Consider the following 144,179-nt stretch of genomic DNA (forward strand, 5'->3'; position numbering starts at 1 on the left):
TGAGGCAACTATAAGCACAACATCTGTGGATTGCTTGCTGAATCTTATGGGGAAGATGGAAAACTTAGAATTAAAAGAGTGGCTTCATAGAAAGCCTAGATCTAGAGTGGTAGATTTTCCTAGGGGAAAATGGCAGGGTCTGGGATGCCTAAGGATAAGATGGCGATGGCCTGCGTGTTTGAAGACAAAGGAAATGGGAAGCTGGAGAGAAGAAATGAATCTCTGGTTTGGGAGACTATTCAGTGTGGCTTGGCTTTCTGGCTTGAGACAGCCACCCTTTTCGGCTTGGAAAGGGCACTTTTGTGGTCCTCAGCATGGAGAGTCATCCCCTTCTCCGGCTTGGGAGAATTGATCCTACTGCACACTGTGGCTCTCTGGCACTAGAGTTCTTTCCAGTGCAAGAAATGCTTCCTCTCTAGCTTGAGAAAGGAACTTAGGGCCACCACTGAAGGAATTAGGGAGGGGGATGCGAGTTGTGAGAAAGGGATACCCACATCCCAATGAGAAGAAAGATTGAGAGGAGAGATGAAAGAGCCTCCAGCCACAGAGAGAGAGAGAGAGAGAGAGAGAGAGAGAGAGAGAGGTGAAGCTCGCTTGCTTAATGAGATAAGATAAAGAATCCAAGTTCACAGCACCAGAAAAAAAAATCGTTATTGTTGTTCCAGTAACACACACACTTTTATGTTGTTTTCACTGCTGGAGAAATAAATTTCAACTCAGTGAATATGAGAAATATTCATTTATTAAAAGTACTTTATGAGGTAGAAGACAGGTCAAGCCTAAAACCGGCTAACCACATGGTAATGAGGTTACCTACCTCTAAGGGTGGGGCCGGTACGGGTTACAGCCAGGGAAAATGGAGAACTATAAGGAGGTTGGAGGGAGGTCTGCATTATATTTGGCGGACATGATGGGAATTCCAAAGGCATTCTTAGGTGATTGGCAAGTGAGATCAATTTGATTGACACCTGGCTGCTAAATAACTGCCTAGTGCGCATGTGTGTACCTAGAATTCTACTAACCTTGGGGTGTTTTCTGGGCAGTCTCTAGGCTGGGCCCCTATTCCTTTGTTCCCCCTGTTGCTCTTGTCTGACTAGCTACCTAACAATGGGACATTTAGTAATGTATGGAGATGTTTTTGACTGTTGTGACTTGGGAAAGGGGAGCTGCCAGTGGCATCCAGTAGATAGAGGCCAGGGATGCTTCTAGTAGGTAGAGGCCAGGGATGCTACTAAACATCCTACAATACACAGGACAGCTGTATGACTTATGACAAGTTGCCTCAGTCTCGGGTTGCAATCACACAGGGTGCTGAAAGGATTAAGATAGGTAATATGCGTGAAGTTTGTAGATCAGCATCTGGCAATTGGGAAGACTTCAATTAAATGTTAATTATTATGATCTAAGGATTTTGTGTTTTGATTTTGTAATTTCCTCAAGGCCCCGTGGCTGTTTGAGGTGTAAGATCTTTCCACAAGAGGGCACTGGCAACACAGCCTTGTCTCAAAATGTTTTAAATATAATTAGAAGGGTAGGCAGTTTTGGCTGAGGTCCTTGGTCTTATTTTTCATGAATTGCTGAACCACAGATTTTAGAGCTGGAAGGGACCCTGCAAGTGATCAAATCCAATGATCAATTTTTACAGTTTTAAGCCACAGGAGGTTAAATGTAGAGCTGATGATTGTGACTTACAAAACCAACATAGTGGCAGGTAAAACAACTTGTAAGTACATTTTTTTGTGGAGTTGGATAGTAGGACAGAAACACCAATTTTGGGGAAGGAAAAAATACATGAAATGGGTTAGCGGTGTCAAACTAAAACAAAAGAAAGCCAGTAGGTGAGTGTGTGTGTGTGTGTGTGTGTGTGTGTGTGTGTGTGTGTGTGTGAAAGAGAGAGAGAGAGAGAGAGAGAGAGAGAGATTTTTTTTAAAAGATGGAAACAGCAAATGCTGTACTGTTTCTTTCCTCTGGACCAGCTCAGAGGACTAAAGTGTTCAAGATTATTTTTGACAGGCTGAGCCTAAGAACATTATCCACACTCACAGCTTCTTCTAAGGGAGACTGCCCTGTCCATAGCCCCTGTGGCTCAGGTACCCATATTTTGTCCTTCTCCTTCATTTCCTGATCCAAGGACATCTAATGTTCAACTGGCCTGGGACATACAGCTCATTGCCTGGTGGGAAGATAAGCTCAGTCAATCAAATTCCAATTCACTGAGATCTAAATTGTTAAAAGATAGGCAATGAGCAGTAAGAATTCAAACTGAAAAATCATGAGGCAGAAAGAGGTGGACTGGAGGACTACAAACAGGCTGGCACATGAGGGAGCAGAAGCCAGGTGTCCGTAGAGGAGTAAGCACGCCACAATAAGCAGAATGCCACAAGCAGAGATGAGACCCTGTGCCCCATGGAAGAGCTAAAGGAGAATCAGGATTGCTTGTCCACTCCTTGCTGTCCCCCACCCCCCTACTAACCCTTTAAAGCAATTTGTTTGGGTCTTTAGTTTCCTGCAACTAAATTGCTTAAGGAAAGTAAAGAGAAAGTTTTAAAGGCATATCAGATTAGAAACTTTATGACAAAGGCAACATTGATGGTGTTCATACGTGGAGTATACTTTCATTATAAAACAGCCTGTCACTGTTTTGTATGTGTTCGGAGGGAATAGAGTGGGAGATGGCTTCCCCCATCCTTCCTTCTCTTTCTCTTTCTCTTCCTTTTTTCCCCTCTCTCCTCCTCGTTAGCTCTAACAATAATTTAAAAAAAAATCTTTTATTTTGAAATGATTTCAGAATTACAGAAAGTTGCAAAAAATAGTGCAAAGACTTTTTAGCTCCTTTTCCTAGATTTCCTAAAGGTGAACATCTTGCCAATACTTCTGCATGTGGATGTGTGAGCTTTTGAGGTGTTTGGGAATAATTGCAGAAACGAGGCCCTTTTACCTGCAAATATTTGTGTGAAGTTTCAAAAACTGAGGACGTTTTCTTTTATAATCAGGGTTCTGTGATCAGAATAAGGAAATAAACAATGATATAATAGTATTATCTCTTTAAAAATCTATAAACCTTATTCAAAACTTGCCACTGGTATTCTAATACAGAGACATACACTGTATTTATTTGTCATGTCCCTTTAATCTCCTTTAATCTAGGTCAGTTCCTCAATTTTTCTTTGTCTCTCATGAGCTTGAAAGACTTGTTATTTTGTAAAATTTCCCTCAGTCTGGGTTTGTCTGATGTTTCTTTATTATTGCCATCATGTTATGCCTTTTTGGCAGGAATATCACAAAGTGAGTTTATGTCCTCAGTGCAGGGAGATACATCTTAATTCTTATTTTTCTGCTTCAGAGAAAATGTAGCCCAGCACTTGCTGGAGGAAGAGGAACTTCCAGCCAGGGCTCAGGCCTTGAAGAAAAGCTGGACTTCCTAGAATTGACATTTGAAGTAAGTTTTGAAGAATGAGAAAAAATTATTAAGGTAAAGACTAAGCGGAAGTAATTCTGGAGAAAAGAAACAGTTCACTTGCTTGGAGGTGACAAAATGTGTTATACCAGGTACCTACTAATTGTCTTGCATGATCTCTACAGAAGAAGCCTGCACAAATCATGCTCTCACACCTTCCAGCTCTACTTGCTCCGTGCTCTCCTCTGCCTGCTGCCACTTCCTCTCTTCTTATCTTCTCCTCCTTTTCCTGGAAAATTCCCATTTGGCCTTCAAAAGCCAGTGTAAGTGCTTCCCTTCCCTGATTGCCAGAGAGTGGTAAAGAGTACAGGTTTGGAGTCCAATGGGAATGGATTCAAATCTTGCTTCTGTCACTTTAGCGAGTGAACAATCTTCGACAAATATTTAATGTCTCTGAGACCAAGTTACCTTCTTGGACATATGGGAGATTTATAGCTGATGCCTTACTGCCTATCACAGGCATGGTTACTCTGGACAGGTGACACATTCCCAGGACCTACAGCCCCTCAAGTCCTTCCCATGATTTATGAAAGTTCCTGGGCCTTACTTCTCATGCTTTTCCTCCTCTAAATTTTCACACCTGTGTGTGATGCTGTTTGGCCTTATGTCAAATCCAGAAGTGAGGCTTATCTCTTTTACCATTTTCAAAAAGGATTTCAAACATACTCACTGATTTTGAGTTCTGTAAACTCACTGAAGATTTGAGGGGCTATGGATAAATACCACATGGCTTATTACCTGGCCTTCTGCCCACTTGGGGCCAGTCCGCCAGTCCCCTTGAACTCTGCCCCCTCCCAGAGCCCATGCATGCTGTCACTTAGGCTCATTCATCTAACCAAAATTCCACCCTCCTATGGAAAATGAAAATTAAAAGTCAGAGGTAGGTCTCAAGATGGCTGGTGTAGAGGATGGCAGGATAGGAAGCCAACATGGCTGCCACACAAGCGGCTTGTAAGGCTTGAACAGACTCTGCATCACTGTGGATGACCCACCCTTGCCCTGTCTTCTACTTTCTCAACCTCCCTGCCTATAGTGTTTTATTTCTCCACCATAACATATCTATCCACTCCTAAAATCACACCTGTGACATTGTCATCACCAATAATTGTATCTCCTCTGAAGTCTCAACTTCAAGTCCCCTGTTGTTCAACCACTATCCTTTGACCTTCAGACCACTTACTCCACTGTGATGGCTATGGGTGACTGAGTTAGGGGGTGCCCAGCTATCTGGTTAAACATTATTTTGGGGTATGTCTATAAGGGTATATCCAGGTAAGATTATCATTTGAATCAGTAAAGTAGATTGTCCTTCTCAATGTGGGTGGACATTGTTCAAAAAATTGAAGGCCTTAACAGAACAAAAAGATGGAGGAAGGAGGAATTCACCTCCCCTTTTTTCTTGCCTCATTATTTGAATTGGGACAATTCTCATCTTCTTCTGCCCTTGGACTAGGATTTACATCATGAGCTCCCTAGTTCTCGGACCTTTGGCTTTGGACTAAATTATACCACTGCCTTTCCTGGGTTTCCATCTTTCAGATGGAAGATTGTAGGACTTCTGAGCTTTCATAATCATGTGAGCCAATTCTTCACAATAAATCTTTTTTTAAATACCTTATTGGTTCTGTTTCTCTGGAGAACTCTAATATATCTATTGTCCTTACTCTAGCAATTCTTTGACGTTATTGAGCTCCTCAATATCTTGGCCCTAATACTTTCCCATCATCAGTCATTCTACATATTTTAGCCCCTCCAACCTCATCTTTCTCTACCCTGCCATATGTCACACTACAAAGTTTTAAACACAGGAAAAAATTATGACTTCTCTTATGCAATAGTGAAAGTAATCTTAATATTTTTTTGGTGACATCTTTTCTGAATATACTCTCATGTTACTTCTATATTTAAAATTCACTAAGACAAAAATTTGATTTTCATCACATACTTTAAAAATTCTTTTTAAAAAAACAATTGCTGTGTGCTGTCTAACTATGGCAGGTTAACTACTCTCTCTTCCTCCCTCTCTCTTAGAATCCTATTAAAATGACTAAAGGAAGTGAATTGGATAGCATCAGATGAGAGAGATTTCAACAAAATTTTGGGTGATGTAGGATTTGTAACTAACGTTGGTGTCTGCCGAGAGGGAGCATGATGAGAAGCTAAGAATTCCTCTTCAGACCCACAGAAAGTTTTCACACAGGTGTGAGGTGCTGTGAGGCAAAGGGCTAAGAAGGGGAAATTTGGTAGGAGTCTGTCTATGGATCAGTCAGACACCGTTTCCTATTCTTGTGAAGTTAGGCAACTGCCCTCTCACCTCTCAGACATTCGAAGTTTATTCTCTAGAGAAATCAAACAAGAAATTTGGGAGAATCACAGTGAAGGAGAATGGGAAGAGATGGGATACAAATTGAAAACAAGAAAATTAAGTACAAATCTGCCCATTGTATAGTAGGCATTCAAGCCTCCTCCCCATATTTTGCTTTCAAGAAGTTGGCAACCAGGTTTACAGTCTTCCCTATCCCTGGGGATAAGATCTGAGGATTCTTCTCTAGAGCCTGTGAATAAACCTACAAAAAGATCCTAGGTATGAACACTGGAGGACCCCCTAATGAAAAAGCGAACATCACAATTTGATCTCCCTGTGGTGAAGCCCCACAAATTGTCACAACTGAGCTTGCAATTAGCTTCATGCTTAAATATGAATGAATTGGCAAGATCGCCAGACATTTGTGGGTAACTTCCAAAATGAAACAGAGATAGCAATAAAGAAAGAATGAAAGAAGGAACATGGAGAAAACATGCTGAAAACAAATATTTTTAACAAATAATATTCTATAGTAGAGGAAGGAGGGTGAAATTATAAAGAGGTAGAACAAGGGTGATCTTAATGTTGATGTATTTTATGTGATAAAAGACATAGAATTACACATACACATTGTACCAATGTCAGTTTCTTGTTTTTGATATTGTATTACAAGTATGTAAGATATAGCCATTGGAAGAAACTGGGCAAAAGGGTAAAGGATACTTAGGACTCCCCGTACTATCTTTGCAACTTCTTGCCAATCTATAATTATTTCAAAATAAAAAATAGAAACAAACAAACAAACAAATCTAATATTCCCAGTGAGTCAAGAGAAGATATTGCATCTAAAACAAGAATGAGGACATGATTCCATAGGGTAGAGGTTAGAACATCTGCTTTATATGCAGAAGGTCCTGGGTTCGTGTCCCAGTTGAGCCACGGTTGGGCCTGGTTAGTACTTGGATGGCAGACCACCTAGGAAAACCAGGTGCTGTTGGTATAAATAATAATAAATAAATAAAACAAGAATGAGATATTATAAAATAATCAAAAGAAATCTCTTTTTGATTAAAATTTAAGGAAAGAAAGGTAATACTGAAGAAATCTCACATAAAGTAGAAGTGGAGTCAAAGCAATTAAAAATATGGGAGAAAAATAAGAAAATTAGAAGATTAGTCAAGAATATCCAGTATAAACTAATAAGAGTTTCATAAAGGAGAAGAGAGAAAACAGGGACAGAAAATTATCAAAGCAACAAAATGAAGTAATTTCTCAGAACTGAAGGACTTGAGTTCCCAAGTGACTGAGTACTCAGGACAACAAATAAAAAAGACCCACACCACAACTTGTCATTATAAAGTTGTACAGTGCAAAAGGTTCTGAAAGCTTCTGGAAAGAAAATGTACCCAACAATCTACAAAGGATCATGAATCAGACCAGCATTAGATCCCTGAATCATAGTATCAGAGTTAGGAAACAAAGGAGCAATGCTGAATGACAGTGCTCTTCAATCCAGAATTCTATAGCCTATACACACTGAGGTTAGAATTAAGAAATTTCAAAGCCCTCAAAACATTTCCTTTCATACTTTCTTAGGAAACTACTGGAGGATGTGCTCCACCAAAATAAAAGAGTAAACTGAGAAAGAGGGAGACATAGGTCCAGAAAAGAGAATCTATCACAGTAGAATAGCAAAAGAAAAATCCTGAGATGGTGTTGAAGGAAATTGACAGAATAAAGTGTGTGCAGCAGGCCTGGGCAGGAAACAGTCAAGCATGAAGCAGAGAGTTGAGGGCTCCAGGGAGAGCCACAAAAAGTAGCTGACATGTCTGAGTGTCTGGAAAATATTACAAATGGGCATGTGCCAAGAATGAAGAAGTATTTGGAAAAATTAGCCATAAATACATTAAATATCTGGCAGATAAAAACAAAGCAAATCCTTATTCTAAGAAAAAAGAGGAGTTATACAATAAAGGGGTCTGGGCATAGTGTACAAGTCAGTGAAGGGGGTGATATTAGACTTCATCAAAAGTTGTGTTATAATTATACTTAGGGAATATTAGGAAGAGAAGTAGGGATAGGAGAAGGAGTAGGTCAGACTTTTCTTTTATGGCAGAAAGTCAAAAATGTTACTTAAAATATATAGAATAAAAATTACAGTTAAAGCATTTTGTTTGGAATGATGTTGGTAAATGAAAGCAGGAACAGCTAGAAAAGAGGAGAGTGGTTACTGCTGGGAATAGGACTTGGAGAAAAAGAGCAGAGGGCTAGAGATTTCATTATAAGCCTTTAGAATTTTTACGTTTTAAAATGACGTACATATATTTTTAAAAGTTAAGGATAATATCACCAAAACTTTCATAAGTATTATGTGTAATTAAAATGAGTAAAAATAAAAATCAATTAAAATAAAAATGTAACTTCAATTACTCAAAATTAATTTTCACAGGAACCTCAATAAGCATTCTTTTTATTTCTGTATGTGTAACATAGAAGAATGATACAAATCAAGACTGAACGAACTAATCCAAAAAACTTGGATTTCAAATAACAAATTCCTGAAGAATCTTGCAGGAACTATATTGTCAGTCCTGTTTCCTCTGTCTTTTTTTTCTCTATTTATTGATTTATGTAGATCAATACAGTAAGATCATCTTTAACTTAATTTTCAGCCATAAAAACCCAATTCTGTTTGATCTACTTGAGAGAGTAGACTAATATATTTTGAGAGTTTTAAAATATTAATGGTTGATGTACAAAGGGCAGGGGTCACATCTATCTCATCTCTTCTGTAATCTCAGATCTAGAACTATGGCTGGTGCATAGTAAGTGTTCAATAAATTCTCATTTATTGAATGATTATCATTAACTGAGAAACCCACTTGATCATAAGATCTTATTGTGTTTGCATTCTGATTCATTGGGCTTTTACAAATGCACCAAAGTGACATTCCACATATCTGATTTTAATATAGGTTTAGTTTTTGCCAATTAAACAAATAATTTTATATTTTTAAGATTACAATAAATAAATCACTAACCTGTCAATCTTCAAAGTCTATCTGAAGGCAAGGCTGGTTTCTCTTGGTATTTGCATTGCCAGAGTTCCCTGCTACAGGCAACTGCCCCTTCATAACCCTACACAATGTCATTGCCTGCCCGGTCAATGATGCACTAGCCATATCCTATGACATGCCACACTTATTTCCTGACTTCTGATGATTTGACCAGGAATGGGCACCTGATTTAAGGGAAGGCAACCCATTGACTGGCCAGCAACCTCTGGCACACTAAAATAAACTGAGCTAATCAAATGCATTGTCTTGGAAATTTGAGCTTAGAGAATGGAGAGATGGAGTCAGTTGGTGGTAGTGACAAACATCAAAAAGATGACATAGAGTAGAGGGGGGCCATAAAAGCCATGGGCATGTTCTAGCCAAACTTATAAAGAAGCAAAAACTGAGTAAGTAGAAGAAGCACATTGGTAGTAGGACAAGGATAAAAAGATCCATAGAGTGTAAATAAGTCATATTAAAAACCAGATCCTAGAGTATAGGAATGCTAAGAGGGTGGAATATCTGATCTGCTGCTCAGGCCCTCTCTTGCTGGCAGCAGAAGAATGACCCATCCCAAAGATGTCTCTGTCCTAATCCCTGGAACCTGTGATTAGGTTATATCTGTGACTAGGAATTAATGTTGCTAATTGCTGATCTTGAGATGAGGTGATTATCTTGAATTATCTAGGTGCACCGAATGTAATCATTGGGGTCTTTATAAGAGAGAGGTAAAAAAAGGAAGAATCAGAGAGATGGCCATGTGAGAAAGATGTCCTGACATTGCCGACTTCGAAGATAGAATGAGGCTATGAACCAAGGAATGTGGGTGACCTCTAGAAGCTGGAAATAGCAAGAAACAGCCTCACTGACACTCCTTGACTTTAAGACAGTGAGACTCATTTCATACTTCAGATCTCCAGAACTATAAAATGTTTGTGTTGTTTCAAACCACCGCTTCATGGTAATTTGTTACAGAAACTACAGAAATGAATACACCTTTCATCTGAACATTGTTCCTGCTGCTCTAGAGTAGTCTTTACCTCACCTTTTGAGAGATACAATTTTCTGAACGACATACTTCTGCTCTAAGACAAATCTGCCAAAGCAGAAAACCTGCTTCTTTTGGGAATATAGTTTCTCTCCTGCTGCTTCTCAATTCTTTTTAGCTATTTTGGTTAGAGCTGAATCAAAAACAATGGTTTGTATTTGGGAGTCTTCACACTTTGGAATTTAAAGGTACTCTATAATAGCTAGCAATCTGATTTTTCTTTTTCTCTTGCATGATTGTAGATTTTATTTAAAGCTGTAGTCTTTCCAGAAAGCACTACCCTCTTGCAATGAATCAGATGCTTGTTGGGTGGAAAGTGTTGAGAGAAAAGCAAAAATGAAGTTCTCTTTGCCTGGTGGTGGCAGACAGTTTGTGATCTTTGCCCCTTGCAACACTCATCATCCTTTCTGATTCAACCTTTTTGATGCAGTGTGAAAGGCATTGCAGCAGGAGTGAGCTCCTGTTTGACCTACTTTCTCATACTCAAGCACAGGTTTGGGGACTTGCATGTTTGATAACCATATACTCATTAAGTTGCGTAAAATTCTCAGCATGCGGAGACACCAACACATGACCATTCCAGCAATGTGTTTATATAAGAAAGGAGAAAAAGCAGAGTGAGGTACAACCTAGTTTTGACACAGATATACCCATATGTTTCCAATCACTTTCGGCTGTTGCTCTCAGCTTCTCTGATGATGCTGATACACTGGCTGTTGAGGAGAAGAAAAGAACAAACTTCTTTCTGGTTTTGAGTATAGAAACCAGCTGGTCCTATTTCTGGAACAAGCTGGCACTAGGTAAAATAATGAAATATTTAATCCATTTATTTGAGATTTATGCTATGTTTGCTCCCCACAAAATTCATAAGGATTACAAAATTAACCATTAGAAAACAGAGAATTCAAAATAAAAACAATTGAAATAGTTATAATAAGCCACCATTTTCCCCTATCAAATGATTAACTACTTTAAAAGGCAATCTTCAATGTTTTGTTGAGTGTGTGGTGGAAAGGATCATGTAGCCTTCTGGGTGTGTCCATGAGTCGGAGTACAAATTTTCCAGAAAGTAAATTGGCTTTCTGTATCAAGAGCTTTAAACATGTCTGTATTTAAAACCCTGAAATTATACTGTTCAGAATATACCCTTTTTTAACTGTTCCATTTGGTTTCCTCACCTGTAAAATATAGATATTAATAAAAACTATGTCATAGAATGAGGTGAGAAATAAATAATTGATAGCCAGCACACAATGTGAGTTTGACATTTCTTAGGTATAAATATTGATGAAAAAATAAGAATCTTTCTGGATAAAAATTATTACCCCTGTGTCACAGAAATTTTGTGTGTTGATAGCTCTATGTGCTTGAGTGAACCTAAACACCATTTTAGAAAGAGAGCTTTGGCCCACTCTTTTCCCATTCAGTTCTTTTTCTTTAAAACAAACAAACAAACAAACAAAACCCTCCCCCCCAAAAAAACCAGTATAATTTTATCTTTAGAAGGCTAGGTGCAGAGTAGCTTGGCTGGTTTTTCTGCTTAGAGTTTCACAAGGCTCATGTAATTACATTAGACCCATTAGGATAATTTTCTTTCTTAATGTCAGCTGACTAGTAACCGTAAGCCCATTAGCAAAGTCTCTCCTGCAATTTGATATTACATATTCTCAGGATTTCATTCTTAGGATCCCATTAAGCACATTCTCAGGATTAGGGCATAAACAACACGGCGTGTGGATAGAGGTGGTCATTTTTTATTCTACCAGAGTAGGTAATAAAATGCTCATAAATCTTTCCTTATGAAAAATTCAACCAATTAGGTTACATGTGAAGAATTTTTTTTTCCATTCAGTTCTTGAAATAGTTCCCTTAAAATGTCTCAAAGTTATATAAATTGGAGGTAATGATTTCATTCAGAGATTCTTTGACATAAAAAAACTACACACATTATTCTTACGCATTACTTTTGGGCAAATTTACTGTTCTCCTGAGGGAACATTATAGTGAGCACTCAATGTCTGGAATTGTGTGTTCAGTGTGGGCTTATCAACCTTTCTTAGTGGGCCTATTGTAGGACTAAGATCTGGGTCTATTTGAAGGTTTACAAAAGTCTTTGAAGGAGAAATCTTCCTGGCCCCAAAGGAAACAGAATTCAGATTGGCTTTGGATGGTAATGATTGGGCTGTGGTTCGGACGGGCAAATCAGGGTCTGTTGTGAAAGAAAAGTGGAGAATTCAGCTGTTTGGGAAGATAGCAAACATGGTGTACAATAGGAACCTCCTATTCTCACAGAGAAGAGAGAGCTGTAAGTAGTGGTTATGGGATGGAGACTCAGTTACTTGGGACCTGTGTAAGAGGGAATAGTCAGAATAAGGAGAGAAGCTGTCAGGGGGTGATAGGAGGGTCAGGAGGAATAGACCCAGAGGCCCATGCTTGTTGCCTCTCACGTGCCTGGGAGCTGCCTTGAATGGTGTCTTCATCACTGACTACCCAGCCTTCACACATGTGGAGATCTCCAACTCCTCCACTTCTAATCCATATGCAGGATAAACCTGGGCTCCACTTGCTCTGTGTCTCGCCAGCTGACAGACTAGCAGAGGCACCACAAGGCTTGCTTCTGTCCAACTACCTTGTGCAGACACCTCCCCACAACTCCCCAGGATATCTGTAAACCTAAAAGGAATCCTGAGGGGCTCTTGTGTGCTGAAAGGAGCTCCCGTCCTGTGCTTGGGCAGGGGTCCTGTTGAACTGAGCAAGATCTAGACTCTCAGACTGGGACAGTGCTTAATGGCATCCTCACTAAACTTATAAAATGATATTGTTTTCCTATTTTTTAAAAAATTTTTACACAGGATACATTATCCACTTTGTCCAAGGAAAACTACAAATAGCTGTAATTCTATTTGCTCCGTAAAAGGGGGGTGGAGGGGGAGAGACAGAAGCTATATCTAGTAGTCATGATAACAAACACTCTCTACTATCAAAATAGAATGAATGCAGCTGGAATCTAAATACAGGGACATTTGAAGGCTCTGCCAAAAGAAATACTGGAGATAATTTTGGGTCTCTTTTTTTGTGTGTATTATCAAATGGCAGGGGGACATAATATTGGAAAGTTCCAGTTACTACACTTCTTTCTATGATGCATGTTGTTACAAATAAATGTCCTTGTCTAGATGCTGTTTCAGGGACTATTATAATGCTCTTGGGGCCAAGAGAATCTTCAGTTAAGGTCAACTGGAAATATCCAGGTAGATATTTCCATATTAGATAATGACTTTTTCTCTATATTTGCCCTACGCCTTATGGAGGCTATTGATCTGCTTGTCAAGCCAAACTTTGCATTAATATAAATTACTTGGATAATTCTTACTTTTTAGTGCCTCATTCCTTAGATTAAAAGTGTATGACAGAAGCAAGAGGGACTCAAGAATCAAAAAGTATGATTTGTGTGTATCTCTTATTAGTACAAAAAAAATTTGTACAGTCCACAGCTAAATGAAATTGAGTGAGAGAAAAGTGGAAGAAGAAATTTAAGCTATTATTTATACAGTTTCAAGTAAGCCCAGGTTCTCATTGAAATTTTAAAAATTATGGTAAGTGGCTTGGCTTTGTTTCTGAGGAAGATGCCTATTGACCCCATAAAGTTTCAACTTAAGGTAAATCTAGTCATAATAGTATTCTGGAGATACCTCTAGCTTCTGCAGAATTTACTAACGTTAGCTTTCTATGTTTGAAATAGTGAAAATTTAACTGGTTTAGATTTTCCCAGTGATCAAACAAATTCAGCAAGTTGCTGTGGAAATGCCATTAAGGAGGGCCAGACAACATTTAAAGTCTGATGTGACACTTTGAGAAGACTGACCCTTATTCTTCTCATGCTCTAGGTGTCAGGAAATATCCTTTCTAATTTTCAAGGGCAGCTAGGGTGGAAACTCTTTCAAAAGAGACAAGTGGTTCCAGTGCCCTGGATTCTTATATTGCCTATTGGCCATGAGGGGCCCAGTGTTGAAGGCAGTGTGGCTGCTTTTTTGAGCAAGTGACACCCAGTGAGGGGTGGAGGCAGTGGAGGGCAACATGAAGTAACTTGACCCTTTCTTGCCACAGCTCTTTATAACCTCTTCCAAGGACTGGTTCTTTCCTGGCCTCTGCATGAAATCTCTGGCAGGTCCAAAAGTCCTTCCCGCCCTGATGAGTCATAAGAGCAGCAAAAAAGTGTCCAGTTCAGTGTAATAATGACACTCCACGCTAAGCAAGTGAGAACAGTCACTTCTCTGAGTCAGGCCTAACGCCCACAGTAGGGTAGGGGCCATGATCAGCTGCATCTGTCCTCCTTCACCACCTTCCCTCACCCAGTTCTCCCATTGCTTAGCTACAGTTTCTCAGTGGTGCCCCAGGGCCAGGGGATTAGGATAAATGGACATAGTCTTGTGTCACTGGCAATGTCATGATCGGACATTGTCATTTGGGCTTGGTGAATGCTCAAAGCTGACTCTTTCTAGGTAATTTTGTGGGTTTCTTGGAGAATCCCCCACTCACCAGGTAGCTCTCACTACAGCTCCCATTACTATCACAAAACTAGCCTTGTCGACCTTCTTTCTAAGTTCTGTTATAACACTTTGATTTGGAATGTTCTGTATAATACCTTGATTTGGAAATTTATCATTTTATTTAAGCATTTGGCCCAAGCTAAAATGGAAACAGCAAGAGTCCCAATTTATCATCCTGTTATAGTTGCTAACCAGCACTAAACAATAGCTTAGCAACCTAAGAAGAGGTGATATTAAATGCATTTAAAAAGGCTAATGGCTAACATGTAAACAAGGAGAAGCTTAGTGTGGTGAGCTATACCGACAAGGATTTGGAAGCAGGTCAGGACCTAACAGGTGAGAGTATTGAGTTTGATTAGTAATGCCTGCATTACTAATTTGGACTATGATGATGTAATGCTTAGAGTTTGCTGTTCCAGTAAATGGTAAGGGACTCAATAACAAACCAGATCTTACAGGCTGTTACAAGGCTTTTTTGGTTTGCTGATTTAGAAGACTCTTTTTTTTTACCTTAAGAGATATACAAAGATAATTTGACCAGATAAAAATTAAAAAAAAAAAATTTGACCAGATGTGGTTGATTTCTTCCTTGTCAGTAGGTCATATGTCTGATGAGGTGAGAGAATCTAGGCCCCCTGCCCTACCACACAGATGAGATCACAGGCAAATCAGTTTGCCTAACTTTCTTCTCAGCCTAACATATAAACTTAAGTGAAATCAGGTTTAAAAGGGTAGTTAAGACCAGCTTGAAGGAAAAAAATGAGCTAAAAACAGATTACTGTAGTAGAGGAAATATGACTCCTTGCTAGTGTAGTTGACTGGAGTATATTACAAGCTGTATATTTTAGGACTAAGTTTGGCTGGAGATGATAGAAAAACCCAAAATACTGGTGGCTAAAACAAGACAGAAATTGATTTTTCTTTCATGTACATAGTAGGCAATACCAGGTCTGATATTGCAGCTTATGATGTCATCAGGGTCTAGGCTCCTACTTTCTATTTTCAAGGTCACTTCTTGTCTCTCATACTGGCTGCTGGAACTGTAGTCATCCTGTCTTTATTCCAGGCTGGAGGAAAGAGGAAAAACCAAATGGCAAAAAGAGTTTTCTCTCAAATCAGTCAGCTCTCTTTAAACAGCCTCCCTGGAGTACTACTGATGTTTTCACTCACATTTCATTGGCCAAAATTTAATGACAAGATCTAGCTTCTACAGAGCTTGGGAGATACATCTTATACTAGGAGACAATTGTGCCCAGCCAAAAATCAATATCTGCTCCTAAGGAGGAAAACGAGAAAGGAAATTTTGTGGCCGCACAGGTTATACTAGAAAAACAATGGCTTTAAAATCCCATCCTTCCTTTGCTATATGAAAGTGCTTTGCATATTATAAAACATTTAGGCAAATTAATCTGATATATAATGGTATGTAAAAGTTTAAAGTGATGGAAAAATGGCACACTATTTGATTAAGTGAGCAAATTGAGTATTCAAATCATAGCCTTTTTCTTCTGATAAATAACTTAAACATTATGCCTATAATCTCAAATTTTTAAACTGAGAATACATAGTCATCTCGTCTGAATCTGACCATAGATCAGAATATTTAAAATTGTAAATTCATGTATGTAATATATTATTAGAGTCAGTATTTGTCTGTTGAGAATTTATTCAATCGAACAAATATGTAGAAGATGCTGGCTATGTGCAAGGCATTGTGCTATCAAATACCTTAAAAATCAGCAAAAGAAAAAATAGCACACCCTATTTTAAAAAAGAAAAGAAAAGACAATCCATTAGAATGAAAATTACACGAAGACAACTTTTCTCTGTTTCATTTCTCTGCTATAATTAAAATATCTAGGACAGTGTCTGGCATACAATAGGAATCTAATAACTATTTGTTAATTGAATGAATGAATGAATCAATCAATCAATGAATTTAACTTGAAAAAACTGACCTGCCACTTTCTCTAAAACACATATATCGGGAAAAAAACTCATAAATCAACTTGAAAGTATGCATATATATCTGCTTTTATAAAATATGTTTCTGAGGAGCAGTACATTAAATCATATTTAGAGCTGACAATTTAAAGGTGTCATATAAAGATATATTTTATAAAACAAAGAATTCTTTTGTAAAGAGAATAATCACCCTTATTCTGTTTATTTGACAAATTTAAAAATTTTTTGATGTCTGATCTTATTTATTTGTTACTTTTACAAAATTTTATTTTTGACTGGATGCAGACTTAGAGGTAGAAGCTCTCAGAGAAGAAATTCTACGTCTCTTGGCAATCTGTTTCTGGTCTCCTTCATTCTCTTGGCCAAAAATTTAGAATATTCTGCAACCTCTTCCTTATTTTTCTTAGTATGCTGTTTCTTCAGAGCAATATGCTGACGTTTATATTGCAGGGCACGTGGAGTAAAAAGACACTAAATCCTGGGTGCTCTGGTCTAGATTTCTTACCTTCTTTGTTTAAGGGCTTTCTCACAACATATTGGAGGACATTATCTTCTTTAGAGAGACTGAAAAGTGTGCAGATTCTCCTAGCTCTTTTGGGCCCCAGGCGACGAGGCACGGTAGTATCAGTGAGACCAGAAATATCTTTCTCCCCTTTTTTCACAATTACCGAGTTGAAAACACTCAGATTGACATCCACAATGCAACCCTGAACAGATTTGTGTTTTCTTTCTCCAGTCCTCTATGGTCTATAATAGGAACGCCCCTTCCTCAATAGCGGGTAGACACAGCCATGGGTCAAGACATCTTACTTCATGGGGAAACCTTGTTTGTCATTTCCACCACTGAATCAAACAACATAACCCTTCCATTCTTCACCCAGAGCATCAGCAGCAACTTCTGTGGCCATATACTTCTCATAAAAGGTATGAAGTTTTCGTTCATCATCCACTTCAATGAGCTTCTGGCAGCCAGTGGCTGGGAAAGAGATATTCAGCTTCATCCTGAAGCAGCTGACCGTCTCCGAGGTGCCATGAAAAAGAGTGATAAATCCAAAATTTTTAATATGTGACATTTGCATAAAGTGGAATTTAGTGTCCAGAAGAGAATAGAACATGAATTAAAATCAACATACAGTTTGAAATATGATATCAGTATATGAAACTAACTTTTTTCAATGCCAAAGTTATAGGTTTGGTGAATTAACAAGTGAAGCAAATTTTTTTTTCATTTTTCTTTCCTATGAAATTCGAATCAAGGGAATCATTCTAGAGACTTCCCTCTCTCTGACATGCTCAGCATCTAATTTGCCAATTTTGTATTTTAAATATTTCTTGAAAATTCTCCTTCCTACAACTACTGTCGCATCTGGTTAGAAAACTTAGCACATTCTCTGAATTTACAAGAAAATTTACAAGAAAATATTGAAAGAGGTCAGCTCACCTAACAAATGACAAAAAAAAAAAACATAGCTATGAGTAAGGCAACTATCAGACAGATAGAGCAGAGGAGTGTAACTCTCATTAAGAACAGGGCATTATAAGCTTAAACAATAAGAAGAGATTTGCTATAGCAAGATAGTAATGAATGTTCAGTATACATAGGGACAAATTGAGACAATGACAGAAAAGGGGAGGATTCAAATATCCAAATTTGCAAAGGGGAATGAGATAAGGCGCACACAGAAGAAAATGGATGACTGTATGTATATAACTATCCTTTACACATTCGTAATGGTAACTACACGCCAAAGATTCAGAACTGAAGCACATAACATAAAATAAAAAGGGCCAGAGGGAAAACTCACAAAACTCAATCAAAAACACACACACACACACACACACACACATACACACACAGACAACTAAGGACAAGGAAGCAATGGAAACACTGAGCTACCAGAGAGCAAAAAATAAAATGGCTATAAGAAGACCTCATATTTCAATAATCACCCTAAATGTAAATGGACTGAACTCACCAATAAAAAGGCACAGAGCTGAAGATGGGATCAAAAAACAAACCCAACCATATGCTCCTCCAGGAGACACATTTCAGTTCCAGAGACAAATATAGATTCAAAGTAAAAGGGTGGATAATACCGGTACTCTCGATTTTCTCTGAATGCCATTTGCTCAACTGGTATTAATATCAGATGAACTAGACTTTGAAATAAAAAAGGTAAAGAAAGATACAGAAAGACACTTCATAATGATAAAGGAATCATGTAACGAGAAGACGTAACACTTATTAATACTATGCTCCCAATCAGGGAACCCTAAAACAGGTAAAGTAATTATTAACAGAACTAAAGAGACCAAAATGAGAGAAAGAGACCAAAACACTATCGTAGTAGGAGACCTAAATACCCCATTGTCGGATATGCACAGATCATCCAAACAGAAAATCAATAAGGAAATAACATCCTTAAATGACATATTAGACCAACTGGACATAATTAACATTTACAGAGCTTTTCATCCCAAAGCAGCTGCTTGTACATTTTTCTCTAGTGCACATGGAACATCCTCAAGGATTGATCACATACAGGGACACAGAGATAGCCTCAACAAATATAAAAGAGTTGAAATCATATCAACCATATTCTCTGATCATAATGTTTGAAACTAGATATCGACTGTAAAAAAAAAGAAAAAGCAGGAAGAACCACAAATACATGGAGATTAAATAACATACTACTGAGAAATAACTGGGTCAGAGAAGAAATAAAAAGAGAGAACAAGAGATACATAGAAATGAATGATAATGACAGTACAACATATCAAAACATTTGGGACATGGCAAAAGCAGTTATAAAAGGAAAGTTCGTATCATTACAGGCCTACCTCCAAAACCAAAAAAGAGCCCCAATAAACAACCTAATACTTCATCTTGAAAAACTAGAAAAAGAAGAAAAAATGAAGCCTAAAGTCAGCAGAAGGAAAGAAATAATCAAAATTAGAGCAGAAATAAATAAAATTGAAAACAAAACAAAACAAAAAAACAATAGAAAAAATAAAGCGACAAAGAGCTGGTTCTTAGAGAAGTTTAATAAAATTGACAAATCCCTGGCTAGACACACTACGGAATAAAAGAGGAAGGACACAAATAAACAAAATCAGGATGAAAGAGGGGAAATTACAACAGATATCACAGAAATACTGAGCTGACTGGAAAATTACTGCTTCACTATTGCCCATAGGAACATAACGCTCTAACAATAAGCTTTCTGCTTCTGTACCCCTGCTTGCACAACCGACCTGTGGGTTGACAGTTAGTAAAAAGAAGAAAAATAGACTTGTGTGTTCAAACAGGATGAAGAATAGGGGTTTAGGGCTTAAAAATCTTGTACCTCTACATTTTGGAACTGCTTGATTTGGGGTCTGTGTACCCCTGGCAGGCCCGGCTGGCTGAATAAAGGGTGTATTTCCTATAACTCACTGATTTCTGGTGGTCTGTGTGTCTATCGGGGGTTGGCAGCTACAACAATACAAAGGCTCATACAAGAATACTATGAAAAAGGAGAGAAAAAAATTACGTAGGTGATAGAGGCCCTGTTCATCCCTCTGGCAACCAAATCAAAGTTGTGATGGAAACAAAGAGCAGCAGCAAGGAAAAATCACCTGAGAGCTAGATGAACAAGCCATACAACTAGAGAGAAATCCAAGAGAGTACTCTGCAACGGCACAAGGTAGGACGGGGCAAGGACATGGGGCTGTCTGGTCCTGAGCAGCTGAGTGAGATGGAGGCTGCGGCAGCGACAGCTGCAAAAGCCTCTTAAAGGGGCTATGTCCATGAGCGGATTTTCATGGTGATGGACCTGCTCACTCTGAGCACCAGTGCCCGTTAGGCCGAACACGGGGGGCGATAGAGACTTACACAGAGACATTGTCGGAGTGAGGGCCGAGGTGAGACTCGCTCTGTACAAAAGTGCTGGCGGTATCCATTGTTGAGCCCTCCCCCATTTCAGTGTGTGGACACAGCACCACCATAGCTGTGACGTCATCAAACTGGATAACAGAGGTCGCTCCACCCAAAGCGTTCCCTGAAACCCGCCTCCCCCAATCACGACCCATCCAGGTGTATCATCAGCGAGTTAGGTGCTCCTTGCTGAGACTCACACTGGTGGAGGCAGCTGTCCTCGGTTTCTGCTGTGGCCTTTTGAGGCAACTATAAGCACAGCATCTGTAGATTGCTTGCTGAATCTTAACAGGTGGCCCTGGAGGGGCACAGGATTGGGCTAAATTTGGCCTGCAGCTGAACCCCTCTCAGGACTGTGCCACTGGACACCTACTTCACAAATCCACACTAATAAGACTGGGAGACTTAGGAGCTTTGCTTAGTACATAGAAACAGACATGGAAAGGCAGCCAAAATGGGAAGACAAAGAAGCAGAAACCATATGACAGAACAGAACAGAGATCCAGAAATAATGGAGTCAAGTAATCTAACATGCAGAGTTCAAAACACTGATTATAAAGATGCTCAATGATATTTTGGTTAAATTTAGTGAGAACTTCAACAAAGAGATAAAAAAAAACACAAAAATAGAAATGGAAATTATAAAAGGGAACCAGTCTGAAATGAAGAACACGTTATCTGAGATGAGAAGTATATTAAATGGAATAAACAAAGGAATAAACAAAGTAAATAAAGAAGAGGATCAAAGGCCCTATCTAGAGGACAGGAAAGGCAATCAGGACACTCAATCAGAATGGCAAAAAAAAAAAAGATGCCAAGACTATAAAAATAATTTAAGGAGGATATGGGACACTATTAAGGCTCCAAATATTACTCTGAAGAAAATCAAGATGTTGAACAGCTGTTTGAAGAAATAATGATGGAAAACTTCCCTAACCTGGTGAAGAAAATGGACATAAAACCCCAGGAAACTCAGAGAGTCCCAAAAATCAGGGATCCAAAGAGGCCCACACCAAGACATCATAATTAAAATGCCAAAGTTTAATACAAAGAAAGAATATTAAAAGCAGCAAGAGAAAAGCAAATAGTTACTTATAAAGGAACGCCCATAAGACCGGCAGCTGATTTCTCAAAAGAAACTATGCAGGACAGAAGGGCTTGGCAAAAAATATTTGATGTAATGAAGACCCAGAATCTACAATCAAGAATACTTTATCCAGCAAAGTTATTATTTAAAGTTGAGGACAGGTAAAGAGCTTCCCAGACAAAAATAAACTCAAGGAGTTTATCACCACCAGGCCAGTATTACAGGAAATGTTGGAAGGACTTCTTTAAGAAAGAAAATCATGTATCAAAAGGTACCAATCACTACCTTAAATGGAAAAGAATTAAATACTCTAACCAAAAGATGGCTGAAAAGATAAGAAAACAAAACCCTTACATATGAAAAGGAAGAGAATGGAAAAATATATTGCTTTGACGGACCTAGAAGGTATTTAAGTCAGAAAGAGAAAGATAAACACTATATGATTTCATTTATATGTGAAATCTAAGGAATAAAAAGAACAAACTAATCAAAAACAGACTCACAAATATAGTGGACAATTTGTTGACAGACAGAGGGGAGGGTGTTTGGGAGGCTGGGAGAATGGGGTGAAGGGTTAAAGAAGTACAAATTAGTAGCTGATGGATGGCCACAAGGATGGGGAGCAGTATAGGGATTACAATTTGCATTAATACATTGGCTAGGTGGAGAGTCAGGGGAGGGAAGGAGCAACTGGAGGGATCATTTTATTAAATATATAGGTGTCTAACCAAAGTACTATATACTTGAAATTAATTAAAATTTTAAAAAATAAATAAATAAATAAAGGAAAAAAAGAATACTATGAAATAGTATATAACACCAAATTTAATAACCTAGAAGAAATGGACCAGTACTTAGAAAAATGGAACCTTCCTAGACTGAATCAAGAAATTGTAAATCTAAACAGAATGATCAGCAGTATGGAAATTGACATAATCATCAAAAACCTACCAAAAAATAAAAGTCCAGGACCAGATGGCTTCGTCAATGAATTCTACCAAACATTCAATGAAGATTTAATACTTATTCTTCTCATACTCTTCCAAAAAATCGAAGAGGAGACAATACTTACCAATTTATTTTATGAGACCAATATTACCCTGATGCCAAAACCTGATAAAGATAACACAAAAAAAGAAAACTGCAGACTGATATCTCTATGAACACAGATACAAAAAGCCTAAATATGATACTAGCAAACCAAATACAGCAACATATTAAAAAGATTATACACCACAATCAAGTGGGCTTCATCCCAGAAGTACAGGGATGGCTCAACATATGCAATTGATTAATGTGATACACCATATAAATTAAAAAATAAAATCATGATCATATCAATAGATGCAGAAAAAGCCTTCGACAAGATATAGCACCCATTTATGATCAAAACACTTAACAAAATTGGTATAGAAGGAAAGTACCTTAACATAATAAAGGCCACATATGACAAGCCCTCAGCCAACATTAACTGAATGGTGAAAAACTAAAAACCTTCCCTCTAAGATCAGGAAACTGGAAAGCCACCTGCAAAAGAATGAAACTAAACTGTTGTCTATCACCACACACCAAAAATAACTCAAAATGGATTAAAAATCTGAATATAAGACCTGAAACAATAAAATGCAAAGAAGAAAACATAGGAACTAAACTTAAGGACCTTGAACTTAAGAGGATTTTATGATTTTGACCTCAAAGACAAGGGAAGTACAAGCTAAAATAAATTAATGGGACTACATCAAACTAAAAAGCTTCTACACAGCAAAAGAAACCATCAACAAGGTAAAGAGACAACCATCCGAATAGGAAAATATATTTGCAAGCAATGCCTCCAATAAGGGCCTAATATCCAAAATATACAAAGAACTCATACAACTCAATAACAACAACAACAAAAAACAAACCATTGAAAAAGTGGGAAGAGAACCTGAACAAACACTTCTCCCTAGAGAATATACAAATGGCCAACAAACATATGAAAAGATGCTTAATACCGCTAGCTATTAGGGAAATGCAAATCAAAACCACAATGATTTACTATCTCACACCTGTTAGAATAGCTATAATCAACAGGACAAGTAATAACAAAAGTTGAAGAGGATGTGTAGAAAAAGGAACCTTCATACGCTGTTGGTGGGAATGTAAATTGGTACAGCCACTATGAAAAACAGTATGGAGGTTCCTCAAAAACTAAGAATTGATCTACCATATGATCCAGCAATCCTTCTACTTTGTATTTACCCACAAAGACTTGAAAACCCATATCAGAAAAGATATTTGCACACCGATGTTCATAGCAGCATTATTCACAGTGGCCAGGACATGGAAGCAACCGAAGTGTCCTATGATAAATGACTGGATAAAGAAGTGATGGTACATATATACAATGGAATATTACTCAGACATAAGAATAGATAAAATATTGCCATTTATGACAATTAGATGGACCTCAAGATAATCATGCTTAGCGAAATAAGCCAGACAGAAAAAGTTGAAAATCACATGATATCACTTATATGTGGTATATAAACCTGAAAGCAGCAAATGAATAGGACAAACGAACAGAGATTCATGGACATGGACAATATATCAATGGTTACCAAAAGGTAAGGAGGAGGGGAGAGGGGAGACATAGATGTGGTAAAAGGGGTCAAATACGTGATGACAGAAAGATATCTAATCATGGGAGGTGAGCACACAATGTAAATATGTGCCTTACTGTAAAAATATACAGCTGAAACATCAGATTTCAGTAACCAATGTCATCATAAAAAATAAATTAATTAATTTAAAAAATATATATAGTTAATGTGTTTATTATTTATTTTCTTTCTTCTACTACAAAACAATGAATCTTCAGGTTTCTTGAGAGATGTGCAGCAGAAAGACACTCTGAATGCTTCAGCCTCTCATACATATATGCTTCAACAACCATTTTCTGTTCAAACATACAGCATTTCTTATGGATGAAAAATAAGGCTTCCTAATGTGTTAGAGAAGAGTGATTAGAGTGGTTGGCATTCTAGATTTGTGGAGGTATGGCTTTCTGAGATTAATTACATTTGAGACAATTGCATTACTCACTAGCCAAGGAATATATTTAAAGATTAGAAATGCATAACTAAGCAGAACTTGGAGAAAATAGAAAAAAGAATCATTTTTTTATCATTAATCTCTATATTCTCTCCCTTCCCTAACTGTAATGAAAACAACAAATAAAACAATCAGAGATCCTCAACTGACATGCAATTGATTAGAAATGTCATTGTGTTGATAATTTTAAAAGAAGAAATTAGAGAAATATGTGTTTAATACCTATTTAAAAAGACAAACAAATCATAATGCCCTTGTCAGTACTCATCACTTATAGAAGAGGAAATTTGGCTGGGTGTCAGGAGATGCATTCTAACATTAAAAACAAAAGGTAACATTTTCTGAGCTCCTACTCTGCCAGGTCATGCACTAGGTGCTTTGTCAATCCTGTAATGGGCTGAGAAGCCTTGGGTAAGTCATTCGACTTCTGACCTTGGCTTTTCTTGACATTATTAGAAATAAGGACCCTGAGTCTGTGCTCTGGGAGGGGAAAGAACCAACTCTCATTCCCTCACCTCCCTAACCCACCATGGCTGCCCAAATGAGTTGTCCACTTGCTAGAACAGCTCCACATATACATGTGACTCCGTTGCACTTTTCCAACTAGGTGTCAACCCATACTGCTGGCAAGCGGGGGGAGAAAGAAGTTTGGAAGGGGTCAAGAATTAGTAAAAGAAGGTGATTGGCCTGTAGAGGGCCTATTCACCACTGAAGAATGGGACACTTGTCTGGCCTTCCTGAGCAAGCAAACTCCAGCACCTCAGGTCCTGACCCTTGCACCTGCAGGAAGCAGAGGCCTTGGGTACTACATGGAATGCTCATTGCAGCTGCATCAGCCTGGGCTGGAGAATGCTCTTGGCTGTCTTGTTTGAGGACTGGTACTTCCTCATCCCTACTCCTGATATCTCTAGCAGCCAGTGATACCATAAATATCACCAAATTGTCATTCATGAGATGTTGCAGGGAATGCAAGTTATAGAGTAAGATTATCAAGAATCACAGGGTCGGGGTACATGAAGTCAGATGTGAAAGTGAAGCCCCACTTCCATGGACACGTTATGGTTAAACAGTAAATCCGTGAGTGACTTCTGAGCCCCTGCTGTCTAAGGAATATTTAATATCCCTTGTGATGTACAAGAGTCATTATGTACTTCTGCTCACTTAGATTCCAAGCATAGAAATGCCAATTGCCAGCAAAAGGGGTTTGTTAGAGGGCCCTGCCCTCCTAGTCTCACTCCCTGCCTTTCGTCATAGTCAACTAAGCAGACTGATTTCACAGAGAGCTCTGATGGCCAATAGGACATAGCAGAGAGCAAGCAGAGCTGGCATCCAGAGCAAGGTGGATATCCTTGGAGTTACATGAATCAAAACTCTGGGCTTGAAAATTATACTTTTTGAGTAAATGCATATCCATGGTTATTGCTCCCAAATAAGATACAGACATTTTGTCAAAAACAGTATGAGTCATACAGAAGCAAATCCCCCAGTGACCAAATTTTTACTATCATTATTATTGTTATTACATAAGTGAAGTTACACAGTATATGATCTTGGCAGGGGAGACTATATATTTTGTTTTCTTGAAATTCTAATCAAAATCCAAAATAGTTTATTCAGGGTGGGGGAAATGAAACAAAATAATTATAAAGATTATAATAATTGTTATATAAAAATAAAGGTACAAGAATAGCTAAAAAGTATTAAGTATAGCAATGAGTGAGAACTTGATAAACTAGATATATTAAGATGTGATTTCAGTTGAAATTATTAAAACAGTGTGATGTTGGCATCACATAGACAAGTTAAACAAATAGAAAATGAAAAAAAATAGGCCATACTCTGTAAGGATTTAGTGTATCATAAAGGTGGCATTTCACAGTGGTGGAGTAAGGATTCAGTAGATAATAAATGAGGGCACAACTTCCCAGCATTCTGAAAAGAGTTGAATTTTGGAACATTACTTCACTTACTATACTAAAGTAATTTTGAGATAAAGCAAAGATTGAAATGTAAAATAAGCAAAATATAAATCAATATTTAAGTAATTTGGGAGTAATAAAGGACTTGTTAAGTTTAGCAATAAAAAACAAAAACAAAAGGATAAATTAATTTTAACCAGCATCTCTCCATTTCTCCTAACCCCCTGCCCCTGGTAACCCCTACTCCACTCTCTAATTTAGTAAATTTGACTATTTTAGATTCTATATATAAATGAGACTGTGCAATATTTTTCTTTCTGTGTCTGGCTTATTTCACTTAGCATAGTGTCCTCCAGGTTCATTCATGTTAATCCATGAGGTTTAGATTTACAACCTAAAATTTAAAATCTTATTTACATAAAAAATTTATCATACATGACATGAGGATTAATATTCTCAATCTATGTAAATCATTGCAAATCAATAAGATGAACCTAACAATAGAAATATCAGAAGAAAGATATAAAGGAAAAATCAGAAAAATGATAGAATCATGACTATTTAACATGGAACCAAAATCAACTTTATTAGTAATAAAAGAAAGTAAATGAATCATATATACTTCTTGTCTAATTCACAATGAATATACTAATTAATAAATTAAGTAAAATTAATGATGTGTTTGGAAAAAGTATTATATATACTGCTCAATAGAATAATATGCAATCATAAAAGACAATATAAGCTAATAATGTACTGATGAGGAACTACCTCTGTGACATATTAAATAAAAAGGTGCACACGTTATGTTAATATTATATTCATAGTAAGAAAGAAATATTTATTTATTAGCTCACATATGCTTAAAATATCCTGGAAAAATACAAAAGGCTTGAAATCATTTGTTGCCTCCGAAAAGGGAAATGAGTAGCAGGGCACTGGGATTAAATAATTTTTAAGATATATTCTTTTATGCCTTTTGAATTTTGAATTACATGATTATATTACCTAGTAAATATTTCTTTTTTGTAATTTATTTTTAATTAAATTTATTGAGGTGTTATTGGTTAATAAAATTATATAGGTTTCAAGTGTACAGTTCGATAATGTTATCTGTGTATTGCATTGTGTGTTCACCATGATCCCTTTACCCTTATTTACCCCCTTTTAAGCAACTTTTTTTTTCAAATGGAGTTGACATTTAATATTATCTTATATTAGTTTAAGGTGTACAGAATATTGGCCAGACATCCATACAATTTACAAAGCGATCTCCCCAACCAGTCCAACACCCTTCCGGCACCTCACACTCACCTGGATACCATTGATCATATTCCCTTTGCGGCACTCTACATCCCTGTGACTATTCTATAACTACCAATTAGTTCTTAATCACCTTCATCAGTTTCTTCTTTGTATCTTTGAGTCTGTTTTAATTTTGTTTTTTTCATTTACTGTGTTCCATAGATTTTAGATATAAGTGAAATGACTGACTTTTTCACTTAGCATAAAACCTCTAGCTCCATCCATGTTGTTGCAAATGGTAAGATTTGATTTTTTTTATGGCTAAGTAATAGTCCGTTGAATATATGTACCACCTCTTCTTTATTCAATCATCTACAGATAAGCACTTAGGATGCTTCCATATCTTGGTTATTGTAAATATCGCTGCAGTGAACATAGAGGTGCATATTTTATTTTTTAATTACTGTTTTAGTTTTCTTTGGGTAAATACCCAGTATGCAATTGCTGGGTCATAAGGTAGTTCTATTTTTAATTTTTTGAGGAACCTCCAAACTGTTTTCCATAGTGGCTATACCAAATTGTATTCCCACCAAGAGTGCACAGGGTTCACTTTTCTCCACATCCTCACTAATACTAGTTTTTCAATTTATTGAAGATAGCCATTCTGACAGGTGTGAGATGCTATCTCATTATGATTTTAATTTGCATTTCTCTGATGATTACTGATATTGAGCATCTTTTCATATGTCTATTGCAATCTGTATGTCCTCTGTGGAGAAATGTTCATTCGGGTCCTTTGCTCATTTTTTAATTGGATTGTTTGTTTTTTGTTGTTGAGTTGTATCAGTTCCTTATCAATTTTGGATATTAATCCTTTATCAGATGTATCACTGGTGAATATCTTCTCTCATTCAATAGGTTGGCTTTTCATTTTGTTGATGGTTTCTTTTGCTGTGCAAAAACTTTTTAGTTTGATGTAGTCTCATTTGTTTATTTTTCTTTTGTTTCCCTTGTACAAGAAGATATATCAGAAAAAAATATTACTAAGAGCAATGTCAGAGAGTTTGCTTCCTATGTTTTCTTCTAGGAATTTTGTAATTTTAGGCCTTGTATTTAAGTGTTTAATACATTTTGAGTTTATTCTTGTATATAGTACAAGGAGGGCTAGTTTCACTTTTTTTTTTTTTTTGCATTTATCTGTCCAGTTTATCCAACGGCATTTATTAAATAGACAGTCTTTGCCCCATTGTATATTCTTGCCACCTTTGTCATAGATTAAATGACCATACAGGCATGGTTTTATTTCTGTCCTCTTTATTCTGTTTCATTGATTTGTGTGTCTGTTTTTATGCCATTACCATGTCATTTTGATAACTATAGGCTTGTAGTACAGTTTGACATCAATTAGTATGATATCTCCAACTTTGTTTTTTCTCAAGATTGTCATGGCTATTTGGCATATTTTATGGTTCCATATAAATTTTTGGATTATTTGCTTTAGTTTTCTGAAAAATACCATTGGTATTTTGATAGAGATTGCATTGAATCTATAGATTGCTTTGAGTAGTACAGACATTTTAATGATGTTAATTCTTCCTATCCATGAGCATGGTGTATATGTTTCCATTTATTTGTATCTTCATTTTCTGAGTACAGATCTTTTACTTCCTTGGTTAAATTTATTCCTAGATATTTTATTATTTTTTGATGCAGTTTTAAATGGGATTGTTTTCTTAATTTCTCTTTCTGATAGTTTGTTATTGGTATATAGCAGTGCAACTGATTTCTGAATATTTATTTTGCATTCTGCTACTTTACCGAATTCATTTATTAGTCCTAACATTTTTGGGTGGAATCTTTAGTGTTCTCTACATATAGTATCATGTCATCTGCAAATTATGACAGTTTTACTTCTTCCATTCCAATATAGATGCCTTTTAGTGTTTTTTATTGTCTGATTGCTGTGGCTAGAACTTCCAGTACTATGTTGAATAAAAGTGATGAAAGTGGACATCCTTGGCCTGTTCCTAATTCTTAAGTAAAATGCTTTTAGCTTTTCCCCATTGAGTATGATGTTACCTGGGGGTTTGTCATATGTGGCCTTTATTATAAAAAGAGGTATGTTCCCTCTATTTCCACTATGCTGAGAGGTTTTATCCTAAATGGATACTGGATTTTGTCGAATGCATTTTCTGCATCTATTGATATGATCCTATGGTTTTTAATCTTTTGTTTTTGTTAATGCAGTGTATCACATTAATTGATTTGTGGATATTGAATCAAGCTTGTATCACAGGGATAAATCCAAATTGGTCATGATGTGTGATCTTTTTAATGTATTGCTGAATTCGATCTGCTAATATTTTGTTGAGGATTTTTGCATTTATGTTCATCGGGGATATTTTCTTTTTTCGTAATGTCTTTGTCTTGTTTTTGGAATCAGGATAATGGTGACTTTGTAGAACGAGCTTGGGACCCTTCTCTCCTCTTGAATTTTTTGGAATAGTTAGAGAAGAATAAGTGTTAATTCTTCTTTCAATGTTTAGAAATTCACCTGCAAAGCCATTCAGTCTCCGATTTTTCTTTGTTGGGAGTTTTTGGATTACTGATTTGATTTCATTAGTAGTAAGCTGTTCAGATTTTTTGTTTCTTCTTGACTCAGTTTTGGGAGATTGTATGTTTCTAATAATTTATCTATTTCTTCCACATTGTCCAATTTATTGGCATACAATTGCTCATAGTATTTTCTTATAATCCTTTGTATTTCAGTGGAGTCAGTTGCCACTTCTCTTTCATTTCTGATTTTGTTTATTTGGGTCCGTCCTCTTTTTTTCTTGATGAGTCTGATTAAAGATTTGTCAATTTTGTTTATTTTTTCAGAGAACCAGCTTTAGTTTCATTGATCTTTTGTAATGTCTTTTTTTGTTGTTGTTGTTAGACTCTATTTCTTTTATTTCTACTCTGATCTTTATTATTTCCTTTCTTCTACTCACTTTGGGCTTTGCTATTCTTTTTCTTGTTCCTTTAAGTGTAAAGTTAGCTGTTTATCTGAGATTTTTCTTGTTTCTTGAAGTAAGCCTGTATTGCTATGAATTTTCTTCTTAATACTGCTTTCACTGTGTTTCTTTTGTCTCAAGGTATCTTTTGATTTCTTCCTTGATCTCATTGTTAACACATTTTTTGTTTAGTAGCATGTTATTTAGTCTCCATGTGTTTGTGTATTTTTCAGGTTTTTCTTTTAACTGACTTCTAGTTTCATATTATTGTGGTCAGAAAAGATACTTGATATGATTTCAATCTTATTAAATATACCGAGACTTGTTTTGCGGCCTAACATGTGGTCTACCTGGGAAAATGTTCCATGTGCACTTGAGAAAAATGTATATTCTGCTGCTCTGGGGTGAAATGCTCTAAAAATATCAATTAAATCCATCTGGTAGTATATCATTTAAGACCACTGTTTTCTTGTTGATTTTCTGTCTATTGGATCTGTCTATTGGTGTCAACAGGGTGTTAAAGTCCCCTACTATGACTGTATTACTGTCAATCTCTCCCTTTATGTCAGTCAATATTTACTTTATATATTTAGGTATTTCTATGTTGGATGTATAAATGTTTACTAAGGTTATAGCCTCTTGTTGGATTTATTCATTTATCATTATGTAATGTCCTTTGTCTCTTAATATCAACTTTGTATTAAAGTCTATTTTGTTTGATATAAGCATTGCTACCTCAGTTTGTTTTTTCATTTCCATTTACATGAAATATCTTTTTCCATCCCTTTACTTTCAATCTATGTGTGTCTTTTGATCTGAACTGAGTCTGTTGTAGACAGCATATGTATGGGTCTTGTTTTCTTATCCATTCAGCTACCTTATGTCTTTTTTTCCTGTTTTTATCAATACAGCTTTATTAAAGATTTTTGGGGCTTAGGAGGTATACTAGTATAGTCATCACTGACATTTAAAAGTGCATATGCTTATCTCTTGTTAAAAAAATAGTATATGAGATAACATATAATGTATCATGGCTGTGATCTAGAAAGAAATCTTTTTTTACCCTATGTCTTTTGATTGGAGCATCCAGTACATTTACATTTAAAGCAATTATTGATAGATATAGTTACTGTCATTTATTATTAATATTTATATATTTTCTCTTTTTCTTCTTAAAGAAGTCCTTTTAACATTTTTTGTAATACTGACTTGGTGGTGAATTCCTTTAGCTTTTTCCTGTCTGGGAAGCTCTTTATCTCCCTTTCAGTTTTAATTGATAGCCTTACTGAGTAGAGTAATCTTGGTTGTAGTTCCTTGCTTTTCATCACTTTGAATATTTGGTGACCATTTCTTCTGGCCTGCAAAGATTCTGTTAAGAAATAATCTAACAGTTTTATGGAAGCTCCCTTGTAAATAACTAGCTGCCTCCCTCGCAGCTTTTAGGATTCTCTTTTTGCCATTTTAATTATGATGTGTCTTGGTGTGGCTCTGTTTGGGTTCACTTTGTTTGGAACTCTGCACTTCCTGGGCTTGTATGTCTATTTCCTTCACCAAGTTAGGGAAGTTCTCCATTATTATTTCTTCAAATAGGTTCTCAGTCTTTTGTTTTATTTCTTCTCCTTCTGTTACCCCTGTAATGTGAATGTCGTTCTGCTCGATGTTGCCCCAGAGGCCCTTAAACTATCCTCATTTCTTGGATTCTTTTTTTTCTTTTTTGCTATTCTGATTCGGTGTTTTTCTAAAGATATTTCTCTAAAAATACTTGGTAGATATCTTTTAATGTCAAGGAAAACAGAGCTTCCTAATATTTTAATAGGCTGAATTATGTTATATTGTTGGAATTACCATATTTAACCAATTTAAGGAATACCTTCTTATAATTATTATGATGAAATAATACATGTATTTAATTTTGATTGTTTTAAATATTTAGTTTATCTATGTGTAATTATTATTATTTGTAACAGCTTATGGTTCTAGATTTTAGCTGCTTAAATTGTTTCTCCCTACGATTTGAAGTTCCAGAACTCTTCCTTGTGGAAAATCTATTTCATTTTGTTTGAAAGAAGTTAATTCTTCCTTTCCTGGTTCCAGAGAAGAGCATGTGACTCAGTCTTGGCCAATCAGAGTGTTTTGTCTATGAGACTATAATGTTTTGTTCATACATGGATATGCTGAGCCAAGTTGAACCAATGAAAATCATCTCTAATAGGTTTTACAGTTACTATTTGGAATATATAGTGCACTTTTCTTTGAGGGTCCTGACTTCCCAGTACATAAACTTGGAATCAACAGTGGCCATCTTTGAAACCTAGAAATGAGGTAAATTTAAAAAAAAAAAAGTGTTGCTAAGAGATAGATCAATAAATAGTGATAGATAGGAAAATGGATGATTCCTTAACAACACAGTTTAAGTTTCCAAGTTAGCTGTACCCAAAGACACAGGCACAAACTAATACTAATATATTTCCTTTTGTTGCTTCAACTGGCTCAAGTGGTATTTGTCTTTTATAACCAACATTCCTTGGTTAATAGCCTAGTTCTTTCTCAAACAAATATATTACAGATATTTTCCCCAGTGTGTTGCTTATCTTTTGACTTTATTTATTGTAGTTTTGGCTGTATAATTTTTTTTTAATTTTACATAGTGAATCTGTTCATTTTTTCTTTTAGGTTTCCATTTTCTGAGCATGAGTGTTAATACCCTATATGCTACTAGGATTTAACCTTATTTTTTAATCTTGTTTTACAATTATGGGTATATTACATTTTTAAAAAATAATGAATTAATCTGTTATTATGCTATAAATATCTCTTCTAGATTGCATATGTGATATGGTAGTTACTTCTATATAAATAATTTTATTCTTTTGCTGGGAAATATAGCACATACTTCCCAGGCAAGGTTTCCTATTTCTGCTTCAAACCAAACTGAGTCTCAAAGAGAAGAATACAAGCATCTCAATTTCTTAAAATCAATAATCAGAAAAATCATTTTACCTAGTATATTTTATCTTTGATTTAAGTCATATTACTACTTGATATGCACAAACCTGACATAATGTGTATTTTCTGACATTTTCTGATGATAAGATAGATGTATAAATTTATGTCATTTTGTTAGGTAGTTAAGCAGACATGAGTGACAGGGGAACAAAGTAATAAAGGCCCAGCGATCTCCAAAGATTTCCATGAAACACTCATTTTATAGTTGTAAATCACCCTTGCATCCTGATGGGGGAAGAAAAGAGCAAAAAAAGCCATAAACATAGCAGGTTTAATCTGGCCAAAAATGCTTGTTCAGTAAGGATTACTCTGACCTTCTTTTCACCTCGGTGTATTTATATCATCATTATAATATTATGCCTATGTCTGGAAGTTCGTGAATCTAATTATAACAGACTAAATTCTGGGTAACTGCATGCACAGTAGGCAGAGAGTTATATAACAGCCAAATGTCAATCAAAATGGCCTCATGTGCCAATCATCTAGGAATGCCTTTGTAACCTCACATCATGGCCCTAATATAATACAGACCTCTCCAATTCTGTGTGGTTATAGCCTTCTTCACTGAAACACACCCTTCACTTGGAACATACTCAGTCTTTTGTCTTTTCATTTCCAAAATTCCACGGGGCTGCAGCCTTCCTTGGCATGGCCCATCTCCTTCTAAAAATATACTTTCAATAAATCTTACTTTTCCTAAATCTCTCTGACCTATAATTCTTTACTGAGTTTGGCTGGAAATAACTGAGGGCCCCCTCCATGCCACTGAGGTGATGCCAGATTTCAGATAACCCCAATGGTAACGGTTTTATTTCATCAAGTTTAATTAGCAGTAACATTTTAGATTTAATAACACATAAGTGATATGTCATTCTAAAATTGTTATATCAAAATACTCTTTTACCTTTCTCTTACCAAATACTAATTCTTAAAGCCTTAAGTTCTACTGTGTGCATATATGGCTCTGCAATGTAATTGTGTAAGTCTTACTGTATTTTCTTGCCAGGCTATTACCAAAGGCCTGTTGAATACTGGCACTAGGCTATGGAGTCAGGCTTTATGAGATGAACGTCAGTAGAAGGGAGAGATTATACTAGTTTTCTAAGAGCTTGAGTAATGGATGCAAACAAGTAAATATAAGACTGGAATTTTATTCCCAAAAGCAACCCACAATTGAGATAGTTGGCACTGGATGGATTTCCACAGAAATGCACAAACGTTGGGAATTTGGATACATGACTTTGAGGCCATATGAGGCAAAACTCCACTGATGACTTTGAAATATTATCTTATCACTTAGAATGGATGCATGAAAAGGCCAGTTGTGCAATAAATTCCTTTTGCAAAGAATTATAACACTTTTTTATAGTAAACATGCTCTGAAAGAAATTTTCTAGATTTTCATTGAAATCCAAAAACCTTCACTAATTTTTTAAAAGTAATTATTCTGCAACATTCCCTCATAATCATAAACTTTCATAGAGAGCTAGGCTTACAAAGAAGATTCACAAGAGAAGACACTTCTCTTCTATACAGTACCTATTCTCTCAAAGAAATGAATTACTATATACATAAACACTAATGGCTTTTAAAGTGGGATTCAAAAATCATTGTATGATTCATCAAATCAGAATTTAAAACTACTCTCTTACCAGGAATACTATCTAAAATTAAACTATTTTTCTTTTACTTTTCTATAGCAGGAAGAAGAACAGACATGAAACATAACAGGAAGGTGTGTTGCTCCAAAAATATTGCAGGATTGGATGACACGATAACCATCAAATCTGGGACCATGACACCATTCACATCTGGTTGTGCTGCAATGGAGGAAACATTAAATCAACATTTAGTAAACTTATAATAAAAGAAATACATTTTGTTGATGCTACGAAGGAATCAAAGTAGTATAAAACATGGCTTTTATCATCATTGATCTTACCATCTAATTGAAGGCTAAGATATATGCAAGTGAAAAATTAAATGCTAAAAATAAAGTAGATACGTGCGTATAAAACTAGTTTTCTAAAACAAAAAAGTATAGATTCATAGTACAAAAACACTCTAAAGATCAATCCCAATTAGAAAACAGTAATTATCCTTGGACAGTGTAATTAGAGAATTTTAAATTTTTTTATGATGTTTTTCTGCATTATCTCAATTTTCTATAATCAATATGTATTATTTTTATAACTCAAAATAAGTGTATCATTTTAAAAATAAAGAGATTAACATAAACTAGTGTAAGATTAGTGTTCATACATATTGAAAGCTAACAAATCAGTTTTAAAAGAAAGATGTCAACCCATTAGTACACTGACATTGGCATATGAACAGACTATTTACAGAAGAAGAAATCTGAATGTCCATAGAACACTGAAAAGTAAAGCTTCTCAATCAGAAGAATGTAATCAGAGAATACAAAATAGCAAAGAAATATCATTTCACAATCATCGGATGGGCAAAATGTAAAAATGAAATGGTACAAAGTTTGGTGAGGATGAGAACCATCAGGGACTCTCACACTTTCTTGTTGGAATATAAATTGGTATAATCACTTTGGAGAGCAATTTGGCGATTTCTACTTAGGTTAAAGATACACATATCTGTGAGCTAGAGACAATTGCATATTTGCATAAGGAGATATGCTTTAAAGTCATTATCGCTGACTTCTTGGTAATAGTAAAATTGGAACTAATCCAAGTGTCTACCAGCAAGAAAAAATATAAATAGATTGTAAATATTCATTCTGAGGAAAACTATGTAGAAGTTAATGAACTAGAGCTATATAAATCGATATGAATAAATTTTTTAAAAAGTTGAGCATAAAAAGTTGAAGAATAACATTTTGTGATAGTTACTAAAGTTTAAAACATGGAAACTAATACTACATATCTGTTAGAGGTTTTTTCTGACAACAACCAATTTTTCAATTTTCTGTAAACATCAACTGGGTGTCCTAAAATTCAATTCAATTCAATTCTGACACTAATTACCTGAAGTTAGTGCCAGACTCTGCAGATTTAAGAGCTCAGTTCCACAGGAGTCCCCTCACTTCAGATGTAGTTGCAAGTATGAGGTCCCCAGGTTACCCACACTTCTCTTCTACTTGGCTACAAATTAGGAGTTCCCCTGATAACCCCCCCCAGGTTTGATAATTTGCCAGAACTGCTCAGAAATCAGGATAATGCTGTACTTACTATTGCTTATTATAAAGGATACAAAAGAACAGCCAGATGAATTGAGATCTGAAAAAATCCTGAGTGCAGGAGCCTCTGTTGCTGCGGAGTCGGTGTTGGCATGTGTGAAGTCTGGGCACCACATGTTTGCTAACTTAGAAGCTTTTCAAACCTCTTTGTTTAGAGGTTTTTATGGAAGCTTCATTATGTAGGCATGATTGATTAAATGATTGGCAAGTAAATGAACTCAATCTCAAGCACCTCTCTCCTCCCATGCCCGAGGTGGAGAAGCATGGAGTTGAAAGTTCCAATCTTCTAATCAAAGCTTGATCTTTCTGACAATCAATTTCCATTCTGAAGTTATCTAGGGACCCTCCTTAAGAGTCACTTTATTTACATAAATTCAGGTACTGTTCGAAGGAGTTTATGACAAGCAATAAAAGATACTCCCATAACTCAGGAAATTCCACGGATATTAGTTCTGTGCCTTTAGAAACTGAGGACAAATACCAAATATTTTTTCTTATACTACAATCTTGTTTATGTAAATATACAGATGTTATAAAAGTAAAACATGTAGGGGAATCATAACTATCCAGTAAAGAAGAGTGGTTACCTCTGGAACAGAAGCAAATTAGATTAGGGAAAGACCAAAGGTGACTTTAAATACACCCATAATATTTTACTTAAAAAAATCTAAAGCAAATATAATGAAATGATAAGAATTTGATAAAGGTGTTATTTTAACTATATTCATTATATAATTAGCCTGCTTTTATATATATATATATATATATATATATATATATATATATATATATATATATATATATATATATCACAATAGAAAAGCAATATATGCTAAATTATTAAATGAACACTCCTTAAAGGAAATTGTCTAGTTATGATACATGACATACTCAACCTGTTAGTCAAATCGAGGCTTTTAAAGGTGATCTCATAGAAACAGAGAGTAGAATGGTGGTTGCCAGGGGTTCAGGGAGATGAAAATGAGGAGCTATTACAAAATTTTAGTTATAAAATGAATACATTCTAAGGATATAATGTATAGCATGGGGACTATAGTTAATAATAAGGTATCGTATACTTGAAATTTGCTGAGAGTAAATTGTAAGTATTCTTACCACATAAAAAAGAGGTAATTGTGTAAGGTGATGAATGTGTTAATTAACTTGATCTTTGCAATCATTTCACAATGTATATCACATAATTATTTTGTACACTTTAAATACATACAATTTTGTAAGGAGGGGGAGAGGAGAGGGGGAATGGAAGAGGAGGAGGAGGAGGAAGAGGAAGAGGATCCAAAACCAAACTGAGGCTTTTGAAACAACCTTCCTCTAATTGAGGCTTTTGAAATAAGCTTCCTCTGGCTGGGAATTGCAAAGGAGGAAGAAAATCCAGTTTGTAAACTGGGTCTCTGGAAATTAACTCATCAGTTTAAACTTGTCAAACAGACTGATGAGAAAAAATAGTTATTAGTACCGAACCTAAAATATGCTGTTTTTTCTTATACATACATACTTATGAAGCACTTTAAACTATCAATTAGGCTCAGTAAGAGAGCAGCAACAATAATAATAAATAGAGCAATTGTAAAAATATACTGTAACAAAACTTTTGTGAATGTGGTTTCTCTCTCAAAATATATCGTAATATACTCACTGTTCTTGTGATGATGTGAAATGATCCAATGCCAAATCTATTCCTGAGTCTGTGTAACTGTTCCTTGTTGTACTAAATAGCTTGGTGTCATTAGTTTTAGGGATCCCTTGCTGAAGTCTTCATTTAGGCTCAGTGCTTTCTGGTGCAACATTCTGTTGTCAGTTAGAACATGTTTTCCGCTCATCTTCCACCCACAAATTTAATACCTTTTCTATCTTAACTAAGCACTTATCATGGCCATAGCTTTTGCAGTTTGAGGTGTGACAACAAAACTAGCAAGAATTTCTTTTTCCTTCTCTACAATTTCATGGATAGAAGGTTTGTTCTTACCATAGACCTTAGCAACCTCAGCACACAATTTTTGTTTTCCTTATTAAGTAAAGAATTTTTACCTTTTCCTTAAAGGAAATACTTTATGGTTTCTCTTTGACATAACAGAATTGCTAACATCACTACTCCTTTGCTTTGGGGACATTATTAAATAAAAGGTTACTGGAACACAAGCACTGAGACTGAGATAGTCAATCCGATAACACAGAAAGCTACTAAGAAACAAATGGGCAGTAGTGTATACAGTGTGGATATGATGGACAAAGGAGTGATTTATGTTCTGGGTGAGTCAGGATCCGAATGGCATGAGATTTCATCATGCTACTGAGAATGGCACACAATTTAAAACTTATGAATTAATTCTGTAATTTTCCATTTTATATTTTTGGACAATAACTGACCACAGGTAACTGAAATCAAGGAAAATGAAACCATGGATAAATGGAGACTACTGTATTATGTTCCAGAAACTTTCCTAGGTGCTAGAGGTAATATTAATAAACAAAATCATCAAGTATGTTTGTCTTCATGGAGCTTACATATGAGAGAGAACCAAATATGAAACAAAATAATTAGATAAAATACATAATGAAATGATAATAAGTGTTACAGAGAAAAATAAAGATGGAAAGGAGGATGAAATAAGGAGTACCAGTAATGTGAGGCACATGGTGTTCAAAATTTTTTTGTTTTTATTTTTAATTTACATGTTATATTTTTATTTTTCATTTAAAGTTGACATTCAGTATTATATTTATTTCAGGTGTACAACAGAGTGATTAGACATTTATATAACTTATGAAGTGATCCTCCTGATAAGTCTAGTACCCACCTGACACCATACATAATTATGACGGTATTATTCCCTATGTTGACTATTTTGTAACTGCCAAATTGTACTTCTTAATCCCTTCACATTTTTTACCAGCTTCCCAATCCCCTCCCATCTGGCAACCATCTGTTTGTTCTCTGTATCTATGAGCTTGCTTTTGCTTTGTTTGTTCATTTTGATTTTTAGGTTAACTTATAAGATTATATGGTATTTGTTTTTCTCTGTCTATTTCACTTAGCATAATACCCTCTAGTTCCATCTATATTGTTGCAAATGGTAAAATTTTAAACAGGGTGTTCATAACTATGTTGGGATTTGGAGGGAGGAAAAAATGTATGCATAAAGGTTGATAAGAGTCCTAAATACCTATCTTGCTTAGTAGAAAGTTTAGAGACAAAAAATTCAAATTAAAAACCAAATAAAAATTGTCAAGGCTGCTAATTAAAAATATGAAGGTAACTCCAAAATAAACCCTTACATATATGGTCAAATGATTTATAATAAGGGTGCAAGACAATTTAGTGGGGAAAGAACAGTTTTTTCAACAAATGGTGTTGGGAAAACTGGTTATCTACATGCAAAAAAATAAAGTTGGGCTGTTATCTCATACCATATACAAAAATTAACTCAAACTGAATTTTAAAAAAACCTAACTGTAAGAACTAAAACTATAAACTCTTAAAAGAAAATATAAGGAAAACTTCATGACTATGGCAATGAATTCTTGGATAGGACGCCAAAAGTACAGGACACAAAAGAGTCCTTTGCCCACTTTTAAACTGAGTTGTTTATGTTTTGTTCGCAAGTTGTTGTTCTTAATATATTTTGGATATTAACTCCTAATCAGATATTTAATTTGCAAATATATTCTCCCATTTTGTCAGTTCCCTTAGTGATAGTGTCCTTTAATGTACAAAAAAATTTAATTTTGATGAAGTACAATTTTTTTTTCTTTTGTGTCATGTGTTTTTGGTGTCATATCTAAGAATTCATTGCCATTGTCATAAAGTTTTCGCCTACATTTTCTTTTAAGGGTTTATAGTTTTATTTCTTACAGTTAAGTTTCTTTATCTAGTTTCAGTTAATTTTTGTATATGGTGTGATGTAACAGCCCAACTTAATTGTTTTGTATGTAGGTTACCAGTTTTTTGGAAGACAACTGCAAAAGAGAGTTTGGCAATAAAAAGAGGTGACTCTAAGGGTAAAGCATAAGTAGGGGAGAGCTGTGGGCAGGGATAAATTGATTTTCATTATAGGTAGTAAATATTTCATCTTTAAAACTAAATATTTGTGCTGATTTAAAAATAAAATTAAAATTATATTAGAAAGAAAAGAAAACTTTGGTTGAGCAGGTCAATTAAACTCTTGGGAAATCTATCTTCAGAAAAAGTTTAGTAGCCTGAGTTATTGTTTCCTAATTACTTCTGACAAAATATTTTTATTACTCTCCCCATGTAAATGATATCTATTTTAAAAATACACTGTTATTCGGAAATTAAATTTAAATAATGAATATATAATCTTATCAAAATTCAAAGATTTTTGCACAATAGTGAATTATGGAAGGCTATAAAGATGTTAAAAACATAGTGAATTACTTTTAGTAAAGATGAATTCCAAGTATTAAGTACTATCAAGGCTTATAGGTTAGTGGATTTGAGTAATGATTTTTAAACTGTAGTCTATAACTCTAATTAAATATTTTTATAATTTTCATGCACAAGAAAGTTAAGATAAAATTCTATACAACATGAGTCTTCTTCTGGCCCAACTCTCGACAAAAGTGATTCTCTCTCAGATTGAGGCGATATAATGCAGGTAGAGAAAGAGAGAGAGACAGATGGTGATAAGAAGCTATAAAGGACAAAAAAGAAGTATACAGCTGCTAATTGATAGGACCAAAGCCACTGGAGGAAGGGGCAGCAGAAACTGAGCTTTGAGCATTCCATGTGCTGGCATTATGAGAGTCCAGAGCTGAGCTGCAGTCTAGAGACCTTAGCAAAAGTAATACTTAGGAGATAAATTGAAAATTCATGACCAAAGCTAAAGGTACACATTAGAGGAAAAGGGTGGGGTTGAATGACAAATACCTCATTATTTCTATTTTTATTAATATCACTACAATCATCTTTAATGAGATTTAATCCTTGGTCATTTTTACTCCTCCCTCCCTCTCTTACTTGCCCCATGTACCTAGGCAGCTGTTGAGTTCACTTTAGTAATTTGACTTGTGTCATTTCCTACCTGTTTAGTCCCATGCCTGTTACTTGGATTTAATCCCTCCTTACTAGTCATAGACAACAGTGTTTTAATTGACCTTCAGCCAACCTTCCCCTACTCTAGCTCATCTTTGATACTACTGCTAGGTCTGCTCATGTTTCACTCAGTGACTCCATGCCCTAAAGTTGAAACTCTCATGCATTCCATGACCTCCATTAGCTACCTCCAACTTTCTTTTTAAACTTATATTTTGCTACTCTTCATAGATATTTTGTACTGGATGAACATTCATCTTTCTCTTTGCATACATCCCTTCTTTTACCTAACTTTGGTTCATTTCCCCATTTGGTTCCCTCTTCCTGGAATATCCCTTGAACACAGTATGTATATCAAAACATATATATTTTACTCATCCTTCTACGTCCTACATTCCCAGCAGTTATAACCACTCCATCTCTAGCCCTTTTTATTTATCATTCACTAGTGTCACTTTTTAATTACATAAAAATCCATCCTTGTAAAATTTCCAGACAATATACAATTATACAGAGAAAACCACAAAATTTTTCCTTTATTTCCTCTTCAATCACTGTAACTATCCTCTTCAGAATAACTAAAGCTCTGGATGTCAGAAGAATGGGAGAGTGAGAGATGTCCCCAGATCTCTCCCCTTGAAATAATAAGCTGAACATCTAAAACTCAACAAAAAATATCCAACCTGCACGCAAGCATGTCTGAGTGAGGGATCTGTGAATATGAGCTACCACAGGTCAGAAACGAAGGAGTTGAGCGATAGAATGGGAGAAAAAAAGAAGCTGCCTCTTACAATTGGAGCTCCCTGCAGGAAGAAGGGGAGAGGATAAGGTGCAGTGGGTTCCCTGAACAGCTCTGCCTGAGAGAACTGTGAGCTCCTCGCAGCAGCAGAGCCTAGGGATCAGGGCAGAAAGCAAAGAAGTGGGGATGGCAGAGAAGCAAAAGCTGATGATTAACAGCCGCCATTGCAAAACACGAGGCTGAGCTGTAGCTCCCATCCCACAACCCAGAGGGCCCGTCTCCTCATATCCTCCAAGACCAGACACCACGAAGCCCCAGGGATTATGAGCAAATGCTATCTTAACTGTTGCTAACACTGACAGGGACTGAGACTGAGGGTAGTGATCATGATTGAATATTTATAAGAAAAAAAAGGCATTATTAAGACTTTATATAAAGCAGGGATCCAAGAGATAAGATGCCACTTACTGGAAAAATACTTTCGTGCAACAGTATTCTAAACAGAGACTTTTAGAAAATAAATCTTCTTTCTGGAAAAAAAAAAAAAAAAAGCAGAATACACTTCCACTAATGCCCAGGCAGAGAAATAGTCCATTAAACACCACGAACAACCAAGATGAGAAGGCAGCTCAGAAACAAAGAGAAAAATCTCCAGAAAATGAGCTTACAGTCATAGAAATATACGACTTAAGTAATAGAGAATTCATGATGGTACTTCTGAAAAAACTCATTGAGTTCTGAAATGAGTCATATCAACAATTTCAGAAATTGCAAAAACAACTAGATGAGCAGAGCAAGGAGATTAAAACCTTCAAAAAGAACCAAATAGAACTCTGGAGACAAATAAAAAATAAAAAACAAAAAACACCACTGCAAGAGTTGAAAAATGAAATAGCAAGCTTGGGAAATAGAGTCAACCAAATGGAGGAAAGGATCAGTGATATCAAAGACAGAAATCTAGAAATAAATCATAAGGAAGAAGAGAGAAACAGAAGAATGAAAAATAATGAAAGAGAAATTCAAGAATTAGCTGATACCATCAGGAGAGGAAACATAAAAAAATGGGCATTACCAAAGGCGAGGAAAAGGAGCAGGGAATAGAAAGCATTTTCAGACAAATAGTTGATGAGGATTTCCCAAATCTAAGGAATGAGCTAGAACTTGGAATTCAAGAAGTCAACAGAACACCCAATTATCTCAACCCAAAAAGCCCTTTGCCAAGACACAAAAATCAAAAATCAACAACAAAGATAGAATTCTCAGGGCAGCCAGGGAGAAGAAAATTGTAACGTATAAAGGGAAACCCATTAGATTATCATCAGACTTCTCAGCGCAAACCTTACAAGCCAGAAAGGAATGGAATCAAATAATGTATCCAGCTAAGCTTTCCTTTACATATGAAGAAATTAAGACCTTTCCAGACATACAAAAATTGAGAGAATTCTCCACTACGAGGCCTGCACTACAAGAAATTCTGAAAGGGGTCAGTTCATCTAAAACAAAATAATACATAATACAAAAATACATAATTAGGAGTAAAGTGACTATCAGGCAAATAGAAGGAGAGGAGTACAACCCTTACTAAGAACAGGGCATTGTAAGCTTAAACAATAAGAAGAAAATTGCTATAGCAAGGTAGTAATGAAGGTTCAGCATACATAGAAACAAACTGAGATAACAATGACTAAAAAGGGGAGAATTCAAAGATCCAAATTCACAAAGGGGAAAGGTGATAGGTACACACAGAAGAAAATAGACCACTGTATACATATAACTACCTTTTTCATATTTGTAATGGTAACTATGCACCATAGAGTCAGAACTGAAGTATATAACATAAAACAAGAAGAATCAGAGGCAAAACCCACAAAAGCCAACCAAAACAAAGAAAACAGAAGCACAAGGACAAGGAAGCAATGGAAACACCAAGCTACCAGAAAGCAAAGGATAAAATGGCTATAAGAAGACCTTGTATTTCAATAATCACCCTAAATGTAAATGGACTGAACTCATCACCAATAAAAAGACACAGAGTTGCAAATTAGATCAAAAAACAAAACCCAGCCATATGCTGCCAGGAGACACATCTCAGCTCCAAAGACAAATATAGACTCAAAGTGAACGGGTGAAAAATGATATTTCGAGTAAATGGCATTCAGAGAAAAGCAGGAGTAGCGGTACTAATATCGGATGAAATAGACTTCCAACTAAAAAAGGTAAAGAAAGGTACTGAGGGACACTTCATAATGATAAAGGGAAGCATGCACCACGAAGACATAACACTTATTAATATCTATGCTCCCAATCAGGGAGCCCCAAAATATGTAAAGCAATTACTAATAGAACTAAAGGGAGAAACAGACCAAAACACTATCGTAGTAGGAGACCTAAATACTCCACTATCGGATATGGACAGATCATCCAAACAGAAAATCAATAAGGAAATAACATCCTTAAATGATACATTAGACCAACTGGATATAATTGACATTTACAGAGCCTTCCATCACAAAACAGCTGTTTATACATTCTTCTCTAGTGCACATGGAACATTCCCAAGAATCAACCACATACTGGGACACAGAAATAGTCTCAACAAATATAAGAAGGTTGAAGTCATACCAACCATATTCTCTGATCATAATGCTTTGAAATTAGAGATCATCTGCAGAAAGAAATCAGGAAGAACCGCAAATACATGGAGATTAAACAATATGCTACTGAAGAATACCTAGGTCAGAGAAGAAATAAAAAGAGATCAAGAGATACATAGAAATGAATGATAATAATAGTACAACATATCAAAACTTTTGGCACATGGCAAAAGTGGTCATAAGAGGAAAGTTCATATCATTACAGGCCTGCCTCCAAAAACAAGAATGAGCCCTAATAAACAACCAAATGCTTCATCTTAAAAAACTAGAAAAGAAAGAACAAATGAAGCCTAAAGTCAGCAGAAGGAAAGAAATAATCAAAATTAGAGCAGAAATAAATGAAATTGAAAACAAACAAAAAAATAGAAAAAATAAATGAAACAAAGCGCTGGTTCTTTGAGAAGATTAATAAAATTGATGAATCTCTGGCTAGACTCACTGAAGAAAAAAGAGAAAGGACACAAATAAACAAAATCCGGGATAAAAGAGGGAAAATTATGACTGAAATCACAGAAATACAAAAGATCATACAAGAATACTATGAAGAAGTATTTAATACCAAATTTAATAACCTAGAAGAAATGGACCAGTACTTAGAAAAATACAGCCTTCCTAGACAATCAAGAAGATCTGGAAAATCTAAATAGACTGATCAGCAGTATGGAAATGGAAACAATCATCAAAAACCTACCAAAAAGTAAAAGTCCAGGACCAAATGGCTTCACCAGTGAATTCTACCAAACATTCAAGGAAGATTTCATACCTATTCTCCTCAAACTCTTCCAAAAAATTAAAGAGGAGGCAATACTTCCCAACTCATTTTATGAGGCCAATATTACCCTGATACCAAAACCTGGTAAAGATAACCCAGGAAAAGAAAACTACAGACCAATATCTCTCATGAATACAAATGCAAAAGTCCTAAATGAGATACTAGCAAACTGAATACAGCAACATACTAAAAAGATTATACACCACAATCAAGTGAGCTTCATCTCAGAGGCACAGGGATGGTTTGACAAATCAATTAAATAGATATACCACATAAACAAATTAAAAATTAAGAATCATATGATTATATCAATAGATGCAGAAAAAGCCTTCAATAAGATACAGCACCCATTTATGATCAAAACACTTAACAAAATCTGTATAGAAGGAAAATACTTTAACATATTAAAGGTCATATATGATGAGTACTCAGCCAACATTATGCTTAATGGTGAAAAACTAAAAACCTTTCCTCTAAGATCAGGAACAAGGCAAGGCTGTCCACTATCGCCACTATTATTCAATATAACATTGGAAGTCCTAGCGAGTGCAATTAGACAAGAGAAAGATATAAAATGAATCTAAATAGGAAATGAAGAAGTCAAACTGTCACTATTTGCAGATGACATGATTCTCTATACAGAAAACCCTAAAGACTGCACAAGAACACTACTAGAAACAACAAGAAAATACAGCAAAGTCTCTGGATACAAAATCTACATTCAAAATCCATAGCGTTCCTATACTCTAATAATGAAATGTCAGGAAAAGAAGTGGAAAAAATAATTCCTTTTGCAATTGCAACAACAACAACAACAACAAAATACCTAGGAATAAATCTAACGAAACATGTGAAGAACCTATATATTGAAAACTACCAGACCCTATTAAAAGAAACCGAAGAAGATACAAAGAAATGGAAAGATATTCCACTTCCTTGGATTGGAAGAATCAACATAGTTAAAATGATCTTATTACCTAAAACATTATACAGATTTAATTCAATCTCCATCAAAATCTCATCACATTTTTTAAAGAAATAGAACAAAAAATTATCAGATTTGTATGGAAGCACAAAAGACTCCAAATTGCCAAAGCCATCTTGAGAAAAAAGAATGAGGCTGGAGGCATCACCCTGCCCAAGTTCAAATTATACTATAAAACAACAGTAATCAAAACAGCATGGTATTGGCAGAAAGATAGACACACAGACCAGTGGAACAGAATTGAGAGTCCAGAAGTAAACAAATAATTTTTGACAAAAACACCAAAAATATACAGTGGAAAAAAGAAAGCCTCTTCAATAAGTGATTCTGGGAAAACTGGAAAGCCATCTGCAAAAGAATAAAACTAGACTGCTGTCTATCACCATGCACCAAAATTAACTCAAAATGGATTAAGGACCTGAATATAAGAACTGAAACAATAAAATTCATAGAAGAAAACATAGGAACTAAACTCAAGGACCTTGGGCTTAAAGAGGATTTATGAATTTGACCTCAAAAGCAAGGGAAATAAGAACAAAAATTAATGAATGGGACTACATCAAACTAAAAATCTTCTGCTCAGCAAAAGAAGTCAACAAGGTAAAGAGACAACCATCTGAATGAGAAAATATATTTGCAAGCAACACTTCCGATAAGGGCCTAATATCCAAAATATACAAAGAATTCATACGACTCAATAACAACAACAACAAATCACAAATGATCCAATCAAGAAATGGACAGAGGACCTGAACAGACACTTCTCCCTAGAGGACATATAAATGGTTAACAAACATATGAAAAGATGCTCAACATTGATAGCTATTAGGGAAATGAAAATCAAAACCACAATGAGATACCACCTCACACCTGTTAGAATGGCTATAATCAACAGGACAATAATAACAAATGTTGGAGAGGATGTGGAGAAATAGGAATCCTGCTGCTGGTGGGACTGCAAATTGGTACAGCTATTATGGAAAGCAAATTGGTACAGCTATTATGGAAAGCAGTATGAAGGTTCCTCTAAAAACTAGGAATTGATCTACCATATGATCAGCAATTCCTCTACTAGATATTTACCCCAAAAACTTGAATACTCATATCCGAAAAGATATTTGCACACCGATGTTCATAGCAGCATTATTCACTGTGGTCAGGACATGGAAGCAACTGAAATGTTCTATGATAGATGATGATTGGCTAAAGCGGCTGTGGTACATATATTCAATGGAATATTTCTCAGCCATAAGAAGAGATGAAATACTACCATTTGCAACAACATGGATGGACCTCGAGAAAATCATGCTAAGCGAAATAAGCCAGACAGAAAAAGTTGAAAATCACCTGATATCACTTATATGTGGGATATAAACCTATAAGCAAGAAACGAACAGGACAAACAAACAGATTCATGGATACACACAATAGACTAGTGGTTACCCGAGGGTAGGGTTAAAGGGTAAGGGGGGAGGTAGATGGAGTAAAAGGGGTCAAATACGTGGAGACAGACATCTAACTATAGGCAGTGAACATACAATGGAACATATATATGCCTTACCATTAAAATGTACAGCTGAAACTTACTGAATTTCATTAAGCAATGTCATCATAATAAATTAAAAATAAATAAATAAGCAAAGACATTTTGGAAAAAAAAAAGGTATAACTAACACTCTTAGCTTGGGTTGTGACCTCTAGTTCCCAGACACGACTATTTTTTACATAAATGGAATCTCTCTTTGTGTATTCTCTCGTCTGTATATGTCTGTGTGTACAACTTGCTTTTCTAACAAAATATCTTGAACAGCTTTCTATGTTAACACATTTTGTTTTACTTAATGGCATCACGTTCCATAAAATGTGTAGACCATAAATTATTTACCGTTTTTTTATTGATGCCCATTTAGGCTGTAAATATCATTCCTGTGCTTGTGTTTCTGTAAGACAGAATTCTATAATTTTAATTTCTATTTTAAGGGATAATTATGATACTATTAAATTTCCTTCCTAAAAGCTTTCATTAATTTATAGCACCACCAATGCTACATTATAATCCTTTTTTGAATATCCAAAGCCAACACTTAATAAATTTTTTACTATTTATATTATAGTTCCTTGATTACTGGTGTGACTTAACATTCTTCATGTTTGTCAACTATGAAATGCGTACTCTTATCACTTAAGCACTTTTCTGAGTTGTGTCTTTTCTTGTTAATCTGTGGGAGATATACATGTATATTTCAACAGTTACAAGAATGACAATATCTTCTTTCATTTAATGGCTTGTCTCTTAATTTCATTGTTGGTGTCATATTATGTGGAAAATTATACTTTTGTCAAATTTATGAAACTTTGCTTTACTATTTCTTGGTTTTTGTTTATGGTATCATTCCCTACTGTGAAGTCATACAGATAGCCTCTTATACTTCCTTGTAAAGGCTTTAAAGTTTTGCTTTTCATATTTATATTATTAATCTAATGTGAAATTTTGTATATAGATTAATATATTATTAATCTAATGTGAAATGCTTTTGTATATGACATATACATAGGAAGAAAGTCGTCTTCAGTGATCTTCAGTTTTACCACAAGATATTTTACTTAACTTGTGTAGAGCTTTCAGTGTCTGTGAAATTATGTCTTTTCTTCTGAGAGTTTACAGTCATTATTTCCTTGAACAATGATTCCCAGCATTCTCTCTATTCTCATTTTCTGGGATTCTAAGTGTATATCTCCTTTACCTCTTGTCTGCATATACACAATAATTTCTTCAGATCTCTCTTCATGTGTGTTTAACCAAATACTAATTTCAACTATTACCCATTTTAGTTTCTAGAATTTCACTTCATTTAAAATATTTTTTTCATATTTGACTGGTCATATTTGATGGTCTTTAGTACTTAAGCATTGAAAAATTGTTTTATTTCTTTAAACACAAAGACCTAAAGCTATTTCATATTCTGAAACACTTCGAATATGTTAGATCCTTGGAGATATGTGTTTGTTAATTGTTTTTGCTGACTTTTACTCTTGGTGGCTTATTTCTTCATGTATTTAGAAATTTAAATTGTGAAATAATATTTATTTGAACTCAATTTTTTGAAATTTTCAAACTCTAAATTGAGGATATTTCTCTCAAAAGCATTTGTGGTGAATTCAAATCTCTAGGTCTCATACCTGTTTACCACTCATTAGATAGGTTTTAATTATTTTTAACATTTTTGTCTTTGGAAATTTTTCTTACTTTCTCATGTGCATTGACATCTCATTGCATTAAAATTAGAAAATTTATGGCCTGGTTACTTTTTTATTGGTAGATTTTAATCACTTTTTTCAATTTCTTCAATGATTACTAGTCTGTTAAGGTTTTCTTCCTTTTATTGAGTCAATATTGGTAATTTATATATTTCTAGGAAACCATTTTACTTAAGCATACAACAAATATTTGTTAAATCAGTAATACAGGCACTGATGATTGGTACTGCAGTAAAACTAGTTTTACACCATTTGAAGGAAATAAGTGATAAGCCTGAGAGAACTGAAAGTGTATGGGGTTTAAAATCCTTGTCCTGAGATTAGGCACTGATTCTCACACTGGCCATTGATCCCTGGGGAAGAGAAGTTGCTCCTTATATGTCTGCTCTATTCCTAAAGAACCTTTTTCTTAGAATTACACACTCTTATGTCATTAGCAATTCATAGAAAATAATTATACTACAACTATATAGATGTTGCCAGCCAAACCTCAACAATCTGTATCTCACATTAGATTTAAGTAATAATTTGAAAATATTAGAAGATGGGTTGAATTCAGACTATATTCTTATGCTTGAAAAGTCAGAAGGAGCAATTTGAAGAATTGTGTGTATATTTGTATGTGTGTCGTATGTTGTGTGTTGTGTGTTATTGTTGTTGTGGTGGTGGTGTGTGTATGTTAACAGTAAAACTGTTACCTGAGCCTGTAATAAAGAACATTTTACAAAGTGCATTTTGGTTAAAAGGACTTCAGAATTTGCTCACCAGTTTAGTAATGTTTGAATTTTTACGGGGATCACATCATAATATTTATGTAGATTATTTTTTAAAAAGAACAAAGAAGTAAGATGAGTAAGACGCTGTGGACTATTTAAAGAATTCTCTTTCCAAAGACTAGGATGAGTAAAGTTGTTCTCAAATAGAATTTTTTTCAGGTTAAGCTTCAAAATTCCAGGTGGAAAAGTAGTCAGGTCATTCCCGTCAACAATCAATTTTTTAAGTGATCTGCAAATAAAGAAAACCATACTTTAAAAGATATTCATGCAATTTATAATACTGAAGTAATATTCTATCCCAATGTTTCTGAAAATTGGTATAAAATTTAGTAACCATAAAATACAAGTTCTTAAGTATTTCCTTAGAATCAAAAGAATTAACTTAAAAACCAACCGAACCAATATATTATGCAAAAAAATGCATTTGTATAAATGGTAGAGTTAAGCATGTATTTTGGGTCTTTGCAACATGTCATTACTATAGAAAAAGAAATAATAATCACAAACATAGCAAGACATATGAATGTTATACTACATTAAATATAGTAAATGATACAAAGAATTTAATTTCATAGAGAAATTGAACATCAATACATATTTAATCAAAACAGTGAAATTAACACTATCAAAATGTATTATGTGCTACGATATACTTTGACTTTTCATCACCTGAGTCCCCTTGGTTTTATTGTGTCAATTGCTTCTAATAATTCTTTTTCCTTTTTTCAAAGAGAACCAACATTACTCATTTTCTCATTTTTTTACTACTTCTCTTGATAAAGTTTTTTACATTCACGTATCTCCTTAGTAACTAGTGCTGGAAGCAATCAGAAAAGCATCTGTTCATGAGGGAAATATAAAAATCAAATCAGAGGATTTCTGGTCCAGATGGCAGAGTAGGTAAATTCTGTGCTTGCCTCCTCTCAGGACCACCTCAAAATTACATGAAAATGTACATAACACCCATCATTGAGAATCACTTGAAGTCCAGCTGAACAGAAGTTCCACAACTAAGGACATAGAAAAGAAGCTACCTAGAGACTGGTAGGATGGGCAAAGACATGGATGAGGCTGGTCCCAAATCAACGTGTGGTGATTAAAAATCAGGAGAAATATCTTAGCTGTGGAAGTCCCCCCTGAGGAGTGAGGAGTCTCAGCCCTACACCAGGGTCCCCAACCATGGTTCTTGTGCCAAAATAGAATCCCCACAAATTTGGGCTGTAAAAACCAGCAGAGATTCTGGCTAAGTGAGACGGAGAGTTGCTGGAGACCCAGGTACTCCTCTTAAAGGACCCATGTACAGATTTACTCTCTGAGGGATTCACAACCTCTGAGCTCTAGTGCTGAGGCAGAAGCTTGGGGTGGTGGTGCCAAGGGACATATGAAAAAGAAATTGTCTGACTTCAGGGCAAGGGCTGGAGGGATGAGTTTCTCCTAGCAAAAGTGCTAATAGAATCCACCATTTCTTTGCTGAGACCTCCCCTTCCCAGTGTGCACACGTAGGTGGCTGCCATATCTGCGTCTCCATCAACCTGGCTAACACAGTTCACCCTGCTGTACTTCCTTAAGACCCTGCTTCTCCCAACTTGCAGGCCCATCCAAGCCACTTCCAGTGGCTTTCTATATAAATTACCTGCCTTGGTTCATGCTGCAAATATTCCTAAAATCTTCCAAAGGATCACAAAATCCAAACAAGCAACATCTAGTCTCAGCATGCCTCTTGCTGAGGAGTCCCAAACCTGGCACTAGTGGCACCCAGCCTTGGTTCATGGTTTGGCCTCTAGAGATACCTCCAAGCCTAGTGCAGGTGATGGCCATCTACGGATTGCTTGGTGGCTCATGCAGGTAGACCCAGACAGGGCACAAGGTGCAGCTGATTTTAGACTGCTATGGGGCCCTTCCCAGGAGGACCCAGAGCTGGTCTGTCCAGTGGCAAGGTTTGGACCAAGCCGGAGCACCACTCAGGGCCACATCAAAAGATGACACACACAAAGGGCAGACTGGGCAGGCACCAGAGCCCTGCTAATGTGAATTCTGATCTATAGAGTCAGCCCCAGCACAACAACTCCTCCACTGTAGTCACTGGCCAGTGCTTACAACAAATCAGCCCATGGGTTCATCCCTTCCATTTACATGCAAAAAGCAACCAAGGTTCAACTACAATAGGAAGGCACACACAATCTACACAAGGGACATACCTAGAGCACCTGGTTCAGGTGACCAAGGAGATACACCACTGGGCCCCATAGGGCATCTACTACATAAGGCCACTCTACTAAGATTGGGAGACATAAAAATTCTACCTAATATATAGGAATAAACACAGGGAGGCATCCAAAATGGAGAGAGAAAGAAACATGTTCCAAATGAAAGATCAGAGCAAAGCTTCAGAAAAAGAACTAAACAAAATGGAGATAAGCAATCTACCAAATGTAGAGTTCGAAACACTGGTTATATGAATGCTCAGTGAACTTAAGGGTAGAGTGGATGAACTCAGTGATAATATTAACAAAGAGATAAAAAAAAACAAAAAAGAATCAGTCAGAAATGAAGAATACAATAACTGAAGAATACTTTGGAGAGAATCAACAGCAGATTAGATGAAGCAGAAGACTGAATCAGTGATTTGGAAGATAACATAGCAGAAAACACCCAATCAGAATAGCAATAAGAAAAAGAAATTAAAAATGAAGATAGTTTAAGGGGCCTCTGGGATAACACCTAGCACACTAACATTAGCATCACAGGAGTAACAGAAAGAGAAGAGCGAGAGCAAGAAATTGAAACCTATTTCAAGAAATTATGATGAAAAAATTCCCTAACCTGGAGAAAGAAATAGATATAGAAGCGCAGGAAGCACAGGGAGTCAAGTCCCAACCAAGATGAACTCAAAGAAGCCCACACGAAGACATATCATTAAAATGCTGAGGTAGACAAAGACAAAGAGAGAATCAAGAGCAGTAAGAGAAAAGCAGTTAGTTAACTACAAGGGAGCTCTCATAAGACCGTCTTCTGATTTCTCAACAGAAACTTTGCAGGCAAGGAGAGATTGGCAGGAAATATTCAAAGTGATAAAAAGCAAGGAACTACAACCAAGATTACTCTACCTAGCAAGGCTATCATTTAGAATTGAAAGACAGATGAAGAGCTTCCAAGATAAGAAAAAGATAAAAGAGTTCATTACCATGAGGAGGAGAAGGAGGAAGAGAAAGAGGAGGAGAAGGAAGAAGAGGGTATACAATAAAAAATGTGTATAATATAGTGGCAATAACTACATATCTATCAACAATTAATTTAAATACAAATGGATTAAATGCCCTAATCAAAAGACTTAGTGTGGCTGAAGAGATAAGAAAACAAGAAACACAGACTGAAAGCAAAGGGATGGAAAAAGATATTTCATGAAAATGGAAACATACAAACATACAAAAAAGCTGGGGTAGCAATATTTGTAACAGACAAAATAGACTTTAAAACAAAGGATATAACAGGAGACAAAGAAGGACACAGTAATCCTATTTTTGAGTATTTATCCAAAAAAACCAAAAACACTACTTTGAAGGGACGTGTGAATCTGTATGTTTACTGAAGCATTATTACAATTGCCAAGCTACGAAGACAACTTGAGTGTCTATCAATGGATGAATGGATAAAGGAGAGGTGGTACATATATACAATGGAATATTACTCAGCTATACAAAGAATGAAATCTTGCCATCTGCAACAACATAGATGGACCGAGAAGGTATTGTGCTGAGTGGAGTAAGTTAAGACAGACAAAAATGAATATCATAGAATTTCACTTACATGTGAAATCTAAAGAACAAACAAATAAACAAAAACAGAAATAAAGTCATAGATACTGAGAACATTTTGATGGTTGCCAGATGGAAAGGGGTTGAGGGGATGAAAAAGGGGAAGATATTAAAAAGTACAAATTGGTAGTTACAAAATAGTCACAGGGATGTAAAGTATAGCATAAGAAATATAGTCAATAATATTGTAATAATTATGTATGGTGTTAGATGGGCACTAGATTTATTGGATTGATCACTTTGTAAATTATATAAATGTCTAATTACCATGTTGTACACCTGAAATTAATATAATATTGTATGCCAACTGTAATTGACATCTGAATAATCATTTAAAAAACAAATGAAAAGCTGATCCAACTTTCCAATGTATTAGGGGTAATGACATTAATATAACCACTGTCAATACAATATACATATGATGTATTATTGAATTATATGCTTGAAATCTATATAATTTTATTAACCAATGTTATCCCAATAAATTTAATTTAAAACATTTTAAAAAGTATAATCAATTGTCTATAAGTCAGACTTTATGAAATAAGCAACTGGGAGCCTATAGATGTTCATGTGCATTCTAGTTTTATATCTCTTATCCACACAATTTAAGGTCTTTAATTATGATGCCTGCTGACAATACTAAAACATGGTCAAAGAAGGTATTCAAAACAATGAGGCTAAGAAAATGGTACCTTAGCTAGCTTTATCTCTCAACCAGTCTGACTACTGTACTTTTCATATTCTGGAAATGACGAGCCAGACGCCAGGCTCTGCTTCAGCCCTGAAGGAGAAAGCTAGCATGCTCACTTTTTTCCTCTACAGCAAACACAATCTAGGGGCCAGAAACAGAGAGCCCTATGGACAATCAGAATGTGTAGTGCACTCTAGTGAAATGCTACCAAGAGTCCACAGAACACCCATGGATGAAGCTGCCCTGCTTGAGTTGGTTTACTTAGATGTCCCACCAGTTTGGGTACACCCTTCCTCTCAGTGAGTTCTGAGGGAGCTCAGTAGGCTAAGTAGTCTTTAAATGTGGAAGAGCTCCATGTTGAAAAAACCTTTGCATTTGAACATTCTGGGTAGCAGAGAAACCTCCTCCTGCTACACCACTGATACTCTCAGCCCTCTGAATTGTACTCTGAAGTTACTACTGGACCTGAGTGAAACAGCATCCAGAAGAAGAAAACAAAACAAACAAAATACACACAACAGTGTTCTTAGGGCAAGCCCTTCTTCACTTCTCATCTGTCTGTAAAGACAGATGAGAAGTTGGGACAGAGGAGCAGGAGAAACAAAATTCAAATATAGCGCACAGGCGCATGCACACACACGTACTTTCTTGAACCAAAATACATGATTTGTAAAACTGAAAAATTAAGTGGATGAACTGAAGAAGAACATGGTCTTCATTGAGATCTGAGTTAGAAGCAATGACAAAGTAGATAAAATAGCTCAAATAGAGCAGAAATATTTTTTAACTCATAAGGAAATAAATATGGGTGTCATAGAAGATAGATGAAGTGGATGTAACATGTAAATAATAGGTGTTTCAAGAAGAGAAAATAAAACACATGAAGAGAGGCCATAATTAAATATATTTTCTTAACTCGAAAAAAGTTTGAGCTGGCTGATTAAAAGGGTCCACTGAATTCCAAAAAAAAAAAACAAAAAAAAAACAGATGTGAAATCATGATTTATAAAAAATGTGTATTTGGCCACTCACATGACCAAAGTATATTTCTCATATACTTTTCATCTACAGTTTCTGGCTCACAGCTCCCAAACACTTGAATTTCCCAAGTGATAAGAGCAATAGGAGCATCTTTTGTTAAATTTGGTCTCTTCTTCAGTTCCTGAAATTGCTTCAGAGACATGAAGTTAAAATGGGTCTTGTTATTCATAACAAACTCCTTTCTACCACATTGGGTTTTATGTTTATGGGGTGACTTTTGGAAAGCACCTAAAGATGAGGGCCAGTTGCCAGAAGAACAAACCATGCCTAGTAGAATGGAACTTTCAGTTCCACCTCATGATATTTGGGCAGAGGAAAGGGGTTAGAGGTTGAATCAATTATGCCTGTGTAATAGAGCCTCCATAAAAACCTTAGAGGAGGGTGTTCAGAGAGTTACAAGGTTGGGGAACCAGAACACTTCAATGTGCCATTGTGCCGAGCTCCAAACTCCATGAGGACAGATGCTCCTTTGTTCAGGACCTTATCCTATGTATCTCTTCATATGGCTACTGATTTGTATCCTTTAATATACATTCTTTGTAATAAATTGGTAATATAGTGAGTAAATAGGTTTCCTGAGTTCTGTGAGTCACTATAGCAAATTAATTGAACCCAAGGAGCGAGGCTGTGGAAACATCTAATTTATAGCCAGTCATTTAAAAGTACAAGTAATAATCTGGTCTTGCTATTGGCATCTGAAGTAGGGGGCAGTCATGTGAGACTGAGCCCTTAACCTATGAGATCAAGATGCCATCTCCAGGTAGCTAGTGTTTGAATTTAGTTGAATTATAGGATACCCAGCTGGTTCCCAAGAATTGCTTGTTGGTGTGCTCCCTCTAACAGAGTGGAATTGGGTGCAGAACCCTTTCAAACAAGTCTGAAAAAAAAAAGACATGCTATTAAGCATAATCTGATAAAATTCCTGAAGATCAGGATGATGAAAAATTATAGTCTTTCCAGATAAAAATAAGAACCACGTAAAAAGAAAAAGAAATCAAATTGATCAGATACCTTATCTGCAACTCTGGGAGCTAGAGGAGGACATGAGGATGTAGACTGCTTGTGAAAAGGCTGCAATGTGAGCTCGCCCACCCATGAGACATTGTTTATCTGTTAGGATTAAAGATTCAAAGAAAAGAGTTACCCGCATCCTTCAGCTATGGAAAATAAATAAACAAAAACTCTAAACAGCCAATGAATCAAAGAAGACATCTCCAGGTTCAAGATGAGATGAAACAAGAGTAGTAAGCAATGAATCAATAGCGAGCAATGAATCTTAAAATACATAGGGTCTAATGGATAATAATTAAAAATGCTTGTGAGACCTAAGTGCTAAATAAATATTCTTTAAATAAAGAGACATAATACAAAAAAAAATACTAATGAGAATTCAAGACAAAAGTTTCAAAACTATCTCAGCAAAATCTAGAATTAGATAAAAGGTAAATGTGTTTGGAATGAAATTATTCTAAAGGTGTCAACTATTGGTGAAACACAACAGGGACAGACTGGCATGGTGGGGGACATAGCTTTTATCTTGCTTTTGTAAAATATTTTTTTAAATGTATTTGTTTATGAGTTTGGGGGAAGGAAAGATAGCTCTTAATAGATTGGGAAAGTACAGTAGTAGAGTTCTAAAATTAACAAAGGAGAATAAAGAGAAAAAAATGACATCCTGAAAAGAAATTACCTACTTATATATATGAAAAAAAGAAAGTAAATAAATAGTAAATACGAAGTAAAATAAAAAGTAAAATTAAGGGCAAAAAATAAGTATCAGTCATAATGAATATGAACAGGGTGAATTCCCCTATTAAAATACAAAGATTATCACATGGGAAATTAAATAATTGATATAAATATTAGAAAAGTAGCAACAAAATTAACTAACTTTATTGCAGATAAGATTATGCAACTTGAAAACAAAAATAAAACAGTAAAACCCAACTGGAACTAATAAGATAATTTGGTTACATAAATTGATTTTAAGTTAATGTAAAGAAGTGCATAGTTTTTCTTTATTCTGTACTGGAAATTTTCAACTAGAAATAAAAATAGAGAAAATATTACATTCACAGCAACACAATTATAAAATACTTAGGTTAGTAAGAAAAAGGACTTATGTGAAGTGAGTCATAAATTCTTATGAAGACCATAAAATCTGAATAAATGGAAAAATATACTATGTTTTAGGACAAAAAGATTTATTATCATCAAGATGTAAAAGCTTCAAAATTTATATGTAAACTCAAAGTAATTCCAATTAAAATCCCAACTTTGTGCTTATGTGTTTTTGGTGAAGAAAGGCTTGTAATTATATCAAATATCTTAAAGATTATGATCTAAATAGAATAATTAAGAGACTATTACTGAAAAATAATCTTCCTATTCATTATTAAAATTATTCTAAAGTCATAATCAAAATAGTATGCTACTGACCTAGAAGGACATAGATGAACTTCAGAGACTTTTAAAAAATTAATGTGAGAAAGAATCAGAGCTTAGCATAAAACTACACTGTGTATTATTACCATCTTGTGTATATGTATCTCCTTACAAAAAAAAACTGATAAAAGCTACAGGTGCAGACATAAAAAAATGGGTAAAAGTAGCTTGTCATTCTCTTAAGTGGACATCAGTTTTGTCCTTTAAATAATTACTGAGAATATTATGTCCTAAAAATACTGAATACTAGTCATTCAAATTACATTTTGGTAAACTTTATGCTTCACACATAACATTTTATGGCTATAAATAAATGAACAAACTCAATTTTCTCCACCACGATCATCACCAAATATGTTCTTAAGGGGCATATGATTTTGTGCTACTTACTACTTCCAAAATACCTGAGTTTCTGTATTTCATTTGGAATAAAAGCAATACTATTGTAGGAAATATCGAGTTCCTCAAGATGAAGCAAGGAAAATAACCTTAGAGAAAATAAATTGTAAAAATGATTATTTGTCATTACTACGCATATATAAGAATTAAATACTTGAGTAAATAGGTAGAAGTATAAAGAAATTAATATTTTTCTAAGATCCTGAAGTTTATATAGACTTAAATTATAAATGATATAATTATAATAAAATTTCATAAAAATTATTCATCTATCTATTGAAATATTTGGATTGAAATGTTTGGAAAGCCCCTAATACAAAAAAGTATGTATTTAGTTTAAGTTCTAACACTATGATTTCAAACTTTAAATGTTCATCTAGAAAAAGTCACCTGAGAAATTCCTAACGAAATTTAGATATATTTTTTTTCTTGATTGCTGTATTAGTTTTCTAGGGCTGAAATAACAAAATTACCACCATCTGGGTACAGTTCAGGAGGCCAGAAGTCTGAAATCAAATTGTCGAAAGAGTTGGTTCCTTCTGAAGTCTCTGAAGAAGAAACTGTCCCTTGCTTGTTTCCTAGCCTCTGGTGATTGCCAGCAATCATTGGTGTTCCTTCGTTTGTGGAAACATAACTCCAATCTCTGCCTTTGTGTATTTTCTTCTTATAAGGACACCGTTTATTTGATTTTTGAGCCTGCCCTAATCCAGTAACCTCATATTTATTAACTTAGCTAATTACATCTGCAAAGACCCTATTTCCAAATAAGGTCACATTCTGAAGTTCTGCGTGGAATGAATTTTTGTGGCACACTACTATTCAACCCAGTGCAGTTGCATTAAGATTTTCTTAGTGAAATATCTTTCGTCTTCCTTTCCATTATGCTAAGTAGGTACTTAAAAGTAAGAACCAAAGAACATTAAGACTGCAACACAGAGAGCCTTGTGTCCTGGGGTTTAGGAATGGGAGTTGCTTCTTGAAGTCTGGAATTGAAGGGCTAAGTAACAACATTCATCAAAATCCTTAGTAAATATTCCCACTTTGTGTATGGTATTCTCAAATTCCTTCCTGCTTTCCATATACAAATAATATAAAAAATTACTTGCATGAATATTAACTAAAGTATCATGAGCACAATATTTCATTAACTTCCTACTTACTATCTTAGTGCGGCATATAATGGCCTTTATGATCTGGCCACAGACTACTTGTCCAGCTCGCCTATCTCACTCCATAATATTCACCTATAGATCAGCCTTTATTTGATAAGTTCTCTAAATTAGCCAGTGCTCACATATTTCAAAATACTGAGTGCAATTCCCCCAAACCTGGCTCTTCAACCAATGTCTTTATTTTTTAAGTCTTGGCTCAGATATCATCTTTTCTAAGAAACTGCTCCCAAATCTTCAGACTGAGTGAGAAGCCTATCCTGTAATTCTCTCTTTACCTCAATCACAGAACTTACCACAATGTGTAATAAATGTCTGTCTTATGAACTAGGAGGTTCTGGAAGCCAAGCATTCAATTTTACATTTTTATATATCCAGTGCCTTGCACAGTGCCTAGTATATCATAAGTAAATTACAATTGAATAAAAAGAATGGTTATCCCACTTAATTTAAAATTATTTGCTCTAAGAAATTAAAGAGATTGAATAGAAATCAAAAGAAATGCCTTTTTAATTTAGTGTTCATCTCAGACTTTTTATCACCTCTGTAAAGAAAATGTTAATATCACCTGTTTTATTTTTCAATTAAAAATTATGTTATTTTATTTTTTGCCTCAGGTAATTTTAGGACCATTTCATCTTCCCTTATTACTTCAGTACTGGCAAACTAGTCTGGTTCTATGCTTTCACCATTGATGATATATCCCTGTTGACTATGATGCTTAATAGGGCTTATAGGCAGCATAGTTTTAGAAAAACTTTAAAAAGGCGCCAAAATAATATATCTTGGAAGAAATGTATATTTTTAAAAAATATGAAAACCATAAGAAAAATCTAGACTAACAATGAGAAAAAAAGAGAAGGTACAGTCTTTTAAATACAATGCTTAGTCAATAAACAATTTTTTTCTAAATTCCATAAATCTAGAAAAAGTATCTATTTAGTTTAAGTTCTAACACTATGATTTCAAACAAATTAGGTAATCAATTATTTTATTTAAAAAATGCTGCTAGTCTTTCCATCTGGCCACAGCCATCAGGTAAGCCAAGATGGGCGCTTACAAGTACATCCAAGGAGCTATCCAAGAAGCAGTATGATGCAATGTACTTTCTTCTCAGGGTGTGCTGCTGGCAGTACTGCCAGCTTTCTGAGCTCCACACTCCCCCAACCCACTCCCCTGCCCCACCTTGCCTGATAAAGCACACAGGCTGGGATACGAGGCCAAGCAAGATTATGTCATATATCAGATTCGTGTGCACTGTGGTGGCCACAAACACCCACTTCCTAAGGGTGCAACCTACTGCAAGCCTGCCCATCATGGTGTTAAACAGATAAAGTTTGCTGGGAGCATTCAGTCTGTTGCCGAGGAGAGAGCTAGATGCCACTGTAGGGCTCTGAGAGTTCTGAATTCTTACTGGGTTGGTGAAGTTTCCACATACAAATTCTTTGAGGTTATCCTCATTGATCCATTCCATAAAGCTAGCAGATGGAATCCTGACACCCAGTGGATCACCACACCAGTCCACAAGCACAGGGAGATGTGAAAGGCTGACGTCTGCAGGCCACAGGAGCCATGGCTTTGGAAAGGCCACAAGTTCCACCATACTATTGGTGGTTCTGGCCCTGCAGCTTGGAGAAGGTGCAATATACTCTCTAGCTATACCATTACTGCTGTTTGTAAAATTCTTATAAACAATTTAGGACAGAAAAAACTACTGCAAATTTTATTTGAACTGCTAAATTTATACTGTTTACCCCTCTTTGTTCAAATGTCCCCTTTTCAATAAGGCGAATCCTAACTACCCCTTTAAAATTATACACTCACTCCCCTTTTCTATTTTTTCTTTTTATATTACTGATTACATTCTAACATACCATATGATTTACTTATATATATTATTTATTGACTGTCTCCCTTAATGTGAATATAATCCTCAGAACAGTAGAAATCTTTGACTAAGGTTTTATATTAGTTTTCTATTGTAGTCATAACAAATAGTAGCTTAAAATGATACATTTATGATCTTAAAGTTCTGTGGGTCAGAAGTCTGGCATGAGACTCACCACATTAAAATTAAAACATCAGCAAGGCTGCATTCCTATCTGGAGACTCTAAGGAGAATCTCTTTCTTTGCTTATTCAGGTGTTTAGCAGAATTCAGTATCTCCGGCTGTAGGACTGATGTACCTGTTTTCTTGCTGGCTGTAAACTGAAGGCTGTTCCTACATTCTCAAACTGCCACATTTCCTGACTAATGGTTTCCTTCCTCCCTTTTCAAAACCAGCAAGTCTTGTCCTTATGTTGCATCTCTCTGATTCGTGCTTCTGCTTCTGTCTTCCATTTTTAAGAGCTCATCTGGTTAGATTGGACTTACCCAGATCATCTAGCATAATCTCTCTACTTTAAGGCCAGCTTACTAGAAAACTTAATTTCCTCTCCAACTTTAATTACTTTTGTTATGTAATGTAACATATTCACATATTCTAGAGATTAGGATGTGGATGCCTTTCGAGACCATTATTCTATCACAGTCTCCCCCGTCCCCTAACAATTCATATCTATCCCACATGCAAAATACATTCACCCATCCCAAGTTCCCCAAAGGTCCCATTCATCTAAATTTCAAAAGTTCCAAATTTTGTCATCTAAATCAGGTCTTGGTAATGCTCTAGATATAATTCATTCACCGGTACAATTTTTCTCCATTTGTGGGCCTATAAAACTAAAGAAACAAGTAATCTGCTCCCAAAATACAATGGTGTGATAGGCATAGGGTAACCATTATAGATTTTGGTTCAAAAGGAAATGGAAGGTAAAAAGTTACCAATCCTGAGCAATTTAAAATCTATCTGTATAAACTCAGGTTGCAAGGCCTGTGAATAATTATCTGCAGCTCACAACTCTGCCCTCTGGTTTCAAGAGTCTGCCCTCCTAGCTCTTGGCCCTGCCTTCTGGGGTCATAGTTCCACTTTCTGAACTATTGGCTCCACTTCCTGGGTTTCTGACTTCACCTGCTGAGTCAACCTTCCTTTTTCATGAAAATTAGCACACATTTGGATCTGAGTAGTTTTATCAGTCTGCTTCATGCCTGTAGAATTTTGGGAACCATTTTTCATTTCCTACTTTCTTTATCCCTTTTGATCAAAGCAGCAGTTTTTCTGCTAGTATAAAATTTTTAAGAACCTTGTGGGTCTTCCATGTATGTCATGGGAATTCATTTCATGAGACACAAAGCTTGTCTTAGATAATCTCATCTCTATTTTTTGCTTTTGCTGAAATGGGCTAGGCTGTGGTATACTAGTCATCATTAAAAAAGAAATGGATACATATAACGACATAAATAAATCTCAAAACCATTATGTTGAGTAAATGATGCCAGACATACACACACTATTTGTTGTATGAATAAATTTATATGATTTTCGAGAACAGCCAAAACAAATCTATCATGTTAGATCTGGAGACTGACTGAAAATGTTCATGAGAGAACTCTGTGGAAATGCTTAATACCTTGTTTAATGATGGTTATATGGGTGTATACATTTGTTAAACTCTTTGAATCAAATACCTGAGATTCATACATTTTATTGTATATAAGTTATACCCCCCAATTTCTTTTTTTTTAGAAAGAAGAAAAATAAGAGGAAAGAGGAGAATATCCAGGGTGCTAATAACTATTTTTTAAATTGTGGTAAAATAGCATAAGATCTGCTATTTTAATCATTTCTAAGTGTACCATTTAGTAGCATTACTTACAATCTCAATATTGTAAACCATCGCCATTATCCATTTTTAGAACTTTTCCATAACTCCAAACAGAAATTCTATACCCATTAAATAATAACTCCCCAGTCTCTTCTCTCTCCTCTACCCAACCCCTAGTAACCTCTATTCTACTTTCTGTCTCTATAAATTTGCCTATTCTAGGTAAATTTGCCTATTCTAATTCTATATAAATGAAATTATACAAAATTTTCCTTTTGTGTCTGACTTATTCTATTTAACTTGTTTTCAAGGACCATCTTTGTTGTAGTATGTACTAGAATTTAATTCTTCATTAAAGATAAAGAATAAACTATTATATGCATGTGTCACATTTTGTTTATCCATTAATCTGTTAATGTACAGTTAGATTATTAGTATCTTTTGGTTACTGTGAGAAAAACAACTAGTTTTTCCATTTTTCTATTGATGAACATATGAGTTGTTTAATGTTTCAGGCTATTGTGAATAAACCTGCTATGGACATCCTCATAGAAGTCTTTTTATTGAGGATAAAAATCTACCTTCTCCTTCTTATACCTGAATGACCAAGAGCTACTGAAGAAAATCACACATTAATGTAGATTAGCGTCACTACAAATTCATGGTTTCCAGTCTCAGCTAAGCTTACATCGTTGTCTACCAATCTTTTATTTTTTGTGTGTACGTTCATTCTCTCTGCAGTCCTCTTTAAAGGCGGCTTTAAAGCTTCTTTTCGTCGTCACTCTTCTTGCTCTCAAAGTTATCTTAATTTAATACATTTCAAAGTAATCTTCCTCAACTGATACATAATAGGAGCTAAGTAAATCTGTCAATTGAATAAATTTCCTATTTTCTTACCCATATAACTGCATATTTTATACTCTTTCTTTTTACTAACTTTTATTTTTTATTTTTTAAAATTTTAAAATAAATTTTTATTTTTCAATTAGTTAATTCACAATAGTATATTAGTTTCAGGTGTGCTACATAGTGATTATATACTTATATAACTTACAAAGTGATAACCCCAATAAATCTAGCATCTATCTGACACCATACATAGTTATTATGATATTATTGACTATATTCCTTGTACTATACTTTACACCCTCATGATTATTTTGTAACTACCAATTTGTACTTCCCATCCCTTTTTTATTTTTTATTTATTTTTTTTCAATTAGGTTTATTGGGGTAACATTGGTTAATACAATTATATTTTCAGATGTAAATTATCATTTGATATCTGTACATTCTGTTGTGTGTTCACCACCCAAAGTCCCATCCCTTTTTTAAACAATACACTCAACCCTACTTCCATCTGGCAATCATCAACATGTTCTCTGTATCTGAGTTTGTTTGTTTCATTTGTTCATTAATTTTGTTCTTTAGATTCCACATGTAACTGAAATCATATGGTATTTGTCTTTGTCTGACTTATTTTACTCAGCACAATACCTTCTAGGTCCATCCATGTTGTTACAGATGGCAAGATTTTATTCTTTTTCTTTATGGTTGAGTAATATTCCATTGTATATATGTACCACCTCTTCCTTATCCATTCATCCATTGATGGACACCCAGAATGCCTCCATGTTTTAGCTTTTGAAGCCAAAAGTCTAGATTTCAGTGTCCTTTCCATATTCAAAGACTGTCAAGGGATAGCTTCAGTTTCTTACCTGAGCTTCTTTATAATATTTGTGTTTATTTAACACATACTCAGATAATAAATTCTAGAGGTGTAGTTTATTAATTGCCATTATTAATTACCACTTATGTAACTGGTAGGGTTATTTTTAACCAAATAATAAAAAACAAGTCAGCTAATTGGAACAGATTAAGAATTATTAAATAGATAAAAAGTTGCTAGCTGCTTTCAAAAGGGTAACTGATCTTTTTCTAAATCCTAAGTTCTTTATTTTATGTTTATAATCTCAAACTATTAACCTTACCCAGGTGGAAGAGTTGTAATCAAATTAAAGGCAATGTTGAAAACTCTAAGGAATTTAAGTTGTTGAATTTCAGAAGGGATTACTTTGATAGGATTATTTCTCAGGATTAATATTTGTAAATGTTTAAGACAAAATATCTGAGGAATAGAAAGAAAAACAAACATGAGTAGAATAATAAAGTATGCAAATCTCTGTAATTTTTATAGAGCTTTTGGATTAATGAAGAATTAGTGTAGTAGCATTAATTGTATATTAATCATTAGTAGCATTAATCATATATGTCAATAAACACTGTTGAAAAACCTTCAAAATAACTGATCGGCATTAACATGCATGGTATGGTAAAATAGTACAACTACTGTATTTATATCCCCTTGACTCAAGAATGGTCCTTTTCTAAATAAGAAAGTCATCTTGTTTGATCAACCCCTGGCTTCATAAGAGGCAATTATGCAAAGAATGAGGGAGAAAAGAGCTAGCTGTAGAACCAGCAAAATAAATGGAATTAAACTTAGTAAGTCAATTGGGTGTCAGATATCATAGCCAGATTCTTTCACTCTCATATCATTATAATTTCATATATACTGATTTTTCATATGAAATTTAAAAATAGAATATACCATTTAAATCTATGATTCTCATGAGTGACATCAGAAACATGGCAGAGTGAGAGATGTCCTCAGATTGCTCCCCTTGAAACAACAATAAGCTGAACATCTAAAACTCAACAAAAAACACCCAAACTGTACACCAGCACATCTGAGCCTGGGATCTGTGCATAAGAGTTACCACAGGTCAGAACCTCGGGTGTCAGGAGGTTAACTGGGAGAAACAAAGAAGCTGCCTCTTGCAGCTTCCAGAGTTTCCTGTAGGAGAAGGGCGAGTGGAGAAGGTGTAGTGACTTCCCTCAACAATCCTGCCTGGGAGAGCTGTGAGCTCCACGTGGCTGGCAGCAGTGCCCAGTCATCAGGGCAGAAGGCAGAGAAACAGGGATGGCAGAAAAATGGGGAGGCAGAGAAACAACAGTTGATTTTTACCAGCCATGGTTGCAAAACTGAGGCTGAGCCCCCATCCCCCCACCCAGAGGGTCCCTCCAACCATGCTCTCCACAGAACGCTGTGGAGCCCCAGGGAAATCTGAGCAAATGCTACAGAAACTGTCACTAATACTGACAGGAACTGAGACTGAGGCTAGCAAGCGAGATTAAACATCTTTAAAGAAAAAAAAAAACATATTAAGACATTATACAAAACAGAGACCCAAGATGCATAGATGCCACATACAGGAAACCAAAATAAAACCACCTTCTTTGCAACAGGCTAAAGAGAGACCTTTAAAAAATAAATCTTCTTTCTAGGAAAAAAAAAAAAAAAGCAGACTACACTTCCATTAATGCCCAAGTGGAGAAATAGTCCATTAAACACCATGAACAACCAAGGTGACAAGCCACCTCAGAAAGAAAAAAACCTCCAGAAAATAAATAAGCTTACAGACATAGAAATATGCTACTTAAATGACAGAGAATTCAGGATGGTACCTCTGAAAATACTCAATGAGATCTGAAACAAATCATATCAACAATTTCAAAAATTAAAAAAAAATGCTAGATGAGCAGAATGAGTTATTTAGCAATGAGATTGATTCTCAAAAAGAAACAAATAGAACTTCTGGATGTAAAAAGCACACTGCAAGAGTTAAACAATGAAATAGCAAGCTTGGGAAATGAAGTTGATCAAATGGAGGAAAGGATCACTGATATCGAAGACAGAAATCTAGAAATAAATCAGAAGGAAGAAGAGAAAAACCGAAGAATAAAAATAATGAAAGAGAAATTCAAGAACTAGCTGATATCATCAGGAGAGGGAACATAATAACGAGTATTATCAAAGGTGAGGAAAAGGAGCAGGGATTAGAAAGCATTTTCAGACAAATAGTTGACGACGATTTCCCAAATCTAAGGAATGAGCTGGAGCTTGGAATTCAAGAAATCAACAGAACACCCAATTATCTCAACCCAAAAAGGCTTTCACCAAGACACGTTGTATTAAAGTTATCAAAAATCAACAACAATGACAGAATTCTCAGGGCAGCTAGAGAAAAGAAGATGGTAACCTATAAAGGAAAACCCATTAGATTATCGTAGGACTTCTCAGTAGAAACCAACAAGCCTGTTCAACAGTTGAATTCATGAAAGGAATTAACAGCCAAGAATAATGTATCCAGCTAAGCTCTCTTTTACATATGAAGGAGAAATAAAGATCTTTCCAGACATACAAAAATGTAGGGAATTCTCCGCTATGAGGCCTGCACTACAGAAAATATGGAAAGGGGTCAGCTAACCTAAAACAAAATGACAAAAAAAAAAATACATAAGTAGAAGTAAGGTGGCCAGCAGATTGAAAGAAGCTGAGGAGTTCAACCATTACAAGAAACAAGGCATTATAAGCTTAAAAATAAGAAGAGATTTTTCTAGCAAGATAGTAATGAATGATCAGCATACATAGGGACAAACTGAGGCAAAAATGACTGAAAAGGAGAAGATTCAAAGATCCAAATTCGCAAAAGGAAATGTAGATAAGGCACGCACAGAAAAAAATGGATGACTGTATGTATATAACTATCCTTTACACATTCATAATGGTAACCACATGCCAAAGATCCAGAACCAAAGTACATAACATAAAATAAAAAGGGCCAGAGGGAAATTCACAAAACCCAACAACAGCAATAAGAAAAGCAGACACTCAAGGACAAGGAAGCAATGGAAACACCGAGCTACCAGAAAGCAAAAGATAAAATGGCTATAAGAAGATCTCATATTTCAATAATCACCCTAAATGTAAATGGATTGAACTCACCAATAAAAAGGCAGAGAATAGCAATAGGATCAAAAAACAAACCCAACCATATGCTCCAAAGACAAATATAGACTCGAAGTGAAGGAGTGGAAAATGATATGTCAAGCAAATGGCATTCAGAGAAAATTGGGAGTACCGATACTACCATCAGATGAACTAGACTTCAAAATAAAAAAGGTAAAGAAAGATACAGAGGGAATGATAAAGGGAATCATGCACCAAGAAGACATAACACTTACTAATATCTATACTCCCAATCAGGGAACCCCAAAACATGTAAAGAAATTACTAATAGAACTAAAGGGAGAAACAGATAAAAACACTATCATAGTAGGTAACCTATATACCCCATTGTCAGATATGGACAGATCATCCAACAGAAAATCAATAAGGAAATAACATCCTTAAATGACATATTAGGCCTGGACATAATTGACAATTACAGAGCCTTCCATCCCAAAACAGCTGCTTATACATTCTTCTCTAGTGCATATGGAACACTCTCAAGGATTGACCACATACTGGGACACAGAGATAGCCTCAATGAATATAAAAGGGTTGAAATCATACCAATCATATTCTCTGATCACAATGCTTTGAAATTAGAGATAAACTGTAAAAAGAAAGCGGGAAGAACCGCAAATGCATGGAGATGAAACAACATACTAATGAAGAATAACTGAGTCAGGGAAAAAAAAAAGATCAAGAGATACATAGAAATGAATGATAATAATAGTACAACATATCAAAACATTTGGGACATGGCAAAAATGGTCATAAGAAGAAAGTTCATATCATTACAGGCCTGCCTCCAAAAACAAGAATAAGCCCAAATTAACAACCTAACGCTTCATCTTAAACAACTAAAAAAGGAAGGACAAGTGAAGCCTAATGTCAGCAGAATGAAAGAAATAAAATTAGAGCAAAAATAAATGAAATTAAAAACAACAACAACAAAAACAATAGGAAAAATAAATACAACAAAGAGCTACTTCTTTGAGAAAGTTAATAAAATTGACAAACCCCTGCCTAGACTCACTAAAGAAAAAGAGAGAAGACACAAACAAAATCAGAAATGAAAGAGGAGAAATTATGACAGACACTGCAGAAATACAAAGGATCATACAAAAATACTATGGAAAAATATATACACCGAATTTAATAACCTAGAAGAAATGGACCAGTACTTAGAAAAATACAAACTTGCTAGACTAAATCAAGAAGAACTGGAAAATCTAAATACACATATCAGCAGTATGGAAATGGAAACAATCATTGAAAACCTACCAAAAAGTAAAAGTCCAGGACTAGATGACTTCACCAGTGAGTTCTACCAAACATTCAAGAAAGATTTAATACCTATTCTCTTCATACGCTTCCAAAAAATCAAAGAGGAGGCAATACTTCCCAACTCATTTTATGAGGCTAATATTACCCTGATACCAAAACCTGGTAAAGATAACCCAGGAAAAGAAAACTACAGACCAGTATCTCTCATGAATACAAATGCAAAAGTCCTAAATGAGATACTAGCAAACTGAATACACCAACATACTAAAAAGATTATACACCACAATCAAGTGAGCTTCATCTCAGAGGCACAGGGATGGTTTGACATACGCAAATCGATTAAATCAATATACCACATAAACAAATTAAAAATTAAGAATCATATGATTATATCAATAGATGCAGAGAAAGCCTTCAATAAGATACAGCACACATTTATGATCAAAACACTTAACAAAATCTGTATAGAAGGAAAATATTTTAACATATTAAAGGCCACATATGACAAGTACTCAGCCAACATTATGCTTAATGGTGAAAAACTAAAAACCTTTCCTCTAAGATCAGGAACAAGGCAAGGCTGTCCACTATCGCCACTATTATTCAATATAACATTGGAAGTCCTAGCGAGTGCAATTAGACAAGAGAAAGATATAAAATGAATCTAAATAGGAAATGAAGAAGTCAAACTGTCACTATTTGCAGATGACATGATTCTCTATACAGAAAACCCTAAAGACTGCACAAGAACACTACTAGAAACAACAAGAAAATACAGCAAAGTCTCTGGATACAAAATCTACGTTCAAAATCCATAACGTTCCTATACTCTAATAATGAAATGTCAGGAAAAGAAGTGGAAAAAAACATCCGTTTGCAATTGCAATGAAAGAATAAAATACCTAGAAATAAATCTAATGAAACACGTGAAGGACTTATATAATGAAAAATATTAGACTCTATTAAAAGAAATTGAAGAAGATAAAAAGAAATGGAAAGATATTCCATGTTCTTAGATTGAAAGAATCAACATAGCTAAAATGACCTTATTACCTAAAGAGTTATAAAGATTTAAACAATCCCCATCAAAATCTGATTAGCGTTTTTTAAAGAATTGGAACAAAAAATTATCAGATTTGTATGGAAGCACAAAAGACTCCAAATTGCCAAAGCCACCCTGAGAATAAGGAATGAAGCTGGAGGCATCACTGCTCAACTTCAAATTATACTATAAAGCGGCAGTAATCAAAACAGACACATGTACCGGTAGAACAGAATTGAAAGTCCAGAAGTAAACTGTATTAATATCGGCAAGTAATTTTCGACAAAAAAGCCAAAAACATACAATGGAGAAAGAAAGCCTCTTCAATAAATGGTGCTGGGAAAACTGGAAAGCCACCTACAAAAGAATGAAACTAGACTGTTGTCTATCACCACACACCAAAATTAACTCAAAATGGATTAAGGACCTGAATATAGGACCTGAAGCAATAAAATGCATAGAAGAAAACATAGGAACTAAACTCAAGGACCTTGGACTTAAAGAGGATTTTATGAATTAGATCTCAAAGGCAAAGGAAGTAAAAGCTAAAATAAATAAATGTGACTACATCAACCTAAAAAGCTTCTGCTCAGCCAGAGAAACCATAACAAGGTAAAGAGACAACCATCCAAATGGGAAAATATATTTGCAAGCAATCCCTCCGATAAGTGCCTAATATCCAAAATACGCAAAGAACTCATACAACTCAATAACAACAGAAGAACAAATGATCCAATCAAAAATGGACAGAGGACCTGAACAGCCACTTCTCCCTGGAGGACATACAAATGGCCAACAAATATACGAAAAGATACTCAACATTGCTAGCTATTAGGGAAATGCCAATTAAAACCACAATGAGATACCATCTCACACCCGTTGGAATAGCTATAGTCAACAGGACAAGTCATAACAAACGTTGGAGAGTATGCAGACAAATAGAAACCCTCATACGCTGCTGGTGTGACTGCAAATTGGTACAGCCACTATAGAAAACAGTATGGAGATTCTTCAAAAAAATAAGAATTGAGCTACCATATGATCCAGCAATCCCTCTACTTGGTATTTACCCTAAAGACTTGAAAATCCATATTCAAAAAGATATTTGCACACTGATGTTCATAACAGCATTATTCACAGTGGACAGGACATGGAAACAACAGAAATGTCCTACGATAAATGATTGGCTAGAGAAGCTGTGGTACAAATATACACTGAAATATTACTCAGCCATAAGAAGAGATGAAATACTGCCATTTGCGACAACATGCGACAACCTTGAAATAATCATACTAAGCGAAAGAAGCCAGACAGAAAAAGTTGAAAATCACTTATATGTGGGATATAAACCTAAGAGTAACAAATGAACAGGGTAAACAAACAGAGATTCATGGACATGGACAATGATCTAGTGGTTACCAGAGGGAAGCGGGAATGGGGATAAGGAAGGTTGATGGGGAAAAATATTTAAATAATTTCTTCAATTTAAAAACAAACAAACGAACAAACGAACAAATCTATGATTCTCACTTGATTAATATGTTTCTGCCTCTCTGATCTTACATAAGGTCTTACATTAGCTCTCCTTAACATTAAATTAAACCACTTAATCATCATAAAGATCTAAAATTGGTGGATAGCACATGCTCATTCTTGCAATCAGAACTTAAGTCCTCCAAATTTGTTTTTTCTTTTCAAGATTGTTTTGGCTATTTGGAGTCTCTTGCATTTCCATAAGAACTCTAGGTTCAGCTTCTCAAATTCTCCAAAAAGGCAAGTTGTAATTTTCGTAAAGATTGAAGTGAATCTATAGATCAATTAGGGAGTATTGCCATCTTAACAATAAGTCTTCAGATCCATGAACATGGGATGTTTTGCCATCTAAGTATGTCTCCTTTAATTTCTTATAACAATATCCTGTAGTTTTCACAGTATGTTTCCACTTTTGTTAAACTCACTCCTAAATATTTTATTCTTTTTTTATGTAAATAAAATTCCTTTCTTAGTTTTATTGTAAGGATTGTTTGTTGCTATTATGTAGAAATACGATTAATTTTTGTATATTGATTTTGTACATTACAACCTTGATGAACTCATTCATTACTTCTCTCTTTTTTTTTTTAGTAAATTCCTTCGGATTTCTATATATAGGGCTATATCATCTACAACTAGAGATAGTCAACTTCTTCCTTTTTAAATCTGGATGCCTATTATTTCTTTTTCTTGCCTTGGCTAGAAAGTTCAGCATAATGTTGAATACAAAATGGCAAGAGTAGACACCTTCGTCTGGTTCCTGATCTTAGGAGGAAAAAACTTTGAGTCATTCACTATTAAGTCTGATATAAGCTGCAGGTTTATTGTAGATGCCCTTTATCAAGTTGATGACATCCCCCATCCTCTTCTATTCCTAAATGTTGAGTGTTTTTGTCATGAAAGGATGTTGGATTTTGAAAAATGTTTTGTTTTCTGTCTTTGTTTAGATAATTGTATAGTTTTGCCCTCCTTTACTATATTAAACTGGTATTTCACATTGACTCATTTTTATATATTTATCCAAACTTGCATTCCTGGGATAAGTATCACTTGGTCATAGTGTAAAATCCTCTTCATATGTTGGATTGCTAGCATTTTGTTCAGGATTTTTACATCTATATTCATAAAAGATATTGTTTTGTAGTTTGCTTCTCTTTCCATATCTTTGTCTAGTTTTGGTATCAGGGTATTACTGGTTTAATAGTTTGAATTGGAAAGTTTTCCCTTCTCTTCTATTTTTTGAAGAGTTTATAAAGAATTGATGTTAATTCTTTTTAAGATGTTTGGTAGAATTCACCAATGAAGTCGATCCTGGACTTTCCTTTATGGAAAGTTTTAAAATTACTATTGAACTCTCCTTTTTATAGAGTCATTCAGATTTACTATCTCTTCTTAAGTTCATTCTTGTGTCTTGCTAGGTATGTGTCCATTTCATCAAAGTTATCTAGTTGATTGGTATATGTGTATTCCCTTAAAATCTTTTTTTTTATTTCTGTAAGGTTTGGTAGTAATGTCCCCTCCTTCACTCTTAATTTTAGTAACTTGGGTCTTCTTTTTTCTTTGTCAGTCTATGTAAGGTTAGTCAATTTTGTTGATCTTGTCAAAGTATCAACTCTTAGTTTTGTTGATTTTTCTCTATTGTTTTTCTATTATTAATTTCATTAATTTCCGTACTAATTCTTTTTATTAAAAATTATTGGGGTGACACTGATTAATAAAATTGAAAAAGTTTCAAGTGTACAATTCAACAGTTTCTTGCATATATATTGCATTGTGCATTCACTACTCAAAGTTAGACATCTTTCCATCACCAAATATTTGACCTCTTTTGCCTCTATCTACCTCTCACTTGCCCATTCCCTGTGTTAACCACTAATCCACTGTCTGCACTAATTTTTATTATACTCTCCTTATTCTTTTTTTTAGGTTTAGTTTGTATATATATAGTGGCTTAAGATAGAAGGTTATTATTTTTTCTTTTTTAATATTCTTTTTATTTTTCAATTATAATTGACATACAACTTTATATCAGATTCAGGTATGCAAATAGTGATTAGATATTTATATAATTTATGAAGTTATCACCCCAATAAATCTTGTACCCAACTGACACTATATAAAGTTATTATAATATAATTGACTATTTTCCTTATGCTATACTTTACATCCTTATGACAATTTTGTAACTACCAATTTGTACTTCTTAATCCCTTCCCCCATTCACCCATCCCTCCAACCCCATCTCCCATCAAAATGTTCTCTGTAGCTATGAGTTTGTTTCTATGTTGTTTATTTTCTTTTTTAGATTTCACATATAAGTAAAATCACATAGTATTTGTCTTTCTATGTCTTACTTATTTTACTCAGCACAATACCCTCTAGGTCCATCCATGTTGTTGCATATGGAAAAATTTCATTCTTTATGGCTGAGTAATGTTCCATAGTATAGGTGCATCACTTCTTCCTTACCCGTTCATCTGTTAATGAACACATGTTTTCTTCACATCTTGGCTATTATATTGCAATGAACATATACGTGCATATGTTTTTTCAAATTACTGTTTTGGGTTTCTTTGAATAAATATCCAGAAGTAGAATTATTAGGTCTTTCTTTGTCTTTTGTTATAGACTTTGGTTTAAAGTCATTTTATCTGGTAAAGTATTGCTACTTCAGCTTCTTTTTTTGTTTGTTCATTTTCATTTTCATGAATTATCTTTTATCATCCCTTTACTTTCAGTATGTATACATCTTTCGATATGAAGTGAGTCTCCTGTAGGCAGCATATGTAAGAGTCTTCTTTTCTTACCCATTCAGCTATCCTATGTCTTTTGATTGGGGCATTTATTTATATTTAAATTAACTGTTGATAGATGTGCAGTTATTGCCATTTTATTATTCATATTTTTGATATTTTTTTTTCTTCTCCTCCTACCCCCTCTTCTCCCTGCCCCTCCTCCTCCTAACATTTCTTGTAATACTTGTTTGGTGGTGGTGAATTCCCTTATAGTTCCTTGTCTGGGAAGCTTTTTATCTGTCCTTCAATTCTAAATGATAGCCTTGCTAAGTAGAGTAATCTTGGCTGTAGGTCCTTGCTTTTCATCACTTTGAATATTTCCTGCCAATCCCTTCTGGCCTGCAAAGTTTCTGTTGAGAAATCAGCTGACAGTCTTATGGGAGCTCCCTTGTAGGTAACGAACTGCTTTTCTCTTATTGCTTTCAAGATTCTCTATTTGTCTTCAACCTTGGCATTCTAATTATGATGTGTCTTGGTGTGGGCCTCTCGGGGATCAACTTGTTTGAGACTCGACTCTCTGTGCTTCCTGCGCTTATATGTCTATTTCCTTTGCCAAGTTAGGAAAGTTTTCCATCATGATTTCTTCAAATAGATTTTCAATTCCTTGCTCTCTCTTCTCTTTCTGGTACCCCTAGGATCCAAATGTTGGTATGCTTGATGTTATCCCAGAGGCCTCTTAACCTATCTTCATTTCGTGGGGATTTTTTTTTGTTGTGCTCCTCATATTGGGTGTTTTCTACTACCTTATCTTCCAAATTGCTGATTTGATCCTCTGCGTCATCTAATCTACTGTTGATTCTTTCTAATGTAGTCTTCATTTCAGTTATCATATTCTTCATTTCGACCTATTGTTTTTCATGTTTTCTATAATTCCTACCTCTTGCTGAAGTTCTGAGATCATTGAGCATCCTTATAACCAATGTTTTTCACTCTGTATCTGGTAAATTGCTTGTCTCCATTTTGTTTATTTTTTTTTCTAAAGCTTTGTTCTGATTTTTCATTTGGGACACGTTTCTTTCTCTCCCCATTTTGGCTGCTTCCCTATATTTGTTCCTCTATTAGGTAGGGCTTCTATGTCTCTCAGTCTTGGTGAGTGGCCTTGTGTAATAGGTGTTGTGAGGCCCACTGACTCAGTCTTCCTCATCACCTAAGCTGGGTCTTCCTCTTGTGTCCCTTGTGTGTGTTGTGTGTGCCTTCCTGCTGTAGTTGAACCTTGATTGGTGATTGCACATCAGTCGGAGGAATTGATCCTCAGGCTGATTGGTTGTGAGGACTGGCCTAGACAACAATGGAGGAGCTATTGTGCAGTGGCTGACCCTATGGAGTAAGATTCAATTTAGCAGGGCTCTGGTAGTTGCCAAATGCGCCCTTTGGGCTTGTCATTTGTGGAGGAGGCTGGGTGGTGCTCTGTTATGGTCTAAAGCTGGCCATGGGGATGTTGGTTCTGAGGCCTTTTGGGGGGGCTCTGGTGCAGGCCAAGGTCAGTTGCTGCCTGTGTTTTGCCTGGGGTCACTTAGTATGAGCTACAAAGTGATCTGCAAATGATTGCCACTTGTGCTAGGCTTGAATGTTCCTGAAAGATCTAAGCTGCAAAATGAGACTAGCTGCCACTAGTGCTGGCCTTGGGGCTGCTTAGCAAGAAGTACAGGGCATGCCAAGGTCAGATGCTGCTTATTTGGGGCTTCTGAATCCTTGAAAGATTTTAGGGAAGTCTGCAGTGTGAGCCAAGACAGGCCATTTGTAGGAAAAGCCACTGGAAGTGGTTTAGGTGGGCCTGCAAGCTGGTTGGGGCAGGGTCTCAGAGAGTCACCAGGGTAGAATGAAAGATATTTGCTAGGTTGATGGAGACTCAGTTTTGGCGCCTGCTTACATCTGCATGCTGAGTGAGTGGAGGGCTTGACAAAGGAACATGGTTTCTGCCAGCACTACTGTCTGGGAGAAAGCTGTTCTTCCAGGCCTTGCCCCAAAGCCAGACCATTCAGTTCTTCTCCATATGTACCTGGTGCCTTTCAATCTGCTATCCTAGTGCTGGATATCTGAGTCTGTCAGCAAGTAAATCCATGTATGGACCCTTTAAGAGGAATGCCCGTGACTCTAGCCACCTTCTGTCTCACTTAGCTACAATCTGCCAGGAGTTATGGTGATTTCTCTTCCTGGCACTAAAACACTGGGCTGGGATTCTAGCATGGGGCTAGGACTCCTCACTCCTCAGGGAGGATCCTCACAGCTGAGATATCCCTCTCAATTTTGAATTTCCACATATGGGTGTGGGACTAGCCCATTCCATCTCTCTACTCCCTCCTACAATTTCCACATGGCTTCTTCTACATATCCTTAGTCATAGAATTTCTGTTTGGCTAGACTTCAAGTGATTCTCAATATTAGTTGCTCTGTAGTTTGGTTGTAATTTTTAGGTGGTCATGGGATGAGGCGAGAACAGCATTTACCTAGTCTGCCACTTTGACTGGAAGCCTATTTTTCTTTTCTTTTCCCCCCACAATAACATATTTTAATAAAAAGTAACTATATTTCAAAACAAAGAAAAATGGGAAGAGTAACATTGTTTTACATTTTTCAAAGCTCTTTTTTTCAAGGTTTTTTTTTTTTTTTTAGTGACATTGGTTAACGAAATCCAGTAAGTTTCAGCTGTACATTTTAACAGTAAGGCATGTGTTATATATATATATATATATTATATATATATATGTATATATATATATAATATATATATATAATATTTACATTGTGTGTTCACCTCCCATAGTTATATTTCTTTGTGTCACCACATATTTGACCCCTTTTACTCCATCTATCTCCCTCCTTCCCCCTGCCCTCTGGTAACCACTAGTCTATTGTCCATGTCCATAAGTCTCTGTTTGTTTGTCCTGTATGTTTATTGCTTTTAGGTTTATATTCCACATATGTATAAGTGATATGATGTGATTTTCAACTTTTTCTGTCTGCTTATTTTGCTTAGCATGATTATCTCGAGGTCCATCCATGTTGTCACAAATGGCAACATTTCATCTCTTCTTATGGCTGAGTATTATTCCATTATATATATGTACCACAGCTCCTTTACCTAATCATCTATTGTAGGACATCTCGGTTGCTGCCATGTCCTGGCCACAGTGAATAATGCTTCTATGAACATCGATGGGCAAATATCTTTTCAGATATGGGTTTTCAAGTCTTTGGGGTAAATACCCAGTAGAAGAATTGCTGGATCATATGGTAGGTCAATTCTTAGTTATTTGAGGAACCTCCATACTGTTTTCCATAGCGGCTGTACCAATTTTCAGTCCCACCAGCAGCGTATGAGAGTTTCTTTTTCTTTGCATCCTCTCCAACATTTGTTATGACTTGTCCTGTTGATTACAGCTATTCTAACAGGTGTGAGGAGGTATCTCATTGTGGTTTTAATTGGCATTTCCCTAATAGCTAGTGATGTTGAGCATCTTTTCATATGTTTGTTGGCCATTTGTATGTCCTCCAGGGAGAAGTGTCTGTTCAGGTCCTCTGTCCATTTTTGATTGGATCATTTGTTTTTCTGTTGTTATTGAGTTGTATGAGCAATTTGGTGTTTTGTTTTGTTTTGTTTTGTTTTGTTTTTAGATATTAGGCCCTTATCAGAAGTGTTGCTTGCAAATATATTTTCCCATTCGGATGGTTGTCTCTTTACCTTGTTGACGGTTTCTTTTGCTGTGCAGAACTTTTTCAGTTTGATGCAGACTCATTCATTTATTTTCACTTTTATTTCCTTTGCCTTTGAGATCAGATTCATAAAATCCTCTTCAAGTCCAAGGTCTTTGAGTTTAGTTCCTATGTTTTCTTCTATGCATTTTATTGTTTCAGATCTTATATTCAGGTACCTTAATCCATTTTGAGTTAATTTTGGTGTGTGGTGATAGACGACAGTCTAGTTTCATTCTTTTGCAGATGGCTTTCCAGTTTTCCCAGCATCATTTATTGAAGAGGCTTTCCTTCTTTCTCCATTGTATGTTTTTGGCTTTTTTGTCAAAAATTACTTGCCCATATCAATATGAGTTTATTTCTGGACTCTCGATTCTGTTCTACTGGTACATGTGTCTGTTTTTCTGCCAATATCATGCCGTTTTGATTACTGCCACTTTCTAGTATAATTTGAAGTTGAGCAGAGTGATGCCTCCAGCCCCATTACTTTTTCTCAGGATGGATTAGGTAGTTCGAGGTCTTTTGTGCTTCCATACTAATCTGATAATTTTTTCGTTCTATTTCTTTAACAAATTTCTTTAGGTTTTTCTATATGGAGAATCATGTCATCCCTAAATAGTGACCATTTGACTGCATAGAGCTCACTGCTCTGTCAGGAAGGGCTGTTCGGGGAACTCACCCCTCTTTCCCCCTTTCATGGAGCTAAGGCTGTGAGAGGCTTGTTTGTCTCTCCCAGTCTGATGACTAACTCCCAGGGTTCTGACCTGTGGTACCTCTTATGCGCGGGTCCCACACTCAGATGTGAGGGTGTGCAGTTTGGGTTTTTTTTGTTGAGTTTTAGATGTTCAGCTTATTGTTGCTTCAAGGAGAGAGATCGGGGAATGTCTCTCACTCCATCATGCTTCTGATGTCACTCTATTTTTCTTTTTTAATGTAGGCATTTATAGCTATAAATTTCCTTCTGGAAACTGGTATAGATGTATCTCATAAATTTTGGAATGTTATCTTTTGATTTTTATTCATCTCAGAGTATTTTCTAATTTGTCCTGATTTCTTTATTGAATTATCGGTTATTTAAGTGTGTGGCTTAATTTCCATACATTTTCAAATTTCTTTCAGTTATTGATTTTTAATTATATTCCACTATAGCCAAACATATTTCTGTGATTTTCATTTCTTTTAGATATATTGGGACTTATTTTGTGGCCTAACATACGTTCTGTCCTGGAAAATGCTTTATGTGAATTTGAGAATTATGTATTCTTGTGCTATTTGTTGGAGTTTCCCATGGACGTCTGTTAAGTGTATGTGTTTTATAGTGTTTTTCAAGTCTTCCATTTCTCTCTTGATTTTCTGCTTTATTGTTCTATGCATTATTGTATTGGGGGTATTGAAGTACACAACTATTAGTACTGAATCTTCTATTTCTTCCTTTAATTCATTCAGTTTTTGCTTCATATACTTGAGGATATATACATATATATGTTATATTATCATGATAATTTTGCAAAATGTCCCTCTTTAGCTGTAGTAACCTTTCTGTATTAACATTTATTTTGTCTGATATTAGTCTAGTCACTCTAGTTTTCTTATGGTTGCTGTTTGCATTATATGTATTTTTATACTATTAACTTTGACCTCTTTATATTTTTTTATCTTAAGTGTATCTTCTATAGACAGCATATCATTGGGGCTTGTTTTTATATTAAGTCTGACAATCTGTGTCTTTGGGTTGTTTGATGTGTTCATATTTATTGTTATTATTGACAAAGTTGGATTTACACCTCCATTTTACATATAAGACATATAGTTTTCTATATGTCTTATGTCTTATTTGCTCCTTTATTGCATTCTTTTGCATCAACTGAATATTTGCTAGTATAGTATTTAAATTTAATAATTTTTCACTATATTCTCTTAAATTAATTTCTTAAGTGATTGCTTTAGGGGTTGTAATATATATCTTAATTTATAAGAATTTTCTTCATATTTACACTAACTTAATTCCAGTGAGATATAAAAATGTACCTAAATGCCTCTATTCCTTCTTCTTTTTTTTGCTCTATAATTGTTATATGTATTACATCCATATATGTTACAGACCTAACAATACATTATTATAATTAATACTATATACAATTTATGTCTTTTAAAGAAGCTGAGAGAAAGAAGACCAAAATATGTATTTACAGAGTTTTTATATTAACCTTTTTATTTACCATTTTTGCTTCTAACTTTTCCTGTCATAAACTATTTTAGTAGATTCTCCTCTGCCTGAATCTATCATCTTGAGTTTTCGTGAAACTTGTAATAATTCTGATCACCACACTTATGCCAACCTCTGATCCTCTATTGATTTTATTTACATTATATTGATAACTAGGCATCATTAGCCTACCCACAGTACAGCCTTTCCAAGCCTGGACATTACTATCTTTGTTGGAATATTTTATCTATAGCTATACAACACAGATATACATTTTAGTGACAATTTTTATTGATTTCTATCACTTTAATAAAATGGGCACTTAAAATTTTATATCTGAAGATCTCCCTTATCAGCAATTGCTTTATATATTCTTTTTTAGTGGATAGGGTATGTTTGGAGATATACACCCTCATCACAACTATTTAGAAGAAAGTTAAAATTAACATGAAGAACTAAGATATCTATATTCCTTTGGAATTCTTGTCAATTTGTCTTAGTCAAATTGATAAAACTGTTGTTATATTTTAGAAAATAAAAAGTAACTCTTCTAGTGAAAATAAAAACATAATACTATAGAGAAATTATGTAAGATATGTTTTCAATATTATATGTTTAAAATAGAAAGTAAGTCAATTTACTAAAAAGCAATTCACTAAAATTCAACATTCAGGAAGTCAATTCACAAAACAACCAATTACCCAATGACCAATGAAGAAATGACTAAAGACACTGACAACATAATCTATCCTAAGTACTCGTAATGACTCATTTATTTAAAATGACTCTGAATTAGCTCATTCCAAGCCTGATTATCTGATATGCTTTATTATGCAGAATATCCTATTTTAACCTATAATAATTAAAACCTGTTACAGCATCATATTACCTAGTCACTAAACTTTGTTTTTAAAACGTCTGATTAACACATAGATAAGGTTTATTTTAGGTTTTATTCAGTTAGAAGAATAAATAATTTTATAAACATTGTACAATTATGAGGACATATTTGAGAGCCTGACTATAGCACGATCTTTGAGTATTATGTCATAGGACATTCTAAGAAATATGTATGATACTTTTGTCATTTCTGAAAATAAGCCTTTTGGGCTTATTTATATTTACTTTATAGTAACTCAAGCATATCATGCATCTATTTTTGTTATAATTATTATTCATAATAAGAAATTATTCCTATATATAATAATAAGAATGAACTTACCTCTGTGGGAAAGGAACTGATATCATTAAATGATAAGTTAAGATATATCAATTGAAAAGCCAAAGGTGTTAAGTCTGGACAATTCATGATAAAAAAGCCCTAAAAGAAAGTGACAAGAGATAAGAGGTTAATCACTAACAATGCAGAAAATATTTTATACAAGAGTGAAAAAAAAATAGCACATATTCTGAGCGATAATGTTTGTTTTTTGTCAATGTACTAATAAGCCTATCTTCATCTTCCATTAATTTATTTTAGTCTATCATGATAATTTCTTAAATATATAAAGGATAGAAATAAAATAGAAACACTACTAAGTACTTATGTATGTAATAAATATAGTGATATATGTGTGACAGGCATTATTTCAATTAATAACAAGCAAACATTTTATTGAGTATCTACTACATGCTGAAATATATATAATTAAATATATTTTATATTTAATTATGGGTTTTTTAATGTCTCTACTTCTATATCTTTTTACCCCCTGGGTTTTTTAATGTCTCTACTTCTATCTCTGTTATCTTTCTATTAACCTGATATCTATCTAAAACTTCTAGCTTAAATATACCCATTTCTGAAAGAGGAAAACTTGTTATGGACTAAATGTGACCTCCAAAATTCGTACTTTGAAACCCTAATCCCATTGTGATGGCTCTTGGAAGTGAGGCCTTTGGGAAGTAATTATGATAAAATGTGGTCTTAAGAGTGGAGCCCTGATGAAGAAGTTAGTGCCTTCATAAGAAGAGGAGGGACCAGAGCGCTCGCGCTCTCTCTCTCGCTCTCTCTCTCTCTCTCTCTCTCTGCCATATGCAAATACAACAAGAAGAGAGTTGTGAACAAAAGAACTATCACTAGGACCCAAATCAGCTGACATCTCAATCTTAAACTTTCTCACTGCCAGAACTGTGATAAATAAATGTTGTTTAAGCCACTCAATCTATGGCATGTTGTCACAGCAGACTGAATTGACTAAAATATGACTGATGCCCCTTGAATCTTTAATGCTCCAGGATAGTGGGCACATCTGTTTCTTAAGGATCATAGAATCACTGGTGGATTAGCTCACTGAATGAATCAAGGAACTCTAATTATGGAGGATCACTTCAGCTTGCAGTGAAAGGAAGTGTTGCTGTCACTGCATTAGGTTATGGTATGTACTACATAAGATAAAAAGGTTCATGGCTCAAGAATCTTGTAACTGACAGTACTGGTTTCAAGACTAACCTTTTAATAAAGTATTAATATTTTTTAAATGTCTATATGTTAGCAGTAGACAAAAGTAGATGTTCTTTCCTTCTGTTATTAAACATTTTTCTCTTCTCTGCAGAGCTAGTGGTACACTAAATTATGTAGCAGAAATGTGTCTATTACAATCTCTATTCATTACTATGCTCACATAACTAATGCCTTCACATTTCCTTCTGCCTGCAAAGTTCTTCCTTCATCTATTGCCATGAATTACCTTCCCACTACATTTGGCAACCTGCTTAGAGTCAGCTGCTACGTCTTTTGACCAGAGAGGCCTTTCCCGACCAACCTATCCTAAATAGCAATCTCTCAAACCATTGTTCCACTAGTGCCTTCCTGATTCTCCACTTGCTTTATTTTTTCATAGCTCATTATCATAGGATAGATTCTTTATAAATATATGTATATATGGCCTCACCCTGCTAAAATGCATAAGCTCCATGAAATAGCCATTTTTCTGTTTTGCACACTGATACATAGTAAGATACATAGTTCTATCAGTGGTACATAGTGGGTTCTTAATAAATATCGGCAAAATAAATGCATATCCAGTACCTTCACCTTGTTTCATAGAATCTCAGGGACCTACTGTGGCTATGCCATAAGGCCTGCCCAACACAGGTACCCTGGGATCTCTCTTTTACCATTCCATCGTAAAATCTGTTTGCTGAGGTAATCATGGAAGGGATAAGTGAAGACCTAAGTAATACTAATAATGTGGAGTTTTTCTCAATCTCTTAAATTGCTCAAGCAGTCTTTAAGCACTTATGCACTGAGTCTGTATTATATTAATCAGTAATTATTTTGTATAAATTTTTGTTTATACAAAATTGGTTTCTTTAATAAGCCTCTGAGATCGACTAGGAATGACAAATTTTCATTCCTTTATATCATCCTACAGAGCTCAGGATCCTACTCTGGAGTCAAATATTTTTAAAAATAGTAACAATGGCTGTGGAAATAATTTTTTTTTCTTAGATCCTCTCAACTTTTAAAAAGTTATGTTCTTCATCCATTTAAAGAAGGGATTAGCAAACTACAGTCTGCGACTTGTTTTTCTCCATAAAGTTTTTTGAAATACAGCCATGCTCATAAGTTTAGGTATTAAATATGGCTATTCTTACACTATACAACACAGTTGAGTAGTTGTGACAGAGAACATGCAGCCCTCAAAGTCTAAAATTTTATTATCTATCCCTTTGCAGAAAAAGCTTGCCAACCTTTCATTTAAAGTAATTTACTTCAAAACCAGATAATTTGATTTTTTTCACTTCTACTAATGGTCACTGACCTTGTTTCAAACCAACTCTCCCACTAAAACCAAAAAGAAAAACAAACAATACAACAAGGCTTGGAGTAATTACCAAGATAGCTAGCCAAAATTTCAGAGAAAAGAGACTCTCACAGTGATAAAACACAACACTCAATACTATTTTTCTCCAAAAGTCATTTGCTTAATCCAAAGCTGTGGCCAAGAAGCTGCGTAGAACTATAACCAGTCTCATAGGGCCAGGGAGACAATAATGAGAATTCAGGGCTGACCAAGGCGGAGGGTCTACAGATTTGGTATGAGGCAGCTAAAAGGCTACAGCAGAAAATATTAACAGGGAAGTTCTACAAAGGCAGAAGTCCAGCATTAAACCAGCTTATTCTCTGATCAAATTAAGGTGAATGTCCCCTAGCTTCTCTGCCAGACAGAAGCAACAATAAAAATTCTCCAGAAGAAGGTAACATAATCCAGGGCCTCAAAGTATCTTTACACAACATCTACTATGCAATCAAAAATAAAAAGACATGCAACAAGATAATAATTGGACAAAAATCAAGAGAAATGATAGATCATAGACACATGCCTAGAGAGAATCCACATATTGGATATATCAGAGATGTGTTAAAAATAACTGTGATTAATAGGCTCAAGAGATTAAATTATAAAGATATATTATAAAATAAAAATTTAAACAATAAAAATATTTAAATAGAAATTTATATTATAAAATAACAAAAATCAAGGACATAGCAAATTTCACAAAATTAAAAAGAGAATAATTGAATTAGAATTTAGGTAAGAAGAAAATACCCAGAATAAAGCAGGGAGAGTAAAAGGGATGGAAAATACAGAAAAGAGAGTAAGAGATAAATGGGACAGTATGGTAAGGTCTAAGATACATGCATTTGGTTTTCAATAAGAAGAGGACATGAATAATGGGGTAGGGGCAATATCTGAAGAGATACTGAAAAAAATCTGCCAGAGCTGATAAGAGATATAAAGTCATACATTCAAAAAGTGCTATGAACCATAGAAAAATAAATATTTTAAAAACTACACTTAGGCACATCATAGTAAAATTGCTTAAATTCAGACAAAGAGGAAATCTTAAAATCAGCCCAACATAATCAATCATTACCTGAGTTAGGCAAGGAAGAAATATACACTTGAGAAAATTCCAGTTAGGGTTACAGAACCCAAATAATGTGAGGAGAGTGTCATCATAGGAGAGTTTCTCAGATAACAAGCAAGGAAAGGAGGGAGTATACATAGGTGAAGGGATGACAGCAGAAAAGCCAGTTTGGTTACATATTGGTTGAATAAGTACAAAAAAGTATGGAAAATGAGAGCCAAATTTCTTACTATTGGAGTTGTATATTTAACAGGGAGGAAAATTAGAATGACTCTTGTAGTGTTAGATTAGAATTAGATGTATTGATACAAATTCAGTTTTCAGTATGTGTGTGTGTGTGTGCGTGTGTGTGTGTGTGTGTGTACGTTTGTGTACGTGCTTGTGCGCAAATCTATTACCTAGCTTTTTTCACTTAAAGAGTCTATAATATCTTAATCTCAGTGCACATCTAATGTCTAGGTCTTGGCTTTCCCACTAAAAATAACCACGGGTCCTAAGAGAATAGAAGATTCCAGGACTGGGGCAGGGCGAGTACAGGATAAATCTGGAAGAATGATGGAGATATGTGAATAGGACAAAGAAATCAATTTGGTTGCACTTTTACTAATGAAATCTGGGGCAACTTGAGAATAAAAATAAATAATGGTATAACCAAATAAAAGTGATGTTAATTAATTAATTAATTGAAAGTTTAATGAGAAATAGAATTATTTGCATAGTTTTAAAGTATCACAATATACTTATTAAATACAAAGAGAAAATAGTAATAGTGGAGAAATTCTGAAGAAATCATGTACTATGTGATAAGATAGAATGAGAAAAAGCTTTTAAGATATTAATGCCAAGGTGAATAACCTATCTCTAATCATGAGAAAATATAAAATAAGCCCTCGGTAATGGACATTTTACAAAATAACTGGCCTGTAATCTTCAAAAGTTTCAATCGTGAAAGTCAGAGAAAGCTGGAAACATACCAGCTTGAAAGAAACTAAAACTACCATATACAACATGTGACTCTGGATTGGATCTATTGTTATAAAGAACATTAGGTAAATCAGCAAAATTTGATTGAGTTCTCTTGTCTGGATACAGTAATGAATCGATATTAACTTCCTGATTTTGAGGGTCTGGTCTGTGGTTATATATGTAGGAGACTTACCTTGCTTACAGGGAATATGCACTAAAGTATTCAGGGATAATGAAGCAACCGTGGGGGATGCAGTTAAAGGCAAGACTGCAAGTGAATTTATGGACTTAATTATATAAATAAGAAAAAGAAAGGCTGTAACTTAGTGATGCCCATATTAATATGGGCATCTGTTGAAGTCTTTTACTTTTTAAAAAATTATTTGAAAGGCAGAATTCTAAGTGGTCCCCGGGAATTTGTCTCCTGTGCCTATTTTTAAAATATTGACTTTGTTTTCAACAGCCATGATAAATTTACTTATTACTAGGATTTCTTTTTTGAGATTCCTTAAGATTGTCCACATGTACAATCATGTTGTCTGATAACGAGGAAAGCTTTACTTCTTCCTTTCCAATCATCATGCCTTTTTCTTCCTTACCTTAATTGGTTAGAACTTTCATTACAATGTAGAATAAAAGTGAAGGGAAAATTTTTCTTGCCTTGCTCCCAATCTTAGGGAGAAAGTATTCAATTTTTATAAATTACATATGATGCTGGTTGCAGATTTTTTATAGACATCCTTTATTTGATTATAAAAGTTTTATTTTAATCCTAGCTTACTTAGATATTTTTTAAAAAACCTTAAATGGGTTTTGAATTTTGTCAAGTTTTTGTATCTATTGCGTGATATTGTTGAGAATAAACATTGATTTTCCAATATTAAAACAACTTTGAATTTCTTGAGAAAGCTTCACTTGGTCATGATACATTACTCTTTATTTTTAATTTTTGATATTGTTGGATTTGATTTGCTAATATTTTGTTAAGAATCTTTGCATTTAGATTTATGAAAAATAATTTCAAAATTGGTCTATAATTTTCCTTTCTTATACATGTCAGGCTTTGTTATGAGAGTTGTACATGCATCATAAATGAGTTAGCAGGTGTTCCTCCAGCTTTACTTTCCTAAGGATTGATGTCAAATGGTTTTTCTTCCTTACATGTTTGAGTTACCGGTGAAGTATGATGTTTTTGGAGCTTTCTCTGTGCAAAAGCTCTTAATGAAAATTTCAATTAGTTTTGTTTTTTTGTTTTGTTTTTTTACAGGTGCAAGAGTGATATTTTATTTCTTCTTGTCCCTGTTTCAGCAAGTTGTGTTTTTCAAGGAATGTTTCCATTTAATCAAAGTTGTTGCATTTATTAGGAAAATGTCCTTAATATTTCATTATTTTCTATTTTAATGTCTGTAGGAAATACAGTAACTTCCCTTTTTAAAATAGAATTTAGTATTTAGAGTTTTCTTTCTTTTTTCATTAATCAATCATATTCTGGATTTAGTGATTTAGTTAATCTTTTCAAAGTGCCAAGTTTTTATTTCATTGATTTTTCTCTATGTTTTACATTTTCTAGTTCTTTGATTTTTATTCTTATTTTCATTTCCCTTTTACTTTGAGTTTAATTTGCTTTTTTTCCTGCCTTCTTAAGATGGAATCATAGATTATTGATTTTTTTAGACATTTCTTCTTTTCTAATATATTTGTTTAAGTCTATAAATTTCCCGTTAAATACTCCTTTAGCTGTCTTACAAGTTCTGATATACTGTGTCTTTATTCAGTTTGAAATATTTCTAATTTCCTTTGTGTTCTCTTAATCTTTTTGTTATTGGCGTGTTGTTTAATTTCCAAATATTTAGTACTTTTCTAGGAATCTTACAGTTCTGGGCTCCTATTTTAATTCTGCAATATTTCAATCTTTTGAAATTTACTGAGACATGTTGTATGGCTCACATATATTCTATCTCGAGATTGTTCCACATTCACCTAAAAAACAGTGTATATTCCACAGTTGTCTGGTGTAGGGTTCCATAAATATTAACTGGGTCTAGTTGGTTAACTCAATTATTTCGGGTCTTAATTTTTATTGAAATTGTTTTTGACTACTTGTGCAGCAATTCTTGTATCACTAATCGCCACAAGAATTGTGAATTGGTCTATCTCTCACTTTAGGTCTGTCAGTTTTGCTTTATGAATTTTGAAGCATTCTGACCACATTTATCCACATTTAGATTATCATATCTTCTTAATTAAATGATCCTTTAGACATTTTGAAATTTCTTTCTTTATATTTCATAATACTCTTTGTCTTTAGTGTTATCTTATACTTTGATAATATAGTCATAACAGCTTTATAATGCTTGGCGTTATCTTTTACCACAATTTTACTTTTAACTATCATTGTCTTTACATTTATAGTATACACCTTGTAAATAACTTAAAATTGGGTCATACTTTTTTATCCAGTTTCACAATCTATTTTTACTGGAATGTTTAGCCTATTTATATTTAATATGATTATTAATACGTTTAGATTTCAGTTTAACATTTTGATGTTTGTTTTCTATTTCCTTATCTATTCTTTTATTGTTTTTTTATCATAAAGTATTTTTGAAGATTTCATTTTATTTCTTTTATTTTTTTAATTATGCTTGTTTTTTAAAAGTGTTTTTTTAAAGATCTCTCTATGTACCTTCACAAACAACCTTCAAATAATATTCTACTGCTTCACGAATAAAGAACCTTATAGTAGAAACATACATTTAGCCCCTCCCAAGCCTTTGTAATCCTGTTGCCAAACATTTTATTTTTATATTGGCTATAACCCCCACAATATATTGTTAATCAGCACTCTTATAAAGAGATTTAAAGTTTGTTTTACTAGGTACTTTATATTTATTTAATGATGTATTTACCATTTACGTACTATTTACAGTCCCATTTATTCTTTCCTGCGGAACCAGGTTTCTATCTAATATCATTTCCCTTTAGTTTTTTGTTTTGTTTTGTTTTGTTTGTTTTTTAACATTTTAGTAGAAATTTGCTGCAGATAAAACCTCTCAGCTTTTCTTTGTCTGAAAATGTCTTTTACACATTCATCTTTGAAGAATATTTTTTCTGGCTGTAGAATTCTGGGTTGAGGCACTTTTTTTTTTAAGTACTTAACACTGTTATTCCATTGTTTCCTGGCTTTCCTTGTTTCTAATAAGAAGTCTGTCATTATTTGTATCATTACCCTCTGGTACATATCTTTCTATTCTAGTCACCTTTAGAAATGTTTTCTTTACCTTCAGTTTTCTGTACTTCAAGTATGGCTGCCTAGTGGCCATCTGCTTTGTATTTATCTTGTTCAGCATTCACTAAGGTTCTCTGATCTGTGGGTTATTATATTTGATCAGTATTAGAAAATGTATAGTCATTGTTGCCTCAAGTGTTTGTTCTACCACAATTTTCTCTTCTTCTATGATTACACTTATAAGTATGGTATGTAATTATATGTATGGTATACCAATCACATAGATTTGATATTGTTCTACTGTTCTTAGATGTTCTGCTTTTTGTGTTTTTGTCTTTCTTCTATTCATGTTATAGTCTGGATAATTTTAATTACCTATTTTTTATTCACTGATTTTTTTCCTTCGTTGTGTGGCAAATATAATAGTCTCAAAATAATAGTAGTTTCACTAGAAATAGTTTACACTCACATTTGAACTTTTGTCCTTGGACTATGTCCTCACTAAGAAAGTATGGTCAAAATGTTGTTTTATAGTCACTTGACATAATTGTTATTTATGTGGTAATTTTTCAACCTTCACTATAGGTAGGCTTATTTATTTCATTTAGAACACACAGCATCAGTATAAAAATTTTAAAATATTTAGGTAATGATTTGTTTGCTTTTTGCTTTAATTTTATTTTTAATTATTAAAAAATTTTACACTGTTGTATATGGTAGTTCTAAAGTCAAAATTATAAAATGAAGATTATTCAAAGGAATTTCATTTTCATCTCTGTTCTATTCACACAATTTCTTCCCCATCCATATATGCATATTTTTAGTATTTTTCTTTTCTTTTGCCATTTTTGGTTAAAGTTATTCCCTCCCGATTTTTAAAAATAAAGTGTTGCCTACCATAAACATTGTGTCATACATTGTTATTTTAACTTAACAATATATTATGAAGAATGCTTCAGAGAAGTATATAGAGCCCTTTCTCACTCCTTTTATATTTTTCCCTCTTATAGCTCTCTCCTTTGTATAGAAATACCATAGTTCTCTCAACCAGTTCCCTACTTATGACCATTTGGGTTGATTTCAATCTTTTGCTATTACAAATAATGATGCAATAAATGAACTATTCGTATATCATTTTATACTTTGCCAGTATAATGAGTGTTGGCTAGGTGAAAAGGTGAATGCATATGTAAATTTGATAACTGTCCTACATTCTCTCTATAGGAATGCACTATTCTGTATTCTTCCCAACAATATTACAACTTCACCAATAAGATATGCTGTCAAACCTTTTCCAATTTGTTGAGAGAAATTGTATCTCTGTGTAGTTTTAAATTGCATCGAGGTTAAGTATCTTTTTGTATTTATAAATGTCATTTGTTATCTCTGTTTCAGTGATTTATCTGTTTATATATTTTGTCCATTTTTTCTGCTGGATGTTATTGTAAATGGAATTATTTTTTTAATTTCCTTTCAGACTGTTCATTGTTGGTATATAGGAACACAACTGCTTTTTGTTAATCTTATACTCTGAAACTTTGTTGAGTTTGTTAGCTATGGTAGCTTTCTTGTAGATTCATTGAGGTTTTCTACATTTGGTATATGACATCTGCATATAGATATAGTTTTCTTTCTTTCTCTCCAATTTGGATGCCTGTTTTTGTTTGTTTGTTTTTTGTTTTGTCTAAACGCTCTTACTATAACTTCCAGTTCAATCTTGTATAGCAGTGGTGAAAGCATTCTTTTTTGTTTTGTTCCTAATTTTAGGTGGAAAGCTTTTAGTCTTTCATCATTGAACTGTGGATTTTCCTATTGCTATTTTTATGAGTGGTTTCTTTTTTTATCATGAAAAATTTGGATTTTGTCAAAAGCCTTTTGTGCATTAACTAAGATGACCATGTGTTTTCCCCTTCATTTATTAAGGTACTTGTTACATTGTTTTTCTTATGTCAAACTACCTTCTCATTTAAAAAATAAATATCACTTGGTCATCAAGTATGATTCTTTTAATATTTGGGGGGATTCAGTTTGCTAGTATTTTGCTGAGGATTTTTCATGTATATTCACTAGATGTATTGGTCTATGTGGTGTCTTTGTCTTTCTTTGGTATCGAGGTTAAACTGACAGCATAGCATATGTTAGAGGTTGTGATATTTTGATTTATAACAAATAAATATTTGGTTGTTCTTATGTATATTTGATCTTTACTTAAAGTTCTTGGTTCATAGCTCCCTAAACCCTTGGAATTTCCTGAATAATAACAATGGGCACACCTTTTGTCATAATAATTGGTCTCTTGTCTGAAATTGCTTCAGAGCCATAAAGGTGAAATGGGTGTCTTGTTATTCATAATAAGCCCCTTTCTACCACAACTGGGTTTATGTTAATCAAGTGATTTATGGACAGTAACTAAGGATGGGGACTAGTGGCCAGGAGAACCAACCATGTGATTAGAGGGTTAGAACTTTTAGTTCCCATCCACCTACTTCCCAGAAGGGAAGAGGGGTTGGAGACTTAGTTCAATCACCAATGGCCAATTTTTAAATAAATAATGTATATGTAATGAATCCTCCCTAAAAACCAAAACAACAGGGTTTGGAAACTTCTGGGTTGGTGAACATATGGAGATTGTGGGAGAGTGGTACCTGGAGAAGGCATGGAAACTCTGCATTCTTTTTCCATACTTTGCTGGCTATTGATTTGTATCCTTTAATAATCTTTCATAATAAATCAGAAATCTAGTAAGTAAATGGATACCCTGAGTTCTCTACTACATTCTAGCAAGTTAATTAAACCCAAGGAGGAGGTTGTGGGAACCCCAGATTTATAGCCAGGTTGTTGCTAACAACCTGGGCTTGTGATTAGAGTCTGAAGTGGAGGGCGGTCTTGTGGGACTGAGCCCTTTACCTATGGAAACTGATGTTATCTCTAGATAGATAGTGTCAGAATTGAGTTGTATTGTAGGGCATTCAAATGTTGTTCAAGAATTTCTTGGTGGTGCGGGAGCCCTCCACCCATACACACAGAGTGGAATTGGGTCCAGAATACTATTAGAGGTGTCCCCTCTTTTACTTTTCTGTAAGAGTTTGAGAAGTACAGGTGTTAATTTTTCTTTAAATGTTTAGTGGAATTCACCCACGAAGCCATGTAGTCCTGAACTTTTCTTTGTTGGGAGGTTTTCAATTATTTATTCAATCTATTTTAGGTCTGCTCAGATTTCAATTTGCTGCTGAGTCAGTTTTGGTAATTTGTCTTTTTCTAGAAAAAAATCCATTTCATCTAGGATACTTAATTTGTTAGCATACAATTGTTCATATTATTTTCTTATAATCTCTATCATTTCTATAATGCCAGCAGTAATATTTCCATTTTCACTTCAGATTTCGGTTCTTGCATCTTCTTTTCTTCCATAGTCTAGCTAAACATTTGCCAATTTTATTGATCTTTTCAAAGAACTAACTTTTGGTTTTGTATATTCTCTCTACTGCTTTTCTATCCTCTAGTTTTCTTCTGCTAGTTTTGGGTTTAGTTTGCTCTTTCATTTAAGTTCCTTAAGGTATAAAGTTAGTTACTGATTTGAGATCTTTCTTCTCCACATGCCCCTTCTCCACACACACCCATAGCCTCCCCCAACATCAACATCTCACATACCAGTGTACTTGTTATGATCAGTGAACCAACATTAGTACATCATTATTAACCCAAGTCCATAATTTGTTAAGAGTTCAGTGACTTTTCTAAACTATTTTTGTTAAGTCTATATTGTTTTTTATGTGCTGTCTTTGAAATTTCTGTTCCTTCAGCTTGTGTTCGTTCAGCTGGTGTTTTGACACAGATTTTCTTGAATACAAGAAAAGACAGAGGGAGGGCAGAAGGGAAGAGGAAAGGAGTGTGGAGGAAACAAGACTTCTCTCAGTGTTTTTCAGATTGGCTTTACGCAAGAGCACACCTTCAATGCTTAGCTAAGCCTTTTAACTCTGACTTAATCTTTATTTTCCACTTGTACTGCACCTACAGATCAGCAGAAGTGAAAGCTTAGGGTTTTCTCAGGTATTTTTTGAGATTGCACCCTGCCCTGGATATTCACATAGCTTTCTAAATTCCCTAGTATATACAGGCATTTTTTAATGATTTAATTTCTCAAAGAAAATCTTTTGGCAACTTTTCCTATTTTTGCAATTTTTTATGAGTTTGAATTTATTTCAAAATAAAATTTACTATAAAAGCGGATTTGAAGCCAAAATGTTCTAAGTTCAAAGCCAGGCTCTGCCACTTGCTTGCTGTGTGATCACGTGAAAGTTACTTTCATTGAGTTTCAGTGCTCTCATCTGTAAAGTGAAGATTGTAATACCTACTTTGCTAAATTATAAATTTTAAGAGCAATATTTGCTTTGCACACAGTGGGTGTTTAGTAAGTGGTAACCATTATTATTGTTATTCATCATACTGGGCTTGTGGTCAGTGAAAAGCTAGCCTAGTATGAGATTTGGCACATAGGCCAAAGATTGTTGATAACTTAAAAATATAATAACTCTGAATCTCACATTTCTTATCACACTAGGTAATGGAAAAGGCACTATAATTACTTTGAACATGAGCTGTTTTTAAAAACTGAAATGAAGGCAAACTAGGACAGAGAAGGTTAGAAATGCAGTTTGAATGAGTTCTTGGGAAATCTTGATTGCAACAGGAAATATCCTTTTAATACTATAGAAACTAATCTAAGTTAGGAAATCTATAACAAAAATAATGAATAATACAACAGGAAATTGCCATTAAAAATATCTAGTGTACCTTAAGATTTAGTGCATTTCTTCCATATATTTGACAGTTTACTACAGCCAGGTTGGTCATGGCTGTTATTGTTTCATATCGTGTTGCTGCAACAGTCTTAAAACCTTCACCATGCATGGCGCTTGCCTCTGATTCATCTCTTTTTCTAGATTTAATGAGACCTAAGTAAACAAAACAATACATGAGACAAATGTGTTATCACTTAGAGTGAAATTTAAAATGTACTTATGTTAAGGTAACAGGATATTATAAATAAGTTACTGGTACACATCCTCTTCATAACCTTTACCTACCCAGTCAGTTGGTTCTGTGTATCAAAGTGGGAGTTGTTATTGCTTCTAATATTAGATAGCACAATTGTCTTTCTAAAAGAAAACCATATAATCATATATTTCTACCTGAATAATTTAGATTCTGTCAATCTTAGTCTTTTCTTTTTATCTTATTTGTAAAAAACATTTTTAAAACATTTTTACTGTGAATTACATAAACGTTTCTTGCTTCACAAAACTAATAGAGAACATCGTGTAAGCATAACTCAGATAGGAATCACCTCCCAAGAAGCAACCTTGCATTTTTCCTCTAATAGTACCTTGATGCATAATTCAAAGGCCCAGTGTAATTCAGCTTTTCCTTCAGTCTGAAGACCCCACACAAGAAAAAAACAAAAACCAAATGACTCAAGGGTTAGCCAAACAGAAACAATCTAAATTTACTTTATTGTGTCCCTTGTGGATTTTACCTTCAATGAAAGCTAGCCTGTCCTGGCACCAAGAACACACAGGAGACCCATAGCTTGTCCTTTCCAATACACAGGAGTAATGTCTGAGACACTGAGGTGACTGGGTTGTAAAGCGGACACCCACCTCCTAGGGAATACAAAGCATTTCCACAGCCAAAGTGACACCACCTGTCACAGATCCCTAGAGCCCAAGCAGTGCAGGTAATAGAAAATAAAAATTGCGCTTCAATGCCACCTACTGGAAAACAAAGAAAAGATCTCTACTTATCTGTTAAATAGTGAAGTACAAAATTCTTTAAATTCCCACAAATGCTCAGGCAGAGAAATGATCCATCAAGCACAATGAACACACAATATAACAAGTGAATTCAGAAAAAAAAAATTAAAAATTTCCACAAAATATACTTAAAGACATGGAAATATGTGATTTAAATGACAGAATTCAAGATTGCAGTTCTGAAAAAACTCAATGGGATACAAAAAAACTCAGAAAGGCAATTCAATAAACTAAGAAATAAAGTCGATGAACAAAAGGAGTGCTTCACCAAAGAGACTGAAACTATACAAAAGAACCAAACAGAAATTTTGGAGCTGAAGAACTCAATAAAAAAGATGAAGAATGAATTATCAAGCTTAGGAAATAGAAAAGATCATATGGAGGAAAGAGTTAGTGACATAGAACGGAGAAATCTAGAAATGACTCAGGTAGAAGAAGAGAGACGATTGAGAGGAAAAAAATGAAAGAACTCTACAAGAACGATCTGACTCCATTAGAAACAATATAAGAAAAATGGAAAGACGGAGAAATAGGTAAATGCTGTGCTTGCTTCTTTTCACAATAAATCAAAATCACTACTAAATAGCCATCATTGGAAGTCAATGGAAGTCTAGCTGAATGGAACTCCTACAACTAGGGACACAGAAAAGAGGCAATCTCGAGACTGGTAGGAGGGGCAGAGATGCAAAACAGGCTGGTCTCATACCCGCATTTGGTGGTTTAGAACTGGGAGAAATATCTCGGCTTGGAGATCCCCACAGGAGAGTGAGGGGTCCCAACCTTACACAGGGTTCCCAAGTCCAGGGATCCAGTGCTGGGAAGAGAAGTTCTCACAATATCTGGCTGTGAAAACCAGTGGAGATCGTGGCAGAATGAGACAGAGAGCTGAGGGAGTCACAGACTTTTCTCTTAAGGGGTCCCACGCATGGAGTTACTCACTGATGGATTCACTTGCTCTGAGCTCCAGCTCCAGGGCAGCAGCTCAAAAGGTGCCAGGGACATACAGGGTGGAACTGAATCATCTGATGTCAGGGCAAGAACTAGAGGGGAAGCTTTCTCCCAAATAGAAATGCTGGTTAAGGGCTGAGCCCTCCCCACACAGCTTGCAGACCCAGGTGGGTGCCACATCTGAGTCTCCATCAAAGTAGCTAACACTGCCCAGCCCAGATGAATCCCTGACACTTTACCCCATCAACCTCTGGGCCCAACCAAGCCACTTTCAGTGGCTTTTCCAGCCTGTCTTGGCATATGCTGCAACTGAGACACATCTGGCCTCGGCGAGACCTGTACCTCTTGCTGAGCAGACTCAAGCCTTGCAGTAGCGGCAGCTGGCCTCAGTTTCTGCTTAGACTCTCGAGGCACTTCCAAGCCCAGCATGGGTGGTGGCCATCTGCCAATTGCTTGGTGTCTCATGCCAGGTGTCCATAGCAGGAAAATGGCTACAGCTGAACTTGGCCTGTGGCAGGGCCTCTCCCAGGAGACTCCAGCATGCACACCTGGTGGCTGGCTTCAGTCTGAGATGGAGTATCACCCAGGGTCATATCTGAGGACAACACACCAAAGGGTAGACAGGGCAGGTACTGGCGTCTTGCTAAAGCAAATCCTGCCCTGTAGAGTCTGCCCCAGAACATCAGCTCCTCTGCTGGTCACAGCCAGTCATCACAACCAATCATCCTGAGGTTCAGTCCCTCTCACTGATGCGCAAACAGTAACCAAGCCTCAATTACAACAGGGTGCGGGCACATATAACCCACATAAGGAACATACTTGGAGTACTTGGCTCAGGTGACCAGGGAGATTGTGCCACTGGGAACCACAGCGCACCTACTACATAAAGCCACTCTACTGGGAGACATAGCAGCATTACTAATATATAGAAACAAGTACAAGTAGGCAGCCAAAACAAAAAGACAAAGAAACATGTCTCAAATGAAAGAAAAGAATAAAACTCCAAAAAAAAGAACTAAACAAAATGGAGACAAGCAATCTACCAGATGCAGAATTCAAAACACTAGTTATAAGGATGCTCAATTAACTTAGGGGAAGAGTAGATGAATTCAGTGAGAACTTTAAAAAAGAGAATGAAAACATAAAAGTGGAGACAGAAAATATAAAAAAGAACCAGTCAGAAATAAGAATACAATCATTAAAATGAAGAATACCTTAGGAGGAATCAACATTACATTAGATAAAGCAGCAGATTGATTCAGCAATTTAGAAGATACCAGTCCCTTGTTCCCATTGTTTTTGGCACAAGGGACTGGTGCTCACAACACTGGTGTGAGAATCTAATCCCTGATGATCTGAGGTGGAGCTGAGGCAGTGATGCTAGTGCTGAGGAGTGGCTGCAAATACAGATGAAGCTTTGCTCGCTCACCCACTGCTCACCTCCTGCTATGTAGCCTGGTTTGTACTGGTCCATGGCCCGGGGGTTGAGGATCCCTGGATAAAGGACCTCTGGGACAAAATCAAGCATAACAACATTGACATCTTAGGGATACCAGAAGGAGAAGAGAGAGAGCAAAGAATTAAAAATCTATTTGAAGAAATAATGATGGAACACTTCTCAAAGCTGGCAAAGGAAATAGACATACAAGTCCAGGAGGTGCAGAGAGTCCCAAACAAGATGAACACAGAAAGGCCCATGCCAAGATACATTATAATTAAAATGTAAGAAATGTAAGAAAGATACATGCAAAAGAATAAAACTAGACTGCTATTTGACCCCATACACAAAAAAAATTAACTCAAAATGAATCAAAGATCTCAATACAAGACCTGAAACAATTATATACATAGAAGAAAACATTGGTACTAAACTTATGGACCTTGGTCTCCAAGAGGATTTTATGACTTTGACCCAAAAGCCAAAGGGAATAAAAGCAAAAATAAATGAATGGGATTATGTCAAATGAAAAAATTCCTGCACAGCAAAAGAAACCATCAACAGAACAAAAAGGCAACCAACTGAATGGGAGAAGATGTTTGTAAACAATATCTCCAATAAGTGGCTAATATCCAAATTATATAAAGAATTTATTCACTCAAAAACAGAAAAAACAACAACCCAATCAAAAAATGGGCAGAGGACCTAAACAGACACTTTTCCCAAGAATACATACAAATTGCCAACAGATATATAACTTCTGTTATATATAACAGATATATAACAACAGATATATATATGCTTAACTGCACTGGCTATAAGGGAAATGCAAGTCAAAACCACAATGACATACCATCTCACAACTGTTAGAATGACTATTATCAACAAGACGAGAAATAACAAGTGGTAGAGGATGTAGAGAAAAAGAAACCCTCAGACACTTATGGTGAGAATGTAAATTGGTACAGCCATAAGTGAAAACAAGTACTCTCTTTTGGGTATCTAACTGAAAATTTTGAAAACATTTGTTCATAAAAACATATGTACTCCAATGTTCATTGCAGCATTATTCACAGTGGCCAAAACATGGACACAACCTCAATGTCCTTCGATAGATGATTAAGTAAAGAAAATGTGGCACATATATACAATGGAATACTCCTCAGCCATATAGAAAGATGAAATACTGCCATTTGCAACAACATGGATGGATCTTGAGAGTATCATGCTAGTGAAATAAGTCAGATGGAAAAAGATAAGAATCATATGATGCCATTTATATGTGGGATATAAAACAGAAAGCGACAAATGAGCAAACAAAACAACAAACAAAAGACATACCTCATTGACTATGACAACAGTATTGTGGTTACCAGAAGGGAAAGAAGGATGGATGGAGGTTGAAAAGGTAAAGGGGATCAAATATACGAGGATGGAATGAGACTAAACTTTGGATGATGAGTACACAATGCAATATACAGATGACATATTATAGTATTGTGCACTTGAAACTTATATAATCTTATTAAGCAATGTCATTCCAATAACTTTAATAATAAAAAAAGAAAAGTAAAAATCATCTAAAACATATAAAAATGCCTATCTAGGTATACATCCAAGTCTGGCAGGAAAGTATTTTGAAATTTGATGAAATATTTTTCACATTTCTAGCCATTATTGCTGCATTACTTGCAGCAACACATTTTACAATCTCAGTAATTTTTTATGGCATTGCTTCAATGAGAGCTAATAGTGCATTCTAGAACAAAGAAAACAATGTTCAGTTTTTAATTTCTAAAATGGGCCTTGTGTGCTCATTTCAGATCAATATATGTGAAACTTAACCACAGAATAAAGAAGGATGTATGATATGATATGGAGATTCCTTGTTTTAAGAGAGAAAATGGAGCAAAAAGAAAAGTTAAGACATAAATCTGTGGCCTGCTCGCAGACCACCCACCCTCTCAGTCTAAGCTCAAGCATTTGGCTTCGAGTGGAAAGGAAGGAGATGGAGGTGGGGAGGTAGAAATTCCCTGATCTCTGAAGGTGAGGACATTTAAATTCACCTAAAATCTTTCAAAAGGTGAACCTCCAAAGTACAATAAACTTAATAAATCAGAAATGGCAGCATGACTTAATAAGGCTTATGACATGGAAGAGACTCAGCAGTTAATTTATGTCACAGATAGTGATACAGAACTACTAGAATAGTGAGCTCAGAAATTCCTATGACTGCTATAGTTAATAATACTTTATTGTATATTTGAAAGTTGCTAAGAAGTATATCCTAGAAGTTTTTGTCACAAGAAAAAAATATAACTATGTGATGTGATGGATGTTAACTAAACTAATTGTGGTAATATTTCACAATATATACATCTATCAAATAACTATGTTGTACACTTTAAATTTGTAGTGTTATATATCATATTTCCGTAAAACTGGGAGGGGGTGGAGTTCTATGGTTGGAGCATTCTGTATATAATCTCATATTAAAAACATCTGTTGAATCATTAACTTGTTATGTTATTTTTCTGTTCTAGAATTTTATTTAAATTTTATATTTAAAAACAAAAATTCCAGTTCTCTGGTAAAATTCTTCAACTTTTTTTCCTTGAATATAGTAATCATAGTTATTTTTAAATTCTTATTTGAAAACTCCAAATATCTCAATCTATGAGTCTGTTTCTATTTTTTTCTCTGGTTTTTTTCAGATGTTTCATTGTTTTTAAGATGCCTTGTGATTTTTTTATTTTAATGCTGCCATTATGGATGAAAATTTAAAGAGACTGGATAATGCATCCATTCTAACAAGTATCAGATTTTCTTTGATTAGGCAGAAAGTATCACTTTGGCTTATGAAAGATTATTTTTAAGCTTTGTTAGGGATAATCTATTTCACTTTTGTCCTTTCTCCTAGAACATCATTCTTATTCCTAAGGCATGGGTTCTCTGAGTCTAGGGTGTTTATCAAGGCCCCTTCATTTTGGCAGAGCTTGAACTTCAATAACTCTCCTGTGCAACTGTCAAAATCTATGCTCAGTTCCTTAGTATTTCTGCTGATGTTTTCTGTTGTGTTTCTTAGAGTACTGTCCTGCACATACACAGCTTCAAAATCAGCCAACGCCCTTAAAGGAGTTCGTATGCAGAAATTTGGGATTCATTTCTCTCTTCTTTGAGATTTTGACCCTCAAGTCCCAGTTATACTGACAGTCCTGAAGTCTGACTTTTATCTAAATTCAGTAATACTATCACTTTCTATTTGTACTTTATTCTCCAAAACCACAAATGCCCCCTGGCAAAAGCAAAGGTAAATGCAAAGCTAACTCATGAACTTCCCTTATTTCAAGAATTATAGCCACTCAGGTCATGTCTGTAATGGTTACTCTCCAATAGCTTCAAAAGATATGTTATATATTTGGGGCAGTTTTAATATGTGATTTTGGTGAAAGGGCTTGTCCAATACAAGCTCTTCAATCTTGGACAGAACCAGAAGTCATTGGGTTATTTTAAAATATATCCGATAATTCTAATACTTAGAACTCCTGTGGGTATATTCTTGTTAGTTTTCCTTTATTTCATCTTTCTCTTTGTGTACCTGGTAATTGTGAATTGTTTACTACATGCTGTATTTTTGAAATTGTTTATAGAGATAATGTGAGGTCTAGAATGATATGATCTTTTTAAAAAATGATTTTTCATTTGTTTCTGCTAGGTAACTAAGGTCAAAGCACCTAAAACAGTGCCTGACACATGGCAAATAGTTAACTCATTATTGCATGTCTATCTGCCCCACCCAGATTAAAAATATCCCAGCTTTTATGTTCTCAACATCAGTACAAACTTTAGTTTATAGTCAATACTTTAAAAATAGTTACTGGGTAAATGGCTTAAGGAACTAAAAATGAGACATGTGTGAATCATATACACACACAGACAGACACACAATGAATACTTCTATAGAGAGATAATCTTATACAGTTTTTAAAAGAATATAAACTTAGCTTTTACCTTCATATAGGGTTGGCTTACTTTGTCTTGGAACACTTTCTACATTTTCATTTTCTGTTATACAAATTTCTAGAGAAAAAAAAGAAAAGAAAAAAAGGACCTTTGGATACTTGTGAAAATTCATGTTGAGGTTGTTATGATTTCATTGTAATTGTTCATCTTTTAATGAATTGGAATAATCCATGGCAATTTGCCATAAAGTCACCCATTGGCATTGGCATTCTGCTTCTGGAGTTCATCTAGATTACCTTCATTCACACTACTCCTTTATACTAGTTTTTCTCATTCTTTGAACTCCTTTATCTGATTTCCGCCATCACCACCTGGGCGGAATACCCAGTTTGGCCTTGGCAGACCTGCAAGGTCAGGACTTCTGTTACTGTATTCTGGCTCACATATTATATGTATAGGCCGAGAGTGATCTCATCATCCCACTCTGCAAACCCAAGGGGGAGAGCAGCATTTGCTTACATGCTTTCTCTTCCCTTTGCTCTACTTAACCCCATTATTACCAGGCTCAGAATGGATTTACCTATCAGTGACTGTCTTTGAGGTTTTCTTGGTAAAATTGGTAATGGTAAGAGAACAGTATCAGTAAAATTACTAATACTTAGTAGCCCTGTAGTATTTTGTTGTAAATGGTCAGACTGCCATCTTTCTGCTCGAACAGGCATAATTCTTGGGAAAGGGCTTGGCATTCTTGCACTTAAATCTATAAGACTGTGCTTAAAAGTATAGGTCCTAGCCTTTGGTAAAAGTAGATGCTCAGAGCAAACTTTCTTGAGTTTGGGAGTAATAACTAAAGAAGCAGCACTTGAAGGTTTGGAGAACTGTGAGGAGAGAATCAGAATGTCTTTTAGCATGTTATCAACATAAATCTTTTTCATTTTCGATGGCTCTTTTGATTTTCTTGAAGTTTTCATTTGGCTTGTTTCTTTCCCAAAAACTCGACTAGAAGCTGAATGACAACTTGGAAAAAATATGGAACCAGTAGCAGTCTCTGGAATGTTCCAACAGACTTTCTTAGAAGATTTTGGGAGTGTTGAAATAGTAGTCATTCTTTCTTGTACATGATGATCAAGAGAGAGATTTTGGATATTGACAGGGGTTTGTGATTGATTTTTTGAAATGTCAGGAAAATTAGTTTTCTCTCTTTTAATTAAAGTGGTTTCATCTTGAGTAAACTTTACATGTGATGGATCAGTTACACCGGTCTTGACTAAACCAGAAAAAGAAAAAAAGAAGAAAAGCACAATTAGATTATACTCATCGAGGTGTCAGGGACAAAACTATAACGTCTTAGCATTCACAGCTTTTCTTTATTCACTCACCCCTCTCTCACCTTCTAAAAATGTTTCTGTATATATGCACTCAGATATCAGGACTTTTGTTTAGTTGACTGGGATAAAGTTTAAATGAACAATTGGAGAAGAGGCTAACCTATATTAGATTTAGAAAGGGTAGGGGGCTTACTCTTGAAAAAAAACAGAATTGACAAAGTGAAAAGTGGATTATAAAAGGAGATTTTTGAACAGTTGCCACTAAAACTCTGGCAATATAGATGGGTAAAAATAATTATGATTAATGTTTTCTATTTATCATCTCTTCCTTATTTGAAATCTCTTTAAGGAAAGATGACATTTCTTTTCTTTTCAATGTCAGATGTCAGACAAATGTGTCTTTCGAATATAACATTCTTATACTAGCTACAAGGTATCACAGTTCATTTAGGTTACAACAATAAGTATTCTTTTCTCTCTTAGGTCCAGAAAATGCACTGTGCCTGCATTCTTAGGGACCTCACTACATCAAATGTACTTTCTCTTTCCTATGTGACAAAATATTAAATGGCATTTATTTTCTATTGTCTCAATTGAGTACAATAAATGATGAGGACCTCTATATTCTAATGAGGAGATAACAGATTCATTAAGGCAAGATTTGCAAAGATGTGGCCAAAACAAGTACATTCTCACTCACCTGTTTTCTCTACATAAAATATAGCTAGATCTTGGTTTAGAGAGAGGATTTCTTCTGAATAGCACTATTGAAGTGCTATGTGTTTCCTTGATCTTTTCTTCCCTATAGTGGGTGGAAGAGAATAATTTTCTCCCTACACCTTAATCCAAGGGGATTCTCAGAAAACCATGTATAGAGAACAGAAGTGTATGTCACAAGGAGAAAATAACTTCTCACCACTCCCCTACTGATACCTACAGAGTAGGAAAAATGTATTGGTTCACCCAGTGCTGTGTTCCAACTGGACTAAGGCAAGAGAATCCTTTAAACTTCTTGACCTGTATTTCTAGGCATTTTAGGAGGGTACAGAGATTGATACCTGATTCTCATCTTAACTCTTATCTCCACTTATTCTTTGCCACTCCTAGCCTCACCTATGGAGGAGCCAGAAACTACAATGTGACTTGGGGGAAAGAAGTAAAAGAACAAGGTGACTCTGTTTCCCGTGTCTTGTCTAAAAATTAGCATACCTAGTCTGAGCTAGGAGAACAAGGCTTGATTGCATACTAGATGAAAGTATTGATTTACATTGGACTAGTTGCTTATTATCTGAAAATGAGAAAAGGTAATAGATGAAAGTGACTAGAAAAGTTTTGGAAGAGGGATGTGTGCTATGTGACTTTGAAAGGCAGTAGTAGTAGTGGAATGTTTGCTTCCTGCTTATATAAAACTAATCAAAGTGAGCTCATTCAATAAAATGATTACACCACTATCTTCAACTTTATTTTTTCTATCTCCCATGTTAAAACAAAACATGATACTCAGCAAAAACTCTGATAGACTCCAAAACTCCTTCCAACCACCACCATCCCACCACATTTATCCTTCTCTTCAATGGCAAACTGAAGTAGTTTACACTTGTTAGTCTGACTTCTTGTCCTCTCATGTTTGTTGTTTCACTTTATTTATTCTGTAACATTTTATTAAATTAGCAGACTTTACTTTTACAACAGTTTTAGATATATAAAAAAAGCTGAGCAAGATAGTACAGTTACAATATATTCCACTTTATTGTACACAGATTCATCAATTATTAACACCTGGCATTAGCGTGGCACATTTAATGAAACAATGTTGATACATGCTTAAAGTTCATAGCTTACTAAAGGTTCAGTCTTTGTGTTGTACAGTTCTATAGATTTTGACAAATGCATAATGTATCCACCATTACAATATAATACAAAACAATTTCACTACCTTCAAAATCCCATGTTTTATCTATTCATCTCTTCCCCTCTCCCTAAACCTCTGATAACCATTGATATATTTTTTTTTACCACCTCTATAGTTTTGCCTTTCTAGAATTCCATATAGTTGGAATCCTACAGTATTATAGCCTTTTCATCTGGCTTCTTTCGCTTAGCAATACACAAAGTTCCTCCATATCTTTATATGGCATGATAGCTCATTTCTTCTTATCACTAAATAAAATTACACTGTGTGGATGTACCACAGTTTATCCACTCACCTATTGAATTGCTTCCAATTTGGAGCAATTATGAATATAACTGTGAATATAATTGTGAATATAATCATATAATTATGAATATAATTTATATCAATATAGTTGATATAAATATGCATGTGCAAGTTTTGCGTAGACTTAAGTTTTCATCTCAATTGGGTAAATACCTATTTCAATTGCTGGATTATAGGGTAACAATTGTATGTTTAGCTTTGTACAAAACTACCAAACCATCTTCAAATGTGGTTGTACCACTTTGCATTCTTACCAGCAATGAATGAGTTTCTCTTGCTCTTCTCCAGTATTTGGTGTTGTCAATGTTTTGTATTTTAGCTCTTCTAATAGGTTTACAAAGGTATCTTGTTTTAGTTTGCAATTCCCTAATGACATATGTTGTTGAACATTCTTTCATATTCTTATTTGGCCTCTGGATATTTTCTTTGGTGAGGTGTTTGTTTGGCCCACTTTTTAATTAGATTGTTTTTTTATTGTTGAGTTGAAGAGTTCTTTGTTTTAGATGCAGTTCCTTTACCAGATATTTATTTTGCAAATATTTTTCCCAGTACATGGCTTGTCTTTTTATTCATTTAACAATGTCTTTCACAGATAAGTTTTTAATTTTAATGAAGTCCAATTTATCAAATTTTCTTTCATAAATTGTTCTTTTGGTGTCATATTTAAAAAGTCATTGCCAAACACAAAGTCACTTATATTTTCTCCTATGTTATGCTAGAAGTTTTATAATTCTGCATTCGTATATTTAGGCCTATGATTCTTTTGTGTTAATTTTGTGAAAAGTATAAGTCTAATCTAGGTTTTGTTTTGGGTTTTGTTTTGTTTTTGTTTTTTGTTTTTTGTTTTTTTTGCATATGGATACCCAGTTAGCTTGTTTCAGTTTCATTCACTGAAGAGACTATAGTTTATCCATTCAGTTGTCTTTGCTTTTGTTGTAAAAGAGTAGTTGACTATATCTGTGTGTGTGTCTATTTCTGGGCTCTGTACTCTCATCCATGGATCTATTTGTCTGGTTTTTTGTTTTTTGTTTTCAATATAACACTGTCTTGATTATTGTAGCTATATTACTATAAAGTCTCGAAATTGAGTAGTGCCAATCCTCCTACTTGCTTCATTTTCTTTAGTGTGGTATTGGCTATTTTAGGTCTTTTGTCTTTACATATAAACTTTATTATTATTTTTAAGTATATCGGAGAAATGTTGGTTAATACAATTATATAATTTTCAGGTGTACATTATTATTTGACATCTGTATATTCTATTGTGTGTTTACCATTCGAATTCCAGTTTCCCTCAGCTACCATATATTTGACCACCTTACCCACATCACCCTGCCCCGATACTTGACCCCCTCTAAACCGTCTAAAAAAATAAATGAAACGAAGAGCTGGTTCTTGAGAAGGTTAATAAAATTGACAAACCCCTAGCTAGACTTATTCAAGAAAAAAGAGAAAGGACACAAATAAACGAAATCAGGGATGAAAGAGAGGAAATTATGACTGATATTGCAGAAATACAAAGGATCATACAAGAAAGTATATAACACCAAATTTAATAACCTAGAAGAAATGGACCAGTACTTAGAAAAATACAACCTTCCTAGACAATCAAGAAGATCTGGAAAATCTAAATAGACTGATCAGCAGTATGGAAATGGAAACAATCATCAAAAATCCACCAAAAAGTAAAAGTCCAGGACCAGATGACTTCACCAGTGAATTCTACCAAACATTCAAAGAAGATTTAATATCTATTCTCCTCAAACTCTTCCAAAAAAATCGAAGAGGGGACAATACTTTCCAACACATTTTATGAAGCCAATATTACTCTGATACCAAAACCTGATAAAGATGACACAAGAAAAGAAAAGTACAGACCAATATCTCTTATGGACACAAATGTGGAAATCCTAAATAAGATACTAGTGAACCAAATGCAGCAACATATTAAAAAGATTATACACCATGATCAAATGGGCTTCATCAAAGAGGCACAGGAATGGTTTGACATACGCAAATCGATTAATGTGATACACCACATAAACAAATTAAAAAGAATCGTATGATCATATCAATAGATGCAGAAAAAGCCTTCGACAAGATACAGCATCCATTTATGATCAAAACACTTAACAAAGTCGGTATAGAGGGAAAATACCTTAACATAATATAGGCCATCTATGACAAACCCTCGGCCAACATTATACTTAATGGTGAAAAACTATCACCACTATCGCCACTCCTATTCAATATAACATTGGAGGTCGTAACAAATGCAATCAGGCAACAAAAAGATATAAAAGGCATCCAAATAGGAAACAAAGAAGTCAAACTGTCACTATTTGCAGATAACATGATTTTCTATATAGAAAATCCTAAAGACTCCACAAGAACAGTACTGGAAACAATAATCAAATACAGTAAAGTCTCTGGATACAAAATCAATGTTCAAAAATCAATAGCGTTCCTATACGCTAATAATGAAGCATCAGAAAAAGAAGTGGAAAAAATAATTCCTTTTGCAATTGCAACAAAAAGAATAAATACCTAGGAATAAATTTAACAAAACATGTGAAGGACCTATTTCATGAACACTACCAGACCCTATTAAAAGAAATAGAAGAAGATACAAAGAAATGGAAAGATATTCTGTGTTCTTGGATTGGAAGAAGTAACATAGGTAAAATGACCATATTACCTAAAGCATCATACAGATTTAATGCAATCCCCATCAAAATGCCATCAGCATTTTTTAAAGAAAAGAGAACAAAAAATCAGATTTGTATGGAAGCACAAAAGACCCCAAATTTCCAAAGCCATCCTGAGAAAAAAGAATGAGGCTAGAGGCATCACTCTGCCTGACTTCAAATTATACTACAAAGCTACAGTAATCAAAATGGCATGGTATTGGCAGCAGTACAGATACACGGACCAGTGGAACAGAATTGAGAGTACAGAAGTAAACCCATATTTATGTGGGCAAATAATTTTCAACAAAAAAGCCAAAAACATAAGTGGACAAAGGAAAGCCTCTTCAATAAATGATGCTGGGAAAACTGGAAAGCCACCTGCAAAAGAATGAAACTAGACTGTTGTCTATCACCATACACCAAAATTAACTCAAAATGGATTAAGGTACCTGAATATAAGACTAGATTTAATAAAATGCATAGAAGAAAACATAGGAACTAAGCTCGAGAACCTTGGACTTAAAGAGGATTTTATGATTTTGACTTCAAAGACAAGGGAAGTACAAGCTAAAATAAATTAATGGGACTACATCAAACTAAAAAGCTTCTGCTCAGCAAAAGAAATCGTCAACAAGGTAAAGAGACAACCATCCGAATGGGAAAATATATTTGTAAGCAATGCCTCCGATAAGGGCCTAATATCCAAAATATACAAAGAACTCATATGACTCAATAACAACAAACAAAACAAACGACCCAATCAAAAAATGAGCAGAGGACTTGAACAGACTCTTCTCCCTAGAGGACATACAAATGGCCAACACATATATGAAAAGATGTTCAACATCGTTAGCTATTAAGGAAATGCAAATCAAAACCACAATGAGATATCATCTCATACCTGTTAGAATAGCTATAATCAACAGGACAAGTCATAACAAATGTTGGAGAGAATGCAGAGAAAAAGGAACCCTCATACACTTCTGGTAGGACTGCAAATTGGTACAGTCACTATAGAAAACAGTATGGAGGTTCCTCTAAAAACTAAGAATTGATCTACCATATGATCAAGCAATCTCTCTACTGGGTACCCTAAAGACTTGAAAACCCATATTCAAAAAGACATTTGCACACCAATGTTCATAGCAACATTATTCACAGTGGCCAGGACATGGAAGCAACTGAAGTGTCCTACAATAGATGACTGGCTAAATGAGCTGTGGAATGGAATATTACTCAGTCATAAGAAGAGATGAAATACTGCCATTTGCGACAACATGGACAGACCTCAAGATAATCATGCTAAGTGAAATAAGCCAGATTGAAAAAGTTGAAAATCACATGATATCAATTATATGTGGGATCTACACCTAAAAGCAACAAATGAGCAAGACAAACAAACAGACTCATGGATATAGACTACAGCGTAGAGGTTACCAGAGGACTATATACTAGTTTTTACTATTGGGGTAGGGAAGGAGGTGGGAGGTAGACAGGTAAAGAGATTCAAATATAGGGTTTAGGGGGAGGGTGATGTGGTAAAGAGGATCAAATATATGGTAGCTGAGGGAAACTAGACTTTGAATGGTAAACACACAACAGAATATACAGATGTCAAATGATAATGTACACCTGAAAATTATATAATTGTATTACCCAGTGTTATCCCAATAAACTTAATTTAAGAAAATTATTATAAAAGGAAATCAGTGAGCTAATTAAGTCCTGCTATTTCAAAAGAGAAAGATGAGATCCACTGACTAAATGACTTGCTAAAGCCCTACATCACCTTTGCGTTGGAGCTAAGACCAGTATTCATATTCTTAGAGTCCCATTCTAGGGCATTTTGCACTGTTCCAGGTTACTGCAAGTTAGTAAATTGTGAGCCAAGTGAGAAGTATTACAAGTATTATAACATCTTACAAATATAGAGTGGTTTTATAAAGTGCTTTCAGAGAGGCTTTTGCATTTTATTCTTCTTCCTTCATAGTTATGTGATCAAAAAAATACCCCCCGATTTCCCCTTTTGATTTTCACTGCCATTGCCTTAGTCCACATCAACTTAATTTTTCCCTTGACTTTCTGACATAGCCTTATCATGTTTTCACAAAATTATCTAAACCTTATTAATGATAATTCAGATTTCTTAGTTTGGTATATAAAAATCTATGTGACTTCGATCCATTTCACCTAACCTTGCTCTGTGATGACTCATTACCTTCCAACAAGAACCCTTAGATACTCTAATTATTAGTGACAATCACAAAGACTCATTTATAACTTCATTTCTTATGTTGATCATGCTGTGTGGAATACCTTCTCTTACTAAGCAATTTAAATCATTTTCTTCTTTTGAAGTCTACCTTAAACTTTATGCAATCCATCTTTCTTGATTAATACAACCTACACTTACTGTTCTTGTTAATTAATTCGATAAACATTTAATACCTCCATATGCCAGCTCTACACATAGTGCTGAGAGTACAGTCACACAGCACTAACCTTACTACAATCAAAGATCTCACTATTTAGTATAGAAACTACGTAGGCAAACAGTTATACTAGAAAATGATAAATGCTCAATAGGGGTAAATATGAGATGGGAATGTTAAAAAAGACACTCTGGGTGAAGAGGTATTTAGAGATAGCTTCCCAAGATGATATCTGTCTTCTTGGTTCCATACTTTCTTATTTTTGTACACATTTCACCATGATTTCTTTTTTCTAGTAAATTTCTACTGTTCTAATAGACTCTCCTTTGCCATTAAAAACTACACAGGTCTCTATAATCAGACATTTCGCTCCACTTTTACTAATTCCTCAAGTCTTATTTCAAGCCCTTTTCTTGCCCTAGTGCTTTCTCACATTTACGAACAACTGTCTGCACCATTAATTGGACATAAATTCTATACTGTTTTGTATTACTATTTAAGGTTCTTATTTTATGTATCTCATCTTTAAAGCTTAATTAAATGTCTGGAAAGATCCCGAAAGTCAGAGACCAGATCATTTATGTCATTAATTCCTTAAGGCATTTAGCATTGTATGCAAATTATAGATATTTAGTTTAGAGTTTTATTTCAGTGTTTGAATATTTATTTTTGTAACTGTACTTCCATCATTTTAAGAATTCATTCATTCAACAAATATTTTGAACACCTACTCTGTGCAAAGCACCCTACCAAAAGCCTTTGGGGACACAGAATTCATAATAGTCAAGATCATAAAATATCCAAAGTAACAAAAACAGAAGAGGCCCCCCATGCATTTAAAAAAACAACCCAAAGCAATTAACCAGCCCAAAACATCAATAAGTGAGAAACTCTGTACTAGAGCAGAAACTTCAAGTGAAAGATGGATGGATATACTACAAAAAAAAAAAAAATCCCCAAAACCTGGCTGTGTGCAGTAAACCTACATAACTGTGGGTATTATTGTTAAAGAACTGTGTGTAAATATAGAAATTCAGAACATTATAGAAATGTAGCAATGACAATGTAGAAATGATATAACAAAAGTCGGCAGGGAAAGTGAGAGAGGAAATTACAGGTAATACAGGTGTGGTGATTTAAATACCTTTAACAGCCGTGGATCAGAAGGCAATAATTTAACATTGTAAATCAAGTTATAGACTAGGCATATTTTAACAGTATAAACGTTGACACTAAAGCAATTAATGCAATCAACTAAAATCAGGTGGTAGAGAAGTCTAAAATTGGGAAAGAAGAAGAAATATGCTAATTTTATCATTGCTTATAAATAAGGAGTCAATAGATACCATATACAGAAATAGAGGATTAAGGGTATTATATAAAGTTATAAAGTGGCTCATCTTTACTTCACAGCAGTTATCACAGGGCAGTTTTATATTTACTTATATAATTATTTGACCCCAACAGAGGATAACTAATGAAGAAGACTGGCATGATCTATTCCGCTCACTATTATATCCCCAGTTCCTAGCACTGTGCTCATAAATAGTAAATTCTTGTTTTGCAGCAGTTCTATAAAGTGTCCGTGAACACCAAGTTATCCAACACTGAGTTGTGGCTTCCAGGGATAATAAAGGGTTAGGCTCCTGCAAGCCTCTGGTCTCAAAATTATCTTACTTAACATATATTGTTGATTCATTAACATTGAACTCACGGCCAACCACACTGTAACTCATGTCTGAAGTAAGCACATATTTTTCTCTGTAAGGTGCATCACAGCCTTCTTGTGCTTTGGAAGACTAGACAGGCCTTGAGCACTATGCTTGTGGGATATGCTACTCAGTGAAATCACCAACACAAAGTACACTTATTCAAAAAAACATGGCATTAAATAGATCAGAAAAAAGGACAGTTGTTTACAGTATGAGACCTGAAACAAGAAGGTAGAATGTACCTGTTCAACCTCAAATGTGTGAGCAAATCCAGAATGACTGAGAGTTATTATATATTCTTCTCTCCTGCACACAGTTCAGCCTACTATAAAAGGAGTGAGAAAGAGCTCTATATACAGCTCTGAGTGTTCTTCACGATATATTGTTGAGTTAAAAAGACAAAATACAAAACAATGTACAGATTTGAGGGTTACAAATAAATGTTAGCAGTTAGTTAAATTTGCACTTACAGAATCCACAAATAATGAGAATAAACTGTACTTGTAGAATTGAATTGGATGCTAACATCTTACGACAAACATTTGTCAGTTACTGGTTATTAGTGTCTTTATTGTGATTTTGAGCTGTGCAGGTTGAGGACTTTCTATGAAAAATAAAGTTAATAACATATCCGATTAATATACATACCTGTACGAACTTTCTTCTTATGTAAAGGAAGCTTAGGGAGTTTTGGAGGTAAAGGTCTTCGAAGAAGCTGTGGGTGGTTTTGCATTTCAATTAATAATAAGCACTGTTTTTCACAGCTATTAGTCAAGAACTGAAAAGCTTTTGAATATCTTTAAGTTGTTGCTGAAAGATAATTCATTCGAATCTAGGTTATAACTAATGAAAATCATTCTGTGCTAATACTATACTGAGTCCACGTAGAATTCCTATACATATAAAAAAAAAAAAAAAAGGTAAGGAAATCATTCTTTAAAACTTCTAGAAAGAACCTAGGTAAAATTTAGGTTTATAAATCAGAATTTTAAAACACATATGCTATTATTAATCAAGATCGCTCTAAAATTTCCCATGTTAGCATAAAATTCAATCTGCCAGTGCTCCCTCAGCTAGTAAATACTGATTTTCCAGGACAGTAGAAATGATACTTAATTTTTTCTCTACCTCCAAAATGTAATCACTTAATCTGGAAAAAGTTTTTGCTCAAAAGAATGAGAAAGTACCCCCATGACCCACAATATCTAACATCTAAGTTGTTATTTTTCTGTAATAATGGCTTATTTTAAATTTCAACCACTATAATTGGGCCATAACTATTTAATTCAAAAACAAGATAGTCTTCAGTATAATGAGATTTTCCAGGATCTCTGTCTCAATTAGCACTTTATAGAAATGATTCCAGAAGACAGAAACAGAAATGTGTCTGGTACATCAAAGTGCCTGGTACCTCACTATTCTGTTGATAGTTTAGAAGAAAAAGCTTTGGAGCTGCACAAATGGGCCGTTTTACCCCCAAAATATGACTGCACATAAGCGCTCAAGGTATGCTTCCTGGTAGTACATCTCACTTGATGACAGCGATTTTCCTTCCTTATCTGAAGAGGTGCTTGGAAACGTTGGACTCCTCAGAACAGCCGGATTTTCCTTTTATCTCATTTTCCTCGAAATTTAGGCAACGAGGTCGGGGGTCTGCCAGCCGGAGGCAGCCCAGAATAAAAGCACCCAAGCCACCCTTACTCCCTAGCAGGGTGCAGCCTGAGGCGAAGGAAATAGGTCCTACCAACCGGAAGCTTGTACTCACTCTGCCTGCAGGATGCGCAGGCGCCGGAGGCGAGGGGAGGGAGAGGCGGGGCGCACGCGGGCGGAAGTCTGCGAAGTCGGCCCCGCCCCACCGCACCGCGCGCGGAGCCCAGTGCCCTTACTCAGACCTGGCGCGGGACTGCCGGGGCGGCTGTGGGCTGGAGGGGCTGAAGGCGAAGCCTGCTCCCCGTGCGGCTGCTGTACGGAACCGCGTGGTGACAATCGTTATTGCTCTTTTATTCTTAATGACAATGATCACTATTATTTATTTACTTTTCTTGGTTACACCGTTCTTAACTCGGATGTCCAGGGTCGGGCTTGCATTCTTTAATGCTCCACTTGGGCGCAGCCGGTCCCGTTGCTGATTTTGCAGTGCCCCGGAAAAGCGAACGTTGTTTTCTTTCTCTTTCTTGAATGCGAACTGTTTTGTCTTTCTGATCCTTTAAAGTTCCTGGATGAAGAAGAATTGCTCAGGAATAGGGGAATTCAGAGTCCAAGCGAGGTTTTAAAAGAAACCCATTTCTCACTGTCACAGTCATGTGTTCTGATTGTCGTAATGTGACTTGTCTCCTTTGTCAAGGTGTTGATGAACCTGTACGTACAGTGAGCAATACATCGTGCGTGTTTGCATGTATGTGCGTGTTTCTCTGGAAATTTGAGGGAGAAGGAGCGCGAGAGAGGATTTATTAGGTAGATGTGTAAAACCCAACTCAGTAAATTAGATGGAGCTTCCTACCAGTCTTGTTTGTTTGTTCGTTTGTTTTAAACACATGTGTAGAGACTTAAGTAAAGGTTTTGGAAGATGAGAGACTTCTGTATAGCTTTTATGATCTTTCAAGATTTACTTTCTAACCAAGTCTTCCTTTTTCTTCTTAGGAGCAAGCAGGCATTTTAAAGCAGTGGGTGAAAAACCATTTCATCAGACTGGGAAATATTACGCACCTTGTTTTTCTTTAGAGTATTAACATATGGGTTCTTTTACTTGTAAGATTACTATACTCCAATTAGACTGCCTCCACAGACCATGAATTTTTTACACTTTTGCCTGTGTCTACTTCAGAGATTGATTAGCTTCTCAGAAAGAGGAAAGTTGACAATAGGCAAATCTGACTGCTAGGTTTTTGTCTTAAGTAATATTTATTGTGCATATTTTGTAAGTGTGAAAAATGTTCATATTTTTAAGCATAAAAAATGTTTATGTTCCAATACATAAATTGAGAGAAAGAACTACTGGCCAGTGCTAGGCATTTATAATATGCTAGGTATTGCATAGTCAAGACAATGTGCTTAACAATCTTTTTAAAAAATGCTTTGTCACACATGGAATTGGGCATCAGCCTTCATTTCCTGCAGATTTCTTCTAGCAAGTAACACAACCTAGGGCTATTTAATATGTCACCTCCATACATGTGAATATTTTGTCTTCTACTACTTACTGTTTCTATCAGCACCAAACATTTAAGCAAATGAGATAGTTACTTTGAAAATCCATGATTTGGTGTGTTTTATATGTATTTGTCAGTTATTTTAACACATCTTACGTGCTTCATCTATGGAAATGATGTATAATGAAAGCTGGATTTGGAAGGCACAAATTATATTCAATATGGATTGTATTATTATTTTAATTTAATAAATATTTAGTTTATTTAGTAATAATAATTTATTTAAAAATAATAAAAAATTTTGAGCTATTACGTTAATTTCCTTTTTTCCTTTTTAAAAAATAATCATGTCTCTTTAAATAATATAGCTCCTTCTTTGATTCTAAGTACAGTACAGTCAGCCTATTTATTTGTCCCATTAGCTTAGCAATTTGGTAGAACCATGTGATGAAGCTTGTCACACTGAACCACAACACTTTCACTCTCTCAGCAGATTGGGCAGGGTACTAGTGAGCCCCAAGGATATACATCCTGTGTTTTTGTTTTTATTATTTTGCTAAAATGAGATAAAAGCTTTATGCAAAAGAAACCCTAGGCACTCCACAAATAATGTTATTGATTTTCCTAAATAGTGGCGAATCTCAGATTCACTGTTGGTGACAAGACACAGCTCTGTTGGAGTGGTGTAGAAGTTGTTGCTAGAAATCTTCACAATTTTCTGCATACCTCTGTCCTCTCGTTTGTTTATTTGTTTGTTTGAAAACAGAACATAGGTTTAATAAAGTTTGGTCAGTGTAGATTTAATCCAAATTTTACATTATGGAAATAGAGTAGTTTGTATTTCTATGCTATTGGTATTTAAAGTTCTTTTAAAAAATGAATAGTTATTTTTGAGTGTGCACGGGGTAAACTGTTGAGACCCCAGGGTAACCCAGGGCACTAAAAAGTGTTTTCTTTATCTGAATTTACCTGATCATTTAATTATGTATGCTGGGAAATGTCTTTACTTTCGCCAGCTTAATGGCTTAAATGTATACTTTTATTTTGTGTGTTTTCATTCTGCAGAGAGAACAGTTTTATATTTCTTAAAGATTAATAAGGATATTTTGAAGAAGCTACTTTACTTTTTACCTCTCATGTTACTGCAAAGACAAAAACTTTATTTCTGTTCTTAATTATTTTTTGGCTAGTTATTTCTTTTTGTCTTTCAGGATGATAGTTATTTCTTTACTTTGTTTAAGCTACAGGGCAATCCTGGGATTCCTAGCAAAAAAAAATACTAATAAGGAAATGTCATGCAACCTGCATCATAGAATTAAAAAAACAACAACTTTTAAACATAATGAAAAGACAATGTTTATCTGTTTTTAAAAGCATATTCATGAATTTACTCATTCATTCCAGAATGTTTTTTGTGAAACACTACTATGCATAAGGTACTTTTCCAGGTGTTAAACTTTAAACTTTATTAAAACCACTTGGAAAGATTCATTTGAGGCTTTATAATTTTAGACATTGAGATGAAGTTTTAAATCATTTTCAAAGGCTTTACTTATCGATAATTGAGGCTTTTAAAAATGTTAATATTGTTTTTGTTATGTTGCTTGGGTAGAATAGTGTTATTTTTTCACACTACCCCAATACTCAGAAACAATTTTATATTTCCTTAGCTTCAGTCATTTTCTTAGACTGCCTATACCCAGCTGATATTAGATATCTGTGTATATTGTGTGATCGTGTCCACCAAAAAGAGGTAAATGATATTTGTTTCCTTATTGTTAGGTTGGCTAAGCAACATTACCTTTAGTGCTGTGAATGGTAACATATCAATGTTGGTTACTTACTGTGTGGAAGGCACTATTCTAAATGTTGACTTTATGTTTTATCTTACTACACAATTCTCATGTTAATTGAAAATTCTGGTGACTGCATCACATTTCAATCAAAGACAGCATCGCATAGCTCGGCTTGGCTGGATTCAAATCCCTGACTTACACGTGTTAGCTCTGTGCCCTTGGTCAAGCTGCTTAACCTCTCTAAGGCCCTGTGGTTTCCTCACCGTATATAATTGGGGTAAAATGGTATCTAACTCAGGGTATTGTGAGGATTTCAAGAGAGAATCTATGTCAAGAACTTAGTTTTGTGCCAGGTGTAGAGTTTTAATTAGATGATAGTTGTTAGAAAACAAATAGCCCAGGATTCCTATCTATATTGTGTCTATTTTATGTGACGATAGTTGATATTAACCAAAGTGTTTGGTTTGAAGGGCTAGAGGGTGAATCCTGAGCATTTATCTCTAATCTATCACACTTCGCTAATGTCTCTGGTAAGTTGGAGAACCTAGTCTGCAGCTCGCAGATTGTCAAATAAGTGCCATGCTCTAGGCAGCTTCCAACATTCTGTCACTGGTCTTTATACCCATCTGGCTGCAGAGAACCTGTGGGACAGCTTATGCCTGAAAGAGTACAAGTACACTAATGTAAGTAAGGAGGCCTTGGCTTGTCCATGTGAGTTGAGTCCGTGAACTGCTGTTAGCATTGACTGAGCTGGACTGAATACATGATGAATTTTAACCAGTGACCCAAGGATGAAAGCTGCCTTTTACTCAGCATCCTTGAGGCAGCTAGTGAGCCGAACAATCATGGAAGAGGCCAAAGGGTTGCAATGTGACTGCCCTTTGAATGGCTAGATGGAAAAGTGTTCCAAAAGCATATCATCTTTCTCAGATTTTTTCTAATGTGCACATCAGACTTTAGGAGGTGAACCTACTGAGTCCTTGGGACCAGCTGGGATTTAGTCCTAAACTTAAAAAGGACATATGCCACACCTGGAAGGTATATGAGCTACATGCCCTCCGTTTTGTCCCCCAAAAAGTCCTTTAGTACTTAGAACAATAGATGAGCAGAGATGCTTAGTACTGACTTACTCTTCATTCTAAGACAAGTAGCAATTTATGACCTTAAACAGTGATGGATTTGCTCTTCAGATATATTATTTTTATGCTCACAATCCTGAAATATATGTTTTATTCTTAAGTGTATGAGGTGAAAATTATGTGGGGACTGAGGGTAGGGGAGAGCACAGATTGCCTGGACATGAAATGATGCATTATATTCTCGTTGATGGAGAACTTGCATTTCTTATACAACTGGACATATAACCAAAACTTATGTTTTAGTATCACAGAGTGAGTTTAGTATGTTTTTGATAGTCCTTCAAGTTTTACAAGAACCTCAATCCCCCACTCTTATGTTTTGATGTCAGAGATTGTATCAGTGTTGAAATTAATAAGGTCCAGGCCATTGCTTCTCTCCTCACTCTGTCCCAGATAGTCACCTGCCTTGGTGGTATGAACAAAGCTCCATCTTTTCCTCTACCACTTATTTCAGATGAAGTAATAACCTCCATGGGTAGAGGATATGGTGTCTAACTCTATTCAGGAGCCATGGGAAGACAGATTACAGGGCTCTATTCTTCCCTCCACTTCAGTTCCAAACAGAACAGCTACACTTTTATCTGTTTTACATATTAATATGGTCTGCTTAAGACTTCCTTCAAAGAAAAGATTCTGCAAATTTACAAGAGATTTGCATGTATACCACCAAACAAGATGAGACTTAGTCTATGCTCCTGTTTCTCATTGAATCATACCTTGCCCTGCCAAGTCATGGAAACCTTGTATGCCATTGCTGGTGGGGTACCTTCCTTGTGCCCAGGAACCTCAAAATTAGACACATAAGGAGATACCTCTACTCATAACTTCTTTCAGCAGGAGCTAAGGAAACCAGAACATTCCCTATTTTTCCTGCCCCTCTCCTTCCCAAACCCAGACTCACAACATTAAAAAGAATTGCTTCCAGCGGGTTTGTAACTTGGTGTATCACTTTACCTAGGTGGTCATACTTGGGAGGAGAAAAAGCATTTCATTTTACACACTCACTCTGTGGTTATTCTTAGTACAGAGTTGTGAGATACTTGATGTCCCAGTGAAGGTAAAAGGGAGATGTCACTAATGAGGTCAATGAAGAGCTAAACTGATAGACTGCAGTGATTGAAAGTAGAACCATAGGTGTAACAAATCCAACTTGCCACCATTAGCTTTGTAGAAATTATTCAGTTAGGAACTAGAAGGGCCGGTTTTGCTAATCTTGTACTGTGAGCAAAACAAGCTCTGATGAATTAGAGCAGCTGTGATTTAGACCCATACCTGAGGACTACACTTGGCCCAGAGTGTTTCTTAATACTAGTATGCCACTTATATATACTTATTTTCAATGGGAAAAAGTCATTTTCAAAGAGAAATGTTTTTTGTAAGGTTTAGAAGTATTAAAGCATCGATTGCTTCAAGAATTTCCTATATTAGTAGAGGTGTGGATTTTAAGAGGTCAAAATTTTCCATAATGAGTTATTGACATGTTCTGGCTAGAGGATAAAGGGACCACAGAAGGAGTGGCTCTGGCCGAAATGAAAGCAGAACTTTATCTCCTGCTTGACCTCTAGACCTTCCCCAAATGCTTTCTGCTCATTAGAAACATCCCACAAAGATTAACAGACATCTTTCTTCCGGGTATCTTACAGTACCTCTCTAAAGTAGAAAGGACAGACTTTTATTGGGGTCAGGGTGAAGCACAGGAAGGGGAGGTCACACAGTCCTAATCACAGATAAGATCAAGATCCTGTCTTCTGAAACAGCAAACTATCCTGATAGTGGTTTTATAATGTTTGTTTTTTTAAAAATGTGTATATTTCTGGAATGTGATTACAAAATTTACATAATGGTTATCATTATTGAGTCACTCTAGGATAGTTTCATCCTAAATCTCCAAAGGAATATCCAAGAGATTAGCTAGGATTATTGTCTTCTGTGTTATAAATATAAAAAGTTTCTAAAACTGTACTGGGACTCAGAGGACTGTCCAGCTTCAGTTGGCTAACCTCTGTGAACCTCAGTTTCCTGACCTTTAAAGCTTTTTCAGTATTTAGGCTCTATGGTTCTATTACTAATTTCCATTCATGAACTGTTATTAATTAGCCATAAATGTATCTAAATAATTACTGAGTATGTTACTAATTTTCATATATACTAAGCTTGGAATAAAAATGTCTATAAATCTTATTTGTTTTTCAAGTACTAGACTGGGTAATTTTATTTACTTTTAAATAATATCTGTTCAGCTTTGGTGGTAGATGCCCTTGAGTTTGGTATTCCCATGATTTAATGACCAGAACCATTAGTCATTAAATGATCATGATGGATTTTGATTAGTTCCTCTCCCAACCTTGATATATTTGAGTGTTTTAATTACAAAGTAATTAATGCTTGTTGGGAAAAAGTAATGAAGTGCAGAAAGTAAATGTCTTCTCTGTCTTCTCCCTAATTCTAAATATTTTGGGGTGTGACATTCCAGAATTATATATGCACATAATTATTATTACTTATATGTGTATATAATTTATATATTTTTTTATGTAAAGAAATTACATTATCTAATTATTTGTGACTTAATTTTTTCACTTGACAATTTATCTCAAATATCTTATGGAAAAATATTTATAAATGCCCCCTACTTTTTCTAATCCCAGCCTTTCATTTTATAGGCTCAGAACCTTGCTTTTCAGTCTGTCCGGATATTGTAAAAAAAAAAAAAAAACTGAATTAGGGGTCAGTAATATGAAATTAGTACATGTTAATTGTAGAAATATCAATTATATAGATAAAAAAGAAAAATTTCATATAGAGATAACTATTGTTAATATTTTGATATAATTAAAGCATTTTATATACATAGAAAATAGTATATACACATACATGTATATGTGTATTTTAATTTAAAACTATTCTAATCCATTTCTATTTTATAACCTATTGTTCCTCTCAAATATATGAGAATTGTTTTTCATGTGGCATAAGGATTTTAAAGCTTTTTGATAAAATAGTCCCTATTTATCTTTTAGAAGTCCTGATAAACTCCCACCAGCTGTGTGTGAGAGTGTTTCTCTTTATTTTAACATATCCTGGGAGTTTATCAAATTTTTAATCACAACTATGCTATGTAGAAAATAGCATCTTATTTTAATTAATGTTTGGTTGTTAATGAGCTTAAACATCTTTTCCTCTGTTATTACTGAATGTATTCTATTATAAATGGCTTATTCTAGTTTCTTGCTATTTTTACATTTTTGTGTTTATTCTTCCCCCTAGTGATTTTTAAGGGATATTTGCATATTATGGACACCTAATATACCTAGTTTGCCTACGTGGGCTATTTAAGATGAGATATAAAGTGGTTACATATTTGGACCCTAAAGGCAAACAGACATGGTTTGAGTCCTAGCTGCACCATTTACTAGTTGTATGACTTTGGTCAGGTTACTCAACCTTTTAAGCCTTAATGTCCACATCTGTAAAATTGAGATAATAATGGCACCTCCTCTATATAGAGTTGTGAATATTAAATGAGAACGTCCTCAGAGTGCTTCAACACAGTTCTTGGAGTATTGAAAATACTCAGTAAATGTCAACTATTATTTTTCTCTATGATGATTTAGAACCTAATCATATAAAGGAAAAGCTACACATGACAATTATTTTATTTCTTTGTTGCTAAATTATACTAAAATTGAACTTATACCCTTCTAAAAATGTGTGTGTGTGTGTGTGTGTGTGTGTGTGTGTGTGTAATGGGAGTGTGTGTATATATCTATATCAAATATATAAACTCATAAAGTTATCTTACACTTGAGTATGCGTTTATTTAGATGGTTAAAAGTTAATGCCAAGATTTTCTATGTGACTACCAATGCTGATGTGGACAGCCTTCTCTCTACCCTCAAATACCTAGAAACACCAGATAAAATATGTAGCTGAGATTAACAGAAAGGAAAATCCAGGGTATTGGAAACAAAAAATATTAATGGTAGTGAAGTAAACTTGAGATGAAGCCATGGTAGTCCACAGGAGTATCCAATTTGACATGGGCTTTAAGTGACCAGGCACTGGGATTGTACCACTTCATGGCAAGTGAGAATAAGCTCTCTAGTCTGCAGCAGGCAGAGACTGAAACAAAACACCCTGAATTAAGTTGAAAGCCTCAGAACTGAGACCTTTTCTCTGAAACTAGAAAATCTGCACCCTGACCAGTGAAGTGTCATGGAAGTTGGCCAAAGGCTGGACAAACAATATATTAATATTAGACAAAGTGGGCTCTCATGGACTTGTTTTTTAAGATACAAAGAAATGATTTATTAAGATGATATGCCAGTATAAGGCTATACCTAATAATGTAATTTCTAAATATGTGAAATAAAAATTGACAAAATTACAAGGAGATATTTTAGATAAGTCCACTGCTAAAATAGGAATTTTTAAAAACACACGTCTCTCAGAAACTAAGAGATCGAACAAGCAAAAGATTACTAAGGATGTGGAAGATTTGAATAACCCAATTCATAAGCTTGATCTGATAGACATATATGGATACCTGTATCCAATGAATAGAGAACAAACATTCTCCTCAATGCACAAGAAATACTTACCAAGATTGATGCGTACTTAGCATAAAGAAACTCAACAAATTTTTTTAAAAAGGAGATATTTCATAAGTGCCTTCATTCTGGCTGTTATAACAAAAATGCCATAGACTGAGTGTCTAATAAACAAACATTTATTTCTCACAGTTCTGGAGGCTGGGAAGTCTAAGATCAAGGCACTGGCAGATTTGGTGTCTGGTGAGGGCCTGTTTTCTATTTTACAAATGGCTATCTTCTTGCTGTGTCTTTACATGGCAGAAGGGATGAGAGATCTCTCTGGGATCTCTTTTATAAGGGCACTAATCCCATTCATTGGGGCTCCACCTCTAAATACCATCACATTGGGTGTCAGGTTTCAACATATGAATTTTGAGGGGACACAGACATTCAGTCTATGGCAACAGATATCTTAGTTTGACTAGAGAAGTTTGGTAGGTAAGACTACAAATGTAAGTCTGAGAGGAACTTAAATGTCAGGATTTTGACTGGCAGCAAAGACCACTGAAAGATTTGGAGCTGAAAATCTACAAAATCTCCATGAAGAGATGAATTGGGATTTCAGGCCACGTTATTCCCTTAATTTTCAAGAACTAATGAGAAATGAACCAGCTCCAAATAAATCATGAGTTTGTGCAAACGGAAGGCCAAACAATGTTACCGAAGGCTGCAGTAGTTCAAAGAAAGCAAAATGGAAGAATTGAGCAGAACACAGTAAATACATGGGCAGTGAATACAGGAGACCTGCATCATGGGTAATCATTACTGGGCTCACAGGACAAAGAATGACTGATTTCCAGAAAATCATTACTATCCTCATTAAAATACTTAACTTGATTTTGTTGTTATTGGTGTTTTGATTCCATTTAAATACAATTTTTAAACCAATTTTGGATTTATAGTTAGGCTCTAACTGCATTATACTAAGTTTTATTTTTGCTGATGTAATAGAAATAGTTAAAGACAACTCTGGAAGTCTACAATCATTTATCCAGATATTTATTCATGTTAGAAAAATTCTGGTCTAGTTGATTCCATTCATTTTATACTTATGTAAAATGAAGCATGGAAAGGTAGTTAATAATAATAGCAACTATAATAAAAGTTATTAAATATGAAAACTAGCACTTTTGGTGCATTTACTGTTTATTAGTCATTATGCTAAGCATTCTCTGTGCATCTTCCTCATGTATGCCTTGTAAATATGCTAGGATGTGAGTGCTGTATACTTTTTCTATTTTGATGAAGAAACAAGCTTAGAGGGATTAAGAAGTATGTCCAAAGTCACAAAGACTATACACCCAGAAACCAAGTTTGGATTCCAAGCCTTTGAAACTCCAGAGCATGTGCTCTAAACTTCTTTGCTATACTGGCTTGTTCTGGCCACACAAGTAGAAACTCAACCAAATTTAGATTTAGAATCTCTTGACTTGTGGCCTAGTGTACTTACCTCGCCTCAGGCCTCCGTTTCTTTGAAAGTATATAGCTAAAGCCCCAGAGTAGTTCAAGATCCTGCTGTAAGAAAAATGTTTAATTAGGCACATCTACTATATCAGAAGTTGAGAATATATAATTATATTTTCAATTTTATTTGTGAGAAAATTTGACTTTTCGTGGAGTCCCTGGAATGTTTTAATTCGATATTTGACATCTTTTATTTTCTCTATCACCTGTAGCACACACCAGATATTCAGATTTTTGACCAGATATTGGTCCAATAAGTTAGTTGGATGAATGAAAATCTAGAACCTCTTTTTTTCTTATGAATAGGTTAGATTTCAGAATGATTTCACTTATATGCAGAATCTAAGGAACAAAAAGAACAAATTAATCAAAAACAGACTCACACATATAGAGGACAATCTCCCCTGCCAGAGGAGAGGGGGTTGGAGGTGCTGGGAAATAGGGCGAAGGATTAAAGAAGTACAAATTAGTAGTTAATAGGTGGTCATGGGGATTGGGAGCATGGCATAGGGAATGCTGTTAGCATTAATGTAATGGCTAGGTAGAGAGCCAGAGGAGAGAAAGAGCAATTAAGGGCATTGTTTTATAAACTATATAAATGTCTAACCAATGTACTGTATACTTAAAACTAATAATAAAATTTAAAAAGGCTATTTTCAAATACACTTACATATAAGTTTATAGTGAAAAAAATGGATTTGAGAAGTGTTTCCCGATATTGGCAATTGGCAATTGTACTCTGGTAAACTAAGTGTTAACATTTGAGGGATTTGGATGAAGGACAGATGGTGATTCTTTGAACTATTTTTGCAATTTTTTTGTAATTCTGAAATTACTTCAAAATGAGAAATTAGGAAAAAAAATGGTGTAGGTGATAGAGGTTCTGTTCATTCCTCTGGTGACCAAATCAAAGTTGTGATGGAAACAGGAGTAAACAGCAAGGAAAAATCACCTGGGATCTAGGTAAACAAGCCATACAGCTAGGGAGAAATCCAAGAAATCACCCTGCAACGGAGGAAGGTAGGACGGGGAAAGGACATGCAGATACCCAGTCCCAAGTGGCAGAGTGGGACAGAAGCTGTGGCAGTAGCAGCTGCAGAAACCTCTTAAAGGGGCCAAGTATGTGAGTGGATTTTTGTGATGGCGTATCTGGGACTTACAGGGAGGCATTGTGCTCTGAGGACCAGTGCTGATTTGGCTGCACGCAAGGGGCACCAGGGACTTACAGGGAGGCATTGTTGGAGTGAGGGCCAAGGTGAGACTTGCTCTGTACAGAAGTGCCAGCAGTATCCATTGTTCCCTGTTGAGCCCTCTCCCCTACCAGTGCATGAACACAGCACTGCCATAGTGGTGACATAATCAAACTGGATAACAGAGGTTGCTCTGCCCAGAGAGTTCCCTCAAACTTTGCCTCCCCCAACTCAAGACTCTACCCAAGCCACATCTAGATGTATCCTCAGCAAATCAGGTGCTCCTTGCAGAGCAGCGCCTAGACTCACATTGGAGGCAGCTGGCCTCGGTTTTTGATGTGGCCTTTTGAGGCAACTATAACCAGAGCATCTGTGGATTGCTTACTGAATCTTAACAGGTCGCTCCGGAGGGGCAGAGGCTTGGGCTAAACTTGGCCTGCAGCTGAACCCCTCTCAAGACTGTGCCACACCTACTTAACAAATCCACACTAATAAGACCAGGAGACTCAGAAGCTTTGCTTAGTACATAGAAATAGACATGGAAAGGCAGTCAAAATGGGAAGACAAGCAGAAACCATATGACAGAACAGAACAGAACAGAGATCCAGAAATAATGGAGTCAAGTAAACTAACATGCAGAGTTCAAAACACTGGTTATAAAGATGCTCAATGATTTTTGGTTAAATTTAGTGATAACTTCAACAAAGAGATAAAAAAGAAAAAACACAAAAATGGAAATGGAAATTATAAAAGGGAACCAGTCTGAAATGAAGAACACGATATCTGAGATGAGAAGTATATTAAATGGAATAAACAAAGGAATAAACAAAGCGAATAAAGAAAAAGATCAAATGCCCTATGTAGAGGGAAAGCCAAGGACACACAATCAGAATGGCAAGAGATAAGATGCCAAGACTATAAAAATAATTTAAGGAGCATAAAGGATACTATTAATTGTCCAAATATTGGTCTTGACTGGCATAGCTGAAGAAAATCAAGATGTTGAACAGCTGTTTGAAGAAATGATGGAAAACTTCCTAGTGAAGAAAATGGACATAAAACCTCGTGAAGAAAATGGACATAAAACCAGGATGCTCAGAGAATCCCAAAAAACAGGAACCCAAAGAGGCCCGCACCAAGACACATCATAATTAAAATGCCAAAGGTTAAATATAAAGAAAGAATATTGAAAGCAACAAGAGAAAAACAGATAGTTACCTATAAGGGAATAACCATAAGACTGGCAGCTGATTTCTCAAAAGAAACCAGGAGAGAAGGGTTTGGCAAAAAAAATATTTGATTTGGTGAAGATCTAGAATCTACAACTAAGAATACTTTATCCAGAAAAGCTAACATTTAGAGTTGAAGGACAGATAAAGAGCTTCCCAGACAAAAATAAGCTAAAGGAATTTATCAACACCAAGTCAGTATTACAGGAAATGTTGGAGGGACTTCTTTAAGAAGAAAAAACAACTACATTGTATGAAAAACAACTACATTCCTATCAATAAGTACCTTAAATGGAAAAGAATTAAGTGCTCCGACCAAAAGATAGAGTGACTGAAGGGAGAAGAAAACAAGACCCCCACATATGCTGCCTGCAGGAGACTCACTTCAGATTGAAAGACACACACAGACTAAAAGGAAGGGGATGGAAAAAGATATTGCTTTGATGAACCTAGAAGATATTTAAGTCAGATAAAGATAAACACTATATGATTTCACTTATATGTGGAATCTAAGGAATAAAAACGAACTAGTCAAAAACAGACTCACAAATATAGTGGACAATTTGGTGATGGACAGAGGGGAGGAGGTTTGGGGGAGCTGGGAGAATGGGGTGAAGGGTTAAAGAATACAAATTAGTAGCTGATACAGGGTCACGGGCATTGGGAGCATGGCATAGGGAATGCAGTTAGCATTAATACGTTGGCTAGGTGGAGGGTCAAGGGAGGGAGGGAGCAACTGGGGCGGGGAATCATTTTATGAACTATATAGATGTCTAACCAATGTACTGTATACTTGAAACTATTTAAAATAAATTTAAAAAATGAGAAATTAATTAAAAGAAAAATATTTTTTAAAATGTCATCACTAGTCTTGAATGTTGATTAGCTATTATATCATATACTCCTAAAGCATTCACTCTTTCAGACTCCTAGACAACTATTTCATACACTCTTTTCTCTGCATTGCTTCCATAATTCCTTCCCCAAACTCATTCATTGTGAAAATAGAGGAAATCAAGAGAATTTCCACAAGCCCACCTCTCAGCACTTGTAACCATTTACTCGCTTTCTCTCCTATCTTTGTGGATGAGCTGTCCCTACTCCTACCCAAGGCAAAGTCCTCCACCTGTTTACTATAAGTCATCTTCTCTTATCTATTCAAGAAAATTGCCCCAACAAATCTTCCCTCTATCTCTTGCATTATATATTTTTCTTCCTCTCTTCTGGATAATTCCTGGGAGCATAGAAACATACTGTTTTTTTTTTTTTTCTCTTAGAACAAACAAACAAAAACTCTTGAGCTCACTTCCTCCTTGAGTCAGCTTCTGCAACACTTCTCTTTTTCCCTTTATAATGTATCTTTTTAAATTTTTTTAGAGTTGCTGTCTCTAATTTCTTCTCTCCCATTCTTTTGGAAGACTACTCCAATAGGACTTTTGCCCCACTCTTCCACCAAACTGTTCTGACATGTTTCTGCATCCAGTTGTCAGGCAGTTCTCTATCCTTATCTTATATGACCATCGGTAGCTTTTCAGAGGTTGATCCTTCTCCCCAACTTGAGATCTGTCTTCACTAAGCTACTAAGTCGTCATAATCACCTATCTCTTTATTTCCTAGTGCTCTGAAAGTTCCTTTATAGTATACTTTATTGGCCCTTCTTCATTTCCTAATCTTTTATGTTGGAGTGCCCCCAAAGCTCAGAGCTTGGACCTCTTCTCATTTCAATCATCATTCACTTTCTAGGTGCTCTCATCCAAACTCAAAGCTTTAAGTACCATCAATATGCTAAAGACTTCGAATTTAAATATACAGCGTGGAACCCCAGATGCTACAGCCAACTGCCTACTCAACATCTCCCAATTGGATTCTTAATAGTCATAACAGGTCTAACATTGAACTCTTGTTATTCACTACCCTCAAGCCTACTCTTCATCTAGTCTTCACAGTTGATGCCAACTCCATCTTTCCAGTGGCTCAGGCTAGAGGACTTGGATTCACTCTTGACTCTTCACTTTCTTAAATGTCACAAAGAATATGTCAGCAAATCATTTCAACTCTGTTGTCTGAATATACACAAAATATGATGACTTCTTGCCATCTCCACTACTAAGACCTTAGTCCAATCCATCATTGTCTTTCACCTAGATTATTTCAACAGCTTCTCAGCTGGTTACACTGCACCTGGCTTTGCTGTCCTTTCATTTAATCATGACACAGTCAGAAGGATCCTTTTAAAACATATGTCAAATTCTGTAACCCCTCTGATTAGCCCATCTTCCCTGCAATGACTTCCTATCTCATTTATTGTAAAAGCCAACAGTGTGATCAGGCCTCTCTCACCTCTTCTGCTACTACTCTACCCCTTGTTCTTTGTCACATCCCATTGAAAATGACAAATGCACCTGTCCCTTGGGCCCTTTGCACTTGTTCCTTCTGCCTAGAATTTTCTTACCCCAGATATCTTCAGGGCTTGATTAACTTCTACTCCTTCACTGTCAGCCTGCACTTCCCTCATGTTTATGCTCAAATGTTGCTTTCTCAGTAAGGCTTTCCTGGTAACCCTAGTTAGAATTTCAATTTCACATTACCCTCCTCTCTCATGTGCACACATGCTGCACACGCAGACTTCTATTTTCCTTCTCTGATATAATTTTCTTCTCCCTAAGATTTATCACTGTTTAATATATTGTACACTTACTTTTCTTGTATATTGTCTCTCTCAACTAGAATGTAAACTCCATAAGGTCAAGAACTTTTGTCTGATGCATGAACTATTTTATTCCAATACCTCTAATGGTACCTGACACATAGTAGGTGCTCAATAAATATTTGTTGAATGAATGAATGGATACATGAATCTGTACTGGAACCCCAGCAAAACAAGCCATGAACCAATGGAATCATCTATGCCTTGCAACAACTTTAAGGAGCAATTCACAATAATATGTTAATTACATAAATCCCTAGACTTCTGAATTAACGTTAGGCTAAATTTACCATGCTAAATATTTTCCCCTGGTTTCTAGCTGCTAACAATGACCATGATGATTGTGTAAGTCTAGTTGTTTTAACATTTTGCACAACTTACCAACCTTTCAGTATTATTATTATATGCACCAATATTATTTTCTCTCCATTCTTAAGTTTTTAATTTATCTCTTTTCACTTCCATTGTAACTGTATGCCTATTCTTTTAGGGCCTTTCAACATTCTTGAATCTTGCATTGATGGCACGTGCTAAGGTTAATAATGTTCATAAACCTGCAACGACTTCCATGTTTCTGTACAAACACAGCAAAATTGCCATAGGCCAGAAGTTGTAAGTTAGTGACCTCTAGATAAATCAGTTACAGATTAGCCAACATGACATTTTTTAATTTTTAAAAATTCATTGTCAATATATAAGAAGTCAGATGATTTTACATAAAAATCCAAATTTCTGGCTTCCTCTTGAACAATCAAATCTGCATTCCTTCTGCTGCTACCTTTAGACAATACGTATTTTCCAGCATGTGGTAGTCCCTGCCACTTATACTGGGCCCATTTTACTCAGCCTGGTCCTTTTAGGTATTTGAGATGAACTCAAACTATAGACAGGAAAATTATTTAGATTTAAACAATGCTGTATGCCCACTTGTGCCACCTACTAGGGCAGGCAGAGTTGGCATACTTATTCTGAAGCATTGTTTTCTATCTCTGAACACTTATAAGAGTTTATAAATTCGGTAGCTTCAGTAAATACAGTGCCAAAAGCAGTTTTGGAGAGTCCATACTTGGTTCATTCTGGTGCTTGTTTCTTTTTTGATTCTTAATTTTAAAACTGTATTTTTTGTTTATCTTTCATTTATTTTTCATTTCTCTTGCTTTAAATAGGAAAAAGCAATGAGAAAGAAGATGAAGTGACAAAGGATCTTTCTCCCTCCTGTTTTTCATTCTTCCTTCTGGAGTTCATAAAGGACAAGGAGCCCCGTGTAAGGCAAAACTCTCACTGTGTACAGAGCTGACACAACCATTTGGAGTGGTGACAGGAACCACTCAACTACTCAGGTTAAAATGTGTACTACTTGGGCATATATTTATTACATTCTCTCACTACCATATAATTTGTTTAAAAGAAGATCTCCATCTGCTGGTTAGCAAGCATTCAATCTTCATCTGTAAAAAGCATGTAGGAAAAGGAAAATGGGGAATGTCACTGAGATTCAATCTGATTACTTAGGACTAGAAGCGAAGAGGCAGGATGCAAATTGTCATGGGCTGGCCTATGAACACGAGAACAGAGAATGTGTCCATCTTATCTGCTACTGTATTCTCAGTGTCTGGCTGAGTGCCTTGCAGAAAGTATTACAAATGAGGAAAATAGTGAATCAATTCGGATATTGTGATCATTGTAGGCGGAAATAAGTTTTCAAATTTTCTGGGCCCTTCCAAGATCTTGCTGATGGAAGCAGACCTTACACATTGGTGTTTGTTTCCATTATTAATATTTCTGTTTCGTTTAAGGATCTTCATTTTTAGCCATGATTTCTTCTCTCTGAATACCATTATTCTCTAAATGGATAGAATTTGAAGTGATGTGCCTTCTCCTTTATTAATATTTAACTTTTATTGGGCACATAAAATGGGAATAAAATGTAATTCTTTATTATCTAATATAATCTAAAGTAATCTAAAATCTAATACTATCTAAATATATTTTATTTTAGTACATTCCAAAAAATTGATCAAATTGTCCTTCCTTTTTTCTTTTCCTCTCTTAATTTTAGATGACAGTCCTTGAACTTCTGCTCATTTGCTTCTACGTGCTTCCTCCTAGAGTTGATTCTATCTCATAGTTTTAGTTACCTCATGCTGATGAAGCTCAGATCTGTATCTTCTGCCTTGACCCAGCCCCACAGCTCCAGATATGCAGTTTACATTATGCAAAGGCCAGTTCTCTTGAGCCTTTTCAGTGTTGCCTCTATCTCATTATGATTCAGTAGGTTTCATACTTGTCTTCCCTAAATGCTATGTTTCTACCCAGGACATCACTTTTCCCTGAATTCCTTAAGTTATTGACCTCAGTCATATGTGAACCATTTTTCTCATTTATCCTCTATAAACAGTGAACCTCTGGAACATCTCTTATGTTTCTCTTTCTTCTATTGCCCATTGCTGTCATCCCAGGCCTGGTAGTTATTGCCTCATGACTTGTCAATAGCCATAGCTTCCTAACCCTTATTTCCAGTCACTTCCCAATCCATTCCATTTCTCTGCCATCAGACTAATCTAAAATTATCTATTTCATTGTTTTACTCTCTACTGCATAAGTTTGCTATGATTCTCTTTACCTGTGTTTGGTTTGTGTCTTCCTTGGCACTTCATTATACATAGTAAATACTTGCTTAATATATGAGTGCTTGAAATAAGGAAACTGTGTCATATGAATTCAAAGAAATTAAGCTGACTGTCCTTTAGCCTAGCAATATAGAGAACTGTCAGCTAATTCATTTCTCTATTTAAAGAATGGAGAACTCAACCAGAAATATTTTCATATTGCAGCTACAGATAAACAGTAAAAACAAAACTTTTCATTTGGGCCTCAGTTCTCACCTATATCATGGGCTTGCTGCAAATATTAAAATATGTCAAGGCACCCAGCACAGGGCATGAGTAGATACAAAAAAATTCCAGTTGAATCTTAATAAAGAAATTGATTGAATGAATGAATTTGAATTGACGTAATGAAATATTTAGCTATTTTATATAAATCACAATTTACAAATTAAAATTCAACTAAAAAAAGTGTTAACATTTATTATCTCATTATTAACATTTATTAACATTTATTATCTCATTTAGTCTTCAAAGTAACTCTGTGATACAAGTGGTATTTTCTCCAATTTACATATAAGTTCACCTGAGGAAAGGGAAAATGCCTTGCACAAGATCCATTAACGTGATAGAATCAAAGATTGTCTCTAAGATTTCTAATTTCAGATCTTTTGCTTTTCCCTTGTACCATGCTCCTCAAATATTTTTTAAATTAGTTTTTTTTACTTTTTTAAATTTGCATTCCTAAAAGGCTCATGACTTTCTGTTTTAATATTTAATTCACACTATCTTTAACTGTTTTCTATATGCTTATTTTTAAATCTTTGTACTTGTATTCTTGCTGGTTGAGAACATCTTAACCATTGTCTCTGCAGCAGCAGCATATCTGTTTTACAAAGTTGAGGAAATACTGTATTTCTAGCATGGGAAGTTGAAGGTAAATGCCATATATTCATTTCAGCCTGCATCTGTTCTAATGACTATTAATGCAAATGGGTTATAAAATGTCAGTGAATATCTAGAGAGTTGTTATAAACTAAAGATATACAAAGTCTCTACTTTTGAAATGGTCATAGCCTGCATAGTAAGCTGAAATCAACTTTTCAATACTTAGAAATATTGCAGGGATAACATTTTTATATACTTGACATTTTATGATAATAAAATTTACAGCTATAAACAGCACTCCTTTTTATAATCTGCCTGGCAATAATAGCTATGATTAGTTTTTGTTACACTATTATCAGAAAGAGATAGTAAAATTAGCATTAACCAGATGTAAAGTCATATGGCAGCTGTATATATAAAATCTCTGGAAGACGTAACATTCTTAGACAGTGAATTTTAGATGTATATTTAAAATTTCTAATTACTTTTGATCTTTGGTTTAATTTTAAATGCCATATTTTTTAATGGAATCAGTTTGTCTTCTCAACTAATCAAATAGTTTTTGAAGTTGTACTATAAGCAATGATTCATGTTAGATGTTAGGAGAGGGTGTAATTCCTTTACTCCAAAAATCAACATTGTAGTTGAGAGAGGAACATAACATTCCCACGCTGTTTATATATACTGATCTCTCTGAAATGCCCTTTATCATTCTCTTTCCTTCCCTTTGCTGGGTCCCACAGTTTTTGCTGGGTCACATATCTTCAAAGATGCCTTCCTGCCTGGAGCCCCAAACCCGAGTAATTGGTACCCTGTGAATAGTATTTGTCACAGAGTATTATAATTGTTAATATATTTGGTAACTTCCCAGATTGTGAACTCCTTGAGTGTCTGTCTGTTAGTTTTGTATAAGTCTATTATAAGTCTGAGAGCCTTGCACACGAAATACTTAGGCATTTTATATATATAATATGTAATATTCCTAATAAGAATTTGACGAATGAATACAGATGCCACAAGCACATACAGTTATATAATCATAGAGACTGACAAAGAAAGAAGGCATGCAATAAATATCAAGACTGGCTTATAAACAAGTACTATAGGTTTTAAGAGAAGAAAGATTAAATTGATGGTCAAGGAAGGATTTTGTTCTTTTTTTAAAATTTGTTGAGGCAACATTGGTTAATAACATAAATGTCAGGTGTACAACATTATAATTTGATATTTATATACTCTATTGCATGCTCACCACCCAAAATCTAATTTTCTTCTGTTACCATGTATTTGACTCTACCTAATTCACCGTCCTCCAACCTCCTACTTCTCTGGTTACCACCATTCTGTTATATTCTATGTTTGTTTTAGCTTGTTTCATTAGTTCCTTTTTTACTTTTTTTGTTTTATGTTCCACATATGAGTGAAATCATGCAGTTTTTGTCCATTTTTGTCTGACTTATTTCACTTATCACAGTATTTTCAAGATCCATCTGTGTTGCTGCAAATGACAATATTTCATCTTTTTTTGTGGCTGAGAAGTATTTATATATATATATCATATATATTTATATTTATATATTTATATATATTTATATATATATATATATTATATCTTCTTTATCCATTCACCTATCGATGGACACTTAAATTGTTTTCATGTCTCAACTATTGTAAATAATGCTGCAATGAGCGTAAGAGTACATATATCTTTATGAATTAATGTTTTCATATTTGGGGGGTAAATATCCAGAAGAGAAATTGCTGGGTCATAAGGCAGTTCTAGTTTTAGTTTTTTAAGGACCCTCCATGTTTTCTATAATGGCTACATCAATTTAAAACAGTGTACAAGGGTTCCTTTTTCTCTACATTCTATCACTTATTTCTCTTCTTTTTGATAATAGCTATTCTAACAAGTATGTGGTGATATTTCATAGTGGTTTTGATTTGCATTTCCCTAATAACTATATCTTCCTTGGAAAAATGTCTATTCAGATCCTTTGCCCATTTTTTAATCAGATTATTTGTTGTTGAGTTATATAGGTTCTCTATCTACTTTAGATATTAACCCCTTATCATAAGTATCATTTGCAAAAATCTTCTCCCATTCAGTTGTTTGCCTTTTTGTTGTGTTGATAATTTCCTTTGCTATGCGGAAGCTTTTTAGTTTGATGTGTTTGCTTTTGTTTCCCTTTCCTTAGAAGTCAAATTTATAAAAACACCTATGAAAACAATGTCTACAAACTTAGTGCCTATGTTTTCTTCTTCGTATTTTATTGTTTCAGGTCTTACACTCAAGCCTTTAATCCATTTTGAGTTAATTTTTGCTTATGATGTAAGATAGTGGTCTAGTTTTATTCTTTTGCATATGGCTGTCCAGTTTTCCCAACACCATTTATTGAAGAGACTTTCCTTTCTCCAGTGTATATTCTTGGCTCTTTCTCATAAATTAGTTGCTTATATACATGTGAGTTTATTTCTGGGCTCTTAATTCTATTTCATTGGCCAATATGTATGTTTTTCTGTCAATACCATACTGTTTTTATTACTATAACTTTGTAGTATAGTTTGAAGTTGAGGAATGTGATACCTCTGGCATTGTTCTTCTCAGAATTAAAAGAAGGATCAGGGCCAGCTTCATGGGTGTATGACCCACGCAGTCTCACAGGGTCTTATTCTCAGAGGGCTCTACACTTGGCTTAATGCTATGCTGTCACCATCTAACAATTCTTAAGATTTTATGAACAAAGGGACCCTTCATTTTAGTTTTGCACTGGGATCCACAAATTCTGTAGTTGGTTTTATTCCTGTTTCTAGGAGAATGATTCAGATTTTTAGAAATTGTCTTCTTCTTCTATCAGTTCTTTCTTATTCTTTCTGCCTACCAAGTGTCCCTTGAATCTGCCCACCTTTCTTTGTCCCACTACCACTTATCACCTTATATGACACTGAAGGCAAAGGCCTCTGGAATAGTCTAATCTTTATCCTCCTTGCCACACTCCAACCTTGCCATCTCATTTCTTTCATTGGAGGAAGGGGGATTTTTCTAAAATACATCGTGTAACTTTCTGCTTAAGACTCTGTTATAAATTGTGTCTTCCTCAAACAATATCGAAGTCTTAATCCCCAGTGCCTATGAATGTGACCTTATTTAGAAATAGGCTATTTACAGATGATCACATTAAGATGAGGTCATTAGCATGGCCCTAATTCACTATGACTCTCTCCTTATAAAAAGGGGAAATTTGGACACAGCAGAGATCTGGTCCTTGTAGATGATACCTCTACAAGCCAAGGATACCAAAGATTCCCAGCAAATCACCAGAAGCTGGGAGAGAGGCATGAAAGGGACTCTTCCTCCCAGCTGTCAGAAGGAACCAACCCTGCTGACACTTTGATTTTAATGTCTAGTCTCCAGAACCATGAGACACTAATTTTCTGTTTAATATATTTTAAACAATCCAATTTGTGGTACTTTGTTACAGCAGCCCTAAGTAACTAACATAGATCCTAAAATAGTCCCTCATTGCTTGCAGACTAAAGCCAAAACTTCTTAACACAGGTAAAAGACCCACCATGATCTAGTCTCTGCTAAAGTCTCCAGCCTTTTCTCTTTCTTTGCACCCTCCCCCACCCTCATTTCCACCCCTCTTACACTCTTCATTGCAAGTGTGCTCAGCTTTTGTCTGGTTCTCAGTATATTCTCTCACCTATGATCTTTTGCACACACCATTTCCTTGTGGTTAGAGTACATTTCTGCTTTTCCTTTCCATCTCATCCTTCAAGTCTAAGCTTAGTCCTCTTCATTCATTTATTCAACGAACACACACACATATATGTGTGTGTCTGTGTGTATGGATATATTTATATGGATATTCTTATTTTATTAATGATATTTTTATTTTTCAATTAAAATTGGCATAATATATTATATTAGTTTCAGGTATACAACATAGTGATTAGACATCTATATAACTCATGAAATGATCACCCCAATACATCTAGTACTCCTCTGACACCATACATAGTTATCACAATGTCATAAACTATATTTCTTATATTGTACTTTATATCTCCATAACTATTTTGTAACTACCAATTTGTACTTCTTAATCTCTTCCCCTATTTCATCTGGTAACTCTCAAAATGTTCCCCGTATCTAGAGTTTGTTTGTTTTGTTCTTTAGATTCTACATGCACATGAAATCATATGACATTGGTCTTTCTCTATTTGATTTATTCCACTCAACACAATACCCTCTAGGCCCATCATGAAGTACCTTTTCCATTCCTTTGCTTTCTGTCTGTGTGTGTCTTTTAATCTGAAGTGAGTCTCTTGTAGGCAGCTTATATAAGGGTCTTGTTTTCTTATCCATTTAACTACCCTATCTTTTTATTGGAGCATTTAACTCTTTTTCATTTGAAGTACTTGATAAATAGATAGTTATTGCCATTCTTTATTCATATTTCTAATACATTTTTTTTTCTTTTTCTTAAATAAGTCCCTCCAACATTTCCTGTAATACTGGCTTAGTGGCGATGAACTCCTTTAGCTTTTTATTGTCTGGGATGCCCTTTATGTGTACTTCAATTCTAAATAATAGCTTTGTTATGTAGACTAATCTTGGATGTAGTTCCTTGGTTTTCATCACTTTGAATATTTTGTGCCAATCCCTACTGGCCTGCAAAGTTTCTGTTGAGAAATTGGCTGATGGTCTTGTGGGAGCTCCCTTGTACGTAACTTAACTGCTTTTCTCTTTCTGCTTTTAAGATTCTCTCTTTGTCTTTAACCTTTGGAATTTTCATTGTGATGTGTCTTGTTCTGGGCCTCTTTGAGTTCATCTTGTTTGGGACTCCACTCTCTGTGCTTCCTGGGCTTGTATGTCTATTTCCTTCACCATGTTAGGGAAGTTTTCTGTCATTAATTCTTCAAATGGGTTTTCAATTTCTTGCTCTCTCTCTTCTCCTTCTGGTACCCCTAGGATGCAAATGTTGTTACGCTTGATTTTGTCCCAGAGGCTCCATAAACTATCTTCATTTTTTCAAATTTTTTTCCTGTTGCTGTTTTAATTGGGTGTCCTCCACTATCCCATCCTCTGTATTGGTAATTCTATCTTTCTCTTCATCCACAATGTTGATTCCCTCTCATGTACTCTTAATTTCAGATATTCTATTCTTCATTTCTGACTGGTTTCTTTTTATGTTTTTCATCTCCATATTTTTGTTTTCTATATCTTTGTTAAAGTTCTCACTGAGTTCATCTACTCTTTCCCTAAGTTTATTGAGCATCCTTATAACCAGTGTGTCAAACTCTGCATCTGGTAGATTGTTTGTCTCCATTTTGTGGAGTTCTTCTTCTGAAGCTTTGTTCTGTTCTTTCTTATAGAACACATTTCTTTGCCTTCCCATTTTGGCAGCCTCCCTATGTCTGTTTCTATGTATTAGGTAGGACTCCTAAGTCTCCTGGCCTTAGTAGAGTGGCTTTATGTTGTAGGTGTCCTGTGGGGCCCAATGACATAGTCTTTTCTAGTCACCTAACCAAGGTGCTCAAGATGTGTCCCTTGTGTGGGTTCTGTGTGACCTCCTATTATAGTTGAACCTCAGTTGCTGTTTGCATGCTGATGGGAGGGATTGACCCTTGGCCTGATTGGTCGGGAGGATTGGTAGAGAGGGGTTCACCCTATGGAGTAGTATTCACTTTATCAGGGCTCTGCTGCCTGCCCAATCTGCCCTTCATGTGTGTCCTCCTCAGATGCAGCCCTGGGTGGTGTTCTGACTCTGGCTTTGGTAGAAGCAAGCCATTGGGTTACTGGCCTGATGGCCTCCTAGGAGGGGCCCAGCTGCAGGCCAAGTTCAGCCACAGCCTGTATACTTCTGTAACACTTGGTAAGAGTCACCAAGCAATCTGAAGATGGCTGCCACCCATGCTAGGCTTATAGGTGCCTCGAGAGGCCAAGTCAGGAACCAAGGCCAGCTGGCACTAGTGCAAAGCTTAGGGCTGCTCAGCAAGAGATATGGGTCATATAGAAGCCAGATGCTGCTTCTTTGAGTTTTGTGAGCCTTTGAGAAATTTTAGGAAAGTCTGCAGCAAGAGCCAAGACAAGCTATATGTATGGAATAAAACAAATGGAAGTGGCTTGGGTGGGCCCACAAGTTGGGATAGGCAGAGTCTCAGTGACTTGTGTGCTATCCAGGTTGAAGACTACTCAGATATGGTGGGGCCTGCATCCTCACGCTGGGAGGGTGGAAGACTCAACAAAGGAACAATGGATACTGTCAGTACTTCTGTTTGGGAGAAGGCTGTCCCTCCAGCCCTTGCCCTGAAGCCTGACAACTCAGTATCTCCCTGTATATGTTTTGTGCCCCTTGAGCAGCTGTCCCTTCACTGAAGCTCAGAGTGAGTGAGTATGATAGTGAGTAGGTCCAGGTACAAGCACTTTAAGAGGAATGCCTGTAACTCCAGCAACCCTCTGTCTCACTAAGCCACAACCCCCACTGGTTTTCACAGCTAGAGGTTGTGGGAATTCTCTTTTTGGCACTAGAATCCTGGGCTAGGGATCCCAGTGTGGGGCCGGGACGCCTTGCTCCTCAGGTTGGGGAGGAGGCTCTGCAGTCAAGATAACCCTCCTAATTCTCAATCTCCACACGCGATTGTGGGACCAAGCCATTTCACATCTCTACCCCTCCTACTAGTTCAAGCTGACTGCTTATGTTTGTCCTTAGTTGTAGGGCTTCTCTTCAGCCAGACCTCAGGTGACTCCCAGTGATGGTCGCTCTGAAGCTTCATTATAATTTTGGTGTGGTTGCAAGCGGAGGAATGCACAGCATATACTTTCTACACCATCTTAACCAGTCCCTATTCTTGTTCTTTTTAAAAATTTAAAAAATTTTTTCAATTACACTTGACATCTAATATTATATTAGTTTCAGGTGTACAACAAAGTAGTTAGACATTTATATAACTTATGAAGTGAATCCCCAATAAATCTAGAACCTACCTGGAACCATACATGGTTATTACAATATTGCTGGCTATATTCCTTATTCTATACTCTACATCCCCATGACTATTTTGTAATAATTTATTTGTACTTCTTAATACCTTCTCCTTTTTCTCCCAGCCCCTCAACCACCCTTGCATCTGGTAACCATCAGTTTGTTTTTTCTGTATCTATGAGTTTGTTTCTGTTTTGTTGTTCATTTGTTGTTGTTGTTGTTCTTTAGATTCCACATATGTGAAATCATATGGTATTTGTCTTCCTCTGTCTGAATTATTTCACTTAGCATAATACCCTCTAGGTCCATCCACATTGTCACAAATGGTAAGATTTCATTCTTTGTTAGGGCTGAGTAATATTCCATTGTATATATGTACCACCTCTTCTTTATCCAGTGGACACTTAGGTTGCTTCCATATCTTGGCTATTGTAAATAATGCTGCAGCGAACATATGGATTCATATGCCTTTTCAAATTAGTCTTTTGGATTTCTTTGGATAAATACCCAGAAGTGGGATTGTTGGGTCATATGGCAGTTATATTTTTACTATTTTGAGGAACCTCAATACTGTCATGCTGCCTCTTATCAAACTATAATATAAGGCTATAGTAATCAACACAGCTTGGTACTGGCATAAAAACAGACAAATCGATTAATGGGACAGAATAGAGAGTCCAGAAATAAATTCATGCCTGTATAGTCAATTAATCTATGACAAAGAAGACAAGAGTAAACAATGGGGTAAAGACAGTCTCTTTGATAAATGTTGAGAATATTTAATAAATATTTTTGAAATGCCAGGTACAGTGTTTAGAAATAAAAAAACAAACACGGCCCTTCATCTCATTGGATTCCCAGTCTAGCAAGAAAAATCAATATCCAATGAAGCAGCATAAGACAAAAAATATCAGTAATGTTGGAGACCATAAAAGGGATTGTGGAAAGTGCTGAAGGATACACAACAAGCTGAACCCCAAGCCTCTAATGAGAGAAGCCAACAAGAAGCAATTTAAATCACAACACAGACACTCAGCAAAGTGAACCCTGTGGCATGACATACCTTTAAATGTAGGTGTGCAAGATGGAGCTGTAAAACAGAAGTAGTGGTAAAAAGTTTATATAAGAAGCAGTAAGACATTTCTCACCTCATCCTGACCCCACCTAGCTATAAGAAAGGAAAATTTAGAGAAAATAAAGAGTTTTTGCTATTAAAATGATAATAGAAATAAAATGTTCAATAGAAGTTTTGAAGAAAAAGTCGAAAAGCTCCCTAATGGTAGCATAAGAAGGCCAAAAGCAAAAAAAAAGAAAAGAAAAGAGGGTGGCTCCATAGTGTAGTGGTTAGCACATCTGCTTTACACACAGAAAGTCTGGGGTTCGCGCCCCAGGTTGAGCCACGGACCGTAGTCCGGGTGCGCCAGGACCCCAGTGCGCCAGGCCCCGGGTGCACTCCACAAACATGTTGGGGGAGATGCCCTGCCTTCAGAGATTCAGTTCTTAAAAGGGAAACTGCAACATCCATAGGTCAGAGGTAGAAGAGTATATGTGTGTGTTGCGGGGGAGGGAGATTAAAGAGGGGGAAAAAAAGAAAAGAAAATTAGAGGATCAATCCAAAAGCCCCAACATTTAAATAAATCTAATCCAAAAGAAAGAGAACTTTGAAAACAGGAAAGGGGAGAGACAGACAGGGAGGAAGGAGAGAAACTTCCTAGAACTGAAATATTACAATTTCCAGATTAATAGATCATTGAGTACCTAGCATAGTAGATAAAAACAGACCCACTCTAAGATATATCATAAAGTTTCAGAATGCCAGACATAAAGGGAAAATCCTAAATATTTCCAGAAATAAAAAAATACTCTCATGCAAAGGACTGCAAGTCAAAATGGTACCAGACCTCTCAACAGCAACACTGAAACCTAGAACACACCAGAACAATTTCTTCAGAATTTTGAGAGATAATTTTCAGTATAGACTTCAAGAATGAGGGTATGCTATATGTTTTCAATTATAAAATTCCTCAGAAATTTTATGTCCCATGCAATCTTTCTCAAGAATCTACTAGAGGATGTGTTTATTAAATCAAGGAAGTAAACCAAGAAAGCAGAAGATATGTGGTCCAGAAACAGGAGATCCAACCCAAAGGAAAAAGGGGATTCCCAGGATGATGGTGAAGGGAAGCTTCTAGAAGGCAGTTGGGCAGCAGGACCAGACAGGAGGATGAAGGACTCTGGGAAAGACCTTTTTAAAAGAGAAAAAATGGATTAATTTCTTGATTTTTAAAAATTATTTTATCTCTTGGAGAGTTTGTTTCAGAATATGTAATAAGTGCATAGAAATGTAGCAAATGAAGATACAAAAATGAAATATAAACATAGTGATCTACGTAACTCAGATATGGATATTTATATATTGTAAAAACAATGTTAATTGTACTAAAAAAGTGTTATAGCTTGATTTAGAAGATTGTAAGAGAGTTAGTATATACATGATGTTGGAGTGAGAGAGCCAAATCTTCATATCCCAAGTAAGAAGTAAAAAAAGAAATCTGCTCCTTAACAATCAAGACAATATAAGCATAGTATCTAAAAACATAAAGCAGCAAAAGAAATAGCTAAAACCGTTGAAAATAATTGTTTCTTGGAAATGAAAATTGGAGATAGAGAGGGAGTGTGTCAGGAGACTGGTGTTTCACAAGCCCTGAGGTAATATTTGACTTCTAAAACTATAATGTATTACTTTGATTAAACATTTAAAAAAAACATAAGTCCACACAAAAACATGTACACAAATGTTTATAGCATCATTATTCATAATATCCAAAAAGTGGAAACAACTGAAATGTCTACCAACTAATGAGTGGATAAATAAAATGTGATATATACACAACAGAATATTATTCTTCTATCGGAAAGGATGAAGTACTGATACATGCTACAACATGGATGAGCCTTAAAAGCATTCTGCTCAGTAGGAGAAGATCGTCACAAAAAGACTCCATTTATATGAAATGTTCAGAACAGG

At 35.2% G+C, this 144,179-nt stretch overlaps 1 protein-coding gene and 2 pseudogenes across 3 annotated transcripts; 1 reads left to right on the forward strand and 2 right to left on the reverse strand.

Moving 5' to 3' along the window:
• Window positions 1-16,646: 16,646 nt before the first annotated feature.
• Window positions 16,647-17,382, reverse strand: LOC120583894 (40S ribosomal protein S6-like; annotated as a pseudogene).
• Window positions 17,383-51,227: 33,845 nt separating this feature from the next.
• Window positions 51,228-115,134, reverse strand: LRRC63 (leucine rich repeat containing 63). Of its 3 annotated transcripts, XM_039839464.1 has the most exons (8): window positions 114,811-115,134; window positions 114,048-114,114; window positions 103,600-104,286; window positions 103,068-103,136; window positions 95,652-95,812; window positions 83,007-83,105; window positions 57,671-57,769; window positions 57,378-57,536 (listed from the first exon to the last, which is right to left on the reverse strand). In XM_039839464.1, exons 1-8 carry the CDS (start codon window positions 114,892-114,894, stop codon window positions 57,402-57,404), a joined length of 1,401 nt encoding a protein of 466 aa, XP_039695398.1. In that variant the 5' UTR covers window positions 114,895-115,134; the 3' UTR covers window positions 57,378-57,401. The 3 variants fall into 3 exon arrangements, with proteins under 3 accessions (XP_039695400.1, XP_039695398.1, XP_039695399.1); XM_039839466.1 differs by lacking the exons at window positions 57,378-57,536; window positions 57,671-57,769 and adding an exon at window positions 51,228-51,338; XM_039839465.1 differs by lacking the exons at window positions 57,378-57,536; window positions 57,671-57,769 and adding an exon at window positions 59,090-59,592.
• Window positions 61,709-62,223, forward strand: LOC120583895 (60S ribosomal protein L15-like; annotated as a pseudogene).
• Window positions 115,135-144,179: the final 29,045 nt, after the last annotated feature.

Source organism: Pteropus medius, unplaced genomic scaffold, assembly GCF_902729225.1.
Source record: "Pteropus medius unplaced genomic scaffold, Ma_sr-lr_union100, whole genome shotgun sequence".
NCBI classification, from domain to species: Eukaryota; Metazoa; Chordata; class Mammalia; order Chiroptera; family Pteropodidae; genus Pteropus; species Pteropus medius.

Coding starts and splice junctions, on each gene's coding strand:
- LRRC63 (XM_039839464.1), bottom strand. CDS start 114,894: ATGTGCAGTCATATTTTGGGGGTAAAACGGCCCATTTGTGCAGCTCCA. Junction 114,115..114,810: donor ACTATCAACAGAATAGTGAG/GTACCAGGCACT, acceptor AACCACCCACAG/CTTCTTCGAAGACCTTTACC. Junction 104,287..114,047: donor TAAGAAGAAAGTTCGTACAG/GTATGTATATTA, acceptor TTTCTGGTTTAG/TCAAGACCGGTGTAACTGAT.